This window comes from Chelon labrosus (assembly GCF_963514085.1).
Source record: "Chelon labrosus genome assembly, chromosome: 8".
Taxonomy (NCBI): domain Eukaryota; kingdom Metazoa; phylum Chordata; class Actinopteri; order Mugiliformes; family Mugilidae; genus Chelon; species Chelon labrosus.
In genome coordinates, this window is record NC_140358.1 from 12319332 (window position 1) to 12435768 (window position 116437).

The 116437-nt window shown below is 42.0% G+C and overlaps 6 protein-coding genes across 9 annotated transcripts; 4 read left to right on the forward strand and 2 right to left on the reverse strand.

Moving 5' to 3' along the window:
- Positions 1 to 53122: 53122 nt before the first annotated feature.
- LOC311491650 (uncharacterized protein) lies at positions 53123 to 58274 on the reverse strand. Of its 2 annotated transcripts, none has more exons than XM_084549628.1 (5): positions 58067 to 58274; positions 57341 to 57688; positions 55867 to 56183; positions 54854 to 54953; positions 53123 to 54741 (listed from the first exon to the last, which is right to left on the reverse strand). In XM_084549628.1, exons 2-5 carry the CDS (start codon positions 57642 to 57644, stop codon positions 53693 to 53695), a joined length of 1770 nt encoding a protein of 589 aa, XP_084405754.1. In that variant the 5' UTR covers positions 57645 to 57688; positions 58067 to 58274; the 3' UTR covers positions 53123 to 53692. The 2 variants fall into 2 exon arrangements, with proteins under 2 accessions (XP_084405754.1, XP_084405755.1); XM_084549629.1 differs by having other exon boundaries at positions 57341 to 57727.
- A 2423-nt stretch (positions 58275 to 60697) lies between these two features.
- Positions 60698 to 62026, forward strand: mif (macrophage migration inhibitory factor). Its single transcript, XM_084550585.1, has 3 exons — positions 60698 to 60902; positions 61438 to 61610; positions 61741 to 62026. Exons 1-3 carry the CDS (start codon positions 60795 to 60797, stop codon positions 61805 to 61807), a joined length of 348 nt encoding a protein of 115 aa, XP_084406711.1. The 5' UTR covers positions 60698 to 60794; the 3' UTR covers positions 61808 to 62026.
- Positions 62027 to 63097: 1071 nt separating this feature from the next.
- LOC311491279 (uncharacterized protein) lies at positions 63098 to 69252 on the forward strand. Its single transcript, XM_084549182.1, has 5 exons — positions 63098 to 63738; positions 64377 to 64770; positions 65047 to 65174; positions 66475 to 66526; positions 67319 to 69252. Exons 2-5 carry the CDS (start codon positions 64446 to 64448, stop codon positions 68401 to 68403), a joined length of 1590 nt encoding a protein of 529 aa, XP_084405308.1. The 5' UTR covers positions 63098 to 63738; positions 64377 to 64445; the 3' UTR covers positions 68404 to 69252.
- Positions 69253 to 69447: 195 nt separating this feature from the next.
- Positions 69448 to 73601, forward strand: LOC311491393 (uncharacterized protein). The gene is made up of 4 exons (XM_084549297.1): positions 69448 to 70488; positions 70637 to 70755; positions 70919 to 71036; positions 71169 to 73601. The coding sequence occupies exons 1-4, from the start codon at positions 70086 to 70088 to the stop codon at positions 72167 to 72169; spliced, it is 1641 nt and encodes a 546-aa protein (XP_084405423.1). The 5' UTR covers positions 69448 to 70085; the 3' UTR covers positions 72170 to 73601.
- Positions 73602 to 81483: 7882 nt separating this feature from the next.
- Positions 81484 to 101499, forward strand: LOC311491695 (serine/threonine-protein phosphatase 2A 55 kDa regulatory subunit B gamma isoform). Of its 3 annotated transcripts, XM_084549695.1 has the most exons (10): positions 81503 to 81579; positions 85069 to 85225; positions 90834 to 90931; positions 91237 to 91402; positions 92376 to 92488; positions 93135 to 93312; positions 94649 to 94813; positions 96971 to 97140; positions 99603 to 99694; positions 100811 to 101499. In XM_084549695.1, exons 2-10 carry the CDS (start codon positions 85144 to 85146, stop codon positions 101103 to 101105), a joined length of 1359 nt encoding a protein of 452 aa, XP_084405821.1. In that variant the 5' UTR covers positions 81503 to 81579; positions 85069 to 85143; the 3' UTR covers positions 101106 to 101499. The 3 variants fall into 3 exon arrangements, with proteins under 3 accessions (XP_084405822.1, XP_084405821.1, XP_084405820.1); XM_084549696.1 differs by lacking the exon at positions 85069 to 85225 and having other exon boundaries at positions 81484 to 81579; XM_084549694.1 differs by lacking the exons at positions 81503 to 81579; positions 85069 to 85225 and having other exon boundaries at positions 90525 to 90931.
- Positions 101500 to 103898: 2399 nt separating this feature from the next.
- wfs1b (Wolfram syndrome 1b (wolframin)) lies at positions 103899 to 111378 on the reverse strand. Its single transcript, XM_084549816.1, has 10 exons — positions 111223 to 111378; positions 110197 to 110574; positions 108981 to 109057; positions 108661 to 108805; positions 108395 to 108568; positions 108225 to 108305; positions 107973 to 108133; positions 107544 to 107780; positions 107325 to 107443; positions 103899 to 106438 (listed from the first exon to the last, which is right to left on the reverse strand). Exons 2-10 carry the CDS (start codon positions 110570 to 110572, stop codon positions 104887 to 104889), a joined length of 2922 nt encoding a protein of 973 aa, XP_084405942.1. The 5' UTR covers positions 110573 to 110574; positions 111223 to 111378; the 3' UTR covers positions 103899 to 104886.
- Positions 111379 to 116437: the final 5059 nt, after the last annotated feature.

Consider the following 116437-nt stretch of genomic DNA (forward strand, 5'->3'; position numbering starts at 1 on the left):
CCAAACAGGCAGCAAGCATCACTACTGTTCCAACCTGTCCCCTCTGGTAGGCTGTACACAACACAAAATGACTATACACTGTCAATATAACTTCTGCACACTGTACATACTGTATGTAAAGACATGATTACATGCATATATTAAACTAAATCATCCACTTCATGTATATTCACTTAGAATGTATCATGCACCATTGTACTCTGTGGATATACTAAGTACTGCAGATGATGGACGGACGTATTAATCTCAGGTGAACAGTTCAATGAAGAGCGGTCAGTAATATTGAGTTATTTTTATTTTGTCTAATATAATGTAGAGCATTTAGATATGCTGAGATATAAATTGTTGCACAAACTTGTGTTCTAACAAGAGCCAGATGTCCTTTAAGGTAAGAACCAGACACCTCTGAATGATTTTCTGATTAGATATTTTTTCTAACTGCTCTCTGTTTAGAACGTCATCAGATGTTTTTGCATATGTTTGCATAAAACAAATGGTAACTTAACAGATAAGCTACTAAACTACAGCAGAGTCCCAGATCTAGATTCTGCAACAGAATACCAATGAATTTACATCTTTTATTCTGTAGTGGTGTTCATGGGAATGTGTAGAGATCGCTATGAAATTTAAATAAGAGATTTGCAAATAGGTGAAAACTGCACTGATGGTGAAACCTGCCAGTGAACCACATAAAAAGTTGTGGGTGCATTTTAGGATGACAAGATGAGGCTTGTCCTGGGAAGCCGGATTCGAACCAAGACCTTCTTGTTGTGGCATCAGTACTAACCACCACGCCACTGTGCCGCACAGTTTCTGAGAATTACAAGGGAAACTTCTGACACCTTTCTCTAATAACCAGCAACAACCTTTTCAGCTACAGTATCTTATGTGGCCACACATGACCCTAACCCTGTCACCAGATACTGACTGAAATATTTGATTAAGCCCAGCAGCCAGTGCTCAGGCTGATGCCACTGGACACATGAACTTCAAATGTTAACTCCTTTATTGCTGAATAAAACTTGAGACAGCGAGGGCTGATGCAGGATCACAGGGGCCATGCTTCACAAGTCTAAGATATGGTTGATTAATAACAAGGGTTAGGTAACCTGTTCCTGAGTACATGTGGCCTGTCTACTGCTGCCCATCATACAAATCAGCAGAGGTGGGACAAAGTCATTGTTATGCAAGTCACAAGTAAGTCTCAAGTCTTTGCCCTCGAGTCCCGAGTCAAGTCGAGTCAAAGATGAGGCAAGTCCCGAGTCGAGTCAAAAGTCAAAGCCAACAAGTCTCAAGTCGAGTCCAAAGTCCTACCATTTTAGTTTCGAGTCATTTCAAGTCCTCTTACCACAGAAATAAAATTTATACAAATCATGTATGTCTGTAAGATTTGTATTTATTTAAACCTCTTTTTATACAATAACATTAATCAAATACAGTAAAAAACAGAAAAAGTAATTTTCACAAAAAATGCTTGTATTTCAACAGCATATTGCACTAGAACAATGCACAGGAGCTTCAGTCCTGTATTGTATTGACCTCATATTGCAAAACAGTTTAACTTTCAAATAGACATGGGTCCTTTTAGCATAAACTTTTTTAAACATGTCATCAATAAAATCCTCACGCCTCAAAATTATCACTTCTGAAAAACTGGACCAACCTGATAATATAATTGGAATGCCTCCATAGAGACTGGTGTGTATGAGAGAGAGAGAGAGAGAGAGAGAGAGAGAGCTGTGTGGACAGGTGATGGACCCGCATGTTTTGCAAATTGCAACTCGTTTTTTGTCAACTACCTTGTAATTTTTATAGCCAAACAAAACTATCTTCGGTATCATTTTGCCAACTGGCGCGTTGTTGCTTGTTGCGCTTCATTGGTTGTCTTGCAATGTGCCTGCTTAGATGCTGTCGAATCAAAACAACGTGGGACTTCAGTGATTGGATGTCGTGCAGGCAGCGCACGTGCTCTCTGCATACATACAGGTGGTGCACATTTTTTTCCACAGATGCAGATAAACAGAGCGGCGCAGGAACATTTTTTTCAGTTTTCATGGGAAGTAGCAACAGGGGTGGAGCAGCAATTTTAACAGTGGGGGGGTTCTAGGGGTAGCACATGAGCACCGCAACCGCCTTTGGCCCCTGTTTCAGTCTCTTTCTAGATTTTCTTCATCAGGATATGCAAATAATATTGCATTGCCTGGACTTCCCTTCCTCATCCTACATAACTACAGAACTCAATGTCAATATTCCTGAACATGGAAGTGTTGAAATATTTTATGTAAACTTAGAACAAACCTCTACAGCCTTGATTTTGATGAGGAAACATTCATTTCTTTTGTTGTTCTTTTATCTGCTTTTTATTAATTATTTCACATATATTTTGTTGTTCTAATCTGTTTTAACTATTCTTTCATCCTAGCCTTTATCGTACTCTATATTATTATTTTATTCCTCTCATTATTTAAGATTTAATAGTTTTATTGCATTTCATTGTCTTCATTTCTATTCTATTCTAGTTTCTGAGAGCAGTAACAGGGATGAGCTGATGTAGGGGATTTTCTTCATTGAAAAGGTTTTAAGCTCCAACAAACAGCTTTAAGTTACATAAATGAACGCCTATATGGCACTAATGCAAGAATATGTACTACTACAAAATTGAATTAGTGCATTTATGGATTGACAGCTTTCTGTTTCCCTCCTGTCACCTAATTACATGACAACTTGAGTGGAAAAATAAGTCAATCTTCTGCTGCCTTTTCCTTTTTGGCATTCATAACAAAAACTTTGCATTAACTTTGTTTGCCACCTGGCTTGCTTAATAGTTTAGTTATTTACAGAGAAAATTCGACATTATTAACTACTTAAATTACCGTTTCATACCTCTGCTCTGTTCGCTGTCTGCTGCTGCGAGTGACGGGTCGGCAGCTCCGTGTTAGCGTTTACTTTGCCGGGCGGCCGGGACTAGTGGGTTTGGTCAAATGACTGTGATTGGCTGGATGGCTGTCAATCAATCTAACTGTCTGGGGGACTGAGGTGCGCTCCATTTCAGTACGCTGGTACACAGCCAGGGCGGGCAAACGGTTTAATACCTTAGGAAAAAGTGCGGGGGGGAAATCAGCTTGTTGAAAATCCCCGCCCATGAGTAGCAAGTCTTCTCGAGTCAAAAGGCGCAAGTCCAAGTGAAGTCACGAGTCATTGACGTTAAAGTCCAAGTCGAGTTGCAAGTCTTTGTACATTTTGTCGAGTCGAGTCTGAAGTCATCAAATTCATGACTCGAGTCTGACTCGAGTCCAAGTCACATGACTCGAGTCCAGGGGCGGAGCTATGGGTGGGCGTGGATGTGCACAGGCCCACCCAGATTGACAGATTGCCCACCCAGTCTGATTCATGAATTATTATTATTATTATTATTTTAATAAAAATTGGCTTTAAAATTGTCATTGTGGTTTTTATTTTCTTGAACATTTAGAATTTATATACACAAAAAATAAAAACGAACTTAATCTTTCACGTGATGATGTCGCGCGACACTTCAGTTCATCAGAGATCAGAAGGCGGGATATTATGGTACTGGAGCAATCGGTAAAACAGTGGTTTTATTTTATGTATTCTGGCCAGTCGTGGCATGTTGTGATTGTGGTTATGTAAGGAAGTTCTGAACTTAAACGTTTTCCATTTCTCTGACATAATAGCTGTGATGTATTGCTATTATTGGATTGCGCACTGAACTGTCCGAGGTGCTGAAAGTGAAGGCGGTGAAATTAAATGGAATAGAGGTTTAATTGTGGAGTATTGGTTTCCACTGTAGGTATACTGTAGGTACTGTAGCTTTTATTCATTTGCTCATTTACTCCGAAGAGTTTCCACGCCACCGACATATTATTTGTTTGTATCCATCATCTGCTGATTCAAGATTCAAAAAACTTTATTGTCCGGCACATAGTGACAGAGCTCAAAACAAACGCCACAAAGACATAAAAAACACATTTAAACCAATGAGACGTGTCTGTTTTGCTTTGCGTGTTTGAAGACGTGTTTGTTTTACTTTAAACAGTCTATGCAAAGGGAGCATCTGCAAAAATGACGTCATTGATCGGATCGGTGAATTAAGACATTACTGCTGATCGCACTAATTGCATAAAATGCTGATCTGATATAGCCGATCAGGTCAGATATTCTTCGTACCATAGGCTAATTTACAGTGGCCTGACAGATTTTATTATATCATAAAACTTTTACACACATCTCATATCAGCTTTAAATATAATCAGGCCCATCCTGATTTTTCCAGGCCTACCCATTAGCCACGTTCTGGCTCCGCCACTGCTCGAGTCCACACCTCTGCAAATCAGACCTTCCTGAGTCTGTGCAGCTGAAATGACCCCACATATGCTGCAGTGGGAAGAAATGACCCCACCTAAAGGACATTAGGGACACCCTGCATCCCGTTGTCTGCGGTGAACACAGACCAGTGGATGATGTAGTCAATATGAAATGGCAATAGAGTCTGAAAGAACTAAACAGGAGCATGTGTGAGGATTGTGTTCAACAGATGGAGTAATCAGAGCAACCAGGACGTGAACACACACAAAACTGTGTTAACTTTACCCATTCGTTCTGTTCTCAGTTCATCCATCACTGTCTGGTTTGGACTAACTACTAAACAGACAAGAAACTCCACTGCTGATCCATCCCACTCTGGTCACAACCTGTTCCCACTTCTCCCCTCTGGTGGGCGCTACAGACCACTGTATGAAAAAACAGCCACGCAACAGTTTCTTCTCTCAGGCCGTGACTATGATGAACAGTTATAATAGACAAGATTTTTACAGTTGAAATACAGCGTTTTGTCTGACTGCACTGTTGACATAAAATGTTTGGGCTCACACCAGATATTACTGATAACACATAAATGTCATGCTGTAACATGTCCACATTAACTTCATAACTTTCCTACTAAAGAAGAGCAAAAAGAAAATAACTGGAATCCACTTAACTAAGATACAAGCAAACAAACAAATCTAAAGATCAAACTAGAAACCTGTACTAGACTATGCCCCCTTCAAGTGTGGGCCCCTGGCAATGGTAACCAATGTGGCCTGCTGGCTAGTCACACCTAAAATTCCCCCAGAAGAGGTGCCATCTCCTGCTCATATAGACAGTGGCTCTTCCTACACAAGGGAAATACAATTAGTAAATCAATTAACATTTGGCATTTGAAAAAAACATTGATACACAATTCAAAAGAGTAAATATGATCGTCAACTGCTTAAAATCAATACTTACACCAACATCTCCCAAAACTCCCCCTTATCCATACGACACTTGGCACATTCCCCCAGGACTGGACCATAACTGGAATTCTAATGGTCATGGCCTGGTTTGGCAGTTTCTGAGTCCAAAGGGGAGGATGGCCAAGTGCAGTCTAGAGGAGAGGTGAGAAAGAATTAATCAAACAGAGATTTAAAAACACCATATCCTCTGACTTTTGTTCTCTACTTCATGTATGCGACTGTGGTACCAAACAAAAAATACACAGCTACTAGGTTTCAAACCTTAGAGGTAACGGGGCATCACTGTGACAGATCCCCGCAAAATTAGCGTTCGTGTTGGAGTTTCTCCAATTCTGTGTCTGTGACATAGAAGGGCTTGTTGTCATGGAGCCTTGCTAAAGCTAGAAGAGTTTCCTCTGTATGACACCTAGTGATGGCTAATGGAGGATTTATTGAAATTTCAATACTTCAAAAACATGGTTAATTGATTGAAACTACAACTAGGTATATGTTTTCAAGTGATTTCAACTGATGAGCCTCAAATAAAACTCAGCTTTGAAAGGGAATCGAATCCTAGCGACGTTGTTATAAGTCTGTGGTTTTCATGATGCACCATCAGTTCCAGTCACAGCACCTGGTGCTCGTTTCACTTATTTACTTGACATAAGCTACACTCCATGAGTCTTCATCAACTCCCACCAGTGTCTATGTTACAGCACTGATATCAACTGATTTCATTTGCTGTGTTATAGGATCTTTAGTTCTGAATGCAGCACTGTCAAACCAAACCTCTGTCGACTCAGTCTCGAAGGCTCATCTCAGCTCTGTCAAAGAGCCGAGACAACCGAACCAGGGACAGGGTATCTATACCGAATGAAGCAGAAAAGTGGTTTATAATATATAAATAAAAATATAAATAAATCACGTGACCAGACCACACATTGGCACAGAGTGAAACCTGCCAGTGAACCACATAAAAAGTTGTGGTTGCATTTTAGCACGGCAAGATGTGAACAATTTTTTAGAATTAGAACGGAAATTGTGGTCAGTGTGACAGTGTGAGAGTTTAACAAGTTGCTGAGACCAGTTGCAACTTGTAAGACTGTGAATACTTATATATTATGTTCCAACAAGAGATGTAATGATATGAAAATTTCATATCACGGTTATTGTGACCAAAATTATCACAGTTATCAATATTATCACGGTAATGTCAGATGTGTTCAAAAAGTACTGAACACACTGAAATCTTTTAACCAAGTTTTATTTTAAAAAAGAATACTTTTCTTTACATTCACTGCTCAAGACGAGATCTAGTCTTACAGATTCAAGAACTGGTACAGAAAACTAAACTCACTGTTTTATGTACCTTAAGTTGAAATCAAATGTGCATATGAAAGCAACACTATCTTTTTAAACAAAGTAATGTGGCAGAAACATTGAAATAATAACATAAATAATCAGAAAGCCTGGCCTCTCAACTATTTGAAATGGCATAATGTCCTTTGCAATAAAATATGAGAGGGCTGCAGTGAGGTCTTTAGCCATTTTTGATGAAGGTGCATAAGCAGCCTGCCTCTGAAATGAATGAGGTATTGTTGTGTAACTGTAGATGATGTTACTGTGGCAGCTGTAGCTGTAGCATTGGGGTTGCTTGCTGTACGCCCACTCTGTAAATAAGGAAAAAGCAAATGCGGTATTATTTATTTATTATTACGTGCTGATGATTATTATTATTAATTATCATCTGACACGCACGCACGCACGCACGCACGCACCGGTAATCGTTACATTCCTAGTTCCAACAAGGTTATATTTGCTGTAAAACTGTTATCCACTGTGTGTTCACAGCAGGGGTGCCCACACTTTTTTGGCTCGCGAGCTACTTTTACAACGACCTAGTCAAAGTGATCTACCCATATATATATATATATTTCATATATATATATATATATATATATGAAATATATATAAAAAAAACGTCCCTCTCACCCTCTTGGGGTGGTATCTTTGTCATCCTCAAGCTCGGGTCCTCTACCAGAGGCCTGGGAGTTTGAGGGTTCTGCGCAGTATCTTAACTGTTCCTAGGACTGCGCTCTTCTGGACTGAGGCTTCTGATGTTGTTCCTGGGATCTGTTGGAGCCACTCCCCCAGTGTGGGGGTCACTACCCAGAGTGCTCCTACTACCACGGGGACCACGCTCGCCTTGACCTTCCACATCTGTTCCAGCTGTTCTTTCAACCCTTGGTACTTTTCAACCTTTTCGCGTTCCTTCTTTCTGATGTTGGCGTCTGCTGGTATCGCCACATCTATCACCACCACCTTCTTCTGCTCTTTGTCTTCCACTACTATGGTTCAGTTTGGTGGTGGTACATGCCATGTAGGGGCTTGTCCCTCCAGGTTGTCTGCTCCTCTTCCTCTGCACTCTTATCTGATTTCAGTTGCCTGAGACATTCACTTAGCAGTTCATCCTTTGTGGCCATTTTCCTGATGTACTCTTGGATTTTTGATGTTTCATCCTGGATAGTGGCCTTGATGCTCACTAGTCCTCAGCCTCCCTCTTTCCGCTTAGTGTACAGTCTCGGGGGGTGCTGGAGTTGGGGTGAAACCCTCCATGCATGGTGAGGAGCTTTCTTGTCTTGATGTCTGTGGCTTCTATCACCTCCTTTGGCCAGCTTATGATCCCAGTGGGGTATCTGATGACCGGTACTGCGCACATGTTGATGGTTTGGATCTTGTTCCTGCCATTCAGCTGACTTTTCAGGACCTGCCTCACTCTCTGGAGGTATTTGGTTGTGGTTGACTTCCTTGCGGCTTCCTCATGGCCTCCATTAGCCTGTGGGATACCAAGGTACTTGTAGCTGTCTTGGATATCACTTAGATTTCCCTTTGTTAGGTCGACCCCTTCAGTTCTGATCATCTTGCCTCTCTTTGAGACAATCTGGCAACACTTGTCCAATCCAAATGACATCCCTATGTCGTTGCTGTAGATCCTAGTGGTGTGGATCAGTGAGTCGATTTCTCACTCATTCCTGGCGTACAGCTTGATGTCATCCATGTAGAGCAGGTGGCTAATTGTTGCTCCACTTCAGAATTGGTACCCGTAACCACTCTTTGTGATGATCTGACTGAGGGGGTTCAGGCCTATGCAGAACAGCAGTGGTGATAGTGCATCTCCTTGGTATATGCCGCATTTGATGTTGACTTGGGCAATTGGCTTTGAGTTAGCCTCTAGGATTGTCTTCCACATTCCCATCGAGTTCTGGATGAAGGTTGGTCTGTCTGCTCCTACGGTCTTGGGCGACTGCTCTATTGACCAGTAGCTGGTGGTTGGCTCCTCTGGTGTTGCTACCAATTCCCTTCTGTGCCCCGCTCATGTATTAAGCTACATGCTTACTCATCTTAGCCGCAATGATGCCTGACAGGGCCTTCCACGTTGTGGAAAGACAGGTTATTGGCCGGTAGTTGGATGGGATAGGCCCCTTCTGGGGGTCCTTCAGGATTATGACCATCCTGCCCTGGGTTTGCCTCTCTGGGTGGGACCCATCCCTTAGCAGCTGGTTCATCTGTGCTGCTAGGCGTTCATGGAGTGCCGTTAGCTTCTTCAGCCAGTAGGCATGGATCATATCGGGGCCTGGTGCTGTCCATCTCTTCATCTTTGATACTCTTTCTTGGATGTCTGCCATTGAGATGGTTACTGGTTCTTGTTCTGGGAGGTTGCTATGGTCTGCTCTTAGGTCCACTAGACATTGGGCATCTGGGTTGTGTGAAGCCTCTTTTTCCCATATACCCTTCCAGTATTCTTCCACCTCAGCTCTTGGTGGGTCTGACCAGTTGTAATTTCCTTCCTGTCGCTGAGAGTACATCATGGCTGGTTCAGTGGAGAACAGTTAGTTTATTCTCCCGGCCTCTGCCTCTTTGGTGTACCTCTTCAGCCGGGTGGCCAGTGCTGTTAGTCTCTGTTTGGCAGTTTCGAGTGCTTCAGGTATGGAGAGCTTGATGTGCTTCCTGGGTGCCCCTTTATTCACCATGTTGCCTTTCTGTAGTTCTGTCAGCTGGCTAACTATACTGTATATATGTGTGTGTGTTAATGTATATATATGTGTGTGTGTGTGTGTGTGTGTATATATATATATATATGTTAATGTATATACATATATATGTCATACTAATTGTTGCTAGTGTTAAAAGCTCTATCCATCTGTTTTTATTTTTATCAAGAAAATTTGGTGCACTGCACCTTTAGAAAAATAGAGCAGTCTAAGAAAGACGGTTGTCTTGAGTTGTTGAAGCTGTGCGTGGCTGTGCATGTGTGCCGCTGAACTGAGGGCATGTTGCAAATATAAAGTAAAAATAAATAAAGATGTCTTGCTGTTTGTTTTGGAGGTGCAACAGATAAACGTTTTAGATGGTCATGGCCAGGTTTGGCAGTTCCTGAGTCCAAAGGTGAGGATGGCCAAGTGCAGTCTAGAGGAGAGGTGAGAAAGAATTAATCAAATAGAGATTTTAAAACACCATATCCTCTAACTTTTGTTCTCTACTTCATGTATGCGACTGTGGCACCACAGCACCAAACAAAACTACACAACTACTAGGTTTCATCTACAGGAGGAAAGTGGAAGACCAACTCCAGAAGAAAAACACCAGGGAGGTCTGGATAGGGCTGAAGACGATTTCAGGCTCAAACGGTGTCAGTGGGAATGGCTCAGAACCTGGAGACAGAGGGCGAGCAAATGACCTTAATCTGTTCTTCAACAGATTTGACTCAAGATCCACCCCACCCCCACCCCTGTGAACCATCAGTCTGCATCTCAGCCACTTCCTCTCTGGCTAAAGAGTTTACCGTTAAAATGCAGTGTTTTGTCTGACTACTACTGTCTATACCGAATGAAGCAGTAAAGTGGTTTATGATATATAAATAAAAATATATATAAATCACATTAATAGACCACGCATAGGCACAGAGGTTCGAAGCAACTGCTTCATGAGATTGCTATGTTTACAGAGATATGCAAATATGTGAAAACTGCACTGATAGTGAAACCTGCCAGTGAACCACATAAAAAGTTGTGGTTGCATTTTAGCACGGCAAGATGTGAACCATGATAGTTTCTTAGAATTAGAACGGAAATTGCGGTCAATGTGACAGGGTGAGAGTTTAACAAGTTGCTGAGACCAGTTGCAACTTGTAAGACTGTGAATGAATACTTATATATTATGTTCCAACTAGAGATGTAATGATATGAAAATTTCATATCACGGTTATTGTGACCAAAATTATCACGGTTATCAATATTATCACGGTATTGTCAGATGTGTTCAAAATGTTCAAAAAGTACTGAACACACACTGAAATCTTTTAACCAAGTTTTATTTTTAAAAAGAATACTACATTCACTGCTCAAGACCAGATCTAGTCTTACAGATTCAAGAACTGGTACAGAAAACTCACTGTTTTATGTACCTTAAGTTGAAATCAAATGTGCATATGAAAGCAACACTACCATTTTAAACAAAGTAATGTGGCAGAAACATTAAAATAATAACATAAATAATCAGAAAGCCCGGCCTCTCAACTATTTCTAGTTTATAGCTGTAGCTGTAGCATTGGGGTTGCTTGCTGTATGCCCACTCTGTAAATAAGGAAAAAGCAAATGCGGTATTATTTTTTATTATGATTATTATTATTGATTATCATCTGACTGACTGACACACGCACGCACACACGCACACACAGGTCCTCACTCTATGTCGGATAATAATTAAGTAGCAGAGGTCGTACACAGCATAAAAAAAAACAAAAAAAAAAACACGGAAACAAACACATTTTGCTCTGCTACCGTACATGTCGTGTGCAGAAACCTGTCGTCTGCACACACTAGCCGATACGCCCATGACATGTATTTTTACAGGAGTAACACTTATTGAGAAAACAATAGGAACGTTTTACAGACAAACTATGACATTTCCCACTATTCCGAAATCCCGTTTTTGTTGATTTACCTTACACTCGCTGAACAGTTGTGGGTGGTGGTCACGGATATGGCTCATCAAATTGGAAGTGTTGCCCCCCTTCGCGGAGATTTTATTTCTGCATATTCTGCACAAGGGTTGATTGTCTTCAAATATTTTACCGTCAACATCCTTTATAAATCCAAAATATGCCCAGACTTCTGATCGTGTTTTGTTTTTTTGTTTTTTTTTTTAAGGGGAGGGGAGATCTCTGGAGCCCAGGTGGCTTCAGCCATGTTTTCACAAGACAGACAGTGCAAACTGCGCATGCCTGCCCGCTTCTGAGAGAGTGCCGTTCAGGTGCTGCTGCTTCTCCAGGAAATGAGCACTATCACTGAGTTTTTCGGTAATCGATCACGCTTTTAACGATAATTAAAATTGAAACAGTAGTACTAACCGTCGGGAATTTTACCACGGTTTATCGTGATACCGGTAATCGTTACATCCCTACAAGGGACATTGTGGTCAATGTGTCACTGCCACTGTGACAGTTTAACAAATTGCTGAGACAAGTTGCAACTTGTAATAGAATGTGAATAGCCTACTTATCCATTAGGCTATATTCTAACAAAATTACATTTGCTGAAAAGCCTTAAACTCAAGTGTTCCCCAAACCATTCCAGCAGGGCATATTATCCTGCTGGAAGAGGCCGCTACCATTAGGGAATATCATTTCAATTAAAGGATGGACATAATAATAATAATAATAATAATAACTTTTTTTATATAGCACTTTTCCAAAACAAGTTACAAGGTGCTGTACAACAACAACATAAATAAAACTGGTCAGATACAATTTCCTGGCAACAACATAATAAAACCACCAAGAGAAATAGAATTGGAATTAAAATTTAAAATCACCCACCCACAACAAAGTAATCATACAACAATAATAAAATAAAATTATAAAACAAAATTATGAAAAGGCCAATCGATAAAAGTGAGTTTTAAGAAGAGATTTAAAAGAAACCACTGAGCTCGCCTGCCTGAGATCGCCGAGCAAGGAGTTCCACAGCTGTGGAGCACAGACAGCAAAGGCCCGGTCACCTTTAGTGACAAGACGGGACCTCGGGACCGTAAGCAGGGCTGCGCCGGCGGATCTGAGGCAGCGGTCAGGCTCGTATGATAAAAGCAGGTCACGGATGTAGGCAGGAGCCTGACCATTCAGGGCTTTAAAAACAAGTATAAAATCTTAACATCAATTCTAAAACTCACGGGCAGCCAGTGGAGAGTGGGGAAGGTTGGGGATATGTGGTCACTTCTCTTAGTACCTGTTAAAAGCCTGGCAGCCGACGTGGTCTGTAACAATGCTTAGGTAGGGGCTCCATGTCGAAGTAACATCCACATGAATGGCAGGACCCAAGGTCTAACAGCAGAACATTGCACAAAGCATTACATTGCCTTTGTCAGTTTGCCTTTTTCCCATGGTGACCATATCTTGGTGCCAAATGTTCTCCAGGTAAACGATAAACAACGCACCCAGCCATCCATGTCGTGTCAAAGAAAACATGATCCTTAAGACCAGGCCACCTTGTTTCACTGACCTCTGGTCCAATTCTGATGCTCATGTACCCACATGAGCTTTCTGCAGTTGACATTAATCAGCATGGGCACCCTGACTGGTCTGAGACTCGTCAGCAAACTGGTATCCACTGTGTGTTCTGATAACCAGCAACAACCTTTTCAGCTACAGTATCTTATCTGGCCACACATGACCCTAACCCTGTTACCAATTCACTGATTTTCCCTGGAACACTTTTGATAGATACTGACTGAAATATTTGATTAAGGCCAGCACCCAGTGCTCAGGCTGATGCCACTGGACGCATGAACTTCAAATATTAACTCCTTTATTGCCGAATAAAACTTGAGACAGCGAGGGCCGATGCACGTGATTACAGGGACCATGCTTCACAAGTATAAGATGTGGTTGATTAATAACAGGGAGCCTGTTCCTGAGTACATGTGGCCTGTCTATTGCTGCCCATCATACAAATCAGAACTTCCTGAGTCTGTGCAGCTGAAATGACCCCACATATGCTGCAGTGGGAAGAAATGACCCCACCTGAAGGACATTAAGGACACCCTGTGCACTTGAGGTGTTTTTCTTTCTATTCTTGTCTGGGATTATTTCCATGTTGACACTGTGGCAAGATGTGGCCAGCCAGCCAAGAGGCCATCACAAACGGTTTGTAAAAGGCTGTGAAAAGTCAGCGTAGGTTAACACTGGAGCTGAGACTAACCTTGATTTCAAAGCCTCAAAGCTCTCCTCACACTGAGGTGTCCATGCAGCACCCAGAACCGAGCCTGACCCTCTCTTTGACCTCGTGCCTGCCAAATCAGCCACCAGCTGATGCAGAGGACCAGCCAGACAGCAGCGGCCGCACCTGCAGACGGGGCATGGAACAGGGGAAGCAGCCCCAACAGAGCTCCCCGGAGAAGCAGCCCGCTCCTGACGAAGTCGCTCATTGTCTGCCTTAAGCTGTAGCACGAGCTCCTTGAGTTGCTGCACCTCTTCCTCCATGCTGACTGAGGGAAAACTGCACCAAAGCCTCACAAATTAGTAGGTTACATCCCTAGAACGAACGCTGCTGTTTTGGCTCAACAACTGCACACAAGAAAAACTGATGAAGTTTAACACAACAAAAAGAAAAACATACATAAGGAAAACACGTCTTTGCCCCTTTTTTTTCTTTTTAATGTGGAATCCTGACGACAACGCCAGAATGTGGCATGAGCAAGGAGATGAGTGTTGCGACAACGCTACCTGCCCGAAATGGAGTCCTTCCACTTCCTCGTCGACCAGAATGTGATTGAAAGCCAGGCAGTGCTTCAGGACTACAGGAACTCCGGCTTCACCAGGGGCCACCTCAATCCGAGCATGCACCAGAAAACAAAAAAAGAAGACAGAGAAGCCACATTCACCCTGACAAACGTTGTTCCTCAAAAGGTAGGCTCCAACTCTGACCCCTGGAGGTCCCTTTGCAACACTTATTGCAAAGGGCCAATGTACGTGATCACAGGGGCCATGCCTTACAAGTCTACGATACAGTTGATTAATAACAGGGTGTCTGTTCCTGAGTACATGTGGTTGGCCTACTGCTGCCCATCATACAAATCAGACCTTCCTCAGTCTGTGCAGCAGTTTTTTTCCCACATATGCTGCAGTGGGAAGAAATTACCCCAACAGCGGAGAAGAGATCGTGCCAGTTAATGTGAATGCAAAGGCAACGGTGCGGGGCTATGATGTGAGGCGGATGTCTTTAGAGACTCTGGAGGGTATACTGGTGGAAAGGCTGGCCATGCCCATTAGTCTGTTTGATGAACACTGTCGGAAATAAAGGGCTTTGTTAATTTTTTTTTTTTCTTGGATTCAATTCACTGGATAAAATCATATTTAGAATTCAGGAAACAGTGTGTCTGCATTACCAGTGTCAAATCAACTTTTCTAAATGCCCCTGTTGGTCTACCTCAGGGGTCAATACTTGGCCCTGTCTTATTTTCTAAGTATATTAATGACTTGCCAAATTCATGTGTTGATATTGAATTTCAAATATACGCCGATGACGCTGTCATCTTCACTAGTGCAAAAAATATTCAAGAAGCAGCCTCTGTTCTTACTTCAGATATGGTTCCTGTAAAAGAGCGGCTTCATAAATCTTGCCTGCTACTAAACACAACTAAAACTGTTTGTATGCTGTTCACATAGCAACCATTGGACATCAAACATCCAGGTGTATTTTTGGGAGGACAGGAAGTAGAGACTGTCTCTGAATTCAAGTACCTTGGTGTGACACTTGATTCCACACTATGTCAAGAGCCACATTAAAAGAATATCTTATATAGTGAAATTGAGTTTGAACAATTTCAAACAAATATGACCATTTATAACACTTAGTGCTACTAGAATGTTTTTACATTCAGTGATTCTGTCACAAATTGAATATTTATTACATGTTGGTCACTGGCAGGTGTACATGCAAAAACAGGTCTTTGATAGAAAACCAATGTCATTACACATTTGTAACATTTTTAAAAAGTACAACTTATTGATTTAAAATTTGCTTGTTTGAATCATGGCGGCACAGTGGAAAGGTAGTTAGCACTGATGCCTCACAATGGGAAGGTCCCGGGTTCGAATTCATGGGCCGACTGGGCCTTTCTGTGTGGAATTAGCATGTTCTCCCTGTGTCTGCATGGGTTCTTCCTCCCACCTTCCAAAGACATGCTCATTAGGTTAATTGGTGATTCTAAATTGTAGTGAATTAGACTGCAAACCAACTGAAATTACATTTAAGTCAGCATGACTCTTTCCAGCTATATTACTGTGTATGCAAATGACCAATCTAGATGGATACTTTTGCTGGACATTTTAGAAATTTACTTGACAGTTTTTGTTCTTTTTGTTCATCGAGTAAGTTTCATGAAATTGACTTTTATTATTTCAGCCCAAGTGTGTGTCCTATATTTGGCCCATCCCCTTTTGAGAACTATATTATACACACACTTAATTCATACTACATGTGTGAAATCAACCACAAAGCACCGCTCCAGGGGCTGGATGAAGTGTATTTTACTCAGATCTGAGTCTGTGACTGAACACACAACCCATAAATACACTTGGCCATGCCCATCAGTCTGTTTGATGGACACTGTCAGAAATAAAGGGCTTCATTAAAATCAAGCGTTAATTGCTATAAATGTGCTCTGCAGTGGTCACCACGTACAGCAAGAAAACAAGATGGACCAGATATTCTCTCTGTCCTCATATACTTTAATTACTGAATCAAGATTTTATTCACTGGGACTTGATGATTGTCTCATGATGGTTTCAAATTATTTTCACTATTGATTGATTTTGTAAATTAACCACATTGCCTTCTTGTTACTGAAATCTTGTAACACGTGTATTAACTTTAATATTTTTCTGTGTGGAGTTCTCCCTGTGTCTGCATGGGTTCTCTCCGGGTACTCCAGCTTCCTCCCACCATCCAAAGACATGCTGGTTAGGTTAATTGGTGATTCTAAATTGGCCGTAGGTGTGCGTGTGAGTGGGAATGGTTGCCTGTCTCTCTTTGTCTCGCCCAATGACAGCTGGGATAAGCTCCAGCAGACCCCCACGAACCTTAACAGGAATAAGAGGGTACAGAAGATAAATGAATGAATACTTTTCAGTAAAACAAGACAAAAACAAATGGACAACATCTTCTTTTGATTGTTAATGTTATTTTGAAGGTAATAAAACAAGACAAAAACAAATGATTGATTGTAAATGTTTATTTCTCATTGATGGTTCCAACAAGGAAACATACCAAATAACAAGCTGTGAGAAAAAAAGAACGGCATTGGTTTGTACATCACTACAAATATATCAGTCTATAATAAACTGATGAAATGTACAATTTCTTACAGCATCATCAGTCATTAGAAGATTAGGAAGACACCTGGACCAGATGAAATGTCGTCCTTTCTCCTGTCTGAAAGTCTGTGCTAACTAGCTGGCACACATCTTCACGTAAATCAATCCCATCCTCCTTCCTCTGCTCAATAATCATCAGAGATCATCGAGGAAACTCCCTATCACAGGATTAAATGATCACAGGCCCGTTACCTTGATATCTGTGTGAAGGCCTCTCTGTGTATGTTCTAAGGCCTGGTGTTGACCCGCCTGAATGACATAACAAGATCACAATGCATTTAATCTGTTTATTTTCTTACTGAGCAGGCAAGTTCACTTACACTGTGAAACTAGTAAGTGGCTTGACATGGACAAAAGTTGATGAGAACACATTTGTTTATCTATCTAGGTGTGAGTTTATTATGCTCCCCATGTGAGTTTAAGATGAGTTGGTTGTATATGTTGAATAGGAGGCCCTTGAAAAAAGATAGGAAACAAAAGGCAGTTCAGTAGCATTGTTTTGTTGCAGCATCTTCTCCAGGTCTGGGTTGTTTGGACACTGGGATTGTTGTTGGTGTTTTCCAAAAGATGTGTGTTGTGAGATGTCATCATGCTCTGGATATTACACCTGCTGAGCTGATACCTCACATTCTCCTCTGTCAAAGGGACTGGTTTGTCAGGTTGCCTACTCTACAAAGTACAGCCTCTTCTTAACGTAAAGTTTCTTACTGGTTTACATAACTGTGTTCGGACCTTAAGATAAAAAAGGTATGATATACCACTATCAATGCACTACCAATAAATCAAATATACTAGATCTTCAACCTGTCAGTTCTCAGTAGCGTTATAACTGCTCGTTTGCATACTCTGAATGATTACGTGGAAAAACATGTGGTCTGGCACACAGAAAGCAGAGCATTATTCAAAGAGATGGAGAACCTCCTAAATACCTGGTCATTAAGATACACTGCAAATCAACTGAAATAACATTTAAGTCAGCATGACACTTTCCAGCTATATTACTGTGTATGCAAATGACCAATCTAGATGATATTATTTTTGGACATTTTAGGAATTTACTTGACAGTTTTTGTTCTTTTTGTTCATCTGGTAAGTTTCATAAAATTGACTTTTATTATTTCAATGCAAGTGTGTCTCCTATGAATGGCCCATCCCCTTTTGTGAACTATACACACAGCTAATTCACAGTAGATGTGTGAAATCAACCACAAAACACCGCCCCAGGGACTGGATGAAGTGTATTTTACTCAGGTCTGAGTCTGACTCAGATCACAACCCATAAATACACTTGACTCCATAGAGCAGGACAGACCAGTTAACGGTGACTTGTCTCAAGGAGGTCTGGAACATTCACGTTTTATTCTGCATCTCTTTCAGGTTACTGCTCTGTTGGACAAGATGACTCAAAGGAAGATGCTGCTAATCACAGCTGGAGCTCTGCTTCTTCTTTTACCCTGGTTTGGTGGCCTGGCCTCTGAAGAGCTCAGTAATAAAAAATTTACCATGTGCCAAAAGTTCTTCTACAATAAAATTCCACCACAGGGTTTTGGAAGCAGAACTCAGGCGATATGCCAGCGCTACAAAAATCAATACCGCTTTGCAACCCTGTATGATCGTCAGCATCGTACAGCACTGTACTCTGCGTATTTACTCAGTCCTCCAGATGGTCAACGGCCTGATGATGATTGGATGTATGAACCACAGGTAAGATATAACTAATCATAACTTCATTGAAAATGAATACCTATTGTATCTATTGTTAAGAATATCCAAGTAGGAATAATCATATTTTGTATTTTTTTTGTTTTAATAATAATAATAATAATAATAATAAAATAATAATAATAATAATAATAATAATAATGTTATTATCATTATTCATGTCGTTTTATATAATATAGGTATAGTGTAGTTCCCTATGCAATGTAATGCTATTGATTAGATAACCATAAAAACAACATTTTCAGCCTTCGTCTCCTGAGTCTGATACTATACAACAATAAAGGCTTCTTATCTCAAAAACAATTTAAAGAAAGTTTACATGTTACAGTGTTTTGACACTGGTGCATAGAAGTGTCAGTCTACAATATACTTACATTTAAATGACAATTGCGAGAAAGTGGTTTTTTTTTTTTAATATTGCTTTTCATTCAATCTGTAGCAATGGATATCTGTAACCTTTAGCTTTGTGAGATTTTCTATGAGACCTGTAAATTAGATTAATATGGACAAGTCTAGGTTTTATTTTTATTTTTAAGTCTTTTAAGTCTCCTCCAGTCTGCCTGATATATAATATCTACATACATATATAAATATATCTTTTCATCAGCTGAAGAGTGGACACATTTAAATTTATGGATGTGTAATAAAGACATACTATGTCTTTCTCTCACCATCAATAAGTTGGTCAAGAAGACATCACAGAATCGGGAAATGAAGCCTTTTCCAGTTGAAGTAAACGAAGATGTGATTAGAAGCCAGGCTGTGCTTGAAGACTACAAGGATAGCATCTACACCAAGGGTCATCTCGCCCCATCCCAGCACCTGAAGACAAAAGAAGACCGTGAGGCCTCCTTCACTCTGACAAACATTGTTCCACAGAGGGGGGATTCTAACAACGGCCCATGGAGTGATCTGGAGACAGAGGTTTTGGAAAGATTCAATAACTACTGCAATGGGCAGATGTATGTGATCACCGGCACCATACCTTTTCAGCCAGTACGCATGCTCAATAACCGAGTGTCTATTCCTGAGTACATATGGTCTGCTTACTGCTGCCCATCATACAAATCACACCTTAATCACTGTAAGGAGCCGTTTTTCCCCACATATGCTGCAGTGGGGAGAAATGATCCCAACAGTGGAAATGACATTGTGAAAAAAAAATGATACCTCACCTTATGCTGTGAGGAAGATGTCCTTGAAGAAATTGCAGTTCTTCCTGAGAAAAAGGCTGAAAATGACAGACAATGACAGTCTGTTTTTCAATGATTGTCCAGCTTCCAAGCCTTAACTCTTTGTTTAAATCAAGTTAACTTACCCACACACACAAAGCACAGCATGAGCATAAACTAAATGTTTAATCAAAATGTCTTGTCTCGTGATGGCTTAGAAATAAATGCTCATAATAACTATGATACAAAATGAATACTTCCTCTGTGATAGTAATGTATTTTCAAATAAAGAATGAAATGGATAAAGAGATTTCTGATGATCTGAAATGTTTATTTTTTAATAATGTGACTAAAACACAAACACACAAAATACCAAACTGTCATTTATGTTCAGAGAAAATCAAGACCATCAGCTTTAACATGGGTTAACGATAAAAAGACAAAAACCAAGAATGAGTCAAAGCTTTGTACATAACAAGAACAGCTCCACCTCCATCAGCTAAAGTCTACAGAAAATAAACACCAGTTCTTTCTTTCAAGGTCCATCAGATATTTGAAGGAGGAGGATCTAAAAACATTGGTGGTTCTTTAGTTGCTCCACGTCACTGAAGTCTCGTCCACAGCTGGAGCACTGAAGTGTTGCCTTGTTACTGTTGCGTAATAGTTGGTGTCTGTCTGTCAACTGGAGCTGCGTCCACACTGTGGGCAGCAGTGAGGCCTCTCACCTGCGTGCACCAGATGCTGTGTGAAAAGCACTTTGATGATTTAGGTCAGATAACCCTGCACTTCATACACAGCTATGTGTCACATAAGGACCTCATGTTCCTCAACTCAGAGTCTCTGATAATGACAGACGTTCTGGAGATAAATGCTGCAGCGTTTCAAGGGGTCTCCTTTTCTTCAGCCACTAAGTCGTGTTCCCAGATGAAACTGATATAAGACAGCGACATCTAGCTGTCAGCAAGCGGACACTGCACCCTGTGTCTGTTCTCAGCTCATCCATCATTGTCTGGTTTGAATCACCAAACAGGCAGCAAGCATCACAACTGTTCCAACCTGTCCCCTCTGGTAGGCTGTACACAACACAAAATGACTAAACACTGTCAATATAAATTCTGCACACTGTACATACTGTATGTAAAGACATGATTACATCCATATATTAAACTAAATCATCCACTTCATTCATTCATTCATCTTCTGTACCCGCTTGTTCCTGTGAAGGGTCGCGGGGTCTGCTGGAGCCTATCCCAGCTGTCATCGGACGAGAGACGTGGTACACCCTGGACAGGTCGCCAGTCTATCCCAGGGCTAACACAGAGAGACAGACAACCATTCACATGCACGGCCAATTTAGAATCACCAAACAACCTAATGAGCATGTCTTTGGATGGTGGGAGGAAGCCGGAGTACCTGGAGAAAACCACGCAGACACTGGAGAGAACATGCAAACTCCACATGGAAAGGCCCAGTCGGCTCACGGATTCGAACCGGGGACCTTGTCGCTGCGAAGCATCAATGCTAACCACCTCGCCACTGTGCCGTCCCCCGCCATTGTACTCTGTGGGTATACTGAGTACTGGAGACGGTGGACGGACATATTAACTTCAGGTGAACACGTCAATAATATTGTGTTATTTCTATTTTGTCTAATATAATGTAGAGCATTTAGATACAGTCAGGTCCATAAATATTGGGACATCGACACAATACTAATCTTTTTGGCTCTATACACCACCACAATGGATTTGAAATGAAACGAACAAGATGTGCTTTAACTGCAGACTTTCAGCTTTAATTTGAGGGTATTTACATCCAAATCAGGTGAACGGTGTAGGAATTACAACAGTTTGTAAATGTGCCTCCCACTTTTTAAGGGACCAAAAGTAATGGGACAAATCATAAATCAGACTTTCACTTTTTAATACTTGGTTGCAAATCCTTTGCAGTCAATTACAGCCTGAAGTCTGTCACGCATAGACATCACCAGACGCTGGGTTTCATCCCTGGTGATGCTCTGCCAGGCCTCTACTGCAACTGTCTTCAGTTCCTGCTTGTTCTTGGGGCATTTTCCCTTCAGTTTTGTCTTCAGCAAGTGAAAAGCATGCTCAATCAGATTCAGGTCAGGTGATTGACTTGGCCATTGTATAACATTCCACTTCTTTGCCTTAAAAAACTCTTTGGTTGCTTTCGCAGTATGCTTCTGGTCATTGTCCATCTGTGAAGTGCCGTCCAATGAGTTCTGAAGCATTTGGTTGAATATGAGCAGATAATATTGCCCGAAACACTTCAGAATTCATCCTGCTGCTTTTGTCAGCAGTCACATCATCAATAAATACAAGGGAACCAGTTCCATTGGCAGCCATACATGCCCACACCATGACACTACCACCACCATGCTTCACTGATGAGGTGGTATGCTTTGGATCATGAGCAGTTCCCAAGTTGATCTTTGTCTCATCTGTCCATAGGATGTTGTTCCAGAACTGTGAAGGCTTTTTTAGATGTTGTTTGGCAAACTCTAATCTGGCTTTCCTGTTTTTGAGGCTCACCAATGGTTTACATCTTGTGGTGAACCCTCTGTATTGACTCTGGTGAATTCTTCTCTTGATTGTTGACTTTGACACACATACACCTACCTCCTGGAGAGTGTTATTGATCCGGCCAACCGAAGGGTGTTTTCTTCACCAGAGAAAGAATTCTTCAGTCATCCACCACAGTTGTTTTCCGTGGTCTTCCAGGTCTTTTGGTGTTGCTGAGCTCACCAGTGCGTTCTTTCTTTTTAAGAATGTTCCAAACAGTTGATTTGGCCACACCTAATGTTTTTGCTATCTCTCTGATGGGTTTGTTTTGATTTTTCAGCCTAATGATGGCTTGCTTCACTGATAGTGACAGCTCTTTGGATCTCATATTGAGAGTTGACAGCAACAGATTCCAAATGCAAATAGCACACTTGAAATGAACTCTAGACCTTTTATCTGCTCCTTGTAAATGGGATAATGAGGGAATAACACCCACCTGGCCATGGAACATCTGAGCAGCCAATTGTCCCATTACTTTTGGTCCCTTAAAAAGTGTGAGGCACATATACAAACTGTTGTAATTCCTACACCGTTCACCTGATTTGTATGTAAATACCCTCAAATTAAAGCTGAAAGTCTGAAGTTAAAGGACATCTTGTTCGTTTCATTTGAAATCCATTGTGGTGGTGTATAGAGCCAAAAAGATTAGAATTGTGTCGCTGTCCCAATATTTATGGACCTGACTGTATGCTACAGTGTTAAGAAATGACCCCACCTGAAGGACATTAAGGACACCCTGTGCACTTGAGGTGTTTCTCTTTCTATTCTCGTCTGGGATTATTTCCATGTTGACACTGTGGCAAGATGTGGCCAGCCAGCCATGAGGCCATCACAAACGGTTGAAATGACAATAAAGGTTTAGACCAGCAGGGAGGTTCGTGTGCAGATGAAGCCTCAAGAAATTAACCTTTTCTTGAACCAATTGGATGGAAAACTTCAAGGCTTTATGGGGCTTCATCTGGCCATCACTAACATGTACAATATGTATACAGTAGTTAAATTAATATTTATACACGTATTTAGATGAACAGAAACAGAAGCATACATGCATGTATATTAACAAATATGCAGTCATACGTAATGATATTTTCTGTGGTGAGAAAGGGATGAAAGAAAATTACATTAAATTTTGAGTGAATCAATGAATCAGAGTCACAAAATAAACGAACTTTCAGTTCAGACTGAATAAAGAACCAATCTGCAGCAGCTTTCTCTTTTTGTAGCTCCTCCACTCAGACTTGATTTATTTTTCTGTCTTTCAGTTGGCGTTTTCCGGTGCTCGCCCTGAAATGGAGCCTTTCCACTTCCCCATCGACCAGAATGTGATCGAAAGCCAGGCGGTGCTTCAGGACTACAGGAACTCCAACTTCACCAAGGGCCACCTCAATCCGAGCATGCACCAGAAAACAAAAGAAGACAGAGAAGCCACATTCACCCTGACAAACGTTGTTCCTCAAAAGGCAGGCTCCAACTCTGGCCCCTGGAGCAGACTGGAGAATGAGATGCTGAAACAGTTCAACACTTATTGCAAAGGGCCAATGTACGTGATCACAGGGGCCATGCCTTACAAGTCTAAGATACGGTTGATTAATAACAGAGTGTCTGTTCCTGAGTACATGTGGTCCGCCTACTGCTGCCCATCATACAAATCAGACCTTCCTCAGTCTGTGCAGCAGTTTTTTCCCACATATGCTGCAGTGGGAAGAAATGACCCCAACAGCGGAGAAGAGATCGTGCCAGTTAATGTGAAGGCAAAGGCAACGGTGCGGGGCTATGATGTGAGGCGGATGTCTTTAGAGACTCTGGAGGGTATACTGGAGGAAAGGCTGGCCATGCCTATTAGTCTGTTTGATGGACACTGTCGGAAATAAAGTGTTAATTGCTATAAATGTGCTCTGCAGCAGTCACCATGTACAGCAAGAAGACAAGATGGACCAGACTTTCTCTCTGTCCTCATATACTCTCTGTCGCTTTAATTACTGAATCAAGGTTTTATTCACTGGGACCTGATGACGGTCTCATGATGGTTTAAAATTATTAACTGGTGATCTTGTAACACGTGTATTAACTTCAATACTTCTCAATAAAACAATACAAAAACAACTGATTGATTCTTTCTCCTGTCTGAAAGTCTGTACTAACCAGCTGGCACACATCTTCACGTAAATCAATCCCATCCTCCTTCCACTGTTTAATAATCATCAGAGATCATCGAGGAACCTCCCTATCACAGGATTAAATGACCACGGGCCCGCTGCCGTGATATCTGTGTGAAGGCCTCTCTGTGTATGTTTAAAGGCCTGGTGTTGACCCGCCTGAATGACATAACAGTCTGGACATGGAAATTCATACACAGCACCTAGACAATCAGCACAGGCGTCCCCCAAGCATGTCTTCTCTCCCCTCTACTCTTTTCCCTGTTGTGTTGTCACCGTCCCAGATGCACAGAAGTCATCTGGGACGGTGACGAGTCTGCATTCAGAGCACCCTTCAGAAGAAGCCTTTAAACATAATGTTTAGTTTTTAATATAACATATTATCATTTATCATAATACTATCAGTATTAATATTGCTCAGTGTGCATATTACAGTATATAAAGACATGCATTAATCCATTTAAAATGTATTTATTTTGCACAATTTATATTATTTACATCTACAGAACAATTTTATTCATTGTTGGTCAATGGAGCTTCTCATATATGTTTACATCTTTTTTAATTTCCACTCCTGCGGGGACTTTCTCTTTTTATACATAACAGTCTTGTGTAGTCTTTACCTTTACGTGTTTGCTATGTCCACTGTGTAATGAGTCAAATTCCTCGTCCATGTATGCATATTAGGTCAATAAACTGATTCTGATTCAAACATTTTGAACATCCATATAGTTAAAGACTATTTTTGTTTAATTTATTAGATTTACAGAATAACTTATATGTTCTTAGCCTATCCCAGCTGTCATCCGGTGAGCATTTGACGTTGTAATTTTTTTTTTCATGCGTTTTATTCAGAGGAACGAACAGTTACAAAAAGCAGTCAGCAGAGGGCAGTATAACACCTTATCAACACAGTGTCAAATTACTGTTTTTACAACAAATTCTTCTGTCTAAATTAACCAGTTTTAATTTTTCCTTGGATTCAATTCAGTGGATAAAATCATATTTAAAATTCAGGAAACAGTGTGTCTGCATTAACAGTGTCAAATCAACTTTTCTAGATGTCCCTGTTGGTCTACCTCAGGGGTCAATACTTTGCCCTCTGTTATTTTCTATGCATATTAACGACGCCGATGACGCTGTCATCTTCATTAGCGCAAAAAATATTCAACAAGTAGCCTCTGTTCTCACTTCAGCTATGGTTCCTGTAAATGAGCGGCTTTATAAATCTTGCCTGCTAAACACAACTAAAACTGTTTGTATGATGATAAACAAAGCATGTTCACAAAGCAACCATTGGACATCAAACATCCAGGGAGGAAAGGAAGTAGAGATTGTCTCTGGATTCAAGTACCTTGGTGTGACACTTGATTCCACACTGTTTCAAGAGCCACATTAAAAGAATATCTTATATAGTGAAATTCAGTTTGAACAATTTTAAACAAATATGACCTTTCATATCACTTAGTGCTGCCGGAATGTTTTTACATTCAATGATTCTGTCACAAATTGAATATTGTTTTACATGTTGGTCACTGGTAGGTTTACATGCAAAATCATAGAATCACTCTATAAAATATCATTAAAGGTCTTTGATAGAAAACCAATGTCATCTCACATTTGTAACATTTTTTTAAAAAGTACAACTTATTGAGATTTGAGAATTTAAATTTTTTTAAATTTGCTTGTTTGAATCATACTTTGAATGATTATGTGGAAAAACATGTTGTCTGGCACACAGAAAGCATTTTTCAAAGAGATGGATAACCTACTAAATACCTGTTCATTAAGATACACTGCAAATCAACTGAAACAACATTTAAGTCAGCATGACTCTTTTCAGCTGTATTACTGTGAATGCAAATGACCAATCTAGATAGGATTACTTTTGCTGGACATTTTAGAAATTTACTTGACAGTTTTTGTTCTTTTTGTTCATCTAGTAAGTTAGGGTTAGGGTTAGAGACACACTTGGACACTTCTATCCAAGTGTGTACTATATTTGGCCCTTCCCCTTTTGTGAACTATATTATACACACACTTCACGCTGCATGTGTGAAATCAACCACAAAGCACCGCCCCAGGGGCTGGATGAAGTGTATTTTACTTGGACCTGAGTCTGTGACTGAATACGCAATCCATAAGTACACTTGGCCATGCCCATCAGTCTGTTTGCCCACTGCCCTGATATCTGTGTGAAGGCCTCTCTGTGTATGTTCGAAGGCCTGGTGTTGACCCACCTGAATGACATAACAGTCTGGACATGGAAATTTATACACAGCACCTAGACAATCAGCACAGGTGTGCCCCAAGCATGTCTTCTCTCCCCTCTACTCTTTTCCTGTTGTGTTGTCACTGTCCCAGATGCACAGAAGTCATCTGGAACGGTGATGAGTCTGCACACAGCACGTCGGTCTGTGTGCATTCAGAGCACCCTTCAGAAGAAGCCTTTAAACGTAATGTTTAGTTTTTAATATAAACATATTATCATTTACTATCAGTATTAATATTGCACAGCGTGCATACTACAGTATATAAAGGCATGCGTTAATCCATTTAAAATGTATTTATTTTGCACAACTTATATTATGGCCCTGCAATAGACTGGCGACCTGTCCAGGGTGTAGCCCCACCTCTCGCCCGATGACAGCTGGGATAGGCTCCAGCAGACCCCGCGACCCTTAACAGGACTAAGCGAGTACAGAAGATGAATGAATGAATTAATGAACTTGTATTATTTACTTCTACAGAACAATTTTATTCATTGTTGGTCAATGGAGCTTCTCATATATGTTTACATCTTTTTTAATTTTCGCTCCTGCAGGGACATTCTCTTTTTATACATAACAGTCTTGTGTAGTCTTTACCTTTATGTGGTTGCTATGTTCTCTGTGTACTGAATCAAATTCCTTGTCCATGTATGCATATTAGGTCAATAAACTGATTCTGATTAAAACATTTTGAACATCCATACAGTCAAAGACTACTTTTGTTTCATTCATTCATTCATTCATCTTCTGTAAACGCTTATTCCTGTTAAGGGTTGCAGGGCTCTGCTGGAGCCTATCCCTGCTGTCACTGGGCGAGAGGCGGGGTACACCCTGGACAGGTTGCCAGTCTATGGCAGGTTTAACACAGAGAGACAGACAAGCATTCACACTCACATTCACACCTACAGCCAATTTAGAATCACCAATTAACCTAACCAGCATGTCTCTGGATGGTGGGAGGAAGCCATAGTACCCGGAGAGAACCCACGCAGACACAGGGAGAACATGCAAACTCCACACAGAAAAGCCCTGTCGGCCCATGGATTCCCATGTATCCCCGGGACCTTCACGCTGTGAGGCATCAGTGCTAACCACCTCGACACTGTGCTGCCCTACTTTTGTTTCATTTATTATATTTACAGAATAACTTATATGTTCTTAGTTTTTTGAGATTTCATGTCAATAGTTAGTGGTAGAAGTGTTTTTATATTTCCAGGTATTGGAAACAGAATACACTTTAAACTGCTCCCAACCTTCAGCCTTGCAAGATCAAAATGCATTTAATCTATATATTTTCTTACTGAGCAGATGAGTTCACTTACACTGTGAAATTACAGAGAACTAGTAAGTGGCTTGACATGGACAAAAGTTGATAAGAACACATTTGTTTAGCTATCTAAGTGTGAGTCTATTATGCAGATGAGATGGTTGTAAATGTTGAATAGGAGGCCCTTGACTAAAGACAGGAAACAAAAGGCTGTTCATAAATGTGGAGCACCTTTCCTTGCTGAGTGACCAGTGGAAATGTAGCATTGTTTTGTAGCAGCAGCTTTTCCAGGTTTGGGTTGTTTGGACACTGGGATTGTTGTTTTCCAAAAGATGTGTGTTGTGAGAGACTGGTACAATTTGCAGAAGAGCAAGTGAAGTACTGGTGAGAGTTCTGTGGCAGAGATCTCTTGACTGGGATGTCATCATACCCTGGATATTTGCTTACACCTCTTACACCTGCTGAGCTGATACCTCACATTCTCCTCTTTCAAAGGGACTGGTTTGTCACTTTGCCTACTCTACAAAGTACAGCCTCTTCTTAACGTAAAGTTTCTTACTGGTTTACATAATTGTGTTTGGATCTTGAGATAAAAAAGGTATGATATACCACTATCAATGCAATGTTATTTTGTTTCTCAATAAATCAAATATACTAGATTTTCAACCTGTCCGTTCTCAGTAGTGCAAGATCAATATGCATTATAACTGCTCATTTTCTAGCTTATTAGATATGATGCTTTTGCATACTCTGAATGATTATATGGAAAAACATGTTGTCTGACACAGAAAGCAGAGCATTTTTCAAAGAGATTGAGAACCTACTAAATACCTGTTCATTAAGATACACTGCAAATCAACTGAAATAACATTTAAGTCAGCATTACTCTTTTCAGCTTAATTACTATGCAGCAAATTACCAAGTTTAAATGGGATTACTTTTGCTGGACATTTTAGAAATTTACTTGACAGTTTTTGTTCTTTTTGTTCATCTAGTAAGTTTCATAAAATGGACTTTTATTATTCCAATGCATCCTTTATTTGGCCTGATGACATAGACTGATGACACAGAAATGTACAATTTTTTACAGCATCATCAGCCATTAGAAGATTAGGAAGACACCTGGACCAGATGAAATGTTGTCCTTTCTCCTGTCTGAAAGTCTGTGCTAACCAGCTGGCACACATCTTCACGTAAATCAATCCAGGAAACATCAAGGAAACTCTCTATCACAGGATTAAATGACCACAGACCCGCTGCCCTGATATCTGGGTGAAGGCCTCTCTGTGTATGTTCAAAGGCCTAGTGTTGACCCACCTGAATGACATAACAGTCTGGACACGGAAATTTATACACAGCACCGAGACAATCAGTACAGGCGTCCCCCGGGCATGTCTTCTCTTCCCTCTACTCTTTTTCTGTTGTGTTGTCCCCGTCCCAGATGCACAGAAGTCATCTTGGACGGTGACGAGTCTGCACATAGAACGCCGGTCTGGTCAACGTTTGGTGCATTCAGAGCATCCTTCAGAAGAAGCCTTGAAACGTAATGTTTAGTTTTTAATATAAACATATTATCATTTACTATCAGTATAAATATTGCACAGCGTGCATACTACAGTATATATAGACATGCATTAATCCATTTAAAATGTATTTATTTTGCACAATTTATATTGTTTGATGTTTACATCTACAGAACAATTTTATTAATTGTTGGTCAATGAAGCTTCTCATGTGTAGTGTTTACCTTTATGTGTTTGCTATGTTCACTGTGTAATGAGTCAAATATCCTTGTCTGTGTATGCATATTAGGTCAATAAACTGATTCTGATTAAAACATTTTGAACATCCATACAGTCAAAGACTACTTTTGTTTCATTTATTATATTTACAGAATAACTTATATGTTCTTAGTTTTTCTTAAGTCAGTGTCAATAGTTGTCAATAGTTGTGGTAGAATTGTTTTTATATTTCCAGGTATTGGAAACAGAATACACTTTAAACTGCTCTCAACCTTCAGCCGTGCAAGATCACAATGCATTTAATCTGTTTGTTTTCTTACTGAGCAGGCGAGTTCCCTTACACTGTGAAATTACAGAGAACTAGTAAGTGGCTTGACATGGACAAAAGTTGATAAGAACACATTTGTTTATGCAGATGAGATGGTTGTAAATGTTGAATAGGGGGCCATTGAAAAAAGACAGTTGACTGGGATGTCATCAGGCCCTGGATATTTGCCTATCTTACACCTGCTGAGCTGATACCTCTCATCTGGCAAAGGGTTTGTCAGGTTGCCTACTCTACAAAGTACAATCTCTTCTTACCGTAAAGTTTCTTACTGGTTTACATAACTGTGTTTGGATCTTGAGATAAAATGGGTACTATATACCATTATCAATGCAATTTTGTTTCACAATAAATCAAATATAATAGATCTTCAACCTGTCAGTTCTCAGTAGCATTACAACTGCTCATTTTCTAGCTCATTAGATATGATGCGTTTGCATACTCTGAATGATTACGTTCTGACACACAGAAAGCAGAGAATTTTTCAAAGAGATGGAGAACCTACTAAATACCTGTTCATTAAGATACACTGTAAGTCATTTGAAATAACATTTAAGTCAGCATGACTCTTTCCAGCTGTATTACTATATATGCAAATGACCAATCTAGATGATATTACTTTTGCTGGACTTTTTAAGAATTTACTTGACAGTTTTTTTTCTTGTTGTTCATCGAGTAAGTTTCACAAAACGGACTTTTATTATTGCAATCCAAGTGTGTGTCCTAAATTTGGCCCTTTCCCTTTCGTGAACTATATTGTACACACACTTCACACTACATGTGTGATATCAACCACAAAGCACCGCCCCAGGGACTGGATGAAGTGTATTTTACTCAGGTCTGAGTCTGACTCAGATCACAACCCATAAATACACTTGACTCCATAGAGCAGGACAGACCAGTTAACGGTGACTTGTCTCAAGGAGGTCTGGAACATTCACGTTTTATTCTGCATCTCTTTCAGGTTACTGCTCCGTTGGACAAGATGACTCAAAGGAAGATGCTGCAAATCACAGGTGGAGCTCTGCTTCTTCTTTTACCCTGGTTTGGTGGCCTGGCCTCTGGAGAAATCATAGCAAATTTCACTGAGTGCCTTGATTTCTTCTATAAACAAACTCCACCAGAGGGTTTTAATGGAACCTCGATATGCCAGCGCTACAGAAACAAGTACCGCTTTGCCACCCTGTATGATCGTGAACATCGTACAGCACTGTACTCTGCGTATTTACTCAGTCCTCCAGATGTTAAACGGCCTGATGATGATTGGATGTATGAACCACAGGTAAGGCAGAAAAATCCTACTCTTATGAAAGTAAGAATACCAACACACTGCTTTGTCACATTTTGTCATAATTTATTTAATATATAAATATACTTTGCTATGGAACACAGTTAAATAAGAATAGAACACTATCAGGACATTAGATGTGCATGTGATCTAAAAATCTCTATGTGTTAGAGTTTGAACAGGTCATGGGACATGAGAATTAGTTCTTTCTCTGTCTGAAATCTAATACTATAAACAGGCCTTTCCACAGAATGAAGAGTGGACAAATTTTTTGGATGTGCAATAAAGACATAATGTGTTTTTCTCTCACCATCAATAAGTTGGTGTCTAGTACAGGCAGTCCGGAAATGCAGCCTTTCTCAAATCCCGTAGATCAAAATGTGATAGAAAGTCAGGCCGTGCTTGCAGACTACGCGGGTAGCATCTACACCAAAGGTCATCTCGCCCCATCTCAGCACCTGAAGACAAAAGAAGACCGTGAGGCCTCCTTCACTCTGACAAACATTGTTCCACAAATGGAGGGATCCAACAACGGCCCCTGGGGCAATCTGGAGAAAAACGTTTTGCAAAGATTCAAGGACTACTGCAATGGGCAGATGTATGTGATCACCGGCACCATACCTTATAAGGAAGTACGCATGCTCAATGACCGAGTGTCTATTCCTGAGTACATATGGTCTGCTTACTGCTGCCCATCCTTCAGACCTGACCTTCCAGAAAATGAAAAAACCCATTTCCCTACATTTGCTGCAATAGGAGGTAATGATCGCAACGAGGGCTATGCTGTCAGGGAGATAACCTTGAACAAACTGCAGAGAAACCTGTATGGAAGACTGAAAATTACAGTCAGTCTGTTTGATGGCGACTGTCCAGTTTCCAAGCCTTAGCTCTTTGTTTAAATCAAGTTAACTTACCCACACACACAAACTGCACAGCATGAGCATAAACTAAATGTTTAATCAAAATGTCTTGTTTCATGATGACTGGGAAATAAATGCTCATAATAACTATGATACAAAATGAATACTTCCTCTGTGATAGTAATGTATTTTCAAATAAAGAATGAAATGGATAAAGAGACTGATGATCTGGGCGGCACAGTGGCGAGGTGGTTAGCACTGATGCCTCACAGCAAGAAGATCACCGGTTCAAATCCATGGGCCGGCTGGCCTTTCTGTGTGGAGTTTGCATGTTCTCCCTGTGTCTGCCTGGGTTCTAATTGGTGATTCTAAATTGGCCGTAGGTGTGAATGTGAGTGTGAATGGTTGTGTGGCCCTGCGATGGACTGGCGACCTGTCCAGGGTGTACCCTGCCTCTCGCCCGATGACAGCTGGGATAGGCTCCAGCAAGACCCCTGTGACCCTTAACAGGACCAAACGGGTATAGAAGAAGAAGACTGATGATCTGAAATGTTTATATTTTAATAATGTGACTAAAACACAGTCATACAAAATACCAAACTGTCATTTATGTTCAGAGAAAATCAAGGCCATCAGCTTTAACATGGGTTAACGATAAAAAGACAAAAATCAAGAATGAGTCAAAGCTTTGTACATAATGAGAACAGCTCCACCTCCATCAGCTAAAGTCTACAGAAATTAAACACCAGTTCTTTCTTTCAAGGTCCATCAGATATTTGAAGGAGGAGGATCTAAAAACATTCTTTAGTTGCTCCACGTCACTGAAGCCTCGTCCACAGCTGGAGCACTGAAGTGTTGCCGTGTTATTGTTGCGTAAGAGTTGGTGTCTGTCTGTCAACTAAAGCTGCATCCACACTGTGGGCAGCAGTGAGGCCTCTTACCTGTGTGCACCAGATGCTGTGTGAAAAGCACTTTGATGATTTAGGTCAGATAACTCTGCACTTCATACACAGCTATGTGTCACATAAGGACCTCATGTTCCTCAACTCAGAGTCTCTGATAATGACAGACGTTCTGGAGATAAATGCTGCAGCGTTTCAAGGGGTCTCCTTTTCTTCAGCCACTAAGTCTTGTTCCTAGATGAAACTGATATAAGACAGCGACATCTAGCTGTCAGCAAGCAGACACTGCACCCTGTGTCTGTTCTCAGCTCATCCATCATTGTCTGGTTTGAATCAGCCACCAAACAGGCAGCAAGCATCACTACTCTTCCAACCTGTCCCCTCTGGTAGGCTGTACACAACACAGAATGACTAAACACTGTCAATATAAATTCTGCACACTGTACATACTGTATGTAAAGACATGATTACATGCATATACTAAACTAAATCATCCACTTCATGTATATTCACTTAAAATGTATCATGCAACATTGTACTCTGTGGATATACTAAGACAGACAGTGGACGGACGTATTAACCTCAGGTGAACAGCTCAATGAAGAATGGTCAGTAATATTGAGTTATTTTTATTTTGTCTAATATAATATACAGCATTTAGATATACTGAGATATAAATTGTTGCACAAAGTTGTGTTCTAACAAGAGCCAGATGTCCTTTAAGGTAAGAACCAGACACCTCTGAATGATTTTCTAATTAGATATTTTTTCTAACTGCTCTCTGTTTAGAACGTCATCAGATGTTTTTGCATATGCTTGCATAAAACAAATGGCAACTTAACAGATACTAAACTACAGCAGAGTCCCAGATCTAGATTCTGCAACAGAATACCAATGAATTTACATCTTTTATTCTGTAGTGGTGTTCATGGGAATGTGTAGACTATGAAATTTAAATAAGAGATTTGCAAATAGGTGAAAACTGCACTGATGGTGAAACCTGTCAGTGAACCACATAAAAAGTTGTGGGTGTATTTTAGGGTGACAAGATGAGGCTTGTCCTGGGAAGGGTCGCAACGGGGCGGTATAGTTGGAGCCTATCCCAGCGGAGAGGCAGGGTACACACTGGACAGGGTACACACTGGACAGGGTACACACTGGACAGGGCTAACACAGAGAGACAGACAACCATTCACATGCACAACTACAATTTAGAATCACCAATTAACCTAATAGGTTAATAGTCAATACAGTGGGAGGAAGACAAAGGAAGAGAGAGAGAGTTCAGTATCAGTACTCCGAGGCCCCAGCCGGATTCGAACCAAGACCTTCTTGTTGTGGCATCAGTGCCAACAGTGTTCGACAGATGGAGTAATCAGAGCAACCAGGACGTGAACACACACAAAACTGTGTTAACTTCACCCATTCATTCTATTCTCAGTTCATCCATCACTGTCTGGTTTGGACTGACTACTAAACAGACAAGAAACTCCACTGCTGATCCATCCCACTCTGGTCACAACCTGTTCCCACTTCTCCCCTCTGGTGGGCGCTACAGACCACTGTATGAAAAAACAGCCACACAACAGTTTCTTCTCTCAGGCCATGACTATGATGAACAGATATAATAGATAAGATTTTTACAGTTAAAATGCAGTGTTTTGTTTGACTGCACTGTTGACATAAAATGTTTGGGCTCACACCAGATATTATTGATAACACATAAATGTCATGCTGTAACATGCCCACATTAACTTCATAACTTTCCAATTAAACAAGAGCAAACAGAAAATAACTGGAATCCACTTAACTAAGATACAAGCAAACAAACAAATCTAAAGATCAAACTAGAAACCTGTACTAGACTATGCCCCCTTCAAGTGTGGGCCCCTGGCAATGGTAACCAATGTGGCCTGCTGGCCAGTCACACCTAAAATTCCCCCAGAAGAGGTGCCATCTCCTGCTTATATAGACAGTGGCTCCTCCTACACAAGGGAAATACAATTAGTAAATCTGTTAACATTTGGCAGTGACTAAGTCATACTCCTGAAAATGTTTCTATAAGTTAACAGTGACAAAAAAAAACACTGATACACAGTTCAAAAGAGTAAATATGATCGTCAACTGCTTAAAATCAATACTTACACCACTGTCTAGAGAGAATCGAATCCTAGCGATGTTTTTGTAAGTCTGGGATATTCATGATGCACCATCAGTTCCAGTCACAGCACCTGGTGCTCGTGTCACTTGTTTACTTGACATAAGCTACACTCCATGAGTCTTCATCAACTCCCACCAATGTCTATGTTACAGCACTGATATCAACTGATTTCATTTGCTGTGTTATAGGATCTTTAGTTCTGAATGCAGCACTGTCAAACCAAACCTCTGTTGACTCAGTCTCTATTTGCTTCGAAGGCTCATCTCAGCTCTGTCAAAGAGCCGAGCAATGACACTCCTTGTTAGCAGCAGCCATCCTCAGCAGCATGCAGCCTGATAAAAATGGTTTAAATAAATCATGTGACTAGACCACACACTGGCACAGAGGTTCGAAGTAACTGTTTCATGAGATGTAGAGATTGCTATGTCTAAAGAAATTTAAATAAAAAGAGATGTGAAAACTTCACTGATGGTGAAACCTCCCAGTGAACCACGTTAAAAGTTGTGTTTGTATTTTAAGAGATGAGGCTGTGAACAATGATAGTTTCTTAGAATTAGAAAGGAAATTGTGGTCGAAATTCTCACTGCCATTGTGACAGTTTAACAAGTTGCTGAGACAAGTTGCAACTTGCAAAAGGCCGTGAATACTTATGTATTATGTTCCAACAAGGTTACATTTTCTGTAAATCCTTAAACTCAAGTGTTCCCCAAACCATTCCTGAACCATTTTTCCTTTATGGCAGGGCATATTATCCTGCTGAAAGAGGCCACTACCATCAGGGAATAATATTTCCATGAAAGGGTGGACATGGTCTGTAACAATGCTTAGGTAGGTGCTACATGTCAAAGTAACATCCACCTGAATGGCAGAACCCAAAGTCTAACAGCAGAACATTACACAAAGCATTACATTGCCTCTGTTGGTTTGCCTTTTTCCCATGGTGACCACATCTTGCCGCCATGTGTACTCTAGGCTAACGATGCACACGCACCAAGCCATCCATGTCATGTCAAAGAAAATGGGATAAATATGGGACAAAGTGCGTCCCGTTTCAGCTCAATATGGGATGCATACATTTATTTCTAAATACAGGACGATTCCGTTTTTCAAGGAACGGTTGGCAACCTTAGTTCTGATGCTCACGTACCCACAAATGAGCTTTCGAGAGTGGACATTAATCAGCATGGGCACCCTGACTGGTCTGAGACTCTTCAGCAAACTGTTATCCACCTTGTGTTCTGACACCTTTCTCTAATAACCAGCAACAACCTTTTCAGCTACAGTATCTTATCTGGCCACACATGACCCTAACCCTGTCACCAGTTCACTGCTTTTGACTGGAACACTTTTGATAGATACTGACAACTGCAGAACCAGTCGTCAACTTTACAAATTGGCCCTTGTCAAAGTCATACAGTTTATCCATCACTGTCTGGATTGGACTGACTACCAAACAGGTAGGAAACTCCACTGCTGGTCCATCCCACCCTGGTCACGACCTGTTCCCACTTCTCCCCTCTGGTGGGCGCTACAGAACACTGTATGAAAAAACAGCCATGCAACAATTTCTTCTCTCAGGCCATGACTAGAGAAGAGTTTACAGTTAAAATGCAGTGTTTTTTCTGACTGCACTGTTGGCATAAAATGCTCGGGCTGACTCCAGATGGGGTGGCACAGTCGAGAAGGTCACGGGTTTCTTTCTGTGTGGAGTTTGCATGTTCTCCCTGTGTCTGCGTGGGTTCTCTCCGGGTACTCCACCTTCCTCCCACCGTCCAAAGACATGCTTGTTAGGTTAATTGGTGATTCTAAATTGGACTTGGGTGTGAATGTGAGAGTGAATGGTTGTCTGTCTCTCTGTGTTAGCCCTGCGATAGACTGGCGACCTGTCCAGGCTGCCTACCCAATGACAGCTTGGATAGGCAGACCGCCTTTCACAGGAACAAGCGGTTACAGAAGATGAATGAATGACTCCAGATGTTATGGATAACACATAAATGTCATGCTGTAACATGTCCATTAACTTCATAATCATCCAATTAAACAAGAGCAAAGTTGTTGAATAAAAACAACTTCTTTTGAGAGTAAATATTTACTGGTCATTGACCGACAACAAAAAGTACCAATTAACAAGCTGTCATCTACTGCACCAATCAGGCAAAACATTATGACCACAGGCCGGAGACGTGAATAACACTGACCATGATGTGACCATGCAATGTTCTGCTGGGGAACATTTGAACCTGGCATTCGTGTGTGTTACTTAGACGTGTACCACCCACCTAGACCAGACCAGGCACCCCCACCCCATAGCAATGACACTCCTTGTTAGCAGCGGCCATCCTCAGCAGCATGCAACAACTGCTTCATGAGATGTAGAGATTGCTATGTTTAAAGACATTTAAACAAAAAGAGATATGCAATTATCTGAAAACTGCACTGATGCTGAAACCTGCCAGTGAACCACATAAAAAGTTGTGGTTGTATTTTAGGAGATGAGGCTGTGAACAATGATAGTTTCTTAGAATTAGAAAGGAAATTGTGGTCAGTGTGTCACCGCCATTGTGATAGTTTAACAAGTTGCTGAGACAAGTTGCAAATTGCAAAAGACTGTGAATACTTATCTATTATGTTCTAACAAGGTTACATTTGCTGTAAAGCCTTAAACTCAAGTGTTCCTCAAACCATTCCTGAACACTTTTTTATTTATGGCAGGGCATATTATCCTGCTGAAAGAGGCCACTACCATCAGGGACTAATATTTCCATGAAAGGGTGGACATGGTCTGTAACAATGCTCAGGTAGGTACTACATGTCAAAGTAACATCCACGGTGCTAACCACCACCACACTGTGTCACCCTAATAATGAAATTAACAAAATAAAATAAATATCTTTCTGAAACAGAAACCTGTTCTGCTTAACTTAAAACTGTATAAATGATAAAACAATAGAAAGCAGACCATTCCTCTTGTAATAGTGCAATAAGAAAAATGCAAACATAAAGTGTAAGGAAAAGTTGTTGCTTTGTTGTCTTCCGGTATCTTCTTTGCAAGCAACGGTACCTCGGCCAATGAGATGAGCGGAATTCCCGCTGTCAGCTCATTGGCCACAGAGCAGGAGATGGCCTGGTAATAAATTTACCATAAATTTTCATATAAAGTGCGCTGTTATTCATTAATTCCATTGACATTTTACACATTTTACACACTATTTTTGTCACAGTAATACGGGACAAAGTGCGTCCTGTTTCAGCTCAATATGGGACGCGTACTTTTGTTTCTAAATACGGGACGATTCCATTTTTCAAGGAACGGTTGGCAACCCTAGTTCTGATGCTCACGTACCCACAAATGAGCTTTCGAGAGTGGACATTGGGCAGCATGGGCACCCTGACTGGTCTGAGACTCTTCAGCAAACTGTTATCCACTGTGTCTGACACATTTCTCTAATAACCAGCAACAACCTTTTCAGCTACAGTATCTTTTCTGGCCACACATGACCCTAACCCTGTCACCAGTTCACTGGTTTTCCCTGGAACACTTTTGATAGATACTGACATCTACAGAACCAGTCGTCAACTTTACAAATTGGTCCTTGTCAAAGTCAAACAGTTTATCTATCACTGTCTTGTTTGGACTGACTACCAAACAGGTAGGAAACTCCACTGCTGATCCATCCCAACCTGGTCACAACCTGTTCCCACTTCTTCCTTCTGCTGGACGCTACAGACCACTGTATGAAAAAACAGCCACAGTTTCTTCTCTCAGGCCATGACTATGATGAACAGTTATAATAGATAAGATTTTTACAGTTAAAATGCAGTCTTTTGTCTGACTGCACTATTGACATAAACTGCTTGGGCTAACCCCAGATATTATTGATTACACATGTAACATGTCAATGTCACACTGTAACATGTCCATTAACTTCATAACTTTCCAATTAAACAAGAGAAAAGTTGGTTAAAAAAAAATAAATAAACAAAAAAAAAAAAAAAACTTCTTTGGGGAGTAAATATTTACTGGTCATTGACCAGCAAGAAAAAGTACCAATTAACAAGCTGTCATCTCCTATACCAATCAGGTATAACATTATGACCACAGACCGGAGACGTGAATATCATTGACCATGTTGTGACCATGCAATGTTCTGCTGGGGAACATTTGAACCTGGCATTCATGTGGATGTTACTAGACATGTACCACCCACCTAGACCAAACCAGGCACCACGACCCCATAGCAATGACACTCCTTGTTAGCAGCAGCCATCCTCAGCAGGATGCAGCCTGATACAGGGAGACACAAAATGGTTTAGGAACAACTCCAAACGACATGAAGAATGGCACAAGGTGTTGATATGGCCTCCAAATTCACTAGATCCCAAACTCCACAGAGGCCCATAGGACCCAAAGGCCCCCACTAACAACATCCTGTTGCCAGACACCACAGGACACCCTCAGAAGGCCCATGTTCATTCTCTGATGAGTCAGAATTGTTTTGGAGGGAGACATACACAATATTAGGAAGGTGGTTGAATAGGTTGGAAACAACTGCTTCATGAGATGTAGAGATTGCTATGTTTAAAGAAATTTAAACAAAAAGAGATATGCAAATATGTGAAAACTGCACTGATGGTGAGACCTGCTAGTGAACCATGTAAAAAGTTGTGTTTGTATTTTAGGACGGCAAGATGAGGCTGTGAACAATGATAGTTTCTTAGAATTAGAACGGAAATTGTGGTCAGTGTGTTACTGCCATTGTGACAGTTTAACAAGTTGCTGAGACAAATTGCAACTTGTAAAAGACTTTGAATACTTATCTATTATGTTCCAACAAGAATAGTTGGAACATAATAGATAAGTTTAAAGGGGAACTCCGGCGCAAAATGAACCTGGGGTTAATAACACATGTGTACCGAGTTCGACCGTTCTCTGGTATTTGTTTTCATGCATTTGTTTTGTTAGTCAAATGTGACCAGTTTTCTTGCAAACCGCTATTTAGCGTATAACGCTAGCCTTCGGGGCACACCTACACATAAAAAGAAATCACTATTTCTATCCCACTAACAAGGCTCACAATATCACCACACTTACACGGTAGCATAACTAGGGTCTCTACATGTAAACCGAAGCATTGAGAACTTTGCAAGTATACAGGCAGTTTATTAAAAAAGGAACACAGTACCGTTCGCGTCTGGCTCGCATATCCAGGCGGGCGCCATCTTGGGGAAACTGAACTGTCTGTTGCCGGAAGAAAGCACTGAGAGCATAGGAAAGAGAGTTCAGTTTCCCCAAGATGGCGCCCGCCTGGATATGCGAGCCAGACGCGAACGGTACTGTATTCCTTTTTTAATAAACTGCCTGTATACTTGCAAAGTTCTCAATGCTTCGGTTTACATGTAGAGACCCTATGCTACCGTGTAAGTGTGGTGATATTGTGAGCCTTGTTAGTGGTATAGAAATAGCGATTTCTTTTTATGAAAAGGCTAGCGTTATACGCTAAATAGCGGTTTGCAAGAAAACTGGTCACATTTGACTAACAAAACAAATGCATGAAAACAAATACCAGAGAACGGTCGAACTCGGTACACATGTGTTATTAACCCCAGGTTCATTTTGCGCTGGAGTTCCCCTTTAAGGCTTTACATTTGCTGTAAAGCCTTAAACTGGTATCCACCTTGTGTTTGACACCTTTCTCTAATAACCAGCAACAACCTTTTCAGCTACAGTATCTTATCTGGCCACACATGACCCTAACCCTGTCACCAGTTCACAGGAACACTTTTGATAGATACTGACTGAAATTTTTGATTAAACCCAGCAGCCAGGGCTCAGGCTAATGCCACTGGACGCACAAACTTCAAATGTTAACTCCTTTATTGTTGAATAAAACTCGACTGATAACAAGTGGTCTGTTCCTGAGTACATGTGGCCTGTCTACTGCTGCCCATCATACAAATCAGACCTTCCTGAGTCTGTGCAGCTGAAATGACCCCACATATGCTGCAGTGGGAAGAAATGACCCCACCTGAAGGACATTAGGAAAACACAAAAACACATATTTTAGACTATAATATCTACACCAATCAGGCATAACATTATGACCACAGACTGGAGACGTGATTGACCATGTTGTGACCATGCAAGGTTCTGCTGGGGAACGTTTGAACCTAGCATTCATGTGGATGTTACTTAGACATGTACCACCCACCTAGCCCAGACCAGACCAGACACCCCTAGCCCATAGTAATGACACTCCTTGATAGCAGCAGCCATCCCCAGCAGGATGCAGCCTGACACAGGGAGACACAAAACTGTTTAGGAACAACTAAAAAAAAAAAAAAAAAAAAAAAACTCAAGGTGTTGACCTGGCCTCCAAAATGATCAAGTATCTGTGGGATGCACTGGAACAAGCCTGATCCACGGAGGCCCCTTCCCTTAGCCAATAGGACCCAAAGGCCCCCACTAACCCCACCAGAGGACACCCTTAGAAGGCCCATGCCCATTCTTTGATGAGTCAGAATAGTTTTTGAAGGAGACGTACACAATATTAGGAAGGTGGTAATGTTATGCCTGATCTGTGTAAATATTAAATAAAATTTCTAGCAAATCTGTATTTCTTCAAATATCCACACACTGACCGCAAATCTGTTTTCTTCAGTGATGAAGTTGTATCTTTGATGAGGTGCAATGATAATGAATTGATCAGTGGTATCCACTTGATGAGTAATTATGACCAGTCAGTCATAATGTAATAAAACATAAAATGCAAAAAAGTGGCATCTGCTGAAATGAGATGGTCAAAACTGCCTCCATTAATTGAAATATGAAGTTGCTTTAACATTGCTCTATTTAGTCATTCTCTTTTATATCATTCTTTTCTATTTTCATTTTCTATCCAAATTATACGATTAAGAAGCAATCAACACCCCTTAGGAAAAGACGATGACTTCTCTACAGGGCAAATATATGTGATTGCAGAGGCCATGAGTGAAGGGTACTGTATCTGTTTTTGGGGTCTGTGGTCTGCCTCTGTCCTACAAAGTCAACCAATGTACTGTATTTATATATATTATAGGGGCAAGCAGGAACAAATGTTTCAGCGTGGAAAAATAAAATAAAACAAAATGTACTAGAATGTATTGTGACCTTTACATTTATTGATTGATTATTGATCCCAGTAACCAGATCACGTTGTAAAGCTCACATACGTGCCTTTGTTGTGGCTTTAAGTTAATTTTTAGATATTTAATTAGATATCTAAAACTCAATGACAATGAAAGACTAAACACATAATGACACATTCAAATGCAGAAGTGAAAATTAGCAACACCACATTGTCTTCGAGGTTTACTTTCCAGCCGGAAATGACCACCCCAGAGTCTGAACGAAGAGTATTTAACTCAGGTTCAAGTCTGTGACTGAATACACAGCCGATAAATTCACTTGGGTACACAGATCATCTCAGTAAGACCAATTAACAGGCTACTGTTTTGTTGTGAAAGATGTGGCAAAGGAAGATGCTGCAATTCACTGCTGGAGCTCTGCTCCTTCTTCTACCTTGGTTTGGTGGCCTGGCCTCTGGAGAAATACGAGACAAATTCTCTGGGTGCCGTAATTTCTTCTATAAAGAAACTCCACCAAAGGGTTTTAAAGGAATCCCAATATGCCAGCGCTACAGAGACAACTTCCGCTTTGCCACCCTGTATGATCGTCAGCATCATACAGCACTGTACTCTGCGTATTTACTCAGTCCTCCAGATGGTAAGCGGCCTAAAGACCCTTGGATGTATGAACCACAGGTAAGACAGAAAAATCATTGTCATAATTCATTTATATTTTGCTATGGAACATAATGATATTGATTAGTTAAATAGAACACTATCAGGACATTAGATGTGCATGTGATCAAAAAATCTCCATGTGTTAGAGTTTGAACAGGTCATGTGACATGTGAATTAGTTCTTTCTCTGTCTGAAATCTAATACTGTAAACAGACCTTTCCACAGAATGAAGAGTGGACACATTTAATTTGAAGGACAAGTAATAAAGACATAATGTGTTTTTCTCTCACCATCAATAAGTTGGTGTCTAATAAAGGTAATCGGGAAATGCAGCTTTTGGTAGAACCAGTAGACCCAGATGTGATTAGAAGCCAGGCCGTGCTTGCAGACTACAATGGTAGCATCTACACCAAGGGTCATCTCGCCCCATCCCAGCACCTGGAGACAAAGGGAGACCGTGAGGCCTCCTTCACTCTGACAAACATTGTTCCACAGAGGAATGACTCCAACAACGGGCCCTGGGGCGATCTGGAGAACATCATTTTGAACAGATTCAAGGACTACTGCAATGCAAAGATGTATGTGATCACCGGCACCATACCTTATAAGCCAGTACGCATGCTCAATAAACGAGTGTCTATTCCTGAGTACATATGGTCTGCTTACTGCTGCCCATCCTTCAAATCCAAACTTCCAAAAAATGAAAAACCCCATTTCCCTACACATGCTGCAGTGGGAAGAAATGATCCCAACAGTGGAGAGGACATCGTGAGTAAAGATACCTCACCCTATGCGGTGAGGGAGATGTCCTTAGCAGACCTGGAGTACATCCTGTCAAACAAATTGAAAATAAAAAAATTAGGTCTGTTTAAAAGGCAGTGTAATTGAGTCAAGCCCTAGCTCTTTGTTCAAAACTGATTAAGTGACCTGCCCACGCAAAGCACAGCATGATTTTTGATCTCTGAATAAATGTTTGATAATAATGTCAAAAAACAAAAACCAACTGTTTAAAATGCAATGTCAAGCCTTAGCTCTTTGTCTCTGAATCAAAATGTTGTCTTGTCTCATGATGGCTGGACATAAATGCTTATGATGAATGTAATCTTGCAAAGTTTCCTCTGTGTGTGATTGTTACTTTTTTCTGAACATAAAAGTTCTCAAATAAAGCACGACTGAAATGGATGACGAGTCTTCTGATGATCTGAAATGTTTATTTCATAACAATGTGACAAAAACACAAACATACAAAATACCAAACTGTCAAATACCTTCAGAGGAAATCAAGGCCGTCAGCTTTAACATGAGTCGACGATAAAAAGACAAAAATCATAAATAAGTCAAAGCTTTGTACATAATGAGAACAGCTCCAGTTTTATTTCTCCTCCTGTACAGAAACAACCGACATCCTGCCTGCCCCGGAAACGTGTCTTCTTTAATTACTGGACAAGAATTGTACACACATGTATGTGCTTCATTATCTTTAAGATAATCACTGAGAATAATACAAGGATGTACCAGTCAGTCACATTCATCAGCTAAAGTCTACAGAAATTAAACACCAGTTCTTTCTTTCAAGGTCCATCAGATATTTGAAGGAGGAGGATCTAAAAACATTGGTGGTTGTCGTGGTTCTTGAGAGCCCAGGCATGGCTGAATGTGTTGCCACAGTGAGCACAAGGGAAAACACCGTCCTCTCCTCCACTGCTCTGTAAATGGGCGCCCCCTAGTGGACAAGGGTGCTCCTCCAGCTCTGCCTCTGAAGAGAAGCCTCCCCCGCACTGTGGGCAGAAGTGGAGAAGGTCCCTACCGCCCTCCTCTTCCCCTCCACTCTCCCCGACACTCTCCCCGACACTCCCTGAAGCAGACAGGTGGGACAGGTGCTCAGAATCTCCTTGCTCCATCCCATCATCTCCTGGCATGACCACAGCTGAGTCACCCTCTCTCAACTTCTTTGACCAACCTAACCCGAGCTCAACTCCTCCGACCACTCCAGCCCTCAGACCATCCTTCACCCTGCCTTGCCCTATTTGGTCCTCTCTCTCCAGAGCAATAGAGTCTGAAACATCCAGACTCCACAGGAGCATGTGCAAGGATTGTGTTCAGCGGATGGAGTAATCAGAGCAACCAGGACGTGAACACACACAAAACTGTGTTAACTTCATCCATTCATTCTGTTCTCAGTTTATCCATCACTGTCTGGTTTGGACTGACTACCAAACAGGCAGGAAACTCCACTGTTGATCCATCCCACCCCGGTCACAACCTGTTCCCACTTCTCCCCTCTGGTGGGCGCTACAGACCACTGTATGAAAAAACAGCCACACAACAGTTTCTTCTCTGAGGCCATAACTATGATGAACAGTTGTAATAGAAAAGAGTTTTACAGTTAAAATGCAGTGTTTTGTCTGAATGCGTTAGTGTTCACTGTCAGTATAAACATTGCACGGTATGCATACATGTACATACTGAAAGTGTTGTTATTTATTTAAGACATAAGACATGTTTATCAATCCCACGTATGGGAAATCACCTTGTCACAGTAGCGCGGGAATTTGGCAAAAAATATAAATTTTAAAATAAATTACAAATAAATCATTGCCAAAAAAAAAAACTTTAAAACTATAGATAGTGAGGTAGTGGATTGTGCAAAAAAAGTGCAAAATGACAGTTACTGATGTCCCAGGCTGGTGTTGTACAGCCTAATGGCAGTTGGGATGAAGGACCTGCGGTAGCGTTCCTTCTTGCAGCGTGGATGCAGCAGTCTGCTGCTGAAGGAGCTTCTTAGGTCTCCTACAGTCTGATGCAGTGGGTGAGAGGGGTTGTCCGTGATTGATGTCAGCTTGGCCAACATCCTCCTCTCACCCACCTCCTTGATGGAGTCCAGAGAGCAGTCCAGGGCAAAGCCGGCCCGTCTGACCAGCTTGTTCAGTCTCTTCCTGTCCCTCTCTGAGCTCCCACTGCTCCAGCAGACAACTGCATACAAGATGGCAGAAGCTACCACAGAGTCATAAAAAGTCCTGAGCAGTGTCCTGCACGCTCCAAAGGACCTCAGTCGTCTAAGCAGGTGGAGACGGTGGCCCTTCTTGTACAGGGCGTTTGTGTTGTGTGTCCAGTCCAGTTTGTTGTTCAGGTGAACACCCAGGTACTTGTATTCCTCCACGACCTCGATGTCCAAGCCCTGGATGTTCACCGGTGCAGTGAGTAGTGGTTTCCTGCTAAAGTTGATCACCACCTCCTTTGTCTTGCTAGCGTTGATGTGCAGGTGGTTGTAGAGGCTGTATCGTCAGAGAATTTCTGGAGGTGGCAGCTGTCAGTGTTGTGTTTGAAGTCCGACATGTACAGGGTGAAAATGAAGGGAGAGAGCACAGTACCCTGCGGCGCCCCTGTGCTGCAGACTACCACATTAGACACACAGTCGCAAAGCCTCACATACGGCAGCCTGTTGGAGAGGTAGTCCGTGGTCCATGCAGCCAGGCTACTGTTAACTCCAGCTCCCTCCAGCTTCCCCCTGAGCAGTGATGGTTGGATGGTGTTGAAAGCACTGGAGAAGTCGAAGAACATGACTCTCACAGTGCTACCGCTGTTCTCTAGGTGAGAAAGACATCTGTGCAGCAGCTAGATGACAGCGTCTTCCACACCTAAGGCTGGTCGATAGGCGAACTGCAGCGGGTCCATGTTGTTGTGTATCAGATGACGGAGGTGGCCCAGGATGATCCTCTCCATGGTATTCATCAGATGAGAAGTCAAGACTACTGGCCTGAAGTGGTTCAGTTGTCTGGGATGCGCAGTCTTGGGAACCAGAACCACGCAGGATGTTTTCCACAGGAGCGAAACAATCTCCAGACTGATGCTCAAGTTGAAGATCCCACAGAGTTGATCTGCACAGTCCTTGAGGAGTCTGGAGCTGATGCCATCAGGGCCAGTAGCCTTCCTTGGTTTAACCCTCCTTAGCTCCCTCCTCACCTGGTCTGCGGTTATGGAGAAGTTGGAGGGGTGGAGTGAAGAGACCCCTGTTGTGTTAGGTGGGGGTTGAGGTGAACGGATCACCCCAGCAGAGTGTAGTGGGGGGAGGTGTGTTGTAGGTGACAGTCCAGGGATGTTGTTGCTGACAGAGATGTTCTGGTTTAGGGCTGTCGTTTGGCCTGGGCTGTGGTGGATGGGGGAGGAGGCAGGAACACAGTCAAACCTATTGAAAAACAGGTTCAGTTCATTGGCCCATTCACGGTCCTTCCACTGTCCTTCCCTTGTCCGGAGATGGTTTTCAGGCCTCTCCAGACCTCTCTGGTGTTGTTACCTTGAAGGCGCTCCTCTAACTGCCTCCTGTAGCTGTCCTTGCCCCTCCTTATCTCTCTTTAGGTCCTTCTGCACCCTCTTCAGCTCCTCTTTGTTCCCAGTTTTAAAACCCCTCTTCTTCTCGTTCAGCAGAGTTTTTAATTCCGGGGTCACCCAGGGTTTGTTGTTACAGGTAAACGTTATGTTTTTAATACTGAATTTACAGACTCATTTCTTTGTTTCTATGTTTATCAAAAGGAGATTGTGCCAAATGGCTATGTCTATAGATACTCTGGAGGGTATCCTGGCAGGAAGGATCAGTCTGTTTGATGGACACTGTCTGTCACAAAATGCTTGGGCTCACTCCAGATATAGTTGATAACACATCAATGTCGTGCTGTAACATGTCCATTAACTTCATGACTTTGCAATGAAACAAGAGCAAAGTTGATAAATAACGTCTTTTTTTAGAATAAACATTTACTGGTCATTGACCAAGAAAGTACTAATTAATAAGCTGTCAAAAAAAACCCAAAAAAACAAGGGCCTTTGTAAATTACAGATAACACAAAAAGTGTAGCATTAAATGCAGCATCAAGTAGTGGGTCTGTACTACGTCAACACAATAGAATGCCTCAAATTAAAATGTTAGTTATCAAACAATGACTTAATTTTCTTTTCTTATGTAAATGCGTACGTGATGACATTTTCATTTGAACATTAACCACATCAGTGCTAACCACCACGCCTCTGTGCCACCCCTTATTTTTATATATATATATTTCTTATATGGGATTAATATGGAACACGGACAAATGTAGTAATTTATGTCTCTGTGCATACGATAAGAACTACTATCCTGGTTACTGATTATTGTGTGACATTTGTGTAGACATTTACAACTGAAACTGGCAGTGAGTGAGTAAAGATTACTGAGGATACATACAGTGTGTCCTAATGTCAAATAAGTATCTTACTTATTTGATGTGTCTCCCTGTAGAGGCACATGGTAAACTGATATGAACAGTACCAAAACTTTTTCAGCCACATCCTGGGTTTTGATATTTAGCTGTGCATTACTGTTTCTTTTCCACCATGGTGTGATTCTTCCCACTATACTGTACATTTGTTGAAGCTTTTATGAGTTCAGCATTTTGATGCTTTTGTTCCCATTTAAATTGCCAGCTACTGTATATTCAGTATATGTGACACTTTTCTTGTCACTATCATTTGTGCTTATATTACGTCTCTTGATTGACATACTGTGATGGCAGCATTGTGCACCATTGTTCTGACACTGAGAAGTCGGCTGTCGGCCGTTTGCCCATCTGCTCCAGGAATGTTAGCTACATCCCCCTTCTGATAAGGAGAGTTATAGCATCTTCTCAGGTGTAGAACATCTGCTACGTAGATGTTAGCTGTAGTCACTGCAATGTGTTCAAGTGCAGCTTTTTAGCCCAGGCACAGGCGATGTTGGGCGACATCACAGACAGCCTTTGTTGCAGGTAGTTCTTTGATGTCCATTTGCAGTGTACAACCATTGAGTCCTTCTGATGGTAAATCGACCCAATGATATTTAGATGTATGAATGACAGGTAAACAGGAAAAGAGGCTGTGGCCAAGAGCAGGCACAGGCTACTGGTACTTTGTTGATTGTGATTTTGTCAAATGCAATGTATTTAGAAATGCAAAGATTTAGATTACTGTTTGTATTCCAATAAGGACAAATTGAAGTCAATGATTTTTGATATTAAGTAGCACTCCATTTAGTTCGATCAATTAATGTGTGTATTTCTATCAAGGTCTCACAAAGCATAGAGTTATGTGTGACTAAATAACCTTTACATAATTTTTACACGGAAAAAAACATTCTGCATTTCAGCAAGGAGGAAATTCAAAAGAAATGAGAGATTACGTCACAAAACAAATTCTGTAGAAGTGTAATATCATTTTGGTCAGACTGTGACAGACACAAATTCACTTATGGTATTAATTTAAAGCAGAAGTTGCTTCTTCTAAACTGTACGTGAAAACATTAGGTCCATATATGTTTGAACGGTGACACCATTTTTCTTATTCTAACTGTTTATCAAAAACTATTATAGGCATAGTCATGTAATGAATATGTCCTTAAAGTACAGACTCTCAGCTTTAATTTGATTTGAGCACATCCAATTTGGAGGAAATACTAGAGGTCCCACTTTCTTGTGAAGTCGTCTCAGGCAAACACATTGGGTTTACTGCAAGGTCCAAATCTTTCATAAACCTCAAGAACAAAAAGGCCAGATTAGACGCTGCCAAAACAAAAAAAAAAAATATCTAAAAGATCTAATGCAGTTCTAGAGCATTTTTTGGATAGATGAAACCAAGATGAACCTGTACCAGAATGACAGGAATAAAAAAGTATGGAGTCAACCAATTCATCCGGCAGTATTAAAAAATTACTATTTTATTTATAATTATTTGAATTTGTCCCGTCACTTTTTACCCCATGTATAACAATTGCCTAAACATTTACTCCAATTTGGATGTGGATACCCTCAAAGGCTCACAGGCTACCATATAAATTCTATATAACCAATAAGACTGAAGAAATAGACGTGCACATAAAAATTTTCAAATATACCCAACAAATCTAAATTTCTTCAAATACTGAAGACAAATCCATTTTGTACAGAGATGAATTAATCTTTAATAAGGTCTCATTTTACCACTGTATACATTCAGTTGCTATTTGGACCCAAATGAAAGATTACATATTGTTTAAACACTGAACTATAAATGGGCACAGTGGTTTGGTGGTTAGCACTGATGCCTCCCAACAAGAAGGTTCTGGGTTCGAATCTGGGCTGAACTAACTGTACAGTGAACCATTAGTTTATTGTGTATATTCACACTGATACATTGTATTCTGGCAATAAAGTTCCCCAGCCAGTGCACAGGCTGATGTCAATGGACACATAAACTTCATTCTTCTTCTTCCTCTCTTTACATGTTGATCGCTATAACAGAGTGAAACTGGGGCCAGGTTCTCTTTAGTGAATTAACGGGAAGAAACATAGACCACAGAACTTATCAGAGCACCGCTTCTCCTAAGTGATGAATTGGAGAACACATTTGGTTGATTGCAATATAATTGTCATTGTGGTGTACATACGTACGTGTGCTTTATGTACATTCAGTCCTCAGAACCGATCAAAAGGAGCAATTTCTCTGAAAGTGGAAAGATCCTAAATACAGAGTCTCTCTCTTTGGCAGTGTCATTTGAAACTAAAATAAACTTCAATACTATGTTCATAATATCGATATAGACTGATCAGCCACAACATTAAAACCACCAAGTGAACAACACTGATGATCTCCTTACAGTGTAATGCTCCTCTGGGTCCTGCCGTTTATGTGGATGTTACTTTGGTATGTGCGACCACTTGAACCAGAGCACATCCCCATGGCAACAGCAAAGGGGTGTCCACAGTGTGGTGCCATGTGTTCTCCAGACAGCATGACACACACGCACACCTGGCCATTCATAAGATGTAAAAGAAAACATGATTCCTCAGACCAGGCCACATTCTTCCATTGCTCCGTGGTCTAGTTCTGATGCTCATGTGTCCATTGTTGGAGCTTGGACATGGGACAGCATGGTCACCCTGACCGGCCTGCAGCTACAAAGCCCCATACAAAACAAACTGTGAAGCACCTCACCTCTTTTCCTTCTTAGGACCACATTTAATAGGTACTGACAACTGCAGACTGGGAACACCACACAAGAGCTGCAGATTTGGACAGGCTCTGAACCAGACTCAACAAATGGGCCCTTGTCACACCCAGCCCAGTCGCTCAAATCTCACAACTTGGTTCGAATCCCTGTGCCTCGTTAGGTTAATTGGTGATTCTAAATTGGCCGTAGGTGTGCGTGTGAGTGTGAATGGTTGTCTGTCTCTCTGTGTTGGCCCTGCCATGGACTGGCGACCTGTCCAGGGTGTACCCCTGCCTCTCGCCCGATGACAGCTGGGATAGGCTCCAGCAGACCCCCGCGACCCTTAACAGGAATAAGCGGGTACAGAAGATGAACGAATGAATGAATGAAAAATAAAATAAAATAAAATAAAATGTACTAGGCTGAATGCATTGTGACCTTTACATTTAATGTACAATTGGTTAATTATTGATCTCAATAATAATGGCAGACTGAAATACTTTATGTTGTATGTTGACTGACATTGTGAGTATCTAAAATTTGCTTTCTTTTATCTGCATAGTCAAATTGTAACAGTCATGCTGTAAAGCTCACATACGTGCCTTTGTTCTCTGTGGCTTTAAGTTAATTCTTAGATATTTCATTAGATATCTAAAACACAATGACAATGAGAGAAAGACTAAACACATAATGACACGTTCAAATGCAGAAGTGAAAATTAGCAACACATCACTATCTTGACGCTGCACTTTCCAGCCGGAAATCACCCCCCAGGGTCTGAACGACGAGTATTTAACTCGGGTTCAAGTCTGTGACTGAATACACAGCCGATAAATTCACTTGGGTACACAGATCATCTCAGTAAGACCAATTAACAGGCTACTGCTTTGTTGTGAAAGATGTGGCAAAGGAAGATGCTGCAATTCACTGCTGGAGCTCTGCTCCTTCTTCTACCCTGGTTTGGTGGGCTGACCTCTGGAGAAATACGAGTCAAATTCTCTGGGTGCCGTAATTTCTTCTATAAACAAATTCCACCAAAGGGTTTTACCGGAACCCCGATATGCCAGCGCTACAGAAACAAGTACCACTTTGCCACCTTGTATGATCGTCAGCGTCGTACAGCACTGTACTCTGCGTATTTACTCAGTCCTCCAGATGGTGAACGGCCTGTTGATGAATGGATGTATGAACCACAGGTAAGACAGAAAAATCTCTGTCAACATAATTCATTTATATCTTGCTATGGAACATAATGATATTGATTAGTTAAATAAGAATAGAAACACTCTCAGGACATTAGATGTGCATGTGATCAAAAAATCTCCATGTGTTAGAGTTTGAACAGGTCATGTGACATGTGAATTAGTTCTTTCTCTGTCTGAAATCTAATACTGTAAACAGACCTTTCCACTGAATGAAGAGTGGACACATTTAATTTGAAGGACAAGTAATAAAGACATAATGTGTTTTTCTCTCACCATCAATAAGTTGGTGTCTAGTAAAGGTGATCCGGAAATGCAGCCTTTTCAAGATCCAGTAAGCCAAGATGTGATTAGAAGCCAGGCCGTGCCTGCAGACTACACGGGTAGCTACACCAAGGGTCATCTTGCCCCATCCCAGCACCTGAAGACAAAGCTAGAACGTGATGCCTCCTTCACTCTGACAAACATTGTTCCGCAAATGGAGGGGTCCAACAACGGCCCCTGGGGTAAACTGGAGAAAACTATTTTGAAAAGATTCGAGGACTACTGTAATGGGCAGATGTATGTGATCACCGGCACCATACCTTATAAGCCAGTACGCAAGCTCAATAAACGAGTGTCTATTCCTGAGTACATATGGTCTGCTTACTGCTGCCCATCCTTCAAATCTAAACTTCCAAAAGATGAAAAACTCCATTTCCCTACATATGCTGCAGTGGGAAGAAATGATCCCAACAGTGGAGATGACATCGTGAGAAAAGATACCTCGCCCTATGCTGTGAAGGAGATGCCCTTAGCAGAACTGGAGTACATCCTGTCAAACAAACTGGAAATAAACCATCTGTTTAAAAGGCAGTGTAAGTGAGTCAAGCCTTAGCTCATTGTTCAAAACTAATTAAGTGACCTGCCCACACAAAGCACAGCATGAGTTTTTGATCTCTGAATAAATGTTTGATAAAAATGTCAAAAAAAAACAAAACAAAAACACAACAGTTTAAAATGCAATGTCAAGCCTTAGCTCTTTGTCTCTGAATCAAAATGTTGTCTTGTCTCATGATGGCTGGACATAAATGCTTATGATCAATGTAATCTTGCAAAGTTTCCTCTGTGATTGTTGGCGTTATTTCTGAAGTTGTCAAATAAAGCACGACTGAAATGGATGACGAGTCTTCTGATGATCTGAAATGTTTATTTCATAACAATGTGACAAAAACACAAACATACAAAATACCAAACTGTCAAATACCTTCAGAGGAAATCAAGGCCGTCAGCTTTAACATGAGTCGACGATAAAAAGACAAAAATCATAAATAAGTCAAAGCTTTGTACATAATGAGAACAGCTCCAGTTTTATTTCTCCTCCTGTACAGAAACAACCGACATCCTGCCTGCCCCGGAAATGTGTCTTCTTTAATTACTGGACAAGAATTGTACACACATGTATGTGCTTCATTATCTTTAAGATAATCACTGAGAATAACACAAGGATGTACCAGTCAGTCACATTCATCAGCTAAAGTCTACAGAAATTAAACACCAGTTCTTTCTTTCAAGGTCCATCAGATATTTGAAGGAGGAGGATCTAAAAACATTGGTGGTTCTTTAGTTGCTCCACGTCACTGAAGCCTTGTCCACAGCTGGAGCACTGGAGCGTTGCCTTGTTGCTGTTGTGTAAGAGTTGGTGTCTCTTTAAGTACTCCACGCGACTGAAACGTTTCCCGCATGCATCGCAACCGTACGGACGCTCGCCGGTGTGGATACGCTGGTGCCGTTCCAAGTTGCCAAGGCGACTGAAGCTGCGTCCACACTGCGGGCAGCGGTGCGGCCTCTCGCCCGTGTGCACCAGGTGGTGGCGTTCCAGCGAGCGCGAGTGAGTGAAGCGCTTCCCGCAGATCTCGCAGCAGTGCGGCCGCTCGGCAGCGCAGGCACACTCGTGGTTCTTGAGAGCCCAGGCATGGCTGAATGTGTTGCCACAGTGAGCGCAAGGGAAAACGCCGTCCTCTCCTCCACTGCTCGGTAAATGGGCGCCCCCTAGTGGACAAGGGTGCTCCTCCAGCTCTGCCTCTGAGGTGAAGCCTCCCCCGCACTGTGGGCAGAAGTGGAGCAGGTCCCCACCGCCCTCCTCTTCCCCTCCACTCTCCCCGACACTCCCTGAAGCAGACAGGTGGGACAGGTGCTCAGACTCTCCTTGCTCCATCCCATCATCTCCTGGCATGACCACAGCTGAGTCACCCTCTCTCAGCTTCTTTGACCAACCTAACCTCAGCTCAACTCCTCCAGCCACTCCAGCCCTCACACCGTCCTTCACCCTGCCTTGCCCTATTTGGTCCTCTCTCTCCAGAGTGGGAGGCTGAGGCTCCAGCTCTCCGTCCTGCTCCATTCCATCGAGGCCAATGTACTTCGGGGCCAGGCTGATCTCGCTCCCTCGCACCACCTCTGAGTCAGGGCTGACAGGTTGAGAAGCCGTCATGGCCGCCTGCTCGCGGCCTCTCTCAGCTCTCAGCGCAGACTCCAAGCCCCTCAGCTCATCCATGGTCATGCCCCCCTCCGACTGTTCCGCTGAGCTCACCTCCCAGTCCTCCTCGTCTTTCTCCCCTGGATGAAGAGTCGCGGGACGATCTGATAGTTCTCCTGAGTTGGAGGAGAAATGGAGAGAGCTGGTGTGAGCGATCATTTCCACTACTGGCTTCTGAACATTTTAGTAACTGGCTCCCTCTCAATCAGTGAGTCCTTAGCTCATTACCTTCACTTTGGGCTCTGGAGCCAGTGTGGAGGTTCTGGTTGGGCAGACCCATCTTCAGAGCCTCTTTGATTAGCCGGAGAGAGGCAGGTTGATAGCCCTCCTGTTGAAAGTGCATAGAGAACCAGAGTTAGCTACAGAGAAACTAAGCTGAGTCCAGCACCACAACATTCAACATTCATCACAGTCACATATCAAGAACCTAATTGTAATATACACATGTATCCAATGCACCTGAAAATTAAGGTATGAAGCTGTACGACTGCTCGTGTTTTGTTATGGTGGAATAGTTAGCTAGTTGACAAAATGTTTTCAAAAGCTCCCCCTACTAACGAAAAGACATCACTTAAAATGCTTTTTCCTTTTACGGTGATCATTCAAAACACTGATTATGTAAGAGCACACCAGCTTAGTAGTCCAGGACGCATTGTGTGCAAGAATGTGCCACAGACCACCTCCAGATGTGGCCTGAGTGATCTGATCCCTAAACGCACTCCGGATGTGTTCACACCTTAAGCCGGTCACCTGTGATCAGATCACTCAGGACGCACCTTATCACCAGGTCACTAACAGGACCTTTATTAGTGGGCAAAACACCTTCATAGACTTCACATGGAGGCTAATAATAATACATTTGGCATGTTCTGAATATTTAAATCAAGAAGAGGACTGGAGAGCGGATCTGTGCTTTTGCAGACTGGCTTTGTGGTGGAACAGCAAAAGGCTTTTCACCTCTATAAGTAGGATTTCTACTGAAAGCTTGTTGTATTTGAGATGTGAACAGCGCCACCCAACAGGCTCTTCTGGAAGCTAAATATCAAACGAATAGTCTCCTCTTCATCCACTGCCTCTCTGCGGTGATTTGATGGCTGATAAATAAGAGCAAAACTCTCTCTGTTTGTGTCTACATTCTTTCTCTGTCTATGCGAATGCGCTGAGTGCTGCAGAGATGCTGTGCCACTTTCTCCTCCTACTCCTCCTCCTCCTCCTCCTCCGAGAAAGACCGTCTCCCTCACCTCCTCTTTGATGTTGGCCGTCTCCTCCCCCTCACCGCTGAGGCTGCCCTCCCCTTCCTCGTCCTCCACCATCCCTCCCTCATCTTCTTCATCCCGGGGGAACTGGATGAGGTACATCTCTCTGGCCTCTTTCCCCCCTCGTCCTCCTGCTCCTGCTACCATCCCCACAGCTCCTCCACTTCCTCCTCCTCCCCCACCGCCGCTGCTGCCGCCGCCGCCGCCACCTCCTCCTCCTCCTCCTACTCCTACTTCCTCCCACACACCTCCGGGCCAGCCTTTGCCATAGGCTGCTGCTGGGCCCTTTTTTGACTTGCCTCCTGTGGAGAAGCGAGGGTGATGAAGGTAGAGATGGAGGGGCACAAGGAGAAAGGAGGGGGAGAAATTGAAATATGTGGGAGAGAGCAATAAGTGGGAGGAGATGATTGGAAAGCCAGGAGAGAGAGAGAGAGAGAGAGATGAAGGAGAGAAGAGGGTGGAGAAGTGGGAGATGAGGAGGAGGATTGATGGCAGAGCAGAGGCAAAAAGGAGAAGAACAGAGGTTGGGGAAAAGGGAGAGAGAGCAAAGGGAGCAGAGAGAGGAGGAGGAGGAAGCATGATGAACGAGTGAGGAGAGGGGGCGGAGAAGGACAGACAAGAGAGCAGGAAGGAGAGAAAAACACGTGACAGGGAGGAGAGGAATGAGAGAGGCAGGGAAGAGAGGAAGACGGGGAGTTGGTGGGGGTCACAAGGGGGAGAAAGAAGAGGAGGAAGAAAAGGAGAGGGAGGACATGATGAAGAAAAAGATGAGGGTTGGATGAAGAGGTGAAAAGAGGAGAGAGAGAGAGAGAGAAAGAGATAGAGAGAGAGGAGAAGTGAGAGGGAGTGTGTAATTATGGAGGGTGGCAGCGGTGGAGAGAAGCAGGAGAGGAGTGGGGGAGGAAAGGAGGCGGGAGAGTATGCATGCAACGTGATGAAGGAGAGGACAGAACAGGAGGAGGTGGGGGCAGGGAGAAGAGGAAAAGGAGGAGAGGGTGTGAAGGAGAGAGGAGCGGGAAGGGGAGGAGGCAGAGTTAGAGAGAGATTCAGAGAGGAGTGAAGGAGGTGGGGGAGGGAGAGGAGCAAGGCAGGAAGAGAGGGAGGGAGGGAGGGAGGGAAAGAGTGAGCAAAAGCACAGAGGAGTGGGAGGGACAGAATGCAGAGGAGAGAGAGAGAGAGAGAGAGAGGAGAGAGGAGAGGGGGAGGTGAAGGACAGAGGGAGCGATCATGAAGAGGAGGCGGAGGAGGAAGGGAGAAAGGGAGGGAGGGAGAGATCAGCTCTTGCCAGATGGTTTCCAACAAAACAAGTGCGTCTCACATAAGCTACGTCTACATAATCAGAACCTCAAAACACAGTCACACTGAAACATGGAGGATGTGTTGATGAGGAGATGTGTAACTGATATGGCAGCAGGAGGAAAAAGCCATGTCATGTGTCACCGGACAGATAAATACTTACGGGCCGTGTGAACTTTTCGTTTCTGCCGCCCTCCGGTTTCCTCCTCCGCCGCCGTCAGCCCGGCGCTGCGGCGGTTGGCCGCCCAGCCCAGCCCGTACTTGCGCTCGGTCCTCAGCTTGCCCTCGGTGAGCCTCAGCCGCAGCTTGAGAGCCTCGTTCTCCTTCCTGTTGAGGGACAACTCCACCAGGTAGTCGTTCACCGTCTCCTGGAAGAGTTTGGTGATCTCGCACACCGAGGCTCGGATCAGGCTGTCCATGACAGCCGTCAGATGCGTCTCGAACGCGGTCACCGACTCCTCCATCATCTCGGCGGGCAGCTGCTGATCTGACGGTGGCTCAGTAACAACAACTGATGCCAATCACAACAGGCATCACGTCAGCGTTAACACTGGGGACATTAAAGTTACACATTGTCTAAAAGATCTGGCTGAGCTGTGTGTCAATGTCGACTGTTAACTTTACCAGTTAGCTTGCTGCTACATCTTATAATATCGACAGTTTAATGTGACAGGACCCTGTAACCCCAACATTATATTTATCCCACTATTACAGTTCTCCTATTTGTTTAAACAGCAGTATTAACGTTTCACCAATAATAAATACCACGTTGGCTTGTTAGTAAACTTGTAATACTGATCGACACGGTGAAGCTGAAGCCGTGCAGCCGCCTCTCTCCGTAGGGTTAGAAAGTGCTAGCAGCACGGCTAATTTAGCTTTCTATACGCACCGCTTGTTAGATGAAACCCAGAGGAGTAACTCCGACTTTAAACCGACGACACGCGGTGAGATTTCACAGTTCACAGAGGAGCTCGACAGCTGTTCGTGGGCACGAAAACACGGCGACGAAAGGGAAGCGCCATCCAACTTCTGCCCTCTCTTCTCTATTCGCCACTGTTTTCCTTCTCGCTTCCTTCGGCACTGCTTATGATGCTTGAGGACACTGCGCATGCGCGGTGCCCGTCTTGCGCGAGAATCAGTTTCCTCGTCGATATACGTTCCCCCGTTGGCCCCGCCCCCTGGAAAAACAGTGGAGGACGCGCGTTCCGAACAAAGCTCGCCCACGAAATACCAATGCGAAATACTCGTTCCACGCTCCAAGCATAAGTGCCACAGACTGTCACCGAATAAACGTGTAGAAGAGAAATTGATACTGTTGTAGTAGTGGATCATTTTTTAAAAAAAAAACTAACTAAATTAACTAAAACCGCTTCGTAGCACTTGAGCTGTCAATACAATCAGTGACTGAACTCATCAAATCTATCACCAAAGGTTATTGTTGCTGCTTTGTGGAGATCTTATATATTATACAGTACAGTGTAAATATATTTTTGACCACAAACACTTCTCCGGGGTCATGTAAGGGCTTCTTGACCTCGAAGGAGAGTGATTGAGTGCTGTGTCATATGACTTGGCCTCCACAAATACCTGACCCAAACCCAGCGCAAATGGTTGCATCCCAGAGTGATGGCAAAGGAGACAAGCGGAATTTACCCACTCAGTTGTTTCAGTGACTTTCACACTGATCTGTTGTTTTGCCATGTTGTGCAGCTCATCTTTTAAGGCAAGCGGAGCAGCAACAAGGACAACAACAATGACTCTCCTCCTCCTCCTCTTCCTCCTCCCCCTCCTCCTCCTCTTCCTCCTCCTCCTCCCCCTCCTCCTCTTTCTCTTCCCCTCCTCCTCCTTCTCCTGAATATGGCAACAAGAGCACAAGCTACTTCCTTGTCCTCTGGCCTGCTCCCAATTCTCCATTAAACATTTAATTGCAAAAACACCCACACCTCCATACACGGGGGACTCTTTTACAGGTTTGATGGGGGGTTCAGTTCTGTATTTTGTTTATCTGCTAACTAAAGGGGTAACCATGGTAACAACCACCTTTAGAAGCTAAGAAAAACGAAAAAACACTTATCAGACTTATCAAAGGCCTCGATCGGCCCACTCTCGAAACTTACCTCTGACATACTGTTGAACGTGTGTGCAGATTAGGATAGAATTTCGAAAACAATTGAAAGAGTTTTTGAGCAGCACTGACCCCAATCATAAAGTCTATTGTAAGAGTGCGACTGACTAAATTTCCTACTCTGGAGAAAGGGAAATGCACTAATATTTCAGCTTTAGCAGCACTAATCAATGGTTTATCTAATTATGTTTGATAATTATGTTTCTTATTTTCTTTTATCATAAATACTATAATACTGTTTTTGCATTAGTTTTATTCTAATTAGGTGGCACGGTGTCGTGGTGGTTAGCATTGGCCTTTCTGTGTGGACTTTGCATGTTCTCCATGCGTCTGCGTGGGTTCTCTCCGGGTACTCCGGCTTCCTCCCACCATGCAAAGACAATCGGTGATTTAAATTTTGAAATGCAATGAGTTGAGTTTATATTCACATAGACCGATTCATGACGACTGGATTCATACGAAAATATGCTCATTATGTAGTCATTTTCTTTATGATGTATATTACGGTGGTCGACACTAGCCATCACAATAGGTTGCTCCTGTTGTAATGAATAATATCATTAAAGCAATGTGAAACAATCAAATAATTTCAATCAGTTTCAACATGACAAGTCTTCTGAGGGTGTCCTGTGGTGTCTGGCAACAGAGTGTTGTTAGTGGGGGCCTTTGGGTCCTATGGGTTGAGGGGAGGGGCCTCTGTGGATCAGGCTTGTTCCAGTGCATCCCACAGATACTGGATCAGTTTGGGATCTAGTGAATTTGGAGGCCAGGTCAACACTTTGTGCTGTATTTCATGTTTTTTTTTTGCGTTGTTCCTAAACCGTTTGTGTCTGTCCCAGCAGAGCGATGCATTGTCAAGATGGTCAGTGTTATTTACTTCACCGGTCAGTTTAATTGTTGTGGCTGACCAGTGTAAACTCTCTAAACAAAGCACCAACAACAGAATTTGAGTCATTCCTTGTGTAAAGATAGATAGATAGGCCTAGATAGATAGATAATTTCAATAAGCGATATTTTTTCTACAAAACGATACAAAAGCAGCTAGCAGGATAATTTATGGCTTTGTGGTTCTCCTTACCACCTCCGTAGTGCTAAAGGGGGGCGGGTCGAGGGGGAACATGTTCCGCTAGAGAAACATATTTTCACACAACACCTTAAATTACCCTGCTCTCAGGAGCAGCCGCACCCAGGAAAACACTCCCATCAGTTTCTACATAGTGTTAGCTCACTGGTGGCGGTAGTGATTATTAAAATAAATAAATAAATGAAAGGAAATAACTCTGGAATACAAGTTGTTTCCTGTGGTGTTCGGCGTGTGTTGCTAACTGTCTTCCAGGACGGAAGGGGGCGCTGTGGTCCGTGAAACACATCATCGCACAATGCCGCCGAGGAAAAGAGGTCTTTCGTCTCGTCTTCCGCCTGTGGGCAGGATATCACCGTCTGCAGCTTCAGAGGGAGTGAAGGTAGAGAGCAGCACTTCAAGAGCCTAATCATGCCGATGTTTGTGGTGAACACCAACGTGGGCAGAAGTGATGTACCGGCGGCTCTGCTGTCCGAGGCCACCGAGGAGCTGGCCAAGGCTATGGGCAAACCTGCACAGGTAGGCCAGGGCGCTTATTTCTGAGCAATGTATCATGAGGTTGCAAAATGTATCTAAACCAAAGGGCTATCCTCATACACTATTCTTATATTATGTGTCAGAGTTATAGATTTAACTTCTTAATGAGGACGATGCCACCATCACAAGAACCGCAGTGCACATTTACCATTGAACTGCAGCTTAAAAAGAAAATATGGAACAGCTTTCTGCTGAATGAACAAGCCTAGTGTGTTGTGAAATTATGCAAATGGTGGTGTGACTGTTATTGGTACTATTCGTAAATGATTGATCAGGTTAAAGGCAAATCTCAGAACAACGTGTTTTCAGAAAGTTCAAACTTAGGCCAAATTGCAATAATATTTGAGCTGTTTACTGTTTGACATTATGTTGAGTCTACCAGAAGCATGATGGTCAAAATAATAAACATAATAATAAAAAGTCCCCTCTACAAACTTCACTGTAGTGTGTATGTATGAACACTGACACTCTTCACTATTGATCCACCTTGTTTGTCATTCTGTTTTGCATATACCAGTACATTGCCGTGAATATCAACCCTGACCAAATGATGATGTTTGGAGGAAAGGGAGACCCCTGCGCACTCTGCTCCCTCCACAGCATCGGCAAAATCAGCGGCGCTCACAACAAGCAATACTCCAAACTCCTGTGTGGACTGCTAAACAAACATCTGGGCATCTCCCCTGACAGGTAGCCAATATACTCATGAACCAGCACATTTATTGTGCAGAAATGAACGAGTAAAGCTAACACGGTGACCTGTAACACGCTCGCGTAACCTTGGCTCTCATTGACCTACTCCTCTCTGTGTCTATTTCAGGATTTACATTAACTTTGTGGACATGGATGCAGCCAATGTGGCCTGGAACAACACTACGTTCGGCTGAGATGGAGTTGAACACGCTGAGATAGAAGATCATTCCAATATTTTGCTATGTGGAAGAGCATAGTTAAAAACTGAAACGAAGAAGCACTTGGCAATCCATTAGCCACAATATTGTATCTTAAAAGCACTTAGCTGGACCCTTAAGCTTTGCACTGGTCCTTTCCCCTCTAAATGCAATAAAGCAGACCCTGTATTGCACAAATGAATCTTTGTTTTCTTCTCATCCTACATTTTACAGACGTAGTGTTTATTGTTACAGGCCTGGTGTTCATTGTTATTAATTACTCATGCTTTTTGTTACCTTCATCAGGACTAGTAAGACTTGTTTCTTATCTATTCAGCTGTCACATTTAGGACACAACTGTGTGGCAGTGATATGGTATGCACAACAGCAGGACGCTGAAACTGAAGCAGCTAAATGGAATCCAGCCATTATTTATTTTGTATTTACAGAAGTTTCCTACTGTGACCTGCCTTCAACAGAAGAAAAGACCTATTGTGCTTGTGAAGCACGATACTTAATTGACATGACCTCTGACCTCTGTCAGCTTTTTGAAGGGAAGTTACTTCTGCCCAGAATAACTCCCAGAACTTCAGGTAATAGAACAGCCTGACCATCTTTGTCCAAGGAATTTTTACCACTGTGGTTTTGTCATCTTTTTTTGTGATACTTCATTTTGTTTTTTGTTTTTTGTGTTTATTTTTCCAGTTATACAGGTAACTAAGATCAATGTGTCAAATATTCATTCTTATTTTTGATGAATATTTGATTATTCTGAAGCCTATTTATCAGGTCTAGACAAGAAAAGTCAGAGCCCATTGCAAACATAAATCAGTGTATCCTCCCTTTTATATTTCTTTGTCCTTAGAACTGTGAACACATCTTGGATGAAACATCTTCAGAATCTTAATATAAGCCCTGTTTTCTTCTGACTATCTATACAGACATGCTCCCTCCCAAGTAGATGTTTTTTGGTGGAAAATGTTCCACGTGTCACAACACAGTCTCTGAATGATTTTTTTAATTTTAAAAAGGTTATCTGCTGAAAACTGCCTTTATCTGCAGAAGTCACATTAGCAGAATCTCAAAGCTGAGGATGAAGAGTATGCATTATTAGTCATTCTTAATTTTAAGATTGTTTGTTCAAATCTAGGCCTAGTTATGAATGGTTCACTAAACTTAAATATGTACCTTTATTGAATTTTTTTATGTATTGGATTTTCTACATTGTCATATATTGATCTTTGTTTTTACGTAAAGACTAATCAGATCAGATTAATACCTGATTAATACACGTGTTTTTGAGTTTTATGCACAGGCTGTATATCCTTACAGCATAAACGTCATCACAAAGCGCGGCGGGAAAAGTCGCTGTGTCCCGTTATTTTCCACATCTGTACCGACCTGCCCACCCCGCTTTCCTTGTATAGCTACATAAAGGTCTTATAAGAAATACAGCTTATATCGCGTACATTTACAAAGACACAGGTCAGTGTTCTCTTCTCATGTTCCCACCGTTTCGCTTCTTTTTGCCTATGTGATCCAAATATCTCTGTGTGTCGTTTTTTTTTTGTACCAGCTTGGTTGCTATGGTAATGAGAACTAAAGGCGCAGCAGAGAAAGGAAAATGTTGCGAGGGAAAAATGTCTAGCTATTTTTTTTATCACTACAGTTTTGCACACATGTTTTAGTTTGGGGGTTTTAATCGTTTCAAAGTATTGAGCCATTCAATAGATATTTACGTTTACTTGCATTAACACTACTATTGCTAGTCGACGAAAGATGACGTAGCGCTTCCTGGTATCGCTCTCGAATAAAAATGGCGGACCTGATGTGGTTATAAGTTGGTTTCCATTGATTTACGAAATAGAAATTGTTAGAGGATATTTAATTGTTTGACAGTGGGCGTGGACAACACATATACAGATAAGGTAATACGTTTTTGTTTTCGGCATCTCGGGCAAAAGCACAGGAGTGGTTGTAGCGTTACGGTCAGTGTTTTCTTTCATACTAGCTTAATTACCCGCCATTTGTATTCACGTTAGTGAAAAAACGGCTGCTGCTGCTGCTGATGAATACATCGCTTCCTCCTGTTTGCTGTTAAATCTGAGATATGGATAGCGTGTGGCAGCAACCCGGTTAGCCATACGTGTCAATTTATGCTGATCAGCCACAACATCAAAACCACTGACAGGGGAAGTAAATAACAATGGATGTGTTGTGACAATGCAATATACTGCTGGGAAGCTTTTGGACCTGGCATTGGTGTGGATGTTACTTAGACACGTACCACCCACCTAGACCAGACCAGGCTCCCCCACTCCATAGAAATCCTTGATGGTGTTGTGACTGATTACCTGCCCACTTAATGTGTCTGCAAATTCGTAGTCATATGCTTGAAATGATAAGACCTCTAACCAGGTAAAGTGTGTTCTCAAATGTTACGATAATGTGGAGTTGGATACACTGGAACGAAATGACTGGGGTTTAGAGAGTACTAATGGGCCTCAAACTATTTTTTCTAATAGTTTGGGAATTTTTCTAATCTTAATCTGATCTCTTTTTAAAGGATTAGGATCCGCACGGCATCTCACAAGAATCTGGGACATCTGGTGTCTGCCGTCAGTCGCCTTCAAAGATGTCTGACTATCTGACAAGAGGGTTTAGGGCCCAGCTGACCACAACTATGGACTCGGTCTTGAGGAGGGCCGTGTTCGAAATTATGACGATTTTCGAAAATACCCTGCACGACCATCGTATGGAGCTGGCGCAGAAAGGAGAAGAGGTAGCTCAACTCAAAATAAAGTTACAGACGGCAGAGCTAAAGCTCAAAGACTACAGTTGTGGAGATGACGGAGAAGCAGCTGTAAATAAAAGTCCGACAAAACAAAAGCAGAAAGAGCCTGAAGACAGTGTGGATACCCCGGGACAGACTTCGCGTGTTCCTGAGATTGATTTTGAAGGTATACTGTTTAAGTGTAGTTAATAACATGAGTACATGTGTTGGCTTCTATCATGGAAGACAATTTATAATTAAAAATACAGTCCCCTTCCAGTACTTCCAACTGTGTCCTGCTGGATTTTGTGCAAAGCTTCCAGTAGTAATTACAAGTTCCCATTAGCCAAAATCTGACGTCTGAATGTAAATTTCCTCATTATTTCGGAAAAAGAGGGGGATAATATTGCATGTCTTCCATATGCAGTCTGATCGTTGTGTTTTTGTTTATACGATTCTACAGTACCTGATGACTGGTGTGCTCCCCTGGGCTGTGAGATTGCGACCAAGCAAGACGAAGGAGTGTGTCCTAGTGTAAGACTGCGGCCCTTCTCCATTCCTCTGTGGCACATTCCAATCGTCAAGCACGAGGTGCATAACTGAGGGGGGAAATATACTGGTGGTGATGGTGGTGGTGGTGGTGGTGGCATTTTTATTTTGCATTGGAGAAAACCACAAAATACAACTTCAGAATTTATGTTGCCAGTAGAGGCTACACCCATTGACAGACATCTGTGTTGGTATTAAATGTTGTCACAGCATTGAACAACAACTTGAGGCATGGTAATGATGGAAGGAGGTTTAGAGAGTGAGAGAGGAGTAGTGGTGTGGATGTGATGGTGAGTAGTAGTTATTGAGATGAGGAGTTACAAAATTGGTAGGTCATCAAATGAAGATGTCCTATTTCTGTAATGAATTGCTTGCAGGAGATTGATGCTGTCTGGTATTATTGCAGCCAGGGTGGTAGGTGTGCGATCTCTGGACACTTTTCTCTCTCCTTTAAGTACATTCAGTCGCCATCGTCTCTTATGACAACCAATAGAAAAGGCCCTCAGATGCCACAGCACATACAAAAGTGTTACTTCCATTAACTCCTGTTCCTTTACTTTTAATTCAGATTCAGATAACTTTATTTGCCCCCTGGGGCCCATTTAAGGCACATGTGAGCAGCATGACGTGCAAAACAAGACACTTTTAAAGAAAAAACAATACACAATATGTACACAAACTTTCCAAACCGTCCACAGAGGATGAAAACATGTCTCTATGAATAAAGTAGATAAAATGCAAACACGGTAAGTGTAAATGAGTTACAGGGATTATGTATTTACACGGTACTGCAGAGGTAGTGTGGGTAATAAATAATAATTTAGCCAAAATGAATCAGTGTCTCAAAACAAGCTGAGACTTCGTCCCAATATTACTGCTTAGGCAAACAAATCTCTCTACATACCAGTTTGTTTCGGCTTTCAGCCATTTAATATATATCCTGCACCAATCAGCCACAACAATAAAACCACTGACAGTAGAAGTGAATAACAATACAATGTTCTGCTGGGAAACGTTTGAACCTGGCATTCATGTGGATGTTACTTAGACATGTACCACCCACCTAGACCAGACCAGACACCCCCACCCCATAGCAATGACACTCCTTGATGGCAGCAGCCATCCCCAGCAGGATGCAGCCTGACACAGACACACACACAAAAAAAGGTTAAGACCCCCACTAACAACATTATGTGTCCAGACACCACAGCACACCCCCAGAAGACCCATGTCCATTCTCTGATGAGTCACAACTGTTTTGGAGACACAAGGGAGACCTACACAATATTAGGCAGGTGGTCATAATGTTATGCCTGATCGGTGTACAATGTCCGTATTTTAGGTGGAAAACGATGGCTTCCAGGATACCAGTGGTGGCAGAAGGTCCAAGAGACGTGAGTCTGCTTCTTAATTATGTTGTTTAATATTTTGTGCTGGAAATTATTCATTTTGTCAGATTGTTAGTTGTTTTAATTGCATTTACGAATGTTCTGCTATTACTTTGTAGAAGAATGCTATCTTTGTCAGTTTGTCAATGTCAAAATAAATAAATTAAAAAAAAATCACTACTATCATCTATTCAGGCAACCTAGATATGAGAGTGATCTGATCATATTTTAATGGACGTAACTGATGACTGGGATCAAGTTTCACTTTTGGTTTTAGAAGAGAAGAATCAGTCTGGACAAAAATACACCAGGTCTATACCATAGGCTTGGGTCATAAATACAATGAAGGTTTCATAGTTCTGAGAATTGAACTATTGTTGTTAAACAATATTTAATGTGTCCCTGATCATCAAGTTCGAGTTTGACTAGTCTAGTCAAGTCTACTAGTCTAATCTGGTATAGTGGGTATTTTTCTAATGAGGTCCAAAATGACATACTGTACATACTGTACTGTATGTTTAAAGGCAACATACAGTCTTAAGTGGTGCCTTCCATCACTCACACCATCCCAGTGCCACATAAAATGTCCTGGAGACTTTTGGAGACCCTGAAGGTGGCGTAGCACCCAGTCTGTTGTTAACAAAACAAAAGAAAATGAGAGAGAGAAAAAGACAGATGTATGACTATATGACTTTGGCATGAGAAATATTAATTACTATTTATTTATTTGGTTTGAATCCTAAGAGGTTTTTTCATATATTATGTCAGCTTTTTAATTTTTTGCTTCTTCCTTCACAGATTCTACGGGCGAGCGTGCTCAGGAGACAACATTACCGTTGAGTAACCAAAGAACACGACGTCTGCCCGTGAGAAATGACATGAAGAGATTGCTCCAAGACAATATCACCAACACATATTCTTACCAGCCGAGTTTTGAAAACCTTAAAAGAAAGGCGGGAAAAGAGCAGGAGAATACAGAAAAGAGCAACAAAAGGAAAAGAAAAGATACAGCAACTAAATCCAAGTCACCAGAAGAGGAGACGGAGGAAAATGACAAAAATATGTACTGTTGCAGATACTGCAAGAAGATGTTTGATACGGAGTTTGGCCGAGATGTGCATGCACGAATGCACAAGACGTGCAGAGGTTGCAAAAAGATCTTTCCACTTGCAGGCGCTCTCAGGAACCATAAACGATCTTGTGTAAAACTCCAGAAACTGTTAGCAAAGCAAGCCGCCAAAAATGTAATCTCCAAAACTACCTCTGATGAAGAAAAGACACCCGCACCAAGCAAAAGACAGGAGATCACGCAGAAAGAGAGCACATCTTCCTCTCGCCCCGACATTAAATTATCCATCCAGAAAAATAAATCCACCAAAAAGCACTTGTGTACGTATTGCAACAAAGTTTTTGACTTCCGCTACAAGCTCCAACAGCACATGCTTATTCATACGGGTGAAAAGCCATTCCCATGCAGCATTTGTCCAAGTAAATACCGCCTCCGTCAGAGTCTAAAGATGCACATGAAGAGCAAACACAATCTCCAAAAGAATTCCAATAAAACAAATAGAGACCTTGCTTGGACCAATCCCTTAGAGGAGACTGAAGATAACAGAGACCGCAAAGACACACATCAAGAAATCAGGGCTAACCGAGTCCTCAGAAAGAGCAAAGGAGACGAAAAGACAAGATGGCAAACAATGGGCAAGCGGTGCAATAAGGGTTTCACGTGCCTATTATGTGAGAAGTTGGTGAAAAACAGAAGAGTATTAATTGAACACTTTCGCCTCCACACAGGAGAGAGGCCCCTGAGCTGTGACAAGTGCCCTGAAAAATTCCGTACAAAAGCACAGCTATACATGCACAAGAAAAAGTGCAGCTAGTCTATGGTGGCGTTTCGATGCGAGAAGTGTGATATAAAGTTCCCATCACTTTTAAGATACAATGGACATGTATCTAAATGTCAAAAGGAGTAATGTGAAAACCAGTGGACACTTGAAACACTGACTTTTGTCAGTGTGAAACACATTATTTATGGTCAAACCAGTTTCCCAAATACCAAATCGTCCAGGAGTTTGAATTAAGAAGCTGCAAAAATGTGGAAACGTGTGTCTGTATCAAATTCAGCAAATACTTGACAAATTGATGTAAAAGTTAAACATGCAACATTGCCTTAAAGTGGGCCTGCTCTCTGACGACGACGTCGCTGCAGTAGTCAACACTCGTACATATTAAAATGACAGTTATCTCTGTAAAGACGGTGCAGCCAAGTAGCTGCTTTTTTTAAAATCTCTTCTGTTTCACAGAATGCAGTACATTAGCAGATAGCCCAACCCCGTTTTTGTATTTAAGTCAAACAAGTTTGCCTTAATCGGATGTTGTGCTTTTCAAGGCTACAGGATTTGAGAAAACACGTCACTCAGTTTTTTACATTGCCAGGTGTCTAGGGATGTCCTTGGTTGAGGAATCAGATTTGTTCGGACCCGGCTTTGTGATGTTGACTGCATTTTGATTTGTTCATCCTGTAAAGTTTCTTCCATTACTGGGCAGTTATTTTTTATTTAAAGTTAAATTTTGCTGTAATGTTGTTCCATGTTTGTTGTTCACTGGTGAATATAGATGTTCTTACAAGAAAATGTTTTTTTTTCTCCGTGTGAAGGTGCGGTGCAAGTGTTACAAGACTTTTTTGAAAGAAAAAATTTTTTAATTAATAAAGTCCAAATTTTACACATTGCCATTTAATTTGATTTTTTTTTTGTCTTCCTTCATGACTGTCAGTTTATTTTGAAGCAGTGTAAGAAAGTTGGTAATTTAACTGTATGATCATTTTGGAGATCATACAGGGCTATTTCAACACAGTTGAATCAAAGCTCTGTTATTTTAAGCAAATACTGAACACAATGGACATGTTGTGTTGTGAGTGTATATCTATATCCATCTGCAGCCTTCGAAACGTTCATCGTCGTTATCGCGAGACTTGGAACGACGATCACGTCCCGGGTATCAACCTGCTAACTGCATCAGGAGTAGCTGCATCTCTGCATGACAAGTGTTTAAATGGATTTAGTGTTCACCAGTGACGCTTTTTGCCGCCGACTGCCAACAATGAGTACCCAGCAGTGTTTCTTTCATGTTTTCCATTGCGGTTACACGTTTGGCTTCGGTGCCAGCTAGAATGGGCTAGTACATGCTACGCTTCGTTGGCTCTTGTTTACACGTTGACCAGCGGTAACCGTGGCTAGCTCGGAGCTGGAGCAGAGCGATCACTGCGTTACCAGTTTATGACTAGTTTTATTATGGCTAGCTAGAAGTTAAGTACGCTTGTGTCCTCATACAATTCAAACTGTCTCCCTGCATCGCACCGCGTTGCTTGACATCACTTTAATTATCAGCAACGCTAGCTTGCGAAGTAATACTGATCTGTATTGAGACTAAAACGCAGCACAGGTTAACTATCCTAATATATAACTATAAGAGACATAAAACCAGACTGAATCGGTACACGGCCGCTTGAACTGGCGTGAGTTAGCCACTTAGCATGACAGCATCTCATGGCAGCTTTTAGATGCCAGGGCAGAGGAGTGGTAGCCACAGCGTCCGTCTACTGCCTCTGGAGGCCGGCCACAGAAGAAAACAGCACTGTCAGTCAGTCGTTGACTTAAAAACGGTATCTCTGATGCAAAGGACAATGGAGTCGGCGAGGAGTGCTTTCCACGCGCAACTGGCCACCGTCATGGACTCGCTGCTGGCAGCCGCCGTGTGCGAGATTGCCAAGATCTTTGAGAGCAGTCTGTGCGAACAGCAGGCGGAGCTGGCGCAGAAGACGGAAGAGATCTCCGTCCTCCGGTGCAAGCTGGAGAGAGCCGAGAGGAGGCAGAAGAGCAAGGGTGGAGGAGGGGGCGAGGAAGGAGAGGTGTCATCGGGGGACAGGGAGGGCAACTTGAGGCAACAGACGCTGACAGCACCAGGTATCACAGTTGATTGTGTCTTGTTCTTCTTGTTATCTAAACCTGCTTTTCCATTGCTTGGCCCCATTTCTCATTCATCTAATTCTCCTGTGATTGCGTTGACATAGCACCAAAGATTTTAATGGCAAACTGTACGTCTCTTGCCCAGGACTGAATGCGGGAAAGGACGTGTCTTCTCGCCCAGACTCGGCAGAAGGACTCAACCAGAGCCTCAGCAGGCTGAAAGAGGAGGTCACAGTTCAGGATGGAGCGTCAGTAAAACACGAGGTCAGATCCTGCCTTACCTCTCCTTGAATCAGCAGTTAAGAGACCTAAGCAATTAAACCTTTGTGATTTCTGGACAACCACAACAAATTTACACGTTTGCACCATATCCGGCTGCTGCTGCTGGCTTTTGTAAACATGACAGTCTTTATTTGTTTCTTTACAGCGTGCTGGATCGCGGACTAACCTAGGATCTGTCACAGTCCAAGGCCCAGATGGAAGCCTCGCTGCTGGGGACCAGAGGCAGATCGATGCCCTGCCTGCAGCACAGGCCAAAACCAAACGTAAGAGAGAGAGAGGCACTTCTCTTACTATTAACTGTTTAGTTTATTCATAGCTGTATTTTTTTTAGTGTGGGTTTTTTTTACTTTAGTGAGATAAAAGTGCATGAATTGTGTTTCTCTCCCTCTCTGCAGTGTCTCATTGGGATCAGAGTAGTCGCGGTGCAGATCACAGACCCCTCCAGGATCAAACTTCTGCCCCTTTCCTCTCCATCTCCCAGAGCGGACGTTGCTCCCCCAGGCCTGATCCGAGCTTAGCTCAACCAGGGGATTGGTTACCAGGCCTGGACACCACACGAGGTGGAGTGTCCTGCCTGGAGAACCTGCAAGGAGATGCCACCAGCTGCTCTGGTCCAGCTAGCAGCAGCACTGGCCCGGACGCACCCTGCTTCCGACCTGGTTTCGGTTCAGACGAGACGAGCAATGAAGATGACGATAGCTCTTTCCCTTTCTTGGACCAGGAGCCCGAGAACCAGAACTCCAATCAGAACTCAGTGCAGGGCCAGGGCGTTGGACAGAGGGGGGCTCGGCAGGATCAACCCCAAGCCCCCTCTGGTGAATCGCCATGGAGACCCAGAGACGACAGGGGCCCTGCACACAGAGGCCCCGTGAATCACACACGGCGGGTCGCAAATTTTGGTAACAGGGACCCCCTCCGACCACAGTCAAATTCACAGTCGCTCACGTTGCGACACGCAAACGCTCTTAGCCACCCTCCAGCTCCGGGTGGAGGGAGTGGACGCCCGTACACCTGCCCCTACTGCACAAAGTGTTTTACCTACCCCTCCCACCAGCGGAGACACCTGTTACGCCACACAGGAGTCAGACTACATCCCTGTCAGTTTTGTGACAAGAGCTTCCTCACACCCTCTGAGCTCACTGTGCACACTCGCACACATACCGGGGAGCGGCCTTTTGGCTGCGCTCAGTGTGGTAAACGCTTTGCACGCAGCGGGAACTTGAGAGCCCACCAACGGGACGTTCACATGGGGAAGAGGCCCTTTGCTTGCACCGAGTGCGGGAAGAGATTTGCACACAGAGGGAACCTGAGAGTGCACAATCACAGAGTCCATCAAGGAGATCCCTACTACATGGATGATCAGCAAGAACCTGACTTAGGCCCTAGTCCTATTTGAAGAGATTTATTTTTTAATGTCGGTTTTGCACTTTTAATTTTAACTTTGATCACAAAAAAAAAAATTGTAGGAGCTTGTTTCAGGATTGTCAGTGTTTGTGCCCTACTTAATCTTATTTAAAAAATTGAAAATGGTTCTGTTGATTCAAGGCGAAGACAGAATTAACCACCAATCCAAATTTATTTTACAATTAATGATGTATGCACATGGTCAAGGTAAATTTACTTCAGTGACTTAATTTAATTTCAGTTTTGATTCAGTGTCAGAATTTTAGGCCACGGTAAAATGGAGAGGTTTGTATTAGGCTGTATTATAAACGTTTGGTTGTAATTACACATTGATAAGAAATATTGGCTGTTGTGAAGAATTTAATGTTTTTCCAGGCCGACCATCTTCCTGAGATTTTCTTCCCAGTGAAATATCACTGAGCACCTTTTTCATTTCAAGAGATGACAGAACTGCAAAATAATATTTTTTTTTTTGTGAAGACAGTAAAGAGAACCTAGTTGGTATTAGATGTAGACGTGTGGCATGCAGAGGTAGGATAGCGCGTCTCTTCCTTCAAAGTTGTGCTTTTGTACCACAAACTTTAAATTTGACTGTGTGAAATGGAAATATGTTACAGAACATGTATACAAGAACTAAGTTTTTCCATCTTGTTTTGCAAAGTGAAATTAAACAGTTTAGTCACATGAACTATTTGTTGTCCTCATCCTGAAACATCAATACATTTGACAGGAAGTTAATATTGTTGCACCGTTGTTTGCTAGACACCAGAGGGCAGTGTCCCCACTCAATTGTTTTTTTATAGAAGTGACTTTAGACAACATTGCAAATAGATTTCTGTGCTCTCAGCATGTTTTACCATGTGCCCTATATTTTTTTTTTTTAGATCTTTTCCCCTGATGCATGCACTTGTGTCATCATGCCATCTCCCATGTAGGACCTGGGCGGTATGCATGTGCTTATTATGCAGAATCAGAATGCAAGTCCTTGGGTTTCTTTGTTGACCTGCGCAAAATAATTTTTCTCTTCTTTCTTTTGTCATTAATATCGTATGGGTACCATGCGATATTCAGCTTTTTTCCCTGCTTTTCCACATTTGTCATAAACCTACCGTATAGTCATTTGCCAGTTTATTAGTTACCCTAGTTAGAATAAATGAATAGTAATATAACAGACCTGCACTAAATTCCCTTCATCACTGTTATAATGGATGTTGAAACAGTGTAAGGAAGGTGACTTAACTGTGTGATCGTTTTGGAAGGATGTAGTTTGTGATGCTATTAAAATGTATTAAATTAATCACAAACAAAAAAAAACAAACCATTTGTTATTTAGCCTTGCACAATGAATAAAATGGGGTTGTCAAAATAATAGAAACATGTGCCAGTGCAACACAACACAGTTCGGTTATTCTTCTTCTCCACATTATCCCTGACAATGTTCCTATCTAATGTAAAAGTTGAGTTAGTTACGTGTGTATGAGTTTAATACAAAATGTCCTCATAACGTTTTTTATCCCAACTTTGCAGCTCAGGACGGAAACACTGTGATCACAGAGATAGAATTTTGTTCTAATAAAACTCCACCAAGTAGCCTGTAAGTCACACAGACAGCTCAATCCCCATGTTAGCTGCAGCTGAACCTGAGGATGTATTTTTACACATAGGCCTAAAACTGCCTTGAGCTTGTGGGTTGTGTGGAGGTTGGTGCGGTATTTGTCCAGGTTTCCCACTCTCACTCTCTTTTACTCGCAGTCGCAACTGCTGAGCGAGGCCTTGCCAACCTCTGTGCATGTATTCCCCAGGCTGCTGAGTCCTTGCTTTGCTCATAGAAATAGTTTACAATTTAGTGACCTCCCCTCCCCCAAAGGTCACCTGTGTCTGTCTCTCCCTTTGGGGTTTTGTGCTCACACTTGTAAAAACGGAACATTTTTAGGAGTGCGCAACCAAAGGCCAACTCTGATCTAGGCTCATTGACGGCGCATTCGCGAATGTACATCTGAGCTCAGGGAACTGTGTGTGTGCAAGTGAACCACTGTTGATGTGAGAGGACTGAATCCCCACTGAGTAAAGCTGCAGGCTCTTACAGACCTTTCATGTGCATGTACTCTTTAAGTACTGCATTTATGTGCGGATGAAAGCATCAGGTCAAATGGAAACACAAATATATACATAGATTTGTGTCTAAAAAAGGTTTGTATATATATATATATATATACATATATATATTTATGTGTGTGTGTGTGTGTGTGTGTGTGTATTCAGGGCTTTGCAGTGTTTTTTTGTTTGTATATTCGGTTATGTGTAATCTGCTTTCTGGTCTAAGCAGCTTTGCCCAAAGGGGGTAAGGCAACAAGTGAACATTTGACCAGGCCGGAAAGACTTTACAGTCTGATTGGTTTGAATTTGTTTCAACATATGTGATAAAAACATTGCTTGAAGGCAAAGCTGTATGTATATATGCAAAGATATTTAATCCAAAGTGTGTTTCCCATGCTTTGCACCCTGGAGCAACCAGATGAAATCACGTGACCGGAGTCTAATGGCTCTACAGTCCCTTCCTCCGGTGGTTTGTTTTGGTGTAAATTCATCCTTGCTGTTTGTTCTCGCAGTCAGCATGTAATAATAGCTATATCCTTGTCAGGTAATCATGTTGTAGTCGGGGTTTATCACCAGGTCAGAGTGTTCCCCTTCTATGGATCAGGCTATAATGTGCTCTTTACATTTAATGTCAACATGTTTCAGTTTATTTGCTCGTGCCCTCCAGGCTGCAGCTTTAACTTGCCGGAAAAAAAACACGCTCAGCCTCCTGCCATCTATCTGCCTTTGAGCAAAAAAAAAAAGTCATTCCATCACCATCCCATAAACCACCAGCAGTGAAATGATCCCCCCGACGCCCAGTAAGTGCTCCCCCCCTCCCCAAACATGTCATGCAGATGTTAAATGAGAGGAATTATTTACCCCCACTGAGATATCCGTCATATCATAACTCTGGACGAAGCCTGCCTATTTTCATGTGCACATTGTGCATGTTATGGTTGCACGCATTTACCAGCTTCTTTCTGCGTGTATGTGTGTGTGTGTCGGAGCTACGAGGGATTTAGCATTGCCCCAAGGCTGTTCATAATCTACCCTGTCCCTCCACTCCCCAGGGGCTGTGGTTTCATGTGAGTTGCCATTACTGTAGTGAAACCCCCCCTTTAGGGGATTACAGTGCTGTCTCCCGCTCAAGGCACTGAGTTGATCCATCGTCTGCTGACTGTATTTAAGCACTCACTTAATGTGCTAATAGTGTTAGACTGGGGAGACGCCGCAGAGCTTTTAACTTTCATCTCTCAAAGCTCTTTGTCTGTTAGAAATGCTGATTTCATGGCTGCTGGGGTTAAATCCGTCGGTAATCAGTCAAAATCACAAAATGTTAAGAGAAGTACTGGATGTAGAGAGGCATGTGAATACAAGGCCTTTTTTTATAGAAAACACTGATGGGATTGTTTCAGTAGATGTATGTGATAACTCTGTACGCGTGCACTGAGCTATGTGTGTGTGTGTGTACGTGTCCAAGCCATGGAGAACAATCAGAGGGACACAGTTACTGGGCTGTATCTCCTCCAGGCTCTGACGTTGGCTGTGTCTCTTCATTTTTTTGGGGGTCACAGAGCGTGATGGAGGGGTGGAGTGAGAGTACATTATCTTCCTCCTTCAGAGTTCCTGGGTTTTCCAAGTATGTGTGTGTGTGTGTGTGTGTGTGTGTGAGAGAGAGAGAGAGAGAGAGAGAGAGAGAGAGAGAGAGGGAGGGTCTGCACGATTGAGTATGTGTTCTCCATAGGCTGTTCTTGGGTTGCTAAGCAACCCTGTGTCTGCACAGTGAAGTGGGGGTGGGATGGGAGCGAAGCACCAGGTCAACAGAGGCAGACACAAGCATCGCTGCATCTGATTGGACACATCGATGCTCCTGATGGATGATGCCGATCATTATCGTGTTGACTCTTCCCTTCAAGTCCATTTATCTGTATCAGAAACTGCTTGAGATTTACGCGTTGCTGAGTGTGTTAAAAAGAACAGGGAAAGGGAAATTACATGTGTTCAAGAAGTTATGGAATTTTGTTGTGAATCCACAGAGTCAAATATATTTATATATCATAAATGTTCCAATAATTTGAGGTCGTGGGACACACATTTTATCTTTCTTACAGCAGCATATCAAATATGCAAGAAAGAAATCTATTTGCAGTGCCGTAAAATCAATTTATCTTTCACAAAGTGCATATAAATGACAGGAAATGAGGGATGAGAGATGAAAACTCTTAGTGAGATTTTAATGTCCAGATTTGACCAGTATTTCAGTGCATGAAAGAATTATACTCTGCCTTAGAGATATTACCTGCTGTGAGTAAAATTGCATCACTTTCTTTTTATGTGGGGGTTAGCCTTGATCTTATTATGAACTGTACTATCCAATAAAACGACTGAAAAACAGCAATCCCACGTTATCTACAGTGGTTACATGCAGTGAAACCTCCCGGAAACGCTAAGTTTTGAGATGAGATATGTAGGTTGACTTTGTGATAAACTGTTGAGGTGACCTAGAGTTGTTTATCACAACCAGCAAAGGTAATGTCTTGATAAAGTACAGAATTTCGTTTTTATTGGTCCCTATTTTGTTAAGATTGCAGAGAGTGTGTTGATTTGATGATCTTTGAACAGATCAGTTTAGCTGAAGAGTCAGAGCTGAGAGGCCTAAATCACCTGTAACTCTGCAGATCAGCTATAAACCATCTAATGCATTGTGTTTGATTTTGTTGTTAATCCCCTTTCTCCTCAGAAGGCTCAGACCCCAGCAGTCAAGATAGTTCAGCCTTCTTTCCTCAGCATGTAGTCTGTCTGACTACATCGGACACAAATAATCGTATCTGTCTCCTTGAATACAGACTTGGATGTCCTGGTTAAATGTTAAATGAAGATTATGTACCATTACGTCCCCGCCATCTCTACTGAAGGAGATGATGTGAGGACACGTAACAGCTAAGATTCACTGCAGGGCAATGGGTCCAAGTGAGGGGGGGGGGGGGGGGAGGGGGGGGGGACGGTGTGTGGTCACGCTCCGTTGTCACCAAGGTAACAGGACCGGTCCGAGGCCAAGCCTTCACGGATGAATGGCACGGTCGCTACTGGAGACAGACCCGAGGCTGCTGCTGCCACACAAGCAGGCCCAGGGTCAGGCATGGCAGGTTAACAAGGGCGAGCTGAACTGGATTTACTGTACCTGAGCGAAGCTGCCACATGGAGGGTTGATGATGGTGTTTATACTATTATAGCGGTTATTGTGACATTGTGACAGTGAGGACAGTGAATATGAGTGTGTTATCGTGTGCTTATTGCCCCCCCCCCCAAAAAAAAAATAAAAAATAAAAAATAAATAACAAAAAAGCTTAGAGAATGTTTTTTGGGTCAGTGAAGTGGATACAGATTTTTTTTTATTTTTATTATTATGTATCTATTGGTTTGAAATAACGAAATAACATGTCATTTTCTAAAGGGTTATTTCACTCTACTAAAAGTAAAATAAAATAAAATACATTTTGAGAGGTTTTGAGAGATTTAACAAACTAATATATTTATATATATATATATATATTTCAAAATAAATAAATAAATAAACTACATTAATCCAGAAACTGAGGCTGGTTGCCCACTGTTAATTATATTGATCAGTTTAACGTGTTTCACCGGTTAGCATTATCAGGCCCGGGTTAGCTTCTTGGTTCAGTGTCATTCCTGTCATCAAATGCTGGCAGCAAACTCACCGTGCATGGTCTGTCATTTCTCGTGGCTTTGTTGAAGACAAATCATGGCTTAAAGGTCAGTGACAATTTGAGTAGCCTTACTTTAAAACCTTAATTTAACCAGAACCTGGCAACGGTTAGCTAACATGCTAGTATAGCAACGTTAACAGCGTTTCGGAATTTATTATTTTCAGTGATTTAATGACTTAAAATTGATTAATACAAGTTCAACACACAGTTAGTTGTGTTGTGTTTATGTGTAATTGTTTGTCCCTGGACAGTTGTGCTCTCTATGAGTTAGAATCTTTCAAACAAGTCAAGCTAAATGCTAGCTAATTAGCAATGACGCATTAGGTGTTTTCCACATAGATCAACTGTCAAAGAAGAAGCTGTTGGTGATTAAAAAGACAAGAATAATCAAAATTTATGGAGTAAATTCTTAACTATAGACTTTTTATGTCATATTTAAACTCCCTTGTCCTCTGGGTCAAAATTTGACCCGTTTTCGGTGTCTTTATATCACGTAATTTTATATAAATGTGTCCCGTTTGTTTCCCATGAATTCTGCAAAGTAGTTGAAAAGAAGTTGGTTAAAAATGTCTAACACGGTGTTTCAAAAGTTGCATACGAGGGTTAAGTGTAAAGGGCTACTGTTTATTGTTATATTATATATGAAATTATTGTCTATTTTACAATTAATGACTTATATTTCTCTTATAGAAAATAGTTCCTACTTCCTATGTGAGGGCTTTAAAATTCAACAGTTTTTTTTTTTTTTGCTTTATGAATTACTTTTGTTCAACGTACTTAATCAATTAGTAAATATGATTGATTTTATTTTTCTGTTGATGAATGGATGAAACGCCTTATAGATCTATAGATCTGCTGGTTGATTGTTGACCTTTCACACTTTGAAAATAGAAAAAAATCATAATTTCAATGTGAGGCCTTCAGATTTCTTCTTTTGTCCAAAAATGTGTCTTGCAGTTTGTGCAATAAATTATCTTAAATAAAAGTACAAAGCAAAAAAAAACGTTTAGCTTAAACTGCTATCAAATAAACATTTTTGCTTATTGTCCTCAATTACTTTTAATCAATTACTAAATATGACTGTTGTTGTTTTTTCATGAATGGATGAAACACCTTATTGATCTATAGATCTAACCAGAGAGGCTTTGGTGACATGGTAGTTGGGGTGAATAGGTTAAGATGTGCAGGTAGCTGTAGCTATACAATGGGAAACAGTGGGTGAGCTTTTGGGGGATCTTTATGGTGGATCTTAGGCTGGCGGGGGTTAATCAAAAGGTCAGATATGGCAGTGGTGTGTGGAACATTGCCCTTTATTCGTAAGTGAGTGAGTGAGTGGGGGGAGGGAAGTGCTGGCAGTCTGGGAGTAAGTCAGATAAACACCTCTTGGTCCCTGGGACAGGGGGTTAAAGCCTGGTGGCAGACAGCCAGCTCCAGCGATGGCACCAACTGTCGCTGGCCGCCACTCGCTCCCTGCTGCCAGGCTAACTGTGTGTACGGTGATGTGTGAGCTGAAGTGTTTCTCCTTCATCTGCGGTCATTTCTGGTAGTCAGTATGGGCGATGTAGTCGAAATATTATTAAGGGTACTCTGTAGTATTAATATACATTTAATTTAATGCAAAGCAAAATATGAGCTACTCAGATAGATGTGGGACGGAAAGTACTCAACGCATTTGAACTATAAACACAGAGAAGTATCAGTAGTATATGATATAGAAATATGGCGTAAGATATGTTTGGATAGTAATAATTTGTGTACAATAATATAATTTGCTTGCACATGTTGATATTTATATAAATACACTGGGTGTGCACATTCATTATTTGAGCAATTACTGTCATTTTTTTAACAGCACCCATCCTGATGCTGCTGTGCCACCCAGAATTTGTCATACACGGATCAATAAAGGTACACCTTATCTTGTCTTATCTTATTTTGTCTTTTATAGTCTTTATATGACTGGAAACAGTTAATTGATTAACAGAAAAATAATCTGTAGTTATATTTGACAGGAAATAATGCCTAGAACTGCTTATCCTTCTTCTTGTAATGCTTAGCAAATCATCTGGTGATAACAAAAATATACTCAGTAGCCCATTAATGATGCTTCCACTTGAGTCATGAAAGTCATGAAACAGATTACTACATAATTGTAAAAAAGTAAGTAAGTCTCACTAACAGTGAATCTGGCCTCAGAACTTTTGAAATGATACCGTTGGTAGAACAACAACTGAATTATTGCCCAGCCCTGCTTTTTATGCTGACTCGAGTGGATGAAACTGAGCAGTGTATTCAAATCTTCATGAGTCAAAGGTGTTATCCATGCAAATTCAATTACGTCTCCGGGTGAATCTTCTTGTAGTCATCGTGCTGTGCTTCATATTCAACACTAAGTCTAGTGAAACACTCTCTCTCTCTCTCTCTCTCTGCTTTCTCTCTCTCATTAATCATACCTTATAAGACACTCAGCCACTTCTGCTGTGCCACCCACTCCTCCATCCTCTCTGTGTCGTTATCATATTTAATCACCTGCAGTCAGTGGTCAGGCAGATCGCAGATTTGTGATGATTGGCTACGGGGGGAAAGTGGGTGGGGCCTCCACTGATGCATCATACCCACGAACCAGCGCAGCAGGACCGATCCTCTCTTGACTCTCCCTCCCCCTCACCCTCTCGCTACCTCTCACTGTGCCTTTCATACATACGCCAGAGCACAGACTGCAGCAGAACGCAGGGCCAGTAGGACTTTCCTCCTCATACTGGAACAACCGAGAAATCACGGAGAGAGTTATCTAGAAAGACGGAGACGTTATTCAGGAAGAAACCACTGATGAGTACCTGACGTGCAGGCTGCTGGTGCGTAGGTAAGTCTGTTTCCATCCCACTGTATATGTGTGTCCATGCGTGTGAGTTCACTGCAGAAGCAGCAGCACTGCAGATACACCGACCAGGGGCTCTGCTCATCCCTCTCTCCCCTCCCCCCACTCTTCTCCTCCACATCTCCTCTTCCTCCGTTGGAGCATCCATTAACAAGCAGGGACTTTACCCATTTCTGAGAGTGCGGTGCTACGTATGCTGCATGTGTGTGCAGGAGAGTAGAACTGGTCCGGCCACACCTGGACTTACAAACTGCTGGTTGGACGTGAGATGTGCTTGATGTTTCTTGACTCACAAGTGATCTGTGCGTTAGTGACTCACAAATCAAGCTCACCAATGGTAGTTTTTGAACTGTCAAATAATCCTCCTCCTGCAGGTTTGCATCTTGGCTCTCAGAAGCAGTTGTGTGGAATCCTAGACGCACCCATCCCTCCTTTGGGACTACCCCACTCGCTCTGTACCTGCCCCCCCATCCTCATTAAAGGATAGGATGCCCGGCTGTGCGCCCCGGTGCTGATGCAGCGTCGGCGGGCAGCAGTTATGGGCGCTGTGCTGGCCGGCATCCCCACCACCCCCTCCACCACCAATCTGCCACCACCACGCTGCCCCAACAAGACGGGCGCTCCCCCCAGCCCTGCTGATGGGCGAAGACACTGACGCCACCCCAACGCTCAACCACCGCGGCTTCCTCCCCGACCACAACTATGTGACTGAAGGTAAGAAGATGACAGAGGAGTCTGTCTATAGGATGTGTTTAACACAGACTGTGTGTTAAACACATCCTATAAGAAGATGTATTCATAGTGTGTGTTTAACTGTGACCCCATGCAAGTGTGCGTCTATGTATTGAACTTTTGGGGAGTGGACATGTGTGACACAAGTGTTTGTATGCTTGTCCACCAGACAAAACAAGCTCAGTACGGCTTCCTAATCCCTTATAAGCTTGGGTTGATAAGTATTCAGACAGAGCAACAAGAACTAGGGAGGAAAACATTCTCGTTTTTGCAAAATTAAACTATCTTAGCTTTTCTCTCCTCCTTCTCTCATACAATTTTCTTGTTTCGTGTGTTTGTCCTGCGCTTTCCATTTCAATTATTTTGTTTGTGCTTTAGTCGCCACTTTCCTATCTTGTGTAACACAGCTATTTTGTTACACTGCAGGGAAGAATTGATCTGGCCTGTGTGTGTGATTGTGTGTACGTATTTCACTGTTGTTATGTGTCTGTATGACAGAAGCAGAGCAGAAGAATGTTTTGTAGAATCACAGATTTTCCAGAAAACCGAGCCAGAAATTTCCATTTTTTTTTTTTTTATGTTCTTATGGTTCCTGCATGTTCCCTCTGTTGCTCCCCCCTCTTCTGTTTAACAAGTGCAGGTCTCAAATTGAATGCAATGCGTATCAGATCTCAGGAATATTGAAAAACCCAGCAGCACACAAACCGTGCAAACCGCCTTTGCTTTGTTTCATAAATCAGATGGATTATAACCATGGAAAACTACTTTCTGCTAATCTCAATAACACCTCTAATCTTACCTGCACACTGGCTCCCCTGTCTGCCTGCCTGCCTGCCTGCCTGCCTTTCACTGTCTGTTTCTTACCGCCCATTGTTCAGCACACCGCTAAAACCAGAACAGCGGATTATCATCTAGGGGTCGTGAACGTGTTACAAGCTCATTTGTGATCCTCGTCTCACTGTAGAAAGGGAATTATGCTTCCTGTGGCTGTGCTATAATGTAAACCTCTTCACACATACACTATACAGTTAGGGGAGACCTGTCGTGCTGCCTGTTGATTGTGTAAGTGTTTGAGAGTGGACTGTATTGAAGACTGTGGGTGTCTTTGTTTGTCTATACGTGTGAATGTGTTTTTTGTTTGTCTCCTGTATGTGTTTCTTTGTTCAATTCACAAAAAACATTTAGATGAGTGAGTTTAAAAAAAAAACTGTCTAACATCCATAACCACACATCCATTATTGCCATAGAAACAGTCAGTGATAATAAACATGCTGCTTTTCATGCTTGGCTAGTATGACTGACAGGTCGTCTCCACCCACCAATAATGGCAGTATTAATTATCCCACACATCCCAGGCAGACACAGACATTATTCAGGTTGAATTGCTGATAAGCTAAGGTGGACTTCACTGAATGCTATTGGTCTGAAAGAGCTGTGCAGGACATTGACCGTCTGAATGCAGAGGATGTGGGAGGAAGTACAAATTGAGCTCTAAAAAAAAATCAATCTTACAAGAATTCCCCTGATGATCAACTACAACATCTAATTTTCTGTCACAAATAAACAAAATATTTCATTACGTGCCTCTTCTCCCACATCCGCTCCGAACCCCTCCACCTTTTCCTCCTCATGTTCACCCCATCCCCCTGTTCTCCTCTACCCCATTTCCATCCCCCACTGTCCCCCTGCTCTTTCCCCATCAGTCCTCTAATGCAACTCACAGAATTGCCCGGTGCTGAAGTGGCGCATCTGCCAAACAATTATCCAACAGTGCTGTAAAGGCTGTGCTCAAACACAATGTGCTTGTGTATGTGTGAGAGAAAGACAGAGGGTGGTAGAGACAGACAGAGAGGGTGGTACATGTGATTTTATGCTTGGGTGTATTTTGTTATCTCCCGGGTGTTGCCATCTTTTTATTATTTGCCTGTTTTACATTCATGTTTTTGTGTATGTTTGAGCAAACAGTGTGTGTATTTTTTGTGTATATCTATGGGTGTGTGTCTGCAAGTGTTTTCTGTGTCTGTACGTGTGTGTGTGTGTGCATACATAATAGTGTGTCTGTAGATCTTCCCGTGGGGATTCCCCTGCCCTTTAACTCCTACAAGGGAGGGATGCTTAACCTCCCTCTTCCCTACTGTCCCTACTTCCCTCCTCCCTCCATCACTTACTCCCCTCCTCTCACTTCTGTTGCCTTCCAAATTATCTCCCTTTGCTTAGACACTCACCTCCAGCTGGAGTAACGTTGGGTTCAAGGATGGTTGAGGAAATACTAACAAAGTCTATATATTGACATTTGTGAGAGTTTTGTAAGTAAATTATTTATGAATTACCGTATTTTCCGGACTATAAGTCGCTCCGGAGTATAAGTCGCACCAGCTAAAAAATGCATAATGAAGAAGAAAAAAACATATATAAGTCGCACTGGACTATAAGTCGCATTTTTGGGGGAAATTTATTTGATAAAATCGGAGACCAAGAACACATTTCATCTTGAAAGGCAAGTTATAGTACTAACAATAGAACAACGGGCTGAATAGGTGTCTGGTATGTTAACAGCTATTCAGATAACTATAGCATAAACAACATAACATAACAAGTTTACCAAACTCTCGATCTCACTCCAAATCACTAAATCCATTGAATTCTTCATTCTCTGTGTCACTTCTAAGCAACTCCGCGAACTTCGGAGGTAGACGGCGCACCGCCGCTATTACGCAGGAGTAAAAGAAGTAGCAGATACTGGCACACAAGCGTAGAGTGCCCTCTCGCGGCTGTCAGTATGAAAATAACGAACACGTGAAATTATATATTTTAATATATAAGTCGCACCTGAGTATAAGTCGCAGGGCCAGCCAAACCATGAAAAAAAGTGCGACTTATAGTCCGAAAAATACGGTACTACATTTCATACGTAATACACACAACCCCATTATTATCCTGTACCACGTACAAAAGTGTCTAACATTAATGCTGCTGGGTGAAAATTTCAGGGACCTGAAAGAAACGACCTGGATTGATGTGTTTATGACAGAATCCTTTTGGATTTGAATATGTTTCATTAACCAGAGCTTGGAGAATTTGTCTGTGTAACAGGCACTTACAAGATTGTAATTAAATGCAAAAGAAATATATAGTGGACATTGTAAAATCCACAATAAACACACTGTACATCAGTTGTATTTGTACCTCTAATTAGGCGTCTATCTCTGTTCATCCTTCATGCTAACTTTCCCGCCAAGCCCACATGTGAATATTTCATGTTACATAGATATAATGTGATTATAAATGCACCACCTGTAGGTTTTCTTTGGTGAGTTCTCATGACCGAATGTGGTGATGTAGTAACTCAGTCCCTGCCCTTAACTTTACCCGTTACCTCTCCTTGCCCGTTACCCCTTCCTTCCTTACCCTGTGCTTCCCTGTTGCCCTCCTCCCTCCCTTCCCTTCCGTCCATCCTTGCTCCTCTTGCAGGGCTGCTCCTGGCTATAGCCTGAAGAGCTCCGCCCATCCCGTCCACCCCTCTCCACCCTGGAGTCCTCCCCCAGGATGTTGAGCCCCATCCAGGTGCTGTGCTCCGACATCACTACCCTTTCTCTGGAGCCTGAGCCGTTTGCCTCTTACACTGAAGGTGTGTGCTCTATCCTCTTCTATCCCAAAGGTCATATCTGTGTCACACTGCGCCACGTCACCCCAGTGTGGAATATGAGAGTTTGTATGTGTGCACCTGTGTGTAATACATAGTTGTGTGCGGCTGTATGGAAGCAGTGTGTGTTGCTAAGTGTGTGTGAGTGAGTAGTTTGAGTCAGGTGAATTCTCACATCAGTCTGAGTGTTATTAATATCTTAAACCTCGCTTTGTCTCTGTCTGTCTGCTTCATCTTTGTTCTGTATCTATTTTTGTACCTGCCTCTTTTTTTCTTTTTTTTTTGTCGCAGTCTTTGCCGTTGATTGTGAGTTTGTTTGTGTTTGATTTCTTTAAATAGTTTGACCTGATGACGCACCATCTCCTTCAAAGCTTAGCTATCTGACTTGTATCTAATATTAAGGAAGACACACACAAGCATCCACATCATAGATACAGATATGCACAGATTTCTAAAGACATCTATGCATACACATTTACGGATACAACTAACAATTATTTCCTGGAGTTACTGATTAATTGTGTGGTTAATAAAAAAAATAGGGAAGGTACTTGCAAACGGTTTTGTCTGACAGTAGTCCAGATATAGTCTACTAGTGCTCATGTGAGACACCTGCAAAAATTAACATATTTTTTGTGATTTGTTGTGATTTTTCTGCAAGTTGGGTCAAAAATTACTTAATTGTGCAAAGATTTTTTCAGTATTGATAAAGCGTCACATCATCAGGGTTTTCAATATCACCTGGATTAGACAGGGCGCGAGCTAGTTAAGCTACTGATCCCTTTACATGCTGCAGTGTCACTGGTGGAAAAACAACTAGATTTTTATAAATATGAATCATGCGTTGCCACTTTGAAATTTCATACAGTCAGAAGATGTTTTTGCCACGACTTTGAGCAGGATTTACAGGTGTATTCCACACATGCTGGAGCAGGCTCGGTTTGTGATTCTAATTGTTTGTGTCTATAAACATTAGGCTCACACCAGCACTGCTCCATTGTGCCGATGTGTGTTTGGGAAAAATGGCAGATTCCTGCTGTGCTGGACTTAAATCACTCTCTCTCCACACATGTGCACCTCCAACACAAACACATGCACCAGGTTTTTTTCACTGATAACTCCAAAACTGCAGGACAGGGATCAATTTAACGTCTCCCTCTGGCAGTCTCCCCCCTCATCTTCTTCGCTCCCTCCTCTCCCTTGCTCCCTTCACCACATTTATTTCTCTACAGGATAATTGAGTACACACACTTGTGCACACGTACACAGGAAATGTGGGGTGCTTGAGCTGCAGCATGCACACACACTCTCCAGCGCACATATACATCTCCTGCTGAGTGGGGGCTTGTCCTTTCTTTTAAGGACTGTGTGTTTTTTGGCTGTGCTTTAATGGTCTGTGTTTACTCAGACCTCAGATATCTATAATTGGGATTGTAGGATGTCTGCTTCCCTCTCTGGACCTATGGACACATTAACAAAAAAATAAGGAATTCCCCCTCCCTGCTCTTCACCACCACCCTCATCTATTTCATAAGGTTCCTCCCTTCCCCTCCCCTCCCCTCTCCTCACCTCCTCTCATTCTCCTCTTCTCTGCTCTTGTATTTTCTCAATTAATCATTTATTTTTTGCTTTATAAAACCTAAAAATTTCTGAATCTTTTTTAAATGTATTTATTTGACAATTATATTAAAGAGAAAATAGCAAATAGCTTAGAATTTGAAACTAACAACAATTGCTGCATATCTTAATTCAGTTGCAGTTTGTGGATTACCAAAGTTAATTTATTTTCTGTTCAAGACTCATTGATCATTAAGAAACTTTTGTCTTTAAATACCTGCCAGTTCATTTGATTGTTCATAACTTGTTTTTTTTTGTTGTTCATGTGTCGCAGGATTTAATTATGTCTGTGTGTCATTTTGTGTTGATATGTACTGTACGTGTGGGTGCATGCACTTGCAGTCACAGTGTGTTCCCTCAGCTTCTGCAGTGTGGCAATGACTCAGGCAAGCCTGCTGATGCTAATGGACTGTCTGTAGGAGACGGATTCAGCTAGCTTGATATACTGTAGCACACACATCCTCCCCATAACACAATGACTTACAGCTTGACAGCCTAACGCACATACACAGTGGACTGGACAGCAGTGCCTCTTGTAAGGGGAGAAGCACATTGCTCGTGATGGTGCTTGTTTCTGAGGTGGTTGTTTGTTTCCTTAGCGGTTTGTTTTTCTGTAGTGCTCTTTTAATAAAGAGTGAGAAAGAGACAGATGGGTGTGAATTTTGTGTGTGTGTGCGCACGAGAAGGAAGTAGAGAAACAGAGTTAAAGATGGTAGAGAGTAGACAGAGGACGAGACAGGAGAGCGTGTGCTCCATATTTTATTCAGCTGTATAGTGTGCTGCTACTGTGGTTTTGCTGAGCTTCACTCTTTCTCTGTGTGACTTGACAGGAGATGCAGTTGTAAGTGTTCAGACAGTCACTCACACAGGGATCGTCAAGCATACACATTTGCTGTGCGTCATTACGTGCACCAAAGTTCCCTGGTGTGCTTATGTGTGTTTGTGAATTGTGCCTGCATTCACAGAGGGCCATCCTGTGTGCATGCATTAATCGTCTGCATATCCTCAATTAGGACCATAGCGTCTGCTCCATCTCCTGGTGTTAATTTAGTCACAATGGTTAGTGGACAAAACTGCAGCAGCATAATTATTTTACCACGCTCCTTCTTCCTGCGAGGATTGGATTGATGAATCCCACTTCCTCCTTCACCAGACTTCCATATACGGCGTTACGAGTACCACCGCTACTGGTTGGCTGAGCTCGTTGCCACGACAACCCCTACTCACCGGAGAAACCCTCCACCGCCTCCGCCCCAGTGCCTCTTCCCTTTACCTTCCTTTCCCATCCTTCCCATTCTTCCCACCACCAGCATCACCACCTCTATGTACACGCTAACATACAGCCAGGCAGCAGAGGGCTGTGGGGGAGGGATGAGAGAGGAAGAGAGCTGGATGTGGATAGACAACCAAGAAGAAAATAAGACTGAAATGGGGCAAAAGAGATAAATTGGGGTGCAAGAGATGAAAGATGACAAAAGAACCTCTGGGGGTAGAGGGATAAGAGAAATCCTGAATAATAAAGGAGCCACTGCAGCGCCTGAGCGTTCAAGAAACAGTGAAAGAAAGAGTGGAAAGATTATAGAAATAAAGGTTAGCAGTTTTGTGTGTGAGGAACAGAGTGAATCAGGTTGCGTTGGTGGAGAGACTGAAGATCAGTCCCTGCCTCTCCTCATCATAAAATCTCCCTCTCCCAAGGCCACCACAAAATAGGCACGGCTACAGCTTTGAATCACTCTGACTCAATAAATACACTCTCCACGCTCTATTTTTATTACAGTCTGAGCCTACTGAGGACGACGTTCTGTTTTATCAAAACGAAGCCCAGTGGATTTTTAAAGCTAATATATGATATGTTTGAAGGTATTATTTGCCCATTTGGCAGTGCAACAGCAGTTGAGATTTTGCACCAAAAATATACTGTCTATATCTATTATACTATGTACTGTATAATCAGGGCAATTGAATGGGAGCTTGATTGCTTTGAATATAATTGAAAATATGTGTGTTACCTACTCAATGCTAGGTCACTAGAAGGTTACATGCACATAATTATATAAACAATGTTTTGAGATACTATTGCAGTAACTGAAAGACAGATTTAAAAAAAATAATTGCACTTTTGAAAATGAATTGGATGACATCTGTGAATTAAATTTGTAGCTAGCAGGCCTGTCCCGCAGTTTTGTAAGGCCAGCAGTTACTTAGCTTTGTAAAGAGAAAGGAAATTGGGGGGGGGGGGGGGGGGAAACCTCCCTCCTTACCTCTAATGTGTTTATTTTGTGCAAAATCAAAGGGGGAAAAGGAAAATAGTGGTTTTATGGAAGGTAATATGCTCATCTCTAGGTGCAATAACTTTCTGGAGTTATGCTGGTTGTCCAGCCTCTTAGTGGGATGGCAAGGGACCAGAAGGCAGAGAACCATTCCTTTAAAATAACTTTATTTGTAGTGACTCATTTAATCAGTCCGAAAGAAAGATGCAAATTAAACGACTGACTTATTCCCCACGTACTGTATCAGCAACTGAAGGGTTGGACAGAAAACTGAACCAGTCTTTCCTACATGATTATGAACTGTGTTAATGGGCATTGTGTGAAGACATAAATAAATGGGTAAAATTGGATAAAGCAAGCTTGAGAGTCTGTGCATTTGTCTAAAGTGTGACTGAATATTATGATTATCCAGTCATCGCCATGGTGATCAGCATCATCACCAGCTGTCTGTCCTTTGTATTTGCAGCTCAGTCCTACCACGGATTGGAGACGTCAAAACTAATCTGAACCCTGAGCTCACCTCTGTCAGTAGTGTTGACTGTTTACATATTTACTCACATAAATTAGGTTTCAGGTGACTGAGAAGGCTGAACGTAGGAACATAACAAAGGAATAAAAATATTGTTGATGGAATGTATAAAATTCCTCCTTTCACAGTCATAACATTCATGATCTTAGAAGTTCAGTGCACTAGGTGGCTTAAACTTGGGTGGGTGAAATAGCCTGTGCTTACTTGATATAGCTTCATATCAGGTTACCTACATACTTCCTTTCTTTCTGTAGTCACTTTGCGAAAGGTTTACAGATTCAAGTTTGCCTCTAGGACAACTTTGTCTTCAAATAAATATTTACGACTAAATCTTCAATCTGCTGCATACAAGGACACTGAAAGGAGGATAAAGAGACAGGACAGGGAGCAGATTACATGCAACATTAAACCAGATTCAAGCCTCGGTTGTCACACTAACATGCCCTTCATTAGATGACACAACCGAGTGCTTCCTGTTTCACATTTTGTGTGTTGTGTGATGCAGTGAGGGCCACTAAAAGCACTCGTATAGACTGTGTCTGTATCATAAATGCTAAGTGGTTGATTATGTGCTTATTTTACTGAGAGTTTGTTGGTCACAGAGCTAGTGGTGGAGACATTGTCCCAAATAAACTACTATACCTACTGACTCATAATGATATTATTTAATCACTAATACTGTTGTTGTGCATGCATACACTACAGCCATTGTAGAGCACATACTTATCCCTGCACAAGGTGAACTCAAGTGTCACTGTAATCTTGTGCGTCACTGTCTATGTGTCATAGTGGAAAGCAGATAACACCTGTGTCTACACTGAAACAGCTGTGTGTGTGTCTTTTTGATTCTCTGTATGTTTTGATGGGCACATGTGTCTCTTTAATGTGTTAAAGAAAACAACTGCGTTATATATTTGTAAGTGATCAAATACTTTTTTATTTTACATAGTAATTTACATTTAATTTAATCCAATTATATGTTAATGCAGTGACTGATGGTTTGGTTTAATAATTTAGAGTCAGGAAAGTGTTATAGATAAACAATGATGTGTGGTCAATTAGCTAATGTCTACACCCTCTCCTTTTCCCCACTCATTTCTCCTCTCATACTACATTTCTACTTTACTCGCTCTCTCTTCCTTCCTCTATCTTTGGCTTTATGCCTTGCTCGCTACAGCTGATATCATCTCAACTGTTGAGTTCAACCACACAGGAGAGCTCCTGGCCACAGGGGACAAAGGAGGCCGTGTGGTCATCTTTCAGCGGGAACCAGAGGTAGACATACACACTGATGTCTGTGCACACTCATAAAATATACTCAGATATACAATTTTTCATTCCAGCTGTGATGAATGCACTCTGTTCCCCTCCAGCTGCTCTCTAGATTGGTTGATAAATAGTTGATGCCCCTGCAGTATTAGAGAGTGAATCATGTAGAGTCTATGCCATGCTGTTTCTTACATGATCAAGGTTAAGGTTACTGAATCCAGCACAGAGTGGTACATTGCATTGTGATTGTATATGTAAGCAAGTTTTGCTCCCCACACTATTTCTCTAATTTCCTGTTTTACTATGCGCAGAGCAAGACTGAGCCATTCTCCCAGGGAGAGTACAATGTCTACAGCACCTTTCAGAGCCATGAGCCCGAATTCGACTACCTTAAGAGTCTGGAGATTGAGGAGAAGATCAATAAGATCCGATGGCTGCCTCAGCAGAACGCAGCACACTTCCTCCTTTCCACCAATGGTGAGAGACAACCCCCTCGCACACACTAACATGGGAGCTGTGAAAGAAGCGATGTGATTGATTTATATTGACACTATACATGAACCAGTTTTATTTTAGCCAACAAGCCTAAGACAATGTTGTTTACCATAACTGTTTCCCATGCCGAATGGCTTCAGTGGTGAGGGTTAAGTTTAGGATATGAACACGTGGGTATGACATTATTGTGCTTCATTATAACTGCATTGCTACTGGTCAAGTTGGAGTTCAGATTAGGTGAAAGCAAAATAGCGTGGTTTTATTATAAAATTCTCCCAAGTGTTACTTATCCATCGAGGCATGCGTTGTCAATTCTGGGCCTACAGTTGTGCCACTTTAGCAGATTGAATTTGTTATTTTCATGTGAGTTAAGTACATGAAGTAATATAGATTTTTATTTGAGTTTCTTAGGTCTGAATTACATTTTCCCATGCCTAAATAGGGAAGAGTCACTGCTTGTGTTGCATTAGGATCTGAGCATGTCTTGCTTGGCACAGAGCTCCCATATTACAGTTTACATTCTGAGTTTATGGCTATATTGGAGGACCTATAGATTTTCCCTGAGAGCCCTGTTATTGATTTCTTTGAGTACTATATTATTTATAATTGAGGGTATGAAAAATGTAAGACCTGCTTCAGCAGTTTATGCTGCTAAGATGCTTGCTGTCATTTTTTGCCAATATTATACAAAGAGTGCGAGCTGTCTGTCAAGCCTAACAATTTTGAGTGGGGCGTATTAGCGTGACTATTTTGTGATATTACTTTAAGCTTTTAGCTTTGATGAGAAAAAGTTTAAACTCTATTGTTTGTCTACGATCATTCTTTTTATGTGATACAAGCTCTACAGATAAATTCCTCACTTTGAATAATTTCAGGCCATTTCATTCATAAGTTATACTGTACCCCCACATTATATCTGTTATCTGATCAGTGAATGTCCGTGTTTGTTTCCCAGATAAGACTATTAAATTGTGGAAGGTTAGTGAAAGAGACAAACGGCCAGAGGGATACAACCTCAAGGATGAGGAGGGTCGCATCAAGGACATCTCCACAGTCACCTCCCTACAGGTATCTATCTATCTATCTATCTGTCTGTCTGTGTCTGTCTGTGTCTGTCTATGTCTGTCTGTCTGTGTCTCGTGTAGTTGGCCAATAAAACTGGGTCAGTGGGTACAGATGTGTTTGCATGTGCAAAAATGGGTCACTGGCACAAGGTACATGTGAGTGTGTTTAAGTGTGGGGGTGGTGAATTCCTCTGTTTCCAGCTACACATAGCGTTATTACAACCTCTCTACCGGATCCACATTAGTCAGTTAGTAGGTAAAGCTTAGTGTAATCCGTATGCATTAACTGTGATGTATGCTCTTATGCAACGTGTTTGCCTTTGATAATGCTGCTGCCATTTTGCTGTGTGCAAGCAATGACAGTAAGCCATGGATCCAAATGTAAACATGTTTTTGGACAAAGAGTTGAAGATCCATTCATATTAGCTTTAAGTCAAGCTCAGAATTTGCTCTTGATCCTCTGGCAAGCAAGAAAGTCTGGGTTATAGCAGTACTGTATTATTGATGTCAAAGGGAGTAATTCATTAAATATTCATTTATGATCCAATAAAATGGCTTCAATTTAATCTACACTCTGTATCTTGACCATCTCTCTTCCTCTAATCAGTTACAAGTGATGTTAAGCTGCTCTCTCGTTCTGTCTTTTTCAGGTGCCAGTGTTAAAGCCCATGGACCTGATGGTGGAGGTGAGCCCTCGGCGAGTGTTTGCCAATGCCCACACCTACCACGTCAACTCCATCTCCGTCAACTCCGACTATGAGACCTACATGTCAGCCGATGACCTGAGGATCAACCTCTGGCATCTGGACATCACCGACCGCAGCTTCAGTATCTTTTCTGGGTTGTAGTAAACATGCATAATGATCACAAGAGAAGAAGACAAGCACCTATTTATACAGTGTTGCGCAAGTTCACACTAAACAAGAACTAGTTCAAAGTTCAGTTCGCACAGATAGAAGTGAACCAGTTCAATTTCATAGTTAACATTATCAGTTTAACATTAAAAGTTCACGTTCATAATAATCCATTTTTGTTTTTTGTTTTTTTAAATGAGCAGCTTCGAGCTTGTTCAATAGAATCTCTGACCTGCCCATTCATCCCCAGCCCATGATATTTTTTCCGCCGGGATCTGTGCTGCTTTTTTGAATAACCACTGACTGTATATATGAGGAAATAACTCAAATGTTTGTGTGAATCAGTTGCTTCTGCGGTGCCGGAAGCGACTTCTCTTTGGGCTGCACCAGCCATGCTGTAGGCCGTAAATCGCACATCGAACAGCTGTCGTAAAACTTTTTTTTCTTTTTTTTTCCCCTGAACTTGGGTGAACGTCGTTATTTCCCTCCAGACTGAGCGAAACTCACGTCTACGCTCACTCAAAATGATGCGTTCAGTTCACAGCTCACAAAAATATAACGCCATTCATTGAACACATTCATGCACATGTGTATATATATATATATATATGCAGTCTTCTAGGTATGAGCGTGAACACACATGCTAAAAACACGTAGGAATAGATTTATTGAAAGCACAAAGATGGCGATAATTAATGCATACATTCACACATACATGCTCAGTAATCAATCCCTGCCCACACACTCACACACACACATAACTAATGCCACTTTGTTGTATAAAGAAATGCACAAAGACACACAGTTTGGGGGGAGGGGGATATTATTCTTGAGAAAATGTATCTTAATGAATAATTCAGAGGCTGCATAAATATTTCAGCCCCTTTCTGAGTTTTAATCCTGCTCAATAGAACACAGTACATCCATGACCTAGACAGGATTTAAAATATTACAATTGATCTGAATATGGAATTACGTTTCTCCCAACAATCCCCCCGAGATATGTTTATATTGGTTTGTTTTATTCCTGCTATAAATTATTTAAATTGTTTAGCCATTTACATACACTTGTGTTTTTAGGTTGTATGTAGATCATAGGCCTGTGTGGGAGTCCATATAAAATAAAGCACAGTTTAATTAGTTTTTCCTTCAGTCTGTTAGTGATTAAATTTGATAAAAGGATGAATGTTGTAAATTAATGGATGAATGTGTGTAGTGTGCACAGCAGTGGTGAGTTGTGGAAGGTAAAGCCAGTTCAGACTAAAGGACTACTCTTTGTTGTTTCCCTGAGCGATACTGCTTTCTATCAGACATTGTGGATATCAAGCCAGCCAACATGGAGGATCTGACAGAGGTGATCACAGCGGCTGAGTTTCACCCCCACCACTGTAACCTGTTTGTGTACAGCAGCAGCAAAGGCACCCTGCGTCTTTGTGACATGAGAGAAGCAGCACTGTGCGACAAGCACTCCAAATGTGAGTACCCCTGCTGAGAGAGACGATAGAGATGTACATGTTATGTTTCTTTTTAGATATAGTTTGGCATCTTCAGAGGAACTTTTTGCTGCTTAAAATTTTAGATAAAAGTCAGAACCTTTTCAGACAGACTTTGATTATCTATAATTACTTATTCTGTAGTGGGGATCGTGGGGGGCTTGAGCCTATCCAAGACATACTGTCAAGTATCCCGTTTTGGCTGGGAAAGTCCCGTATTTTACCCTTCTTTCCCGCCGTCCTCCCATATTAGTATTTTCCCGTAAATCTCCCGTATTTTAACCTGCGTTATTAAAAAATAATAATACCCCGGGCCCGGGCGGAGTAAAAAAAAAAAATAAATTAAAAATTCCCAATCTGAGCTCTGTCACTAGCCTTGCGATAACTGCCACCTGCAGTAGCCTACTACAGGTACTGTAGGTGGCAGTTGTCGCGAGGTTAGTGTGTGACGTCAGATGATGAGTGACAACGCGAGAAAAAAAAAACAAAAAGATGGATGACGGACGCCACGACAGAGAAGACACTCCTCCTGCCAAAAAACCAAAACCCTCAATGTAAATAACTCAGTCATCAGCAGACTGAAGACCAGCCATCCGTGATTATTGTTGTTGTGACTACTGAGGTCAGGCACACCTGGATTAATCAGTTTATCCAATAATGGCAGACAGGAAACAAAGGAGCTGGCTGAAGTTCAGGAAGTAGTGCAGCTGTGCATAAAGCCAATTGTAGTTTATAAGTGGTTGACAAGTGGTGATTTTAGCTTTCTTGTACACCTGTCTTAAAATGTAAGGGATACTGGAGCTTGGTTGGGGTGGTGGGACTGCTCGCGGCGGGCGCCGGAAAATTTCCCTTATTTTCAAATCGAAAACTTGGCAGGCATGATCCAAGGTGCTATTGACAAACAACTGTTAACACTTTCATGCACAACTATGGCCAGTTTACAATCATCAAAAAATGTATACGTCTTTGGGCTATGGGAGGAAGTACCCAAAGGAAATCCACAAAGAGGTCTCAAGTTTGAACGAGGAACAACAGCACTCCAATGCACTATGCCACCCCTCGGGCAGCTATGAATTTCAAAATATAGAACCCATTACATTTTTTTTTTTTTTTATCCCTGTTCTTAACCACAATAGCAACGTGGTTTCAGAAATGACAATGTTGGTTCCTCACGTTCATCCAGACTGAAATATCTCAAAGGCTATTAAATGTAATATTCCCAGAGGATCAGTCTTAATAAAACTGGTGATTCCTCTAATGCTACCATGAAGTTCACATTTGTTGCTTTCAATAAAATTTCTGGACAGTGTTTGGTTTGATTGTCATTAAATTTGTTAAACACATTCGTGACCCCCTTAGGACAAAGTTTAGCCACTGTGTCTATATTTTTCATTTATCACTAAGATCAAATACAGGTTTCATTTTGGTTCATAATGGAATGCCTGTAAACCCATATCCACTCATTACAATTTATCTGTAATTGCTAAATGTTGGAAATTCCTTTGCAGAGACTTACTGACTTCGGGCATCTTATCCATCACAGTAGATCATTATTCATATTTTGCTGCATTTATATTCCATTTGTAGTTAATGAACTCAAACTTGCAAAACCTCAGATATGTTAATATACTGAATGAGTGATATGCTGTAAAATCTAAAGTGTAATAATATTTCTTTCTACCTCAGGTCTGTTCTTTCATTAATATAGAACACGCCAGTTTCTCTGTAAATCTGCTGTCCTTCAGGGACAACAATTCAGTTTGTGGTACATTTCTTTTTCTTGTATTTAAGTTCCATGGTTTCCTAACTTTCTTTCCTTTTTTCAAACTTTTTGTTCCCAGAGCTGTAATTCAGATGTTTTGTATTTGATTTACAGCTTTGACCATGAGTCACCAGTGCAGTGTCCCTGTGCAAGCTGCACTCAGCAAGCTGCTAGGGCTTTCATTCTTATTTGTTACATTCAATTTTTAGGGGACATTTAATTGAACTATTTGAGAATGAGTGACATTTATACACAGAATTATTCAGACAGCATCGCCTTTACAGAAAGATACGGATGTTTTCTGTATGGTCATATAGAGGGGAGAAAACATAAAGACACACATGTTTCTCACATGTTATTTGTCTCACCCTCTCCAGTATTCGAGGAGCCAGAGGACCCCAGCGCCCGCTCCTTCTTCTCCGAGATCATCTCCTCTGTGTCAGATGTCAAGTTCAGCCACAGCGGCCGCTACTTGCTCACCAGAGACTACCTGACTGCCAAAGTCTGGGACCTCAACATGGAGAGCAAACCCCTGGAGACATACCAGGTGTGTGAGTGACCATGTGTGAAAAGCACGAGTCTGTTGTATAATACATACAAAGAAATACCAGTATGAATATATACTTTTATACCAAACTACTATATTGAGAACTTATTCGGGGAAAGGAGCTAATTGTGGTGAAATTAACTGATAATTAGAGTTGAGCAAGCATTCATATTTTCGTTATCAGCAGTTTTCTACAACTTTTTTCTGTTGAGCTTTAATAACATGAACAGTGCTCATAATCCAAAGCCTTGAAGTCATAACTAAAATAGGAGAAGCCTTCCTGATTCACTGGTGTTCCTCAAGTAGAGTTGGAGAGATTAATAGTACTGAACCAAACTATACAGGAGATGTGTTGGTACCGAATGTTCACTTACTTGATGCATATGTTTCTGACTGAAATCACTGTTGTGTTGTCCGCACTTCTGGGTGAGTAACTGTCCCTTTACTGAAAGAAGACATTGTCATCCTTGAAAATGTGTTATTGAAGACAGGAATGAATCATGGGCAGAATGTTGCTTCTCACAATCAAAGTACTTACTGATGATTAGATTTTTTCCAAACCCTTTTAAGGATGATTGAATTGATAACAGGCCAGAGAACGCTCTTCTCCTTATCACTGCTGAATCACCAGAGACCCTTGGTCTGGCCAAAGTGTTTAACTTTGGACTATAATCTCTAGATCTACGTTAGTTCTGACAAATACATTTCTACTGTTTCTAGTGCTGCATCTGTATTCACCATAGTCCATACCAGCTGCTGTTTGTTTCTTTATGTGCGGTGGTCTCTTTATCAAGTCCTATTTCCAGTGTGTGTTTAGTATTCCTGCTGCAGGCGTGTGGGTGAACATGTGTGTGTGTGTGTGTGTCTGCCTGACGTTGGAGGGCTCGTGAGGCAGCCTGGAGTGGGCGGCTAAGACGCACTGGAGCTATTTATAGGCCGCCGAACCTCCACTCATAAAGTAAAACGGGAAGGAGGGATACCTTACACTGTGCCTGACACCTAGATCTGCAATGCAGCACAGGGAGGGAGGACGAGGGGGAAGGAGGGAGAAGAGGGGTGAGGGTTTGGGAGGGAGTGTGAGGACGGCGTGAGGAAAGAAGAATGAGGAGAGTAAATGATAGGATGAGAGAGAGAAGGATGGCAGAGGTTGCATTATACAGTGGAAGGAAATACTGAAAATAGTTGGAATTATTAATGTATTTTTGATGAAGATTTTGCTGTTCATAAGAAGAATCTGCTGATGTGCAAAAATGAGTTCTTAAGGCACTTAGGATCAAGAATTGTTGATGTGCATTAAGGCGGAACAATTAACAATGTAACTTAGAGGAATTGTCTATAAATGAAGATGATTTATTTTGGGGCTGCTCTCTCTAGAAGCGGGTGCCCGGCTAAGATGACTCCACAAGCACAACGCAGAACGCTGAGTGAGGTAAAAGAAGCAGCCCAGACTAACAGCTAAAGGCTTAAAGCAATCATCGGAGCTGGTTGGCATCTCATGATTGGATGGGGCACTGAGTCCACGGCAGGACAGACACAGAGAAAGCAGCTGTTCTTCAAAGTGAACCATCAATCAGAGGAGGCTGGGTATTATGACAAGGAAATGAAAGAAAAGCAGCCAGTATTCCTCCAGTATGTTGTTCAGATCTGACGCTTGTTTGGGGTTATTTTGTTGCCGCTGTATATAGGTAGATGGAGTAGACTGTAAGAAACTGGAGAGAGAGGGGATTTCAGGGTTGTACTGCTATATATGTGGTAATATGAAACTCTTATTCCTCCTAGATCATGACAAATATACGTAAATTCACGTGGGATGAAAAAACTAGAAAAAGACTGTATATCGAGCTTCAGCTGACACAGTGTCATTTCACCCTGTGAGGATAGACCCAGAGGGAAAAACTAAAATGTCACCAGGTTTGATGTACAACCGTGAGACGACCTCAGCTTGACCGTTTATTGATTTCAAGGCGACTGTTGATTGCTGACTTTATGCAGAATGTGAACACCGTAGGGCTTAATGCAGAGCACAGGGGTTGGAGGAAGGTTTCAGCCCCTTGCATCACCGAGCAGACACAGTGCTGACACAGACGAGGAGGAGGAAAGCACAAGGGAAAAGAGATATTAGTCAGTGAATGGTGTGTGTGTTCACATGTGTGTCTTTATTATCACGCCCTTCGTGGCTGTGATGATATAGAGCTGGATGTTAATAGACTTAGCGGTATGGAAAAGGAGTTTAGATTAAAATGTCCTCATATTGCTGAGGGCCAGTGTTGTGTCTCATTAGTGTTGCCTTCAGGGAGGATTGTGTTACTGCTTTCACACATTTAATGTGTTTTGTCTGCGCTGAACTTAGTATGTGTGGCATGTGTCCTGTACTCTGCGTTCTATTTATAGTCAGAGTGAAGCAGCTGTGTGCTGGACTCATTTTTAATCATATCTGTGTGTGTGTGTGTCTATTCCTTCAGGTTCACGATTACCTCCGCAGCAAGTTGTGTTCCCTCTACGAGAACGACTGCATCTTTGACAAGTTCGAGTGTGCCTGGAACGGCTCAGACAGGTACCTAATGTTTCTGAATGTGTGGTGTTTTTGTGTTTCTGTACCTAAAGCCTCTATGAAACAAAAGCAGTTTGCTCCAATGACCCGAGCAGGTCTGATGCATGTTAGAGCCAAGCGCTCAAAGAGAGATAAAAATGAGTGTATACCTCCAAGTGCAGGATGAGTCATAAACATTTGTAAATAGTTTTTCACTAAATGACTCTCTAAAATACCAATAAGAATACGGATAAAACAACATTTTTGTCAGTGTTGGGCCAGATACTCATTTGCAGGTGACCTATAGTTTACAACATATAAAAACACTGATATTCTGAATTAGATTTCATGAGGACTTTAATGTTCAGAAACTAAATGTCTCAAACACACATAAAACTGGTGACGATGTTGTACTGCATATCATTTATAGTGCTGTTAATGGTAAGTAAATGTCAGTTCACGCAAATACTGCTGTTGACCTTATAAACTAGTTCTTTTAAAACGTAACTGAGATCAGAGGATCATCTTTCTTGGGCCCTAGAGATGGAGAATGTCCAGTCTAAATATCTTAAACAGCGAGTGCATAGATTTCAATGAAATTTGCTTAGAAAATTAATAATCTTTAGAAGATGCATCCTGATAATATTTGCAATCCTCTAACTTCCTCTGGTGCCGTCACATTGAAATCTAAATGTGTCAAATACCCAATACCTGCAACATCAGTGAGCGTCCTGCTAGCCTGATCTTAATGAGGAAATGTCAGAATGAAAACATTCAACCATAAAGATGATTTAATAACCTTGCACAGTTATCATGTTAGCATTTAGCACAGCCTCACAGTCTTGTTGTAAAGTTGCTTTTTAATTTATAACCGTGCTGCTAGCTCAATTTTGTTTTAATTCAGTTCTGCAAATATATCTCTAAACATGAAACTCAAACTGTGTACCACAGATCTGAGTGAGGAGAAAAACGTGTTTTTGTAATTTGTCCTCTCCAACTTCTGCTTGTAATATCTGGTTATGAAACACTCCCAGTAGCTATACCTGTTCATCCTTTTACAACATGTAGTATTTGAGCAAAAAGAGAAAATCTAAATCTTCAGTAGTTACTTTATCTGTCCTCTCCTCCTGCTCTCTTCAGTGTGATCATGACCGGAGCCTACAACAACTTCTTCCGCATGTTTGACCGTAACACCAAACGCGACGTGACCCTGGAGGCGTCCAGAGAGAGCAGCAAACCCAGGGCTGTCCTGAAGCCGCGGAGGGTCTGCGCCGCCGGAGGAAAGCGCCGGAAGGACGATATCAGTGTGGACAGCCTGGACTTCACCAAGAAGATCCTTCACACGGCCTGGCACCCGACGGAGAACATCATTGCCATCGCCGCCACCAACAACCTGTACATCTTCCAGGACAAACTCAACTCTGAAATGCATTAATGAACGGATGTCAACAGTGGATACAAAGTTTACACACCTGCACACGCAACTATGCCAGAATGTACACATTGTCAGACACACACATACTCTGTCACGTACCCGGGAAGATGCCTGAAACACATCCCCCCTAAACACACACACACATATACACACACACACATCTAGGTCTACAGTTTCACTGCTTCACCTCCTCCTCAGCCTCCCAGAACTGAAAGGACCTAGACAGGGCTAGAGAGGGAACAGGCTGGATTACGAAATGGATTATGGATTTCAAAATTGTCCGAACAGTGGATTTGTTGATTGTTAGCGTCTGGATTGTTCTCGATGGTGTGTTGATTGCTACAGCTCAGCTTCTGGGGAGGGTTGATCCCCTCCCAGACTGGAGAGACGTTTACACGCGTGTGTGTCTTTTTTTATTATTATTTTTTTATTTCTCCTCCACCACCACCACCTCCTCTTCCTCCTCCTCCTTCTCTCTTTATTTGTGTGCTGGAGCAAAGCCTATTCTTATCCCATGCCCACTGTTTTGTGTAACAATAACCCTTTGTGGTTGTCGACCAGCAGCACTGATGAGAAATGGGGCATTTATATAACTGGTTGGCTGTTTGATTTCAGATCAGCCGTCCCTCTTCAGTTTTTGTAACTTCTCGTTAAATGATGTTGATGATGGTAATTATGATGATGACGTAAATTGATATGTGTGACGTTTAAGGATGAACTCGGGACCTCCTCATAACTTAAGGTTACTGGTTCAGGAGAGATGACCAACAACTGGGCTGCGTTCAGTGAAACATTTAACAGTTAACAGAATAAATCACCATGGCCTAATATGAGGACACACGCTCATATCTGTATATCCACACAGTGTGTTTCAGTAATCAGTGTTTTCTTTGCTGAAACCGGCCTAAAGTCCTCTGATTGTGGTTTCTGCTTCTGGTCTGGGGCTGTGTTGTGTTTCGACATTAAATACTCAGATCAAGCAAAAAAAACAAAAAAAAACAAATAATAATTTCAACAATCGAGCAAAAAGATGCTGCATGTCAAACGGATTTAGCCTAGGTGTTTATAAATTGACTGACTGACTGACTTGGCTGCCTTCTTAACCATTTAGACCCAGCTGTACAAAGGCTTCAGGGGCTCGCGGGGCTCCTTGCAGCACGAGTAACCATAAATGACCGAGCGCTCCTACCTTTATTTGTGTCTTCGGGCACTGAAGCATGTTTACCAGTGTTCGGTTCATACACTTAACACATACATTTTGAATGAAGCCGTTCCACGATTCGGTTTCGACTCCGAAACTGAGAACCAAGAAGAATGGAGAATGTTTCTAATTAATGTTGTACTCTAAAAGAAGAAGAAAAAAAAATCTAAGGGCCTAAATGGTGTCTGTATATATCAGCTCTGTTTTTGACATGTTTGAGGTTTTCTTTTTTAAAAACAGACTTGATCGTCTGCATCGATGATTGCCTCCAAAGCTACAGCAGAGAGATGGTTCCTTGATCTCTTCGGCCTTCCTCACCGATTACTTTGCTGATGCGCAGAAGCTTTCATTTTCTAGAAAACAGCCTATTCTTTTATCTGTCCTTTTTTTATTTTAGTTCGGAAACATCTGTCAGTATTACTCCACTAACTAATGTTGATTCACATATTTTTGTCTCCATGTGCGTCGATGACGAAATTGTCAAATGGACAGTTATAAATAATGTTAATATGTTTTTTTTCTGAATAAAGATTTCAACGAAATTGCATCCAAGGAGCGTACAGTTGTGATTTTTATTGCAGTCTAATTATAAACTGCAGCTGGTAATGGTAAGCCATTATGGTAATATGCATCCTTTATTGCCTCAGATAAAATCGGTCTACAGGAGCAAGAGGCTCCACCTAGCGTCACTACACACTTACTACATCTGGACATAAATGGATTCTTGAATAAACCATCGCCACTGTTACTAAACCTTTCCTGACTTGCCCCCATATGGAAGCCACTATTTTGTAGACAACAATGTCCACAGTGTTGCCAGATGGGTTGCAAGAGGACTGGAAAAATCCATCTATGCAAAATTGGAAAAATCCTCTCTGAACAAGGGAGGTTAACTATGACATCAACCCCTGTACCCAAAAGGTTTCACCCTCAATTACACCTCGACTCTGGAGCGATGGATCATTAGAAAACCACTCGTAGTGAAAAATCTGGACACAACCCAGATCAATCTGAACAATCCTCCAATAACAGGTGAGAACCTCTTCCCTCATCGTGTGAGTTCCAGTTGTGCGCCACCCAAATAGTCAGTTACAATTGAAGAAGCCTTTAGATGAGTGAAATATCTTCAGAATAACTCAGGTCCATTTGTCTTTGAGATTGCGGCGTCTTTTTTGGCTACGCCATCATCTGGATGAATGACATCTTGTTGAGGTATGCATTTCTTCTTCCCTTCTCTTACAAAGGTCAATTCATTTCGTACTATTCTTGTCTTTTTTAGTAATCTTTCCAACATAAATCAAAGTTTTATGCTCAGGCGTTATCTGACACCATTTACTGCAGCTCTGTTTTGTTCAAGCGTCGCTATAAGTCACGACAATGAGGCAGCAAGCTCAGCGCCATCAGCCTGAACCTGAAGCTGCTCAGTAGAATATGTAATACTCATCAGTATTCAGTTTATTATCACAAACGTATTTTTCCTGCTTAAATACCTTCAGATGCACGACTACGGGCCGCCTTCAGAATCTGTGTTTAAAATGAATGCGATGAAAATCATGTAAAAAAATAAATAAAAACAGTAAGAAGCAAATGTTTCATCATATTTATGGGTCACAGTCAAGAAAACAGTAGTGGTATCCTAACTTAAAACACACCATCGCCCTAGGACAGTTCAATATATTAAATCCCTGCACGGCAGAGATGGAGACAAAACGGGAGCAGCTAGAGAAGGAGGAGAAAGACATGAGGACAGAAAGAAACTCGGTTAACTCCTCTGTAATAAATAGACGCTCTGATAACAGAGACATGATTTAGTCTGTCGCCTCCCAAATTATTTCTGCACTTCCATAAGGCACTTGAAACCACTTTAAAATGGCTAACTGGACATATATCAGGCATAACATTATGACCGCCTGCCTAGTATTGTGTAGGTCTCCCCTTGTGCCTCCAAAACAGTTGTGACTCATCAGAGAATGGACATGGGCCTTGGCCTGGTCATAATGCTAAGCCTGATCAGTGTACTGTATAACGTTAAATTATTATAAAGTTGTAAAAAGTAAATACACAACTTTTCCTTCTATAATTGTAGGCAGAGTACAATGAAACGGTCAATACTGACGGATTTTGGCCACAAAACATGACGTTACACCGATCAGCGCACATTAAATGACGTGTGCAGCAGTAATAGTGTTGTACAGCAAACGGAAATAAATCAAAGTGACTTCATTATTAACAGACTCACTATGGTGAGCACACAAGCACCTTAATCTGGATGAAATGTTTGTAAGAACCACAGCTGAGGAGGTTTCTCCTAAAGTAGAGTTGGGCAGTATGGTACCTTAAAGCCTCATTGGTTTGTGTTTCTCCCCTTTATATTAATTTTTCTTACATGTTCTATCAAACATTTTGGCTCAAAAGCTATAAGGATGCAAACGCACACTCTCTCAGTACAGATGCCGAGGATCTGTTCGCTCTTCTACAGTAAATAACTCGCCAATATATCGCAGTTAGATTCTCTTAAGATCAGTGTTGAACAATCACGAAGCTGGAGATAAAATCCTAATCACGCGTCTTTTGTTCCCTCTACCCCGCCTCCGTTAGCGCGGTCTCTGTCTCGGCCTCAGCGTCCGAGGGTGGCTCCAGCTGAGCGGTCAGGAAGGGGTTGAAGAAGAAGTCAAAGCCGAACTGCAGCGCGTTCTGAGCCGTGCGCCTCCAGTCGTGCTCGATCTTGTACTGCCTGCGGCTGGGGGCGCGGGCGTTGCCGCACGACAGGCAGTGAATGGCTTTCAGCTCGAACACGGGCCACTTGGAGCCTAAACGGCCCTCCAGGATGGTACTGAACTCCACCAGGCTGCCGGTGTTTAAGTGCAAAAGCACAGACTTGAACTCATTGCTGGCCCTCAGAACTATGTCCTTAGTGGCGTCTTCGTCCTCTACGATTGTCCCGTTCTTCGTCTTCCTCTCCAGCGGCATCCCCATTGTGACTTCAAACTTGTACCGGTCGAAGCGTTTCACGTGGCATTCGTTCTTGGCCAGCTTTCTTAGTTTACAGAGGGGGTCTTCTGGGGGGGGAGCCGGGGCAGGCAGAGGCTGAGGGTCGGCGGCTGTGGCGTTTTTCGCCTCGTCGCACAGAGGATACGGCTCCCCGTACAGGCACCGCATCCAGTTCCCCAGAAACACGGGCAGCAGGTTGATCACCGACTGCGGCCCGTTCTCGATGTCGGTCACGCGGACGTATTTGAAGCGCCCCGTCCAGGTGACGCGGTGACCTTCGAGGTGAGAGCAGAGGATCTGGGTTTGGGCCATGTTGGACTCTTTCCAGGCCAGCGGGCCGCAGAGGTTGCTGTACTCGGGCCAGGTCAGGGTGGAGTTGTACACCTTCATGCCTTCCGATCTGTAGACGTACATCCAGCAAAAGAGCACCACCGCACTGAGCCACACCAGGATGAGCTTAACAATGCTGCTCCGGGATAAGGACCGGAAAACAGTGATGGGGTTGAGGCTGAAGCGAGTCCAAAGCCGCAACACTACCGGCACAAAGCAAATAGTCAGTGTGACCACCATCTTGGTCAGCTCCAGGGTGAGAAACCACTGCAGGAGCTGGATGATGAGCATTGCAGCCATGCCCAGAGAGATTACGGGAAGGGCGAACAGGAAGAGGAAGTAGCCCACACAGGTGCGAATGAGTCCTATTGTTGTGGCGTTATTGAGGAACACCAAACACAGCTCACACCAGGTGAAGCAAACCAAGTAGGGGACGAGACACAGGTAGGTGCCTTTGAAGCCTCTCAGCTGAGCCATGCGGAAGAGGAGATAGAAAAGATGTCCGTACAGCAGCCACGGCATCCCCAGATTTAACACCACGACGTCTCCAATAGGCACCGTCAAGAACGTCATCCCGAAGATCTTCAGGAACCCGAGGGAGTCCGGCAGGAAGTGAGTGAGCGAGCACGCTCCAGAGAGGACCTCCGTGAGGAGGGCTTTACGAGCAAAGAGCTGAGCAGAGGCATGAAGGCTGAGGAAGGCAGTGATGGTGAAGAAGAGGGCGACGGCAGCCAGCTCCGAGCAGGGGATCCAGGATTTATCAGCAACGGGGAAGGAGAAAACCACAAAGACCACAGAGAACAGGAAGTACCTGAGAAAACAAGAGGCAGGATGTTCTTATCTTATTATTACTATATTAGTAATTATTTTTAAGCAATATACACCAATGAACCACAACATTATGACCAACCGATAACATGAATTATCCCATATAACAGGGACAAAGTTGAAGATTTTGTCTCAAAGTTCATGTTAGAAGGAGGAAATGGGTCAAGTGGAAGGATTTGAGGGATTTTGACAACCGTTGTAGCTCTGACTGGTTAGGGCATCTCTAAAACTGCAACTCTTGTGGGGTGTTCCTGGTCTGCAGGTGTAAGATGATCACATCTGACTGTACTGTAGCTTCACTTAGTGAAAAAGTTAATGCTGGTTCTAATAGAAATGTGTCTGAACACACACAGTGCAACCCAGTTTGTTTCGTATGGGGCAGAGTAGCCACAGACAGGTCAGGGTGTCCACGCCGACCCCGTCCACTGCAGAAAGCTCCTACAATGGACACATGTGCATCAGAACTGAACCACGGAGCGGTGGAAGAAGGTGGCCTGGCCTGGTGATCATGTGGACGGCCGAATTGCTTATCTGGGGAACATATGGCGCCAGTATGTAAAGAAGGGTGTGCTTGGTGTGGTGGTACACATCAAAGTAACATCCGTACAGATGCAAGAAGAACAAGATTATCAATGTTTGTCACAGGTTGGCGGTTTTAATGTTGTGGCTGACTGGTGTCTGCATTCTTTTACATTTTTACTTAAGTTTCAGACTTTTTCAACAAAAACTCTATGTGGGAATGATCAAGTGAAATATAGTCAAACTAGTAAAACCTGAACAAAAGCAAAGGCCCAAAATGGCAGCTCAACTCGTGAACGTATAAATTAGTATGTTTACATATGAATGAAGGTAAACAGAAATCAACGTACAGGTAAGGCTCCAGGTGAGTCCATCCAAAGTTGGTCTCAGCCTGCTCCAGATCAAGGCCAGGTTCAAAGTGAGCGAGCAGGTCGGTCAGAGCCCGGAAATTCTCCCACGCCTTGGAGTTCTGTGGAGAGAGATGTTTTTTTTTTTGTTTTCCGTTCACATTAGTACGTCTATTCTCCACATTTAAATCAAGTTGAGTGTTAGAGAAACCCATCGCCGACCTGAAACACACGCAGCGTGCAGATGACCATGGAGAAGAACGCGAGGTAGAAAACCAGCAGAGGGATGAGGAACACGAAGAACTCGATAGTGAGGTTGGAGATGATGAAGAAGAAGATGAGCGCGTTGATGTGGTGGGTGGGGATCAGAGCGCTGAGCCACTGCATGCCAGCTCGAGACGCCCAGTCGATGAGGTGCTCTTTTATCTCCAGCAGGGCGTACAGGGGGAACTTCATTATCTGGGGGCGCCACAAGCAAGGAGGAGGACAGAATCAGAACGTCGTCCTGATCAGAAATAAGCAGACTCAAGCTGCCAAATCAGTTCATTGACAATTCAGATCCCAACTGACAAAACACAGCTAAACACAGCGTAAAAATGACAAGACGGGAGGTCTAATGACAGAAGGACAGCCGCAAAAAAAGTTCCCCACCTTTTGATGCAGAGGCAGTTCATCCGGGTTCTTCACTACTGCGTACTCGTCATCGTCGTCATCCTCGCCTCCAGCAGCAGCCATGAATGGTGATGATGTGACACCCTGTGCATACTTCTTAGTCATCTCAACGAAGTCCTCCAGACCCACGTGGGAACTGGCTGCAAAGAAGTACAGAAGACACTTTTATGTCACTGTATTTATTTTCATTTGGGACAGCTTGGGCCTGAAGAATTGACATATCACACGTACCCTCGCTGCTAACCATCGTCTCCAGGACTCGCCTCTGCTTCTTGGCAGAGCTGTTAAGTGGACCAGGGGAGACCGGTTTACCTGTAGATGGAGGGGAGATGGTGCGGGATATATTCAATATGCACCTTGTCTGTGCTTCTCCACGTGTTGTGTTGTGACGCCTCTTGTACCTGGATCTGTGTGGACGTGTTCAACGTTTTCCAGCATCTCAGAAACTGCCACTGACTTCTTCCTGTCTGGATTCAGCTTCCAGTACATGAGCAGAGCCGCCTTCCTGACTCCCCTCTCAAAACGTGTCTCTGTACACAACTTCTTCACCTCCTGGAAGTTCTCCAGAGTGATGCCTGAAGAGCGAAAGAAAGTAAACGCGTCGACTGATGAGACGAGTCCTCACTCATAGCTGTGGGTTGAGGGCAGCAGTGGGACACTTTGGTACCTTTCCTGGAGGCTAAACACTGCTGCAGCAGTCTGACGGCATCCTTGCGGCCCTGTTTAGCGGCCTGGACCAGCCAAGTGACCGCTGTGCAGTTGTTCAGTTCCTCATCGCTTTCTTCCGCCAGGGCCAGGAAGTAACGGCCCATCTGGACACAGACACACACACACGCACTCTTAGACTAGCAAGATAAGCATTACTGAGACTTAATGACCTGTCCTTCCTATCAATATGTCACTGTAAAATAAAAATGATCATTACTTGGCTGATCTGTTCCACCATATGGCCACTGAAGTGTTTGCAATATGTTCACTGACACTGACCTTCGTCTGTGCTTTTGCATCGCCCGACTTTGCTTTCTCCTCCAAATCCTCAAAACTGACCTCCTCCTCTGGCTCCTCTGAAACAGAAAATAGTTCATTAAATGCTGTTCAGCAGATTGTATGAGTCTTTGCATTGAATTAATGACAATCAAAACACAAAAGCAATTGGACATCTTTAATCAGGTTATTAAAATAGTCGTTTGAATACTCCGAACACACGGTTCAGGAGAATATAAATAGGCAAATGGAAAGCAGTTTAGTTTGGCAGCGTGGGACAGGAGTGACTGCAGAGCATGAGCGTGTGCGAGATCGTTCCAGGAACAGCTTTGTCCTTGATAAGGCTCTGAAACCTTCGTCTCGGGTTAATTAGCATATTCTTTCAGCTGATGACTCCTGCTACTCCCAGTTCGCCAGAAGAGCTCGAGCTAAATGTGTCTACTTCCTGTAAAGCGTGGTGTCACGTTTGTCGGGTGTTTAAAAGATAAAAGACAGATAAGATGGGTAGATGGAAACTGCTCAAAGTTTTGTAAGCGACAACCGGAAAAGAAGTGATGGTCTGTCTGATGGTACATAACGTGATCTTGTGACGTATGTCCGATGCCTGTCAATATTCATGGTACAATTCTCAGTGTGCCAGGGCTCTCTGCCTGAGCCCTAAAATAACTATTTGTTTAGTCAGCAGCAGCTGCAAGCTTTCCCGATGCAACACACAGCGATGCAATCTGTTTTCACTTTCACTCAACTAAATTACATTAAAAAAATGATTAAATTATCAGTTTAAGATAGAGAGGCACATGGTATAGTGTGTGTATTTTTCAGAAGACTGATTTGGATCTAATGTAAACTGTGATCTGATCAGTGACAGAGGTGTAAGGTTTCACACTTTCTAGTAATACCTCCTTATTTATATATTCTGATATCACTGAGAAGGCATTTAAAAGATGAAAATGTGCTATTCCCACTGCAGATAAGAGATCTGCTATCATGTGAACCTTTCATGTTGGAAGGGCAGTAAAATAAACAGGGGTGAGACGGGCTTTTGCCGTCAAGTCAGCAAAATAGGAGAGGCTGCTTTACATGCTGAGGTAAGTGTTGTCATGGAGAAACCACCGTGCGCACGGTAAACTGGGAGTGTCGGCTGCACTGATTGTTGCAGAAGTGAAACTTGTGTAGTTAATATTTTGCACAGGGTCAAAGGTCAGAGTTCGGTTCTCACCTGGTTCAGCTGTGGGAGGCGGTGACGCTCCACCAGCTGCAGTCCCAGTTAGGGGATTCCCTGTAGAGGCTGCGTTGAGTTGAGATCTGCCCACCTGGGAATGGCTCCTGATGGGCTGGCGGGGAGGTGAGGCTGTCAGCGTGGAAAGGGAGGAAGAGCGGGAATAGAGGCCGGGCGAAGTCCGAGGGGAGGCAGCGGAGGGTGAGGATGTGGGAGTGGTTGGAGGAGTCGGCATGGTGAATTTTGGCTTGAGCCGGTCCGAGGTTGCAGCTGTGGCGGCAGGCGCGCTGAGAGAGGAAGGGCCTGGCCTCAGGGTGGTGGGCGACGATGGGCTGAGCTCTGGGGTGGACGAGTTTCCTGCTGGGGAACGCTCCATGGCTGAAAACGCAGAGACGAGAGAATCTGAACACAGTAATAATGCATCGCCAATAACTCAGCTGTTACTGTCTAACAAAGTAGTTTGATGGTATTCTCTTGGTACGGTATCACTTACATAACCTCTTTGTCTACTTTCAAGACACTGTATGTACACAAATGACATCTCTGTTATCTGATATGATGCAGTTATAATGTAGGTTAAGGAATTTCATTGGTGTTTTAGTAGTAAACACTCTCATTTGCAGGAAAGCTTTAGTCAAATCTTCATCCACCAACAACTAGTCTGGTTCAAAAGTTTTCTGTGATATAAAATCCTTCTTGCTCCACTCTACAGTCTATTTTAGACATAGTGGGACAGCTATATTGAGGAGGTGACATCGTTTTCCACTGACAGTCTCCTGTTGCACTTTAGGGAACCCCCTCTTGGCCAGCACGAAGAGGTCTAATAACAATAACTTTACAGGTTGACATTTAGACAAAGCTCATAAATGCTTAACACAATTAAACAGAATGAGCATTCAGCGCTACAGTCCTCATATAACTGTCATAGTGATAGTTGGATGTGGAGTTAGCAAAAATAACCAGTGGTTTTGAAGCTAATGCTAACATGTATTTACATTAAACATGTCCCTTCCGTTGCCCGCTCACCTTTACCGCAAAACACACCGGTTTATTTTAAATCCTCCAAGTGAAATAGCTTGCAGAAATGTCTCAGGATCTTCGCTAGTTGGTGTCCCAAGTCATTCTTTCCTTTCTCTTCTGTGGACTCAGCCCGTCCTCTGGTTCCTCTGTGGTCAAACTCCAAACACACACACACATCGCACAGGAAAGTCTGTCAGCTGCTCCGCTCTGCGTCCACGCCCGCTTTTCCATTTTGCGCATTTTGATTGGAGGAAGCGTGTTTAGACGCGATCTGATTGGCTGCAGAGGCAGGAAGTGCCACAAGCGCCTCTTAGACAAGAGTAATCTATCGCCGAGAGCCTTCGTGAAGCTACGTTATTGAAATTTAAAAGGTGACAGCTGTTTGCAGATCTTTTATTAGAAAACTTTCATTTAAATAGATAGTTTTTTTTTTGTATGAACTTGTGGCTTAGTTTTTGCTTTGTTAAATCATTGTCTTATCCCCCCCCCCCCCCCCCCCCCCCCCCCCCCCGCGCTACTGAGAGGTAATATTTGTTTTGTACCAAGAGATGGCAGTACACAACTTATTGTTTTGTTTGTTTTTAGAAACGCAGTACTCATTATTTTCCTTAAATATTTCTTTAGCGTGACATAAAAAAACACAAATGCAATTTTAAAGCATTTCGAATAAAATCTGACAATCCAGTCTAATTACTTTTATATTTTCACCTTTTTTTATTCTTCAAATACCTGCTATTGTTCTGTATTTCTGCTTCATTAAGAATTATTATTGTTATAATTGAAACTATTTTATAACTATGCCAAAATTATACCTAAAACCTGAAAAAAATCGTCAGTGAGATTTGGTGGAAAAGGCTGAACCGTGGCACTTTAAAGTCACGGTGACTGTAGGAATATACGGGAATTACCACATAGTGACAATTGTCATTTAAGAATTATAAATATAATGTATAACTACCTAACAACTATGCATATTCCACAGAATGATCTGCATGTAGAGTTCCAACTAGTTAGAGTTCTTTATTTATTTATAACAAATACATCTACTATTAAATCTATAAATCTATGTGTTCTGTGGAAAAAACAAAACAAAACATGAGCTACGAAATAGGAAAAAAAAAGAGAGAAAACATTAAACTTCCTGATGTGTTTAGAAGAGGGGCACTCTTGAAAGAAAAATAAAATAAAATGGGGCGACCAAGGAGGAAGGAGACGAGACAATTAAAGGACTTCAAAAGCAACAGGACTCGGGGGAAAGAGTGAGATTAAAGTTCAAGCCTGGGAATGAGAGTAGATACTACACTGTGGGAAAAGAGGGAAATGAGGGCAATAATTGCTTAACAGCAGCTGCACTGAAGCAGTTATGTAAATGGTTCTCGATTAGTAGATTAACACAATCCAGTTGAGAGGATAAGCAGGACCTTTATACGGGTTTTGGTCTTTCACATGCGCACCTCCAATCAGAATTAGGCAATCTCTCTTTCAGACACACATAGACTCAAAGATGCATTTCATCTAAATTAGGTAAAGCAGCTCGTGGTAGATGTTTGCGATAATCAGCTTTTACGAATCCAAATCTTTAATTATGCTAAGCCCCATAGAGATTTGTCAAGGCCACACAGCGGTTGCCTGAGACAGTCACAGTCAACACTTGAAGATTTTTACCATGTGGTCATTACATAGGTAATTGAAAACTGAAACAAGCTGGCCCTTGTTTCTTCAGTCTGCTTGTTTTCTCTGTCTGTATCTCTTCCAGGAAGTAATGACTCAAGCGATGGAGACTCCCCATCATCTTTTCTGTGTGGCGAGCCTTCTCCTTCAGCTGCAGTGCTTACAAACTGCTGCATGACATACCATCTAGTCGAAACTGTTAGTTCAAGATGCACTCCTCATCTCATGTCTGTGTCTAGGTAACAGTTACCTATATTTATATATACAGTACACGCCCCACCCACACGTTCGCCCATCATTGACTCTCACAGGAAGAGAACCCCAAGGAGGAGGAGAGTAGGTATGGCCCATTTTCATAGCAACCAGAAGGGTTATCTGAGAATGGACGTTGACTGCAGTGAAGATTACAAGATCAAATGTAACCCAGTTGTTATTCTGAACTTTGAAGTTTCTCTGTGCAGAAAAACAGTCTGTAATACTGGATGGACTACAGCCAGATGATTCTTTGGTTACATATTCAGGACCTTTGATATTTTTTAATTGAGTACTATGAAATAATATGCCCTAAGTAAATACCTGCTTATTTATTAATACAAGAATGGGAACTGTCATGCAGTCAGCTTCAAATTATGGGCAAAAGTAACAGTTACTATTGTTTTATATAAGTCTGTTATTATAAATTCCTGTTGTGCTTAAACCACAGAAAATTCCTTCACACTTTCTCAATGGCGAAAACCCACATGTGCGTTATCGCTCTTCTTCAAGATGGCAACCCTTTAGGATATTCATCTGTGGCTATTTTGAAGCCTGAGTGGAACAGAAGCACCTTTTTTTTTTTGTCTCAAAAGGTAAAAAACCCAAAGGCGTCATAAAAACTTCACTGAAAATGCCACAACAGTGAAATGATTGTGATTGTAGTTGGGATGCAATTCTGTTGCATAATTAATGTTTGCAAAATTAGAAACTGATTCCAAAATTAGTTTTGTTTATGCCGTCTGCCATTGAAACTAATGCCAATACGACACTTAAATTTGAGATGAGTTGACTTGTACTGGGGCTAGAAGAAAGTTGTGCTGTGATTGTGGGTGTCAGCTGCATGACGGTGCACTGCATTTGTATATTGTTAAAATACTTGGCCTGCCTAATGGAACATTTGAGTGCTGTATTTCCATTAAACACATCATATTACACGCAGATGGTAAAAAAAATACAGAGTAAACTATTCTACTTTGTTTGAAAAAGCTTCTACAAATCAAATGAACCTCAAACACGGCTGAAGTCATTCATTCATACTATGAATGAGGGGTTTTGGGGGATGGACATGGAACATCGGCCTCAGATTTTTGGTGAGTAAGAGTGGTGACTCATGCCCAGGAAGCCTAATTACCCTCACATGAAAGTGTTACGTCACCATGAGCACTGGAGACTCGAGTTTACATTTAGTAAAATAGGTCAGTTTGAGGGATGGCTGGAGAAATGGACTGAAAGCTGAATATTGTTACTAAATACTCGCAGGTTAGATGCATGTAATCCTTATTTGATGCTTTGGTGCCCCCCTGAATACCAAGGGTCATCTCTAAAAGCTATGATTAGTTTAATCTGTCCCCAGTCATGAATATGTTAAGCTTATTATGGACAGCTCTTGTGGATATGCTGAAAGCCTAAGATGATTATGCTAAGTTAATAAAAACAGTGACTCCTTACATTATCCTGTTCTTTAAAAAGGGTAAAAAGAAATAGAAATAAGCAGATTGACTAGATGTCATCACAAATGAGTAAGGTAGATTTTAAAATAAATCTACAAATGAGATTGTTTTATAACTTCAAAGATGAGTGTGTTTCATTATACCTTTAACACTTTAACCATCACCTGAATCTAAAAACACCTTAACTTCTTCTTTCATGAAAAGAATATCACATGGTCCAATCACAAGGTTAGTGTGACGTCAAATGGAAAAGTTTCCTTTATCCTGTTTCTTGGAACTGTACTCCTATTGTTCTATCAGAAGGAGCATAGTACAAAAACAGTTGGGCTGAGGTTTTAAAAATACCTCAACAGAAACAGCCATTACAGCTCTCTGACACACATTTGCTCCCTGAGTCAATTTTTCACCAAAACACGACAGGACACACGCCGCTCCCTCTCTCATTGCCTGCAACCACAATGTGTTTTTTTCACTTTATCACTCCATCTGTGTGGCTGTTTGCTGGCCTCAGCAGGAATGACTAGAGTGAAGCTTAATACTTCAAATTCAACTCCTACTGCGCTCACTAAATTCCTACACATACAAATTAAATGCATTGTGATAATACTGAATGAATAAGCGATGATCTACACAACTGGTTCATCATCATCCCTGACCGTGTGTTTTTTTTTTTTTCCTGCAGCCGACACTGCCTTGCAGCAAAGGGCTGCATATGCTGCATCCACAGAAAGCTGTGTGGATGTGTGTGGTGCTAGTTGTGAATGGCAGACAGGCAGGCACAGTGTGGAGAGGCAGAGACAGGCAGCTGTGCGTAAGTAATGCATCCCTCAGAAACTGGGTCACGCTCACACCACTTTCATATTGTCAGATTATTTTACCTAGTTTTATGATTTGACGAGTCATATTGTCCTAGATACAAATATCCTGAAACAAGAGGCACATGGTGTCTAAATGAAGCTGTGCAGAGGAGATGATACAGAGGAAATTCGTGATAATGGCGAGTAAGATGATAATGATTATCAGGAACAAATTGTTTTTTACAATGATGCATGGGAGCAAACAGAGGATTTTATATGCTGTAGTCATTATTACAGTCAATATCAAATGAACAATGTACATGTATGTGAATGACACAACAGATACATGTTATATGCATTACCAAATAAATGTATTAGGAATCAAAATAAATACAATTATATGTAATTAAAAATATTTGATAATGAATATTTAAAGAAAACTGAATACAAACTTTTACAAAAGAATGATAACAATGACACAATTTTCATCTTACAAAGTGAACTCAGTTTTTTTAATTACAATAATAAAACTACCTTTAAAATAATAAATGAGAAACATCTCAGAGAAACGTCTGACACCAAATGAATCATTGCTATACTTAATTTTTTGTACCGATCCCATGTGTTACTGTTCCATCAACACTGCAAATTTGCCCACCGTTGGATCAGTAAAGGATTATTGTATCGTAGTCAGATATTTAAAGAAAGTAGAAAAAAAATAAAGTTTACAAAACCTTTAACAAATCAAAGAACGTTTAAAACCCTTGAACACATTCATTCATGTTTTTTAAACATCAGGCTCAGACACTGTCTTTTTGAAAGAGTGTAGAATTCACTCTAGCCTGTTCCTTTGGTGTAAAATGGAGAAATGTTTTCCTGTTGGTGTGGGAGAAAGTAGGGAGGGCAAATTCCAAAAGTAATAGGTTATTTACAACCTAATGAGACCAAACTGACAGACAATTCATTAATATTTAATAGATAATCAGTTTTGTTGACAGGTTTTCCAAGCAGTTATGAAAAAAATAAAAAAAGGTTTTAGTTTTACAA

Coding starts and splice junctions, on each gene's coding strand:
- LOC311491650 (XM_084549628.1), bottom strand. CDS start 57,644: ATGATGGAGGAGTCGGTGACCGCGTTCGAGACGCATCTGACGGCTGTC. Junction 54,954..55,866: donor CGGCCAACATCAAAGAGGAG/GTGAGGGAGACG, acceptor CACTTTCAACAG/GAGGGCTATCAACCTGCCTC. Junction 54,742..54,853: donor CTCCAGAGCCCAAAGTGAAG/GTAATGAGCTAA, acceptor CCTCCAACTCAG/GAGAACTATCAGATCGTCCC.
- wfs1b (XM_084549816.1), bottom strand. CDS start 110,572: ATGGAGCGTTCCCCAGCAGGAAACTCGTCCACCCCAGAGCTCAGCCCA. Junction 109,058..110,196: donor GCCTCCCACAGCTGAACCAG/GTGAGAACCGAA, acceptor TTTCTGTTTCAG/AGGAGCCAGAGGAGGAGGTC. Junction 106,439..107,324: donor ACTCACCTGGAGCCTTACCT/GTACGTTGATTT, acceptor TTGTTTTCTCAG/GTACTTCCTGTTCTCTGTGG.
- LOC311491695 (XM_084549694.1), top strand. CDS start 90,722: ATGTCTACACCCTCTCCTTTTCCCCACTCATTTCTCCTCTCATACTAC. Junction 91,403..92,375: donor CTTCCTCCTTTCCACCAATG/GTGAGAGACAAC, acceptor TTTGTTTCCCAG/ATAAGACTATTAAATTGTGG. Junction 94,814..96,970: donor GTGCGACAAGCACTCCAAAT/GTGAGTACCCCT, acceptor CACCCTCTCCAG/TATTCGAGGAGCCAGAGGAC.
- mif (XM_084550585.1), top strand. CDS start 60,795: ATGCCGATGTTTGTGGTGAACACCAACGTGGGCAGAAGTGATGTACCG. Junction 60,903..61,437: donor CTATGGGCAAACCTGCACAG/GTAGGCCAGGGC, acceptor TGCATATACCAG/TACATTGCCGTGAATATCAA. Junction 61,611..61,740: donor CTGGGCATCTCCCCTGACAG/GTAGCCAATATA, acceptor TGTCTATTTCAG/GATTTACATTAACTTTGTGG.
- LOC311491279 (XM_084549182.1), top strand. CDS start 64,446: ATGTCTGACTATCTGACAAGAGGGTTTAGGGCCCAGCTGACCACAACT. Junction 64,771..65,046: donor TCCTGAGATTGATTTTGAAG/GTATACTGTTTA, acceptor ACGATTCTACAG/TACCTGATGACTGGTGTGCT. Junction 65,175..66,474: donor TTCCAATCGTCAAGCACGAG/GTGCATAACTGA, acceptor TCCGTATTTTAG/GTGGAAAACGATGGCTTCCA.
- LOC311491393 (XM_084549297.1), top strand. CDS start 70,086: ATGCCAGGGCAGAGGAGTGGTAGCCACAGCGTCCGTCTACTGCCTCTG. Junction 70,489..70,636: donor ACAGACGCTGACAGCACCAG/GTATCACAGTTG, acceptor TCTCTTGCCCAG/GACTGAATGCGGGAAAGGAC. Junction 70,756..70,918: donor GAGCGTCAGTAAAACACGAG/GTCAGATCCTGC, acceptor GTTTCTTTACAG/CGTGCTGGATCGCGGACTAA.